At 34.5% G+C, this 136982-nt stretch overlaps 1 protein-coding gene across 1 annotated transcript; it reads right to left on the minus strand.

Annotated features, from left to right (window-relative positions):
* Positions 1-38260: 38260 nt before the first annotated feature.
* LOC149771298 (cadherin-related family member 2-like) lies at positions 38261-121593 on the minus strand. Its single transcript, XM_089948651.1, has 32 exons — positions 121481-121593; positions 121079-121162; positions 120564-120647; positions 111635-111804; positions 110954-111007; positions 108567-108656; positions 107465-107557; positions 104227-104238; positions 103087-103212; positions 100039-100161; positions 98192-98270; positions 97588-97742; positions 96638-96841; positions 95653-95817; positions 82010-82171; positions 79585-79649; positions 71849-72101; positions 70443-70679; positions 68960-69032; positions 66193-66629; positions 60874-61012; positions 58432-58553; positions 57715-57972; positions 56557-56645; positions 55279-55365; positions 53881-53949; positions 53441-53507; positions 53016-53143; positions 48916-48950; positions 48538-48604; positions 43927-43989; positions 38261-40617 (listed from the first exon to the last, which is right to left on the minus strand). Exons 2-32 carry the CDS (start codon positions 121137-121139, stop codon positions 40317-40319), a joined length of 4068 nt encoding a protein of 1355 aa, XP_089804777.1. The 5' UTR covers positions 121140-121162; positions 121481-121593; the 3' UTR covers positions 38261-40316.
* Between the last annotated feature and the right edge of the window lie 15389 nt (positions 121594-136982).

Below are 136982 nucleotides of genomic sequence, written 5' to 3' on the forward strand. Positions count from 1 at the left end.
GTTGCATATCTTGAGCTGAAACGCATCAGCTATATTCGCAAATATCTTTCAGTTGATGCCACTAAAACACGTGTGTGTTCGTTAGTACTTTCAAGACTGGACCATTGTAACTCAATTATGTCTGGTTCATCTCAATATCTACTCCAGAAACTTCGAAAAGTTCAAAACACAGCTCTTCTTATCATAGTTAGCGTACCACGATCAGAGCACACCTCCCCGCTGCTCTGTACCCTACGCTGGCTATCCATTCGATTCAGAATCAAACACAAAATAGGTTCTTTGTGCTACGTTTCACTGTATTCCGTTATATTCACATAAACTCACTCTCGTTCTGTGAGGTGTATTGTAAATTTATTCACATGTTTAGAATCCAAAACATTAAATCAGTGTTTCTTTACAAAATGTAGTCAGCCAGAGTATTTCCGGTCATATAACGTCTTATACCAAGACACGGCCTTTGGTGATAAGTCTACAATCATGTCGTCGATGATTTTTAACTTCCAAATCAGGTTTTGCCTGATAAAATCAGTACCGCGTAGAAAGGATATAATTTTGATTAAACTTTTATTATAAGTAATAATAGAATATTTTGTGGTATTTTTGTTTGCTTTGTAATTTAGTTTTTGACCCTTTTTAACACGGATTCCAGTACCACACCGGCTCCTAAAATAAAGAGTATAAAACGATCTGCCGTATCCCTCTTGGATAAAGTCATCGCAGTGGTTAATGCGATCGGTGCTATCATCATCATGGCTAGGAATCATTTGTAGTATTTGAAAGTTTTATTAAATACGTGCACTGTTTTTTGACAATGTTTGTTTAGCTCAATGAGTTCTTGTGTGATTTCGTCGTGCTGTAATTTGTTAAAATTAAAGTCGATTCATTTTTTGATACTATTACATCGACTAGTCTTTGGAATTGTACTTCCATTTCCAACAACTGGTCTGTCAAAAATATCATGTTCTTCTCTCCGTTATTAGTTCGCTGTATAAATTCATGGATGTTATCGGGTATGCCACCTGATATTTATTAGCAAGAAAAGTTGATCCAGTTGTTATTTTGGCCTACTGGTTAATTTTGACAAGATTCTCCAGCGTATTGGGATAAATTCTAAATAATCCTAAACTAATTTGGTCAGGTTTGGCTCGCAATATGCACAATTACACGGGATTTTACGGTGATATTTGTAGCTGTAAAAAGGAGCTAAAGTGATTTTTCAGCGTTATGGTTTACATCTTCGTATGATAATATTTCAGGACCAATATAGTTGATGATTGAAGCGCGTTTCGTAAGCTCGGCTTGTCTGCTGATATCGAGTTTATGTTAATGTGTTTTTCTTGAATCTGCAGTTTAGCCGTTGGAGTATCTTTAACATTTTCCAAATAGGATTGATTTTCACACGCTCGCTATGCACCATTATATAAAATAACGCTTAGTTAGCTTTATTATCATCGATTTCCGTGATCGTGGGTACATTCTCGTAATAAATCCCAGTTTCCCAGAAATTTTATTTCTAAACATGGCGACGGTGTTTAAAATTCTTTTTCGCAATATATTTGTTCATACATTCCTGTTCATCCCAGTCCTTTTTATCCTCGGTGGCTTTCGTACCTTGTCGTACTTTTTGGTTGCCAGTGTGTTTTCTATGATGATGTTATCTCATTCCGACACAGTTAGGTAGATAATGTCCTCAATTTGCTAGTAAAGTCAATGGATAATGTTTCGTTTCAAAAACGTCGCAAAGGCATTCCATTTTTCTACAGCATACTGTAAGTGCTGCTGTATCATTTTCGCCACGGACACAAATGTTTTGACAACTCCACATTAATCGGGATCTATATATGTTTCCGAATTGGATTTTATGTCCACAAGCCATTGTTTTATTCCTAATGGTGTCATATGCCGCTTTATCTTTTTTGTTGTCATGTATGCTCATTATCATATGTAGATACAAGTTCGAATTATATCATTCAACAAAAAGAGCTGAAAACAACAAAATCTCTTGTTTGTGGGTGCTGCCGCTGTTATGTTTTACATAACAAACAATGTATTACAGCAACTGCGCTGATAACAAAACCTCCTGCAAGTAGTCTAAGTAGATTCCGAAACTTTTATCACGGCGATATTGCAGCTGGTGATCCCTACAATGTTACTAAAATGTCCATGTAGCTGAAATTTCCAAATGCTGATATCTGTTTGACATGGAATCTAAATCCACCCCACCCCCTAAATACTAAGTAGAAGGTTCCCATTCGCTAGTCGCAGACGACTGAGTAAACACGTAAAATGAGGCAAACGATGTAGAGTTTTCTGAGAAGGCGTTATCGAGAAATCCTGATCATTTTGACGTTTTAGAGGTCATGGATTGTATTTCACTCGACCACATAAAATTGTATTGTAATCCATGTTGATATCACCTGTCATCAACCCACCACTCCTTTCTAGCGCGTGGTCGGATATATGCTTGTAACACAGCGGATAATTATCCTTAAGTACCGATCTTGTGTTTAATCCGTTGATTAAATGTCCATACATGTGGAAATTACCCGTCATCGTGTCACCAGATTTTTTCAGCGCGTTGTCGATAACACGCTTGTAACTCAGGGCCTGATCGTCCAGCAAGGTCATTGTGGTATCGACAGCGACTATCAAATGCCGGTCCATATAGATATAACCCTCAATGTTGTCTTAGGATTTATTTAACGCATTCTCTTTGACCTGCAGGTAACTCAACAACTGATGATCCTCCAGAAGTTCATTTTTCCAGTAGAGTTCTAATATCTTTATGATTCGCATGTACATATTTTTAGTCGTGGCGTGTTTATTCTCTTCAATATTAAATATTTAACCTTTTTTTGAATTTGTTCACTCAAAATCCTTTTCTGGCATTCACGATAATATAGTCATACTTAGGATCGTTTTCCGATGTCAGTTTGTTGGTGTGCGGAAATACAACGGTGAATGGTACCCAAATCCGAGCATGAAAACGCTGTACTGATTGAGATGTGAAATAGACCCAATATGCCGTATTGATGTCGTTATGTCAGTTTTGAAGGTGCTGCTCTCACGATGATATTCCCGGTAGACATTTATCCACCCGTGGTTAAATCGCCTTTGGTAGCGAGGTTTCCACTCGCATTTACGTTTCCCCTGCACTACTTTACTTACGACTCAGCGCTTTTTTTAAGATTGACATGAATTACGGCATAGGACGCAGCGTTGTGTTCAGCGAACGGTTTTGTGGGTAACCCGTTCAGGATATTTTCCCCATGTCCAAATTTTCTATCAGCATTCCTACAATTGTACTTAACTTAGTATTGGCTTTCGCTATTACTTGGAACCGCATCGGGATGGCATTATTAGCCAGATCAAGACCACTATCAGCAGGATGTTTTTTCCAGGACATGTCAAGGTCACCTGCCATCGTTCCACCGGCAGCGATATTTGTTTATTCACATGGCTCATCATGTTAGTTAATGTTTCACTGACACTGTCTGACGTTGGCATGTCAATGATTTGTGGTCCGTTTATGTTAAATTCACTGGTCATGGTATCGACCTAATGGACAATATCGTACAGATTCGATAGCCCGAGATCATTGTAGGTCCATCACCGACGAGGAATTTAAACGAGCATATTCGAAGCTACTCCTACTCGGCATTGTTGCTGAAATGTACCGACGTGGTTCGGACGGGGTCTTACATCCTAGAGACACTGTAGGGTTACTGCATTGCCGTTTGTTAAAGTCAGTACACCCGCATACCAAGCAGAGTTGATAAATACATTTTTAGCAGAGCCAAGCGATACAACAGCGTACTTTACAACAACGGGTTGGTGAAAAGGAGATTCAATGTGATATTGCAGTGTCGTTTTTTGGACCTGTGACACGACAACAACGATGAACCTCACCGCAACAAAGAACGTCAAAAGTCAATATAAGAGTATCAGCGAAATCAAACCCGGACATGATACGTTGGAGGATTAAACAATGCAATAGGAAAGGCCGAAATAAACCCAACCAACGTTACTGAGTTTGTAGCCAATTTTCGTGCTTGAGAAAGGAAAGCACAAGGAGGGGTTTAATTATTTTAATGACAAGATTATTCCAGAAAGTCTCGACTAAAACCCCAAAAGGAATAAATCTAATTTTGATACATCGGTAATCAGCTTGACCATTGTTTGAATGAGTAAAACAAACGCTTGCTAATAGAAAAACATCCATTGCCGATAAAATATACGATATAAAACTGGTTAGAGCAATTTCGACTCGATGTTTAACTTAAGAAACTGAGCAAAGCTATCAGTATAGTGATACGGGTAAGCAATTATCCATCAAAGAATTTACGAATGTTTACACGATTTAACATTTGGATATATCCAAGAACGATCCACGAATAAAATATCTTCAAAAGGACAGTAGCTCCTGTTGCCATTATAGACAATCTAGCTAATCCTGTTAACGTGTTAGCGACATATACACATTATTAGTATATTTTTTCTCCGTTAACTTTGCATTGTAAGAATCGTTCAGTATTTTACCATATTGAACTCTCGTGCAATTGATATTGAACTCACGTGAATAAAAGAACTGCTTTATATTGTAAACAAACAATAGACGCAGACGTCATCACTTTATTTTAAATTTTATTTGTCTGTGGGTGAAGTATACCAAATGAATGAACTGAATCAGATATTTAGTTGCCTGCTACATACTAGCTGAGGTGGCTCATTCCAAGTTAACTTTTTTGATACAATGTTTCGGATTTCGGCAAGCTATAGACACCATACAGGATTCTTACAAATAACATCCAGGAGACAAGGAATGAAATGTCATCTTTAGCTTGTAATAGGAATGGCAAAAATTATACCTAAAGTTTTGCATCCTAAATGTTCTCAAAATGTACTTTCTTAGTCCTGTAAATCCAAATTACTTGAGCCATGTCGTGGTTTATCAACCTTGATAACACAAATTGTACTCTTATTTCGGCTATATTTCAAGTGCAATTACATCCTCCTTACTGCACTAAAAATGAAATAAACATTTTATTCTATAGCGTCTCTTTAATAATTGCAATTGAAAGTCTTAATACTTTCCCCACATTATGATCTCAAACATTCAATGGCAGAACAGAAACACACTTGCATATGTCAACCGTACGCTGCTCCGTCGCTGCTGAAATCCGATATACTTCATGTAGAATTGGCACATAATTCCAGCCCATAATCACGAAATCTCGTTGAAACGACAAATAATGTCCAACTCTATTCCTTCCAGATCAAATGGAACAGTTGTTGCAATGTGCATTCATTCGCAATATGACTAGAAATTTCAATTTTAAGTAGACCAAAACGCCATTTTCTTTTGAAAGTTATGTTTAGCGCACGACTAAGTTAAAATTTATCTGGGCGGAGTTTTGTGCGCTTTTATAATGCTATTGTTGTGTAATGACGAATCGGCGCTTGTGTATTTAGTTCGGAATACATTCAGTTACTTTGTTTTGGTAGTGTATCTTTACATACATAATTAAGCCTTAGGAAGAATAAAAAAATGAGCATATAATAAAAAGGTTACTACATTTGTATGGGAAAATACGAATTCATTTTGACGGATAGATATAATGTAATCCCAAGGTCGTGCAGTATTTCCGTCCAAAAAACTCGTTCATATTTTCCCATACAAATATAGTAACCTTTAATTACCTTATGCCTTTCTGACCTCTGATAGGTTTTTCACACTCCATGCGATATCGGATAAGATGATTGTTATCATCTAAGATGACCAGTGATATAGATGTAAATCTTCTAAAGACGTCCAAACGGGATAAAATCATGAGAGAACTGCACAGGTCAGCATAATTTATTTACGCAGATTTTGGGTCGTTGCTGCGACCGATAGCATGTGTGGAAAATGATCCGGATAAATCTTACACGAGAACGATCAGGGACATGTGCCTTGCGGCTTTGTTTATCACACAAATTCGGTGTTGTTTAAACTGTTGGTGTTGTGTCGGAGTATGGATAGCGTTACCAAATTTATTGACTCGTTGTTAAGTGAGATTCACACGACCTCTCATGATATCATCCCGGTTGTGATTCAAAATTTACGCGGATATGATTCACATATCATCATTTAATGTTTTGGGCATGCTCATCAAAGGATCACTTGTATTCAGAATAACACAGAAACATGTACGACCTTTTGAATGGGCCGATTGAGGTTTATTGACAGTCTGCGAATTATGAACGCTAGTTTGAATGAATTGGTCAAAAACAATATCATGTTTACATTTACACGAGATAGGTTTTAACACGATTTTAATTTAGTGTCAAGCAAAGGGGTTTATCCTAACGAGCACTTGACCCACTGGAAAAAGTTCACAGACACGTCATCGGCGCAATGCATTTCACATTACTCTAACCAGTGAGATGATTATCGAGGAAGATTACAAAAATAGGCAGTTCGTTTTGAAGCATCTCGTGTGAAAAATTCTTGGCGAGTATCATTATTGGTACTATGCCGCTCACTGATGATTTTGACAATTTCAGGGATATGTGCAAACGTCATTATTAGCTCGATCCGGCATGGTATTATTCTTATCCCAGTCTATCAATGGATGCTGCGCTGAAGATTTGATCACGCTGAAATTATTGACAGATGTCGGTATGTTAAATTTTGTTGAAATAGGAATTCGAGACGGCATATCAGCGATCATGCACATACATTATCCCCTCAACAACAAAATTCATGAGTGATTATAACCCCAGCGAGAAATATAAATACATTATTTACTTACATCATAATAGTCTCTTAATCAGGCGATGACGCAAATATTACAAGTAGGAGAATTTGCATGGATGAATCCGGAGCGATTTAACCAGTGACTGCTCCATTCCGATGATAATACGGGTTATAATCTAGAGGTCGATCTCGAATAGCCCAACAAACTTCACGTGCAGCATAACGATAATCCATCCATTAGCGTCTAAAACCGTATGTGATGGTATGCGCAGTCCAACGAGTCTGGGGTAAAAAACGTAATAAAATTCTGGAGCAAGCATGCTAATAGTAGTATCTAATCCGATGGACAAATACCGATACACAATGCATTACAAAAATCTCAAATATTTTACGTATTTAGGTTGAAGAAGACTTTGATACACCATGTGCTTAAGTATAAAGAACACCCCTGGCTTAAAAAAATATCTCGATTTTAATAGAAGAAAGGGAAACGAAGCCACGTCGGATTTCAATAAACAACAGAAGTTTTAGCAGTACCATGGAAAACATACTTAAATATGTCAATGTCTAGTTGGTTAATGATTTGACCAGGTGAGATAAATTAGTCAATTCGCCTATATTCAGCATGAAAATATTTGACTATACTTTAGTAACGATCCATATTAAGCGGACAATGATCAAACTAGATACAAAGATATATTGTGGATTTACCGTACTTTAGTTATTCAAACTCCTGACGTATTAATTTCATCACGGGTACATCAAACAACAATATGGCAGTAGAGCGAAATTACTCTATGCCTACCCAGACTAGTACTGTTAAGACGGAAAATATATTCAGATTTATATGGGGCACGTGAACTCTTTGATTTCTCGAATTAAACGTACAATCAGTTTTTGACTCCTTATCTATCACGTCAGAGATTTTAATGATTTTTTTCTTTCACTTACACTGATTAAATAACTCGCTAACGTTATAGAATCGTATGCTTCTCCATAGGTGGTTGCAATGTAATGTGCTATCATAGGAAAATACTAATTTACGTAATCCATCATGTTTATAATTTAATAACACATAAATACAACCATTATTACTATAACCATTGTTGGTTGTCACATTAATATACCAGAGCGGTTTTATCAAACATAAGTAGTGTAGAAATGATCTCCCAATGCTATTTATTTCATTATGATACCTTAAGTATAATAATATAGGCCACCAGAGATGATTACACAAGTTTTGTCATACCCCATGTTTCCTATAATGCTTGTGCTGGCATATTGCTAGAACAAAGAACACACAAACGTATAGTTTGTAGCGTGGGGGACTTAGGCCAAAAATGCACAATAATTTAGAAAACTGAAGCTATTATAATGATCTACGGTCGAGTATAGTTATCTACGAAACTAGAAAGAAAGTATGAAGCCAAACCACACAAAACAAACGCTTACAAACAATTGGAAATTATTATGACAATACCTTCCATAAGAATGCAGAAGTCCGGTCTCTGCGTATTTTCTATTATAGTATGCAAGCCTCATGGAAAACAAAGACAAGTAGGATAATACAACGACATACCGACGCATTCACAACCGGTTCAATGGTGAAATTACAAGCACTCTTTCCTTGTATTCACAGTTCATTGTACATATTTGTATTAACCATAAAAGGAAGAAAACAAGATAATTATTAAATATTCCACCTGAAGTGTTATCTTTACCTTTCTGTGATTTGTAAATCATTCTTGTGTGGTTAGACGTGTATGCTGCATTCTTTCATTAAGAGTACAGTAGTTAAAATTACCCAATCAAATAAGACGTTACCTTGTTTAAGATTTTTAGGATAACTTATACTTGCAACAATAATCAATACTGACATTATTTAACATTTTACATACAAAAGTTATATTTCAAATGATGTTCTGTATCTTTTTAGATTTTAATAATTAAAGTAACTTTTGTAAATTAGTGAGTGTAATGTTGTTTACATCTATATAACCGAGCCATCTCTGTGTGACCTTAGTGTGTGACTTGCTGATTGCCAATATCCGTATTGTGCTCTGTTGTAAAACTATATATTCAGTACAATTCAGGCAAGGAAACCATACATTTGCTAAGGGATTGAGAGGGTGAAAACGTACAGAGGATTGAATTCCATTCAAAATAATATAGTTTGCCTGGAATTAAATCTCACGCTTGTCCCTATATTGTTCTGTAAAAGCGGAAGCCACACCTAGCATCCTTTTTGCCGTTTGGAATGATGGTACATATAAAAATAATTTAGAGAAGGCAACGCTTTGTTATTGAAACAATTTGAAGAGATAGGAAAAGTGAATTCAGACGTAAAAGAGCGTGAAGAAAAAAGTTTGAACGTTGCACATGTCTGTTAATATTAATAATTGATAAAAATACTCGTTGGAAGTCGAAACATAAGTAGTGAGTGGGGCCACCCTAGGGACAATTAAACTTCCATGTTATAAAGGGTCGGGACACTCTGTGAACAATTGGAACTTCACATGGGAATTTAACATAAGGACTGTATAACGACACAATATTTGGCCTGTCTAGGGAAAATGTGTTGGGTTTGTCTAAGAACAATATAAATTGAACTGGGGTGACGTCACGGTACTGGACACTTTCAACAATGTTGCAAGTGGCTGTCCTCAATCGAGTGGAACAAAATGGTAAGGTGCTGACCTGAATATTCGTTCCTCTAGGAACAATAGAGACATACTCCTAGAGACATAGATATAGTTACGTTGTTATAGACAGGGTTAGATACATAAACAGAGACATACATGTTACACAAGCATAGATATATGAACATAAATCTATCACACATAAAATCGACTGAAACGTTTTAGGCAAGAGAGAATATACATCTTTTTGAGACAATGGAGTGGCTCTGAAAATGGCATTCGGGTTTCTTCTTCTTCTTCTTCTTCTTCTAATTTCTGTCTTATCTTTTTCTTTGCCACCAGATCCTTATCGTCTCCACTACATTATTTTTCTTTTTCTTCACATCCTTTTCGTCTTCCTCTTCTTCCGTCACCTCTATTTATAACATATTACGAGAGAGAGAGAGAGAGAGAGAGAGAGAGAGAGAGAGTAAAACAAACGTAGGTGTCGTGATATTTTTTAACAGTAGGGATAGCATGGTCTCTCTCTCTCTCACTCTCTCTCTCTCTCTCTCTCTCTCTCTCTCTCTCTCTCTCTCTCTCTCTCTCTCCGTCGTAACAAGTTTGATTGAACTCCTAATGGTATATGTTCTTGTTTTTGGAAACATCTCCCAAAATGTTATCAGTAGTTACCATAATTATGTGAACTGTTCCATTTGTCGTGTAATTATTATTCAAACACTTACACTCTGAAAATTGTAAAGCGATTTCTTTCCATAAGTACATCATTGGATTCAAAATACTTTTACATTGCCTTGAACTTGTGCACATCAGGTATCATCTTTGGCACTGCCATATGTCACGGGAACAAAATTATGACACTAGATCTACCGTTTTTAGAAAGAAAACAAAGTTTTTTCATTCATAAAGCCAGCCTGCTTATGGTAGATTCTCTTTCTAAAACCTAAACATGCGTTTAGAAAATGTAAGAAGTTTTGTCCTATTTTGTATTTTGTGCAGTAGAACCAGACTTTGTATTGGTGATGTCGGTAGTTTTGTTGGAAACTTTGCCACTTCGTTTGTAGCGTGTGCTGTCAAGCATGACATCTCCTAAATTGATAAATCCAACAAATGTTTTTGTTGAATGAAAACAATTGTCTATGAATATTCCTCACATAGAATATATCATTGTCTTAATTATCATTGTCTTGTATTACGTTTAAAAAATAACAGAACCAAAAAATGGTATTATATATTTCCGTCTTTTTTCCATTATTTTTTTCTCTCTGCATGGTAACGTTAAGTCTGTCATTCCATCTCTCAAAGTACTAGTCCCTATTCTACAGTCACCCAATGCAGTAACACATGTATTTGCCTGAGTGTGTATGTGTGTGTGCAAATCACTTTTGGGCTACTAGGTTGTAAAACATAATCTTCATCAGGCATCAAACAAATTTCTTTCTTCACATGTTTTGTTGATTCGGTCATCGTATCAGATTTACCAACGTTTTACTCCCTCACCTTCTCAGTCTCTCTCTTTAGTAGATGTACATGGTGTTGACGATGAGGTAATCATATCCTCTTGAAGATCGCTAGCACAAACTTCTATTAACACATTTATAAAATATTGTGTGACACGGATCGCTGTTGTTTCTTGGTGTCTACATTCTCCTTGAAAATGTATCATCGTTTCATCTTGATTATAAACTTTAATTTGACTACGTTTTACACACTACTTGGGGGCCCCGAGTGGCCGAGTGGTCTAAAACGCTGTCACTGCCATCTCACCTCTGTCTGCGTGGGTTCAAGTCTCGGATTCAGCCAATTCGGGTATGTGAGAAAGCTTGCCAGTAGCTTCTCGTCGGTCGCTGCTTCTTTCCAGGATTTTCCCGGGCTCTTCCTCCACCATTAATACTGGCCGCCATGTATAGCCTATTTTGTGCTGAAAAATGGCGTTAAACCCTACAACAACAACAACAACAACAACACACTACTTGAACTTTTTACATTTCACATTTTAGGTGTAAGCCTTCGTGTTCAACGCTCTGTAAGAACGTTTTAGGGTGCCTCAAATGTGACAATAATTTTAGAAAGGACGAACGAATATCTTTGGGGCTGAATCAGTAATATCATGGTTTAACAACAGACGTAGAGAACATTGATGCAGGCTCACTCATGTCGTCTTCAGAATGACTGACATAGATATGAGCTAACAGTTCAGCTTGTGTGTGTGGTGTCATGTATGATATGGATGGTGTGATGAATATTATTTTTTGTAATGTAAGGGGTATTACAATTTAAGCTAAAAGATGGCCTTTGGATAGTGAGTATGATATATTGATAGGATAGTGGATATAATGGTTGATATTGTTGTTGTGTAAGGGTAAGTCTATTTTGGGAAAGTTCATTTTTTTCCGTTTAAATTCAAAGCTAACACAGGACGTTTGGAGTGTTTGTGTATGTGTGTGAGAGATTGTGAGTGTGTTTGTCTTTGTTTGTCTCTTTAAAATTCCCTTATCCCTATCAAATTCATTTCACCTACCTATCCACAGTCAGCCACTTGCAACACTGATGCCAATATTCCCCTAGTGTTCAGTACAATGATGTCATTGACGCTATCCATTTTGAGGCTATAACTATAGATTTGGGTTTTCCATAGGACTTTCCACAGGTTATAGCTATACATGATACTAGGGGTTTTAAACGAGTTCGTTACACAGGTTAAGGCTATACATATCTACTGGGTTTTTATATATGTATTTCCAACAAGTTGTAATTATAAATAGACACTAGCGTTTTTCACATATTAGTTTTGGTAGTGTAAGAGATAGTCTATTGTACGAGAGGTTATCTCCTTCTGTTACATTTTAAGCTAACACAGCGCGTATGGATAGTGAGTATGATATAATGGATGGAATAGTAGGTGTAATGAATATTATTTTTATTTTGTAAGGGATATATATTTTGTGACATTTCATCTCCATCTTTTATATTCGGAGCGAACAGAAGGCATTTTGGATAGTGAGTATGATATGTTTAATAGCATAGTCGTGTGAGTGACAATATTACGCATATGAAAATACCATTTAAACAAGTCGAGCACATTTAGTCATCAATTTGAAACCAACAACACCTTATTATCTGCGATTTCTTTCCAATTTGTTTCAAGCTTGATGTCATGAAGGCGGTTCTGTCATTTACACGTCCTTTTTGGCGCCTGTCTGAACAATTAAACTATAAAAATGCATCTTGCACTCTTTTGGTTCAAACATTGTTGAATCCCATCCTCCTGCTAAATTATGATCTAATGCACTAAGTTTGCAAAAAGAAGACAAACAATTATGTACAGTTGTAGTAAGCAGTTAAACTGGTTATTGTCATGGAATACATCAAGAAAATAATATGGTGATGCTTTAAATCGATTAGGTGTAATTGGTTTCGTTGACGCGAACAAAACCGTTACCTATAGTAGTTTTATCTTGTTAAGCCTTAACTAATATTTACTGAATAATATGTGCATTTCTTTGTAGGCTGCTTTGAAAGAGATCCGCAAATTTCATGATGTGCACTTGTACTTTAAATTTGGTCTTGCACGTGGTCTATTTTGCACTTATAGGAAGCATATTACTATATGTAGCTAGATTGATTACCAAGATCTTGTTAGGTGTCAACTTTATACAATTTAGGGGTAAGTAGTTGTTGACTTTAAGAAGTTTGAGTTGTAACTGTATCCATATTCTAACGTATCTTATAGATATAACATGCTGTCTTTTATTCTTGATATTCAGAATTCTGTTATATTGTACTGAACAAGGTTCTGAAAAATAGGTGTGATAATAGCAGCATAACCGACAGTGGGGCAGTTCAGCTGTTAATCTAGCCACATATCTGGCACTGTCGCGACGTTGCTGATAGCGTGGTTGCGTAACGGGCATTATGATAACACATCTTACAGTATGTTAGCGTTTTTGGTGGCAATACAGCATCTTAACTGACAACATAATAATAAAGTGCCTTCAACGAAAAAGAATCCATTCCAAGGATGTGAAATTCTAGCTGTGCATTTGGATTGACGTAACCTTATTATTATATGGGGAATGTGCTTGAAACAACATAAGGAAAACGAGTTTGCCTGTCCTTGAAATATGGAAACTAATATTGCGTACGCATAATTATTTTATGAAATTACAGTTACAATAAAATTTTAAACCAAGAAAATGTATTAAAGGTTGACTGATCATTTTCTTTATATACTTTATCTCTGAAAACCGAAAGTGAAAATATCAAGGCATAACAAGAAATTTTATATGAGATGCACATCACATGTAAATTCTATCCATGTGCATTCAAATTCAAATCGGCATCATCATTTAAATATCGAAATGTTTTTTAAAAAAAGTAAAACATTGTAAGTTTAAGACATCTAACCAGGACATATGCTTTTTATCTCAAAGATTAACATTGAAAAAAGTAAGGTGATGCCTTTTCCTTTACATTTTGTTTACCGGAGCAAAAATGCATAACTCTGGTGTTGAATATTTGACTCCAAGCTCAGTACGTTTATTTCCTACCCATCGGGTATGTCATCCGCAAATGTTGTTGCATGCACATGGTCAAGAAATCATTTTTGTTGTGTAGAAACAATTGTGTTTCTTCCACATTGGGGGCCCCGAGTGGCCGAGTGGTCTAAAGCGCTCTCCGTTACGGATCACTGCCATCTCACCTCTGTCTGCGGTGGTTCGAGTCTAGGATTCAGCCAATGTGGGTATGTAAGAAAGCTTGCCAGTAGCTTCTCGTGGGTCGGTGGTTCTTTCTGGGGTTTTCCCGGGTTCTTCCTCCACCATTAATACTGGCCGCCATGTATAGCCTATCGTGTGCTGAAAATGGCGTTAAGCCCCAAAACAACAACAACAACATCTTCCACATCGCCCTTGTTATTAGAATCTTTGATCCCAAAGACGTCAGGCTTCATCCGTAGCCCATGTGCATGTCGTTCATAAAGTTTGCTGTATGTTTGTGATGTCAGAGTAATGTTATTGTACAGAAAGGAGGTTTACATCCGTTACGGCATATGTTAGACCTACATAATTGTATATAGACATATTTCGTAGCGCTGCAGAAAAATTACAAATATAGTTCATCTGCAACTCAGAAATTTCCGTCTCATACAGTTTAGTAAGGGAAATTATTAATAATGCTATAAAAGGTTTTCCTTTTTCGCTTTCAACCTGAAGAAAATTTAGATGTCTTTAGGTCTTTTGTATATTTCTAGAATGTGAGATATATTGGCTGATTCGTGTACTCGCAGATGTTTCATATAATGGTGGGGTTGTGAGGGGTTTGGGCGATTACCGAATAGTTTCATGATAAAAAGTTCACGTTTAATACAAGTGTGTAATAATAACTTCAATAGAATGCACAGCTACGTACTTGCATGCGTATATATTACGTCCTGTAACGACGGCGACACCTTTCGTTTTGATATTTATCTCTGTCTCTGTCCAAAAGTAGAACATAACTATAAATCACCAAATATAAGAGTCATAATTTATTTTAAATTCCATTTTAATTAATTACCAAATGGTCTTGGTTGGGAGAGAAATGTAGTTACTGTTTTGTACGCAAGTCCTGTGTGTAAAGTACGGAAGCTTAGTTTTACAATATTCGAGCAATTAGAATAAAAACGGATATTTTGTCATAACAAAATTTTTATAGTTTACACCAGAATATACGAAATTATAAGGTTTGAACGTAATCTTGGAGGAAAATAAGTTGTACAAAGTTCAACAGATATGTTTTGCTTTATTTTCTGTTATTGTCATTTTATCACAAGATCAACAAATGTTTCTAATCCGGCTCTAAAGAAAACATTTTGAAAGATAAATATTTATTGTGACGTACCTGATGGCATTGGAGCCCTGAGTTTTCTTTTATATCTAATAAAACAATATGTATTTTTCAGCATATAAAACAAAAGTCGTGCCCTTACGATAATCCCTGTAACGGTCGGAAGACAGAATTGAAAATAATGTTATACAACTGTTTCTCGTATGTACATGACGCCAGATATTAAGTCTGACATATTGAAAACAAAATTGTTAAAGCCTTCATTCCGAAAGGCTGAATATGTTATAAATGTAGTTACAATAACTACCTCAAATGCTTTTAGGCACAGTATTGGAACATAACTGAAACATCTCTGACTTAGTTAGGTCTTTATATTTGTAAAAATACATTTGTAAATTTAATGTCATAAGTTTTGTCAGATATAATATTTTCAATGTAATCTTTTAATGTCAGCAATTTCTTCAAGTCTTGCAAACATTGTGTCCTTGATAAATACTGTAATTAATAATTTTTCAAATTATAGTTCTATTGCATTCCGTTAATATTAGCATGAACTGGTTTATCTAGAATATCGCGACCAGAACTACGAATTATGAAAGGTATAGTAAAGGTTCGAGAAGACGAATGCAACATATCTCAAACAGAATACAACATTATTTTGATCACATGTCGGCAGAGAGAAATTATTTTACTTGTCTCTTCCAGAAGAATGCAGAGGGATAATTAGTACCTTAATGATTTATCAAAGCCCCAAATAGTTAAACTTTAATTAAAAATAAACGAATCCTGAAGACAAAAACGAGAAGAAGGTCTAAAGTCCATTAAATGAAAGCATGATGATCGCTTTTACCTTTAGAATATCATAATTTTACAAACGTGACACGCAATTCATTCTAACAAACAAACGCAATATAAACTCTATGAACGACCTTTTTGTACTGGTGATGAACACGCGTCCCCCGACGAGAGGCACCAAAGTTAAAAGGGTAATCACTGAAGCCATGACATATATCGGTATGGCTGATTTATTCTCAGGATTTTCAGACTTCATGACTAACTGTTGATAATAAAACAAAGACTATTACTGATATAGTGGTTTAACAGTGTCAGTCCCAATGTTTGGTCTAATGATGGTGATGATGATGATGATGGCTATGACGACGACTACGATGATTACGATTATTATTATTATTATTATTATTATTACAACTTATCATACATGTAAAGACAATCATAAATTATCCGTCTGTAGCTAAATAATATAGAAGTAGTAGTTGCCCTTGTAATAGGATAAGGAAGAGCAACAGTAGAGGAGGAGTAGACAAAGGATGATACTAAGATAATGTCGCCACAAAATTTAACATAATTAACAATTTTTATTTTGTTTACATCTTAGCATATCGAGGATTTAAACAAAAAGTGTGTGACTGTCGTATAGCACTATGTCGGTTCATCAAACTGAGAAAAAAAAGACTCTTCTTCTGGTAGCAGATACTGGATGATGGACTGTGGTTGTGACACATTGTGATCATAGCAATATGGAAAAAATGCGGTCATGACGAAACGGGCCATCTAAGCATTGTAGTTGACATGAGGTTGTCAGCTTCGTTAGGCTGAGGCGGGGTACGGAATACATGATTCACATAACGGATTTGCGAGATGATGATGTATCGAAGCCACATTTGTATAGAAACTTATGGTTTTTGACTTTCATCATGTGCATTTGCGCCATTCGCATAGGTCCCAAAGAGTCATTGCAATAATCATGAAGAGCATTTTCTTGTATGGACGAGAGAGCCAGAAATATATTACGAGGATGAAAATTCATGATCTTTGTTTATTTGTCATACCTTAATGTCATCTTTGACTGTGTTGAGCTCAGATTAGTTATTGCAATTTCACAAGTTTTGACAATTTGCATTTAAAAGTTGGAAACATAGTCAAGAAGATTAGTTTCTAATTCTTAATTTGAAAGAGGTTTCTCTTTCAACACATTCAGTGGTCCACGGACACTATGTCCAGAAACTAGTTCAAAGGGAGTAACTCCTACCGGGTCTTGAAGTGATCCCGTAACAGCAAAAAAACCAGTAAATTACAACATTCGTCTCGATCATTTCCGTTATCAAAACAATATGACCGTAACATACTTTTCAAAGTTCGATCAAATCTTTATGAAAACTCTTTTCTATCAGGGATATAGGCAGAATACTTAAATCACTGAATGCCTATTTCATGCTTAGTTTGCTGGAAAATTGATAAATACAATTAGACCTCTTATCAGATTTGACAGGTCCCGGAAAGACACAATTTGCTGAAGAAATCTTTATCAAAGCTTTTACAATGGTTTTAGTTTTTGTTTCCTTTATGAAATTGCCTAAGTTAATCTTGTGGACGCACACATTATGGTCATAAAGTATTAGTTGCCTGACTTGGCCTTCGGTAAGGGACCGACACAGCCTGCCATTTATTTTGTTAAATGGTTCCTCGAATGTAGGAATAGGTTGTAGTTGAGCTTTAGATATGCTCTGATTGTTTTTTAATCTACAATTCGACAAGTGTGCCAATATGTACGCTATCGCTAAACATCACTTTTGTTTTTCGGCAAATAAAGTTAATCAAGATCTTATGATAAGTTTTATTGACCCCTAAGTGACCATATAAAGGAGTTTCATGGGTAAAACTAAGAATTCCCGCTTTTAGGACGATTTAGGACAACAATTTGATGCCTCACTGACGTCTGGTCACCAACATGTACTAACGTGTGTTTTCAAATGTCTTGTGCGGACACACACTTCATCAAATAACAAACATGTACTTATGTGGCTTCAGTTTCACTAATATCCCTCTCAAACAAGAGGAGGTATCTGGACCTTGTTCATGTTTGACGATAAATGATTTTCGTTTGTCACTCTGATTAGAATAGTGAAATGAGTAGTAAAAAGAGGATCACAGTAATTAATACCTTTTGATCGATCCAAATATATCCACATATATATTAGCAAAAGGAATACTTTCCTGATCAAGATCATTCTCAAGAGCTACCATTTCCATGGCTCTAATAACTGCACAAGCTGGACATAAATCAACATAACTTTATCTCCAGCTAGGACATTGCCTAATAATAAATATATACCCCCGAAGGCCCCGTTCGGCATATTCGTTTCCACAAGTTACTGTAACTTTATATCATTAATTTCGTGTAAATGTTCAGAAAATAAATTCCATGAAAAATGTAAAAAAAAACATTATAGTGAATGTAGTCATACTAGGTTAGTTGGTGCAAGTTTAACTTCAAAGCCTTTATCCTGATCAAATTATATTTTCGCTCTCACTCCATACAGTTCCACATTGTGATGTCCCTTAAGGTATGATTGAGTGAATACGGAAAATAAATGAGAATTTGAGAGAACAAACTGTTTAACATGTAACATTGATTCCTAACATTTGTCGTCTCTTCAGTTTTATCTTTTAATGTGTGATTGCTTAATAAGTGTAAATTCATCTCCAAGCAGTGAGTATCATTATATTCATATACATAGGTCATGAGCGTTTCACAATTGATATATCAATATTAGCAATATATTATGCTAATTAATAACAACACATTAATAGCCAAGCTAATTTGCATACATGTGGTAAAAATCCATTTAAATAAATAAATAAATATATATATATATATATATATATATATATATATATATATATATATATATATATATATATATATATATATCCACAGAGAGAGAGAGAGAGAGAGAGAGAGAGAGAGAGAGAAAGAAAGAGAGAGAGAAACTTTTGTGTCTGTGTGGAGTAACCCAGTAATTCAACATAAAATGCATCACAAATTATACATGCCGTTTAAAAGAAGCTAACACCACGAACAAAAAAAAAACAATAATTTTTCCAAGTGTCTGTTTTGGGACTTACAAAATTGATTCATTTCAAACGAATATAACGACATGAGAAATCGATTAGACACAAGTATGCAAGTGACACTTCATGCCATGTTAGACATCTGTCATTTGGGATATATTTGATATTTGAGATAAATGTTTGAAAAGTGGCCTACTGTCTAATCTATAGTGTTAGCTCTCCTGACAAATAACACGCAGACGGTTGTAAATCATTCTATATTTGGGGCTGGGTGGTTGTGAGGTGTATTTTCAGGTTTCCTCCAGCGGCATATAGCAATATTATGTTATTTCTCTTTATTTGATGATATATTGAAATAAAAGAGTAGAATAAAACTAATTCTGCCTGTTATGTTATATTTACATATATATATATATATATATATATATATATATATATATATATATATATATATATATATATATATATATATATATATATATATTTGTGTGTGTGTGTGTATGTATGCATGTATGTATGTATGTATGTATGTATGTATGTATGTATGTATGTATGTATGTATGTATCTCTGATACATGAATGTTTATTCTTATTTGTAATAATAAATAGATGGTTACTTATTGGTTGATAATTATTATTAATAATCTTAATAATAAGACTTAAATGGTGCCTTAGGCTTAATTTCTCAAGGTCTGGTGAGTTTTGCCGTTTCTAGGATAATTACGTAACTTCCGATTGGTTGGGATAGATCACATGAATAGGCTAAATCAAAGTAAAATGAGCAATGTATTATGTCACTTGGTGTCTATTGTGAAATCCAGTCGCTATATACGGTGTAAAGAGAGAACAATGCAATCAGTTGTTTTCCGATTTTAGAGTCATTGTCACTTATAGTGTTCCTGTCCGCAGACGAGTTTTATGTTGTACATATAATATTATTCGAGAAGAAAACATTTGTTTGGAATGTTAAGCGCAAAAAAATGTCATCATTCTTTGAACTATAATATTATTATGGAACTGTTATAAATTATTGTTAGTAATTATAGACAACGACATCTTGACAGAGCCACTTTTCATGAAGGTACGTTTCAGGTATTGAAATTTGTAAGGAAATTGTCCTCCATCTGAATCTTTCATAGACCTTTATAGACTAATTTGGATTTATTTTATGATACTGTAAGTTTCTCTAACATTTAAATTTATAACTTTGATAATTTAATTGTTGATTGGGTTTTATAAGTCTTGTTGTTTTGTTTTTTCTGCTCCTTAATTTATGACTGTATAGTCATAACATGCAACAGTTGCTTGTTTCTTTTCTACGCCACTCGTGGCAAGACTGTTTCCACGTCACTCCTAATTTGTTCTGTTTATTTACGAAACAAACGTAAATCATTCTCTATTTGTCCTTATTAAACATAAATACAATAAATCCATATTCTTGGCCAGTCATTGCAGACCTTTCCGTACTCTGGGGGTCAGTCTTCCACAAACATACCGATTCCTTCTCCTTCCCTTTCTCTCTTTCACTCTCTCTCTCCCTCTCTGTATGTTTGTCTCTGTCTCTCTCTCTCTGTCTCTCTCTCTCTTTTATTCTCTCTCCCCTATCTCTCATTGCACATCAACATCAGCAATTTGAAATTTTGCCTGGGCAGAATAAGTTTAGTGTCTTGCCCAGTTCAGCAGCCGAATCGACTCTTCTGATGTCTGACCACCCGCCAGCACACACCAACTGACAGGTAAGCACCAGCACTAACACACGTCTTTACAGACCAACAGACGTCATCATAGAGAAACACGCAGTCTTATTGAAAAAGATCATACATAGAATCCAACACCATTACTTACACACTTGAACATTCAACACAAACGACTCAAATGTACATTTTACTATGTTGGTGTAGAAAATGCGGACGGTTGTGTATGGAACAAGGTGGTATCGATCCTTTGAGGTAGCATTTTAATTGGTGTACCAAATGAAGTTCGTGTCCAAATCCAAGTTAGCAAGTGTATCATAACAAACGTATACATCTGTGAGCGATATGTATTGGGCAAAAGCTCTGTTTTAGTTCAACTACATAAGCACGACGAATCATGCAACACGCATGTAAAGGCAGATAGAAAAAGAATAGTCCTTGCTTGGTCGATAATTGTTGTTTGGAAGCGCCATATATATGTATGAATTGTATTGGTGTCTAAGGCACTGACGTAAATCTGTTATAGTAAAAGATAAGTTAAATTTGTAAACCTGTTTTACCTTGGAAGACAACTATGGAAAAACTCACCAAAGACATCAGAATATATAATCTCATTGACACCGAATAATTGAAATGTCGGAGTAATAGTTGACCGACTTAAAAAAAAAAAAAGAAAGAAAAGAAATGGAATGGTGATGGCTACAGTGTGATGCAAATCAAACTTTGGAATCTCGGGACAGTTTGTTTGGAGGAAATACCTGTGCGAACCACCTATTATACGATGCTGAGTCTTAATGAGAAGAAATTAAGTATATGTGAGCGGTACACCCTTTGAGTGAAGTCAGTTCATCAAGAAATTATCACAGAGCATATTGACGTAAAACACATTCACAAGTAGGAACGACTGATCAAGTGCAAAATGGTTCTACTCACATACCTATACATGCCAGTATTCCTTCATAATTGTAACGGGAAACTGTTATTTCTATTTTTTCGCACGTATGCTGAAACCAGCAATCAATACTACGACACAAAGCGGGCATTAACTGGCAACAACATGGGTTAGTCTGAAATTGTGGGTTAGGTTCAATTGTTAATATTAGTTTTTACATGCGTACAAAATTTGACATTTTTGATCCACGGAACAGTGCCAAAATAATGGATTAACTCCAAACATTTTTCGCCACACGTCTTACGCCACATGCCACACGAGTTCCTAAATAAGGGCACAAGTAGATATCGAATGTGTTGGTACCAATCAGTGCAACTAATTAAACTGAAATGCATCGTGCTCATTGGCGGAAAACTGGCTTTACAAATCTTTTATTGAATTGTTGTGTGGCTAACCTAGCCAAGCCTCCGATTACCTCCAAAACGAAATACATTGCTGACAATTCTTTCAGAAGATAGACGATATTGTGAATTAAGAAGAAACACACAGCCAGTTTGCCTACGTGATCATCACTGCTTACGAGAAATATAATATATATTTTTAAGTTGCACTGGGTTATGTTACATTCCACCACTGGATGACAGCACTCTTTATTTGGAACCGAAGACTCTAAATGCATCCTTAGCACTTAATGCTATCATCAACGGATCGAAAATGTATGTTTTTGATTCAATAAACGCCCTGAAGGCACCAATCTCACTTTGCAAGTGACGGACCAAGAATTGCAAATAACAGCAGCGAGATACGAAATAATAAATTATCACTGAATGCAGAGATAAGGAACAGATAATGAAAGGTTGTTCCAAGATTTTAAGTCACAAAAGCACAAAGACGTTCTCAACAAAACCCACGATTCACACAATATTATAGGTATGTCAGATTATCAAGTCGTCAATTAACATGAAAGTGAGAAAGTGTACCAAGTCCAGAATCGGGTGCTTCGTCTTCATTATAGTTGAACAGGTGATTGTATTTCCAAAATGAAAAATTGCTAATAATGCTTGCTGTTAATAATATTAATTTGTCGTATTGATTTATACAAAATAAACATACAATACAGAGAAATTAAAAGCATCAATAAAGTTTGTTTATTTCTCTCATTTCTTTATACCGGTAACAACCAGGAATACGCAATTAAATACAAAGTCAGTGAGTGTTGTCATTGCTTAGCAAAGTAAGTTAATGTTGTTCCATATTAGCACAATCAACTAGAACAGATTGTATTGAAATTAAGTCCTCAACCAACCTGACTATCAACTAAAATATAGTATCGGAATTTCGATAATTGTTTTGAAGTTCTAAAAGTACATTCTGAATATAGAATTATACCTCAGAACTTTCACTCTTCTGGACAATTCTAACATACATTCTAAAAACTAGAATCATGCCACACCAATGTGCCAGTTTTGCCTTTGAAAGTGTTTTCAGTTTAAGGAATAATAATGTCACAGAATTGCAACCGAGTGGGATTTTGGACTAAATTAATAAGACAAACACAATATGAGAAAGATGGAAATTTATGAATGAATTAATAAAGATAAATATATGATGTAAAACTACAATGAATCTCTCACGCTCTCAACATACGACTTACTCAAATCACTCTACACAACATTCATACATCGAAAATAAACCAAAAATATTAAATCAAAATGAAGTACAGATCCAAGAAACCTCATGGATTGCATTTACGCTTCAAACAGTATTTTACACAATAAGAGATTCACACAATCTCGAATATGAATTCTATTAAGATTCAAAATAATCTTAAGAACACAGCTAAGATTCAAAATAATTTTATGAACATAACGAAGATTCAAAATAATCTTATGGATATAAAAAATGCAATGGAACAACACTTGATCCAAACGTATGCTTCTAGACCCCTTGTACAGTCGCACGATTCCATGGGTTGGTCAACACTCTTATCGACCGCTCGCACCCTTTATGAATCCACCACGAGTACAGTCATAGGTTACACGTACAGACAGCATACAACACTTTTTCTAATTTGCTACGTCTACGTACGTGGCATAGACATACGTACATACATACATACGTATCGACAGCACGTATCATTAAATGTTCTGGAAACTCCAGATAGCTCTAAGCAACTTTAGACGGCTTCGAACAGCTTCAGGCCGCTCTAATCATATTCACAGTAACATTAACAATCACACTTCATAGACACAATCACAGCGACAGTCACATTCAGCTACAATAACAGTCATCTACAATAACAGTCAGAATAAGCTTCAAACAGTCAGCTACAAACACAGTCAGCTACAATAAAACCAAATTGGTCATAATAATAGTTTCTGTATAATCTCTAGATATATGTTAATACTTTTACCTCTAACAGTTACTTGTAATTCATTGCTTTAAATCTGCGTTGTAATAAATACATTATTACGCCATAAGACATTACAAACCGAACAAGCTTCGCATATCAAATGAAAATGTAAATTTAACACTTACCCCTATGGCTGGAGAACAATGGAGAGTGTATACTCCTTGACGTGATCCGAAAACGACCAGTGTGCTTTTAGAAATTGGTCTTACTTAAATCCATAGCAGAGTGAGTACAAGTCAAGGTAGAATACCAGTGCATATCATGTTAGCCATGTTACCTCGTCACAAGTAATCTCTGTGGCTAGGTACATGTTAATAAAGTCGCTTACCTGGAAAAACACATTCATTCTAGATAACGTTGTACGCATGTACAACGAGAAATTGTCGAATAGTTTTAAGACAAAACCAAGTTATTTCTTTGCCTAATTCTGTGACAAATACTTCCACAATAATGATTTTCTGGCTTCCTTAGATAACATTTATTATGATGAACATGACCCAAATTAATTGATTTTAAAGTTGTATTCCTAGTTTTTTTTTTAAAACAATACTTGATATAACCCGAACAACGTATATGCGAACGGTTCTGTTCTGTTCATCTATTAATTTTCATTGACAGTCATCAAAGGAAGAACGTAAAGGAAATAATAATACGACTGTCTGACCTGTAGTAGGATGGAAGTGAGTTAATAGTCGATAGTTTGCATGGATCGAAGTTTGTGGGACCGTTTTATCAGGCACAGAGGTCAGTCCAATTTCCCATCAGGACTGTTAAACACCTAGGGGTAGAAGCAGGGAGACACTTTCTGAAAGTATGTGCATCTGGATTTCAGCCACAACATAAAAAGCAGGCACCAGCTGCTATGAAGTATTCACAACATCTACAGCTTGCAGTACGAGCAGCAACACTGGGGATAAAATCATGGTGGATGGAGGTGAAGATGAATCAGTCTACAACCAATCCCGTGGTACGTAATTAAAAATGTCAAGGTCCTCCGAAAATATTGACTGACTTTGGGTTTTCAATGTGGCCATCTTAAACGCTTTTAGAGTAGAGCTCTAACGAAATACAATTTGATTTTTCACTACTTTTTAAAAGCACATGCCTATAATTTCATCATAAAATCTGAATAGTTATTTAGATCACTAAATTATTTGAATTATAAATTATAATACTAATTGATTTATTTATTTTGGAAACAACGGGTTAGCCTTGTATAACGTATCAATGGTCTTAACAAAAGTAATATAAAAGAGTGACAAAAAACAATCATTGTAAAATTCATCAACAGTTTATTTCCCTAGAGTACAAAGTAAAATTTGACAAAGAAATGGAATTTACGGTGATGCGAATTAAACTCCAAACAATCATAGAATTACGGACACAAGTCCTAATGATTTAAGTTCTAAATAAACATTAGCGTAAATCCAAATTAAAGCCATTGCTAAAAGTGTTGTGCCTGTGTTGGTCCGTGTAATGGTGATGTGTCATCAGTCTTTCGTTGAATCACACTAATACAATCTAAATGTATATCCTATCTAAAATGTAAATCTATTTCCAACAATGTTTTTTTTTAGAAAACTTTGTCTTTTTAGTGAATAAATAATTTGAACAAATACATTCTTGCCTAATTTAATTACTGGAACGACAATAATAAAATACATTCTGCTAAGACCTTAAAGCGTGTATGAATACTTTCTAGAAAAGCAAGATTATCTATCATATAGTTATATACTTGTCCTCAGGCCTCAATGTTGCATTTTATCAAACAAAACTATTATCAAATATAAATACTCTTCCAGGAGATTCTAAATCTTTATAAAATAGTTCTAAGTAGAACTTAAAATCTGATAAACACAATGTCCTTTAGTCAGGTAACATTAATAAAAAATTTAAACTAATTAGCTAATCATTAGTTGTTTACAGAATTTAAGAATCAGTGTTTATGGTCTTCAAATAAGAACAAGGAAAGACTGAGAAGCAGCAAGCTTTATAAAATTCAACGAATAATATGTTCCTTAGAATACATGGTGAAGGTAGAAATAAGTTATTGCGAATAAAATCCCAAATAATCCTAGAATTACAGACCGGAAGTCTCAGTACTGAATAATAAACTGTTCAAGGGGAAATTCGTTCAATAGCTGTAATTATAGCAGACCAAGGGAGTTACAGATACGCTACAAAATAAAACTTGCCCTTCAGTTTGAAAAAAGATTAACTGTAAAACTATACTTTATCAAATAATACAAGTGCAACAAAAGAACACTGTTGCCTTTTTCCTACAGACATTTGCACAACGCAGACTTCAGACGAACATTTATTTAATAAAAAAGTACGTTTCTTTGATTCCGATACTTTACAATATAAATTTCGACAGTGTTAAACAAGAACGTTAAAGTGTAATGAAAAACCCAATGTTTCTGATGATGATCATCATGCAAAAAAGTAAAACCCAAAATGATTGAACCAACGTATTCCAAAAGGCAATATTTCGACTGGCGTGTATATCTGAATGAAAATTTTTGATGCGCTAAATAATTTTAATAACTATTAATAAATTTACACAGTCAGATTTTAAGGAATTATGAACTTTTTTCTTACGTAATGGATCAATTTTGAATGTGGGATGTATTTGCAAATCTGGATGCATTTCTAAATTGCAAATAAAACTTATGCTTATCCGTCTGCCAATGTATTCTTAGATTTTTGAACAGACAACTACAATTTATATTAATCGTTTGCCTCTACTTGAAATTTTAATGAAGTGACTTATCTGGACAAATAAAATCAAAGTTTGTGTAAATTGATTACACCATCCACTTGCTTTAACTGATAAGTGTACGCAAAAGTTAATATGTAACCCTGCTTAATAATATTAATGGAAATGTTAAGTACAGCAAGAAGTTTCTTTACCCTAATTAACTTGACTTCTATATACTTAAGCACTGTTTAGATGACATGACCTTGTTCAAGTATGATATTTTGTCATTTTGCAGGAGTCTAAGCAGAAAAAGACATGGACCGACTTTGCTGAAGAGGATACAGATTCTGATCTTTACTCTGAATAAAATCCGGAAAATCGACATAAAAACAAAGTGATAGTAAAATATATGTTGAATTGCTTTTTTCAAACCCACTTGTCTCTTCTTAATTAAGTATACTTACTATTTATTATATTCACATTCTTATTCAGTTTATCTTAATAGTTAAACAAGAATTATGTACAGTGAAGAGTGGAATTTTATAAGTGCGATTTTAACTAATTTGCATCACTGCCTTTCAAGTGCGCAGATTCGTACAGTTTCTGCGAGATTTGTACACTTACGTGCTCAGTCTTCTTAAATCTACTTGTTGTATTACGGTCAAATGCCTTGGGATGTTTAGTTCATCCCATATGAAAATGGTGCAAACCTGACATCAAATATGGTGATAATGGAAGCCTTCCTGAAAGTCCCACTATCTCTGTTCCTTTCAGTCGGATGGTAATGTTGACATTTTGTAAATGTTAATTCAAGTTTTGGACTTTCTTGATATCAGTCGGCCATATGAGATTCACAAGCACATGTCGATTTCATTCTTCACATTTCAATATAGGATTTGAATGTTGTCATAATGATGTAGGTATTTTATTTTGTGACATTAAACATCAAAGTTGTAGCAACATTCCAGACCGTTCACCAAACTACGTTGCCACAACCTTATATGACCACCTTGCCACAATCTAACTTTAACGTTGCTGAAACATTATTGCAACGTTGAACTGTTCTTTGGCAGTCGAAGGTAATCAAAGGACTACTTTCCTTTGAGATATTCTAGGTATTTCCGGCTTGCATACCGTCAAGGTAGTGTGAGTTTCCTTGTTTTCGGGTACGTGTGAAATAAATATTCTGCAACGAACAGAGCTCGTTACAACGTCATATCAGTTTTTTATTTTTACAGTATAAAACATTATATCAAACAAAACGGTTATGACAATGTATGCATCAAAATAATTGAGCATGTTTGTATGTATTCTCAAACTCATTTTGGGCGTTATGTAGAGCTATTATATGTTAGTTTTCATTATTGCACATTGTAAGGGCTATAGTTTTCATTATTACACATTGTAAGGGTTATTTATTAAATAACATTAAACACTAACATTTTCTATAGTTGTGGGTTTGTACTTTAAGATAGGGTCATTTTAGTAATCATATTGCATAGTTTCAGGATAGAAGTATAAGATATGCGTTTAAGAGATGGGTTTCTTGAAATTTCAGGCTGACCTAATTCCAGGTTCTAGCTGATCAAGTACCTGCCATTGCTAACAACATTTAGAGACATTTAAAATGGTGATTCGAGCTTAATTCTGTTTCTGAAATTACGTCTTTGTTTTTACATAAGGGACGAATTACTGAAAATTAGCTATCGTATCAGAAAAGGCAGTCTTCTGTGTGTGAAAGTAGTATTCAATTCAGCTAAATCGACCTCTTGAAGTTTAAAACAGTTGTATTTCACACGATGCCATCATGTTTAAAAGGCGTTGTGAATAATATCTCATTTCAGACAACGTTATTATGATAAAAAAGGCCTTATGTGCAATACCTTATTTTCTATTCTACCATCTCTGAAATAAGCCGTTGTTTTCCAGATTATGCATGCCACCAAGTTAAGAATAAAAAGCATTGTGCCTTGTGAACAATATCGAATTGCGTTTATTTGATAATTTCATATTAATTTACTGCACAATGTTGAAGACTATATTTTATAATTCAAATATTTTTTAGTGAGGTCGATGAAAGCCATGTAGAAAGGGAGAACTTACTAACTGCACTTCTCTTGGAGTTGTCGGAGGGTGAAGATCATGTCTGTTTTCGACCTGCCTGCTCTGAAGCCGCACTGATATTCCGGATACACACGGTCCACCAGCAGCTGCAGCCTGTTGAGGATGATGCGAGCATATACTTTGTCAGGAGCGAAATCTCTCTGTAATTGTTACAGTCACTATGGTCGCCTTTGTTTTTGTAATGGTTCACAATGGTGGCCTCGCGCATGTATCGGGGACTGCTCATTCCTCTCAGCAGAGGCAAAGTAGTTCATGCAGTGGCTGAAGCAGTGTCTGTTTCCCACGTTTGATAGTTTCAGGCAGGATGCCCTCACTACCTGCTGCTTTGCCGTTTTGGGAGGAAATCAATGGCTTTGCTGAGCTCCTCTATGGTAGGCACTTTGTTGAGCTCCACCATGGTGGGCAGTTTCTGTATGCTGCTAAGGGCCGTAGCGGTGACTGACATTTCTGGGGAGTATAGATCTGAATAGTGCTCCACGCATTTGGACACAATTGCTCAGTGTCTGTAATCCACTCTCCCGTCAGAGACTTCGGGGGGGGGGGGCACTCCTTTCACTGAAGGAACTAGAGCCTTCTTGATGCCACTGTACATATCTTGGATGTTTCCAGACTCGGTACTACGCTGGATTTTTACACACATTTGTTCTCAATATTCGTTCGCTCTGAGGGCAGTAAGCGTCCTTTCATTTCCGCATTTTTTGTAAACATTGAAGGCTTTTCGTTTGTCCTATATTATTGGTTTCATCCTTGAAAGATGAGCACGTGGACCTGGTTGTGCTGTAGATAGCACCTTTTATGGCGGGTCCATTTGGCTGTGGAATTGTGCTCTGGCAGGTCCTGAAGAGCCTAGTCCAGGGCGGACACATACTCCTCCACCATGGAGGGGACGGATATATGCGCAGTGTTGATGTAAGGGCCACCTTTTGATATTGAGCGATGTAGTGTGTATGGATGTAGATGCACCCTGCTGATTACCAGGGCGTAATCAGATTCGTAGTCTGCAGTTTGGTAGCTTCTGGTGGAGAGGACGCAGATCAGAACAAAGCTCCTGGTGATGACCAAGTCAAGCCAGTGTCAGCGATGAGACCTGTGGTGTTTCCATGACATCTGTGTTGTTGAAGGTGTTTGTAACGTACATGTCATGGTAGGTGCACAGCTTCAGCAGTCTCTGACCGTGTTTCACACCTACTATACTCTGGCATTAAAGGAATACTGACTTATCTTTAGGGCCTCTTTTGATCTGTTTGTCCAGCTGTCCGTAGAACTGTGTCTACTGAAGACTTGAGGGTGGGGGCGCAAACACTGAGGCTGTTGACAGTACATGCAACAGTGAAAAGGTGGATGGATAAGATACGCTCAGTGCCCCTGAGTAAGGCTCAAACGAGGCTAGCAGGGTGTGGAGAAGCCCGCTCCGTGCTGGTGGGCACCTCATGTTCTCGACCTTTCCAGAAGTAGGTGTACTTTCCCTCCCTGAGGAAGTCGCTGGAAGCGAGCCTGGTTTCCTGGAGGGCAGCTATGCTGACATTTAGTCTGGTGAGGTCTCTGATGATGGCCGTCTTCCTGGTATTATCCACATCCCTGAGGTCGTACGAGATGCCTGTGCAAATCATACGTACGTTCCAGCTTGCGAATTGAAGAGCTGGAGTCTTCTATATTTGTTTCTTCTTTCTTTTGTCAGGTGCGGAATTTCCGTCTGCTTGGCATGCTGATTAACACACTGAGGTCCAGTCACCGATTGGAGCAGGCAGATGCTGGCGGGCCAACACCTTACTGCGCGGGGAGTGCCCGGCTTGAGACGGGTGGTAGTCCAGCAGTGTAACTTGAAGATCCCTCCCACCGTCAAAGATGACCAGTGGCGGCCCTTCCTTACACCAACTGAGTGGGACTTATAACCAGTTGACTGCCCGCTTCCGTGTTGTTTCATCACTCAGGAGCTAGGCTGGAGTGGCCTTTCCAGAGCGCAAAGCCTGGGCGTGGAGTATGAAGATCCTGGGCTGCCCAGACGTCAGGATCCCCCTCTCGGCCTTGCTGGTGGGTTCCAAAGGAATGCTGAGAATGATATTTAGCACCCATTCGGATGCAAGAGCTGCCGGAAGGCAGTCGTAGTTGACACCCAGCCGCCTTAGGTTTTCACTCCGGTTTATCTGTCTGGGTATACTCCCGTAACCTTTCCTTCTCCTGAAGATATCCACAAGGCCGCAAAGCCATCATCCAATGGATGTGACTTGGTGGGTTTGGAATCAGAGTTACTTTCTTCTATATGAACTGCCTGACAAGGCTAACGAGCTCCATCTGCAAGGGTCTGGAGTCAGAGTTGTCCTTCTCCTAGACTGGCTGCCTGACAAGGCTAACTAGCCCATACCTCTCTTACAATTTTGAAAGCAAAAGGCATCACAGATATTTAATGGGTGCAAAAATACATATTCATTTCAGCCACTGAATTATCACGTCTCACATGGGTAACATACTTCTAACTAGTATCAGTAGCGCGACGACACATATAAGAATCCCACAGTTAACAACATAAGTCAAGCCATGAAGCATCCGCCAGCACTTATTCAGCGGGGCTCAGACCTCAACCGCGATGCGATGCAAAACCAGTGAGTACTTGTGTCATTCTTTTGTAAGCTGTTGGTCCGTGAAAATCTATGTTTATAACCATTCAGTGGCATGCATGTGATGACACAGTCATTCACTAGTGTGTGCACACGTACTTGTTCCTGTTATGATTTTTTGTTTACTGGTCATTAATCCGAGCCACATATTCTAACGTTTTCATTAAGATTGTCCTACTCACACTTTTTTCATTTTCATTAGAATTGTTATACTGAGTTATCTTTAATTGTCTATGTCATATGCATCAGGATATAGTTTTTTTCCTGTTACGATTTTGGCAATAGATGATGAGAAAATCTTTATCAATTTTATCAATATATCTTGTAACGCATTTACTTCATTCTCATTTTTGGAGATTCGTTAATATGTGTTATTGCTTCGCGTGAATGTACTCGTTTGAGTTGTATATTACAAAGATTTATTTTGGTTTGATTGGAAATGAGTGAATGAAAAATGTTAACCAATATTTGAGAACAGATGGTCAGTGTTTCTAGCACCTTAGTACATAAGCACATTAGAACGTTTATTCGGAATACTTTTGGATAGTTTCCGGATTAATGTAAAATTTATATTACAATTTAGAACATAATTCTTGGACTTCATATGTTCGACGTTATTCTTAATTCCTTCAGTTTGTTTGCTGTATTAGTTTAGGGAAAATAAATGTGTATCTTATTAATTGGAATGCTTGTTGGGTTTTACTTTCTTTTGCAACTATGATTCAAATTAGGTGTACTTAGAGCGAAGCAAATAACGTATGCCGTGTTGTCTTCAATGTCTTAATTGTTTTTAGTTCAATGGATGGATGTGAATGTACCATTCACTTTTTTCTTATAATAGGCATACACACATAGATACTAAGGTTGGCTAGATGTAAAGAGTAGACGTACAAACTTTATGGAATGACATACTCAGGGTAATATAGACAATAATCACGTAATTCTATTTTCTTTTTCGCAGTCATTTTCATTTAGAAATGTGTTTAATCAAGCGATGGATTACTATTATGTGAAAAGGTATTCGATTATCTCGGAGTAATCAGATCCAGTGTTAGTTCGAACAATGATTGAAGTTTGCAATTCATAATAGAAAGCTACTGTTTTAGTGGAGGAAGCCTTATATATTATTTTATATATTTTAGCACTGTTATTTTATATCTGATATTCACAGTTTTTTATTTATATTGCTTAAAACTCGATGCTGCCATACAATTATATGATAGAAGTCATTCGAAGTAAAATGTAAACAGAAAACGCCAACTATGTATTCTATAGTTATAGATGCATATCTCAAGCTTATACATCAAGCTTGTTACGGCAATGATAAAGTTAGCAGTAACATAGTCTAGAGAATCATTGTCTTGAAACTGCAAATGACTCGATTGGCTGCGAAATCCAGTATTTGACAAACAGCAGATACGCAATTAATCTATTTCAGTTCAGAATTTTGCCGTTTTACGAAGGAAAAATTCAATCCAGGGAATGTTTCACATCCATACGAAAGCAGTTTTGTCTTTACTTCCGTTATGAGCGTCAGGAAGCATCTTATTAAGTTGAAAGTTCCGCACATTCGGCACTATCACAGTCATGACCTTAAAGCTGATTTAACATGTTCAAGATGTTAAAATTCTCTTTTGACATCATCAATCTTAGTCGTTAAAAGATATCGGCGCTTCGATTTGTATGGTAATTATGTGATAATTTAATGTATCTATAGTACAACTAAAATATTAAATATTTAATTGTATAAACTAGAACTGATTTCTTCTACTTTTTCTTCTCCATTTTGCTGTTGATGCAGGAATTTCCTACCATCAGAAGTATTTAGATTGATTCATGTTTTGATGAGAGGATCACAGTTAGCACAACCTTAAAATCTTCAGAAAAGGATTAAGATTATCTGATGCATAACAGTCAAAGTATTTATTTTTTTACTCCTAATGCATCTTAATTTGCATAACTACTGCATTTACATTGACTGTATGGAATAGAAGAATTATATCTCTTACAGAACGATTTTCTGTTGTAATAAACAGTTATATCTGCAGAAAAGGGACGCGAAAATCAAACGAAATATTGCCGCACGTACTGAAATGGAAAGGACTTAGGACTAATATGCCCCACTATTTAGCTTCTTATATATTCAGTTCCTATATTTGTAAGGACGTATCGTTCAAATGCGAGCAGAATTGGTCGAGTAACTGAAACCTTCATCATGATCACAGCTATGGTGGCTACTATAATTCTCATTCCATATATGGGCTTTAAGGCAGAGACATAGCATTCCGTTCTTGATCAGCTTGATTGTGTCAGTAGAATATTTACTCAACTCTTTTTTCCAATTGTATTACTGTTCAAGTGATGTATCTTCTGTTCTAAGCGATTGCACAAATCAAATCTCGAAATTAAATGTTTTACCCTTTGGGGAACCTTCAGACAAGATAAGAGCATTTTAATCGAAACGGAGGACAGAATAAATATTACGCGAAATTACTCGATAATGGAGATCAAAGCATTTTCACGGCGATGACTGTAATACCAGTATAATGGCATCGGTATATGGATTGCATATCACTGGCATTATTTTGATGCAATATATGCTACTATGCATATACATGGACTGGTTTATGAACAGTAATTGATGAGCTTCATGATTGCCTTATTTTGTTAGTATTTGTGACCTAAATAGCAAGTTTTCAATTTTATGTAACCGTTTATCTTAAACAGGCTTTTAGGCCAAACATATGAAGATGCTTTTGAAACCTTGTTTGATATATCTGTATGTGTCTGTAGATTTAGTGCAGTATTTCAGGATAAGATACGCTTTGCGTGACCCCTAGTATATTTGTTGTAGGAAGCACCTGGTGGGAAAAAAAAACTAAGTGAACCACGGTTCCACTGAAAGCCATATGCATGCTTTCTCATATATCCATATTAGCCGAGCACGAGATTAGAACCCGGGCGGACAGAGGTGAGATGGCAGTGATCTCTTAAGGCGAGGACCTTAAACAATTTGACCTCTTAGGGTCCATTATACTACCTCGCGAAATATGGCAAAAAAATGTTGTTTTGGAAACAAAGTTTCTTCAACAATCTATATATTACATATGAATCAAATTGAGAAATTGTTATTATATGCTACTTAGTACAGTGAACAGTTGATGAAAATTACAGCACCAATAAGAAGACGTTTCCACATTGAACGTTAAGCACGACTTTACTGTGAAGAAAATATACACAAATTATTAATAACCTCCTAAACACCTAAATCTTTCAATTAATGCTTTGAAATCTCTTTATTCAGTTTTACTGATTGCTATATTATTCTCAATATGTGACAGCCTGTCAGATCCAAACAAAGCAGTTGTAAATGTGGAAAGACAGTGCTTATTTTGTAAACGGAAACAGAAAATGTTTATAGAACTAACACACGTGTATTTTTCTAACGAACTTCACTGATGGAAGCGTTGAACAAAATTGGCATTTCTTTTGGAGAAATTTATTTTGGAAAAAAGAATTTATATCGCTGTGATAGAGAACCATAACTTCTGCTTTTTTTGTAACAGCGATTATCGGCAATCAGTTCTTGATCTTGATCAGAGTGTCGATAAATATCAGCAATGTAAAACAGATACAATTTAAGAATGACAGCATACCTAGAGGTTGCATGTAACAATCACTGCACCCGCTGGGTGCTTCTCATCATGCACGTTATATATATAACACCGGCAATTCATGCCACTTACATGTGAATCGCACACAGCCAAATAAGGCGCCAGTAACAAGTTCCTATGGTCATGGTATATACAACTGGCTTCCCATCGGTCTTTTTGATGTTGGCTTACACTCGCAACATTTATGAAGCGAATAATTAGCCTCAGGGTCTAGCATATACATGTTGCAATCTGGCTATTGCTCTGTACTTATAACGTGACACAGATAATAGAAGCTTTATTGAATTTAGTAAATATGCATACACTTTAACGTAAGAACGTTTTCTGTCAAAGCGAACGGATGCGATAATGATATCTAGTAAAATCAATCAGAGGCATACGAAACAGAGGATAATCTGAGCTGATAAAACTTAAACTGTTATGCTTACCACATAACCTTCTCCGTATCTTAAATATTTGAAATTATGTAATCATCATTATAGGAACGAACACGGAATAACACCTATGACTTCATAAAGTTTCGAAGCTGGCAACCAGTATTCGATTACAAACTATACTTGTTGTCGTATAATATGTTATATTACTTGCGAAAATATAAATTGTCTAAATCGGCTACCATTTTAGTATACAAACTAAGCCTTTTTGTCAATGAAATATGGAATTATTAGTTATGAAATTATAAAGTCTCTAAATTAGCTACCATTTTAGATTATACACTATATACATTTCTCAACAAATATAGTTTTGTTACTTGTGGGTTAACACCATTTCTGAGTGCAAGATAGGCTATACATGGAGGCCAGTATAACTAGTGAAGAAAAACCTGGAAGAAACCCTTGTAAGAAACACCGACCCGTGTTATGCGTCTGGCAGCTTTTTCATATTCCCACAGTAGCCGAGCTCGAGACTCGATCAAACGTTGATAGAGGTGTGATTGCAATGATCGGTAAAGGAGAGCGCTTGAAACCAATCGTCCGCCAAAGGCATATCTTGCACATATGGAATGTTGTAAATATACATCACTGAAATTGGCTACCATTTGAGATTACAAACTACACCTGTTTGTTGCAAAATGATAGTGATAGTGTTTAACTATTTTCACTTCAAATGCATTTTAAAACGTTTCAGTAATAACTGTGTTACCAGTCAAGGCTGTGTTGTTTTCATGCTTTCCTTGGTTTTGTATATTGTACTAAAATACTTTAAACATGAATGAGAACAGTCATTTAATACACTTGATATCAGCTTTGTGGGATCAAATCATTAATAAATTCAGTATATGTAGTTGTTCATAATAAGACATGTAGCGTATTTTAAGATGAAATGAAAAATTACACGACACTGTCAAAAAGAAGTATTTTAATTTTAATGGGCGGAGGTATGACTTTATGAATTGGTAGGCATCAATGGAATCAACAATGCTAATTGTTCAGATTATATCTAACTCAAGCGTTGTTTGCAAAGAGATTTTAAAAAACAATCAAAACGTTTATATGATAACTGTGATAACTCGTCTTGCAACACACCCACCAATATCAATCCAATCCCCTCCTATCCTAATGGCTGAACGATTAGCGTGCCAGACTCTAAAACAAAAGGATACAGTTGTGAATCTTGTTTAGACCATATGGTGTGGCTTCCGCATCTCTCTGGGTTCGACATTATACTACAATTGCCTTCATAGGATACAACCTTTCATTGGTTGATATGACGTTAACATTAATCAATCATTCAGTCAATTATCCCACATTTCCCTTCTGCTTGTACGGCTGATAGATTAGAAATATTTCTTGCATGGATGAGTACTTTCTTCTTCGATGTATACTTCCTATCAACACTGTTTCATGTACAAGAAGTGTCCCGTGAATTTAAATATTTTTTAAAACTTTATTAACGAGTTGGCGAAGCCAGACTCAGACAAGTCTCTTTTTCTTTTCAACTGAACATTACAGCAAGAATTCGATATTCGATCTCAGTTAAACCGTCCTGTCATAAATTTCATGAAAATTTAAGTGCAAATGGATCAAGAAAACGTCAATATAATCTTGGTTGAAGGAAGAGTTGTTCACTGCCAGCAGACATTTGATTCAATAAATGTCCGGGTAAATACATAAAATTAGTGAAATATTTCTTCTGAACATTTCACTTTATATGCTCAATATCATTTCAAAGTGCTATTTATAAGACATTTAAGCACCCACGACGGGGTTTCTATTGTGTTTTTTTATGCGAGTTTTATACAGTCGTGAAGCTTTATATGCATTTAAGGTTTGGAAAGGATACGTACTATCGTGAATACCAAGTGACCACAGAAGACATGTGAGCTTACCATATATAGGATAAACGGATGACATAAGCAGAACAGAGCAAGTCATAGAACCCAATTTCACAGTATGCGTCATATTTATTTAAGAAATCTTAATATTTTTTAAAGTTGTGTCTTCGCCTTCATATTTAAAATATCATCAAAATGTTACTGCTTGATTAATTACAGATGTATGTACAGTAGTAATTACGTAATGTGACACATTAATTATACATACATCCATACAGTTGTAACTATGATCAATATTTGATAATACAGACTGATATAATCCATGTCACCTGAGGGGTGCGGATAATCAACCTTTCTTATTACCTCTCGCAAGGTTCATGATGACAGGAATCTCAGACGTGAAAGGCTACAGCTTCAAAACTGAGTCCAGTAATACTGTATTTGCCAGTCTTAGTTTAAGTTATGTTAACATAATCTTCTTCATATATACTGGATGGTGCCGATATAACTAGTTGCCACGATAAACAACGAGATATCTTAAATAAAATTTTGTTAGGAAAACCATCTGTACATACTTAACGTGTTAGTTGTATTAGGCTGACAGTGTGTGTTTACAACGCGAACAAATGAATATAAATCCAAGCTCAGATACCTCTGAATACATATTGATTTATGAAAAAGCAGGGTTGATAACACATATGTTATCATGTACAGCATACAATTGTGCCAATGAAAAACATTGTTCTTTTAAGTTAACACTTTTCATTTTTGTGGTCAGGAACAAACAAATAAAACTTTTATTCATATTAAAGTATTTAATTTTTAGAGAAATATTGCATATCTATTATTCCGGATACATAATAAACAATGCACTTATTGGATATACAAATTAAAAATAGTGCCCTATGGAAATCAAAATATGATACTGTAATGGAGCTATTGTTGCATATTCAAATAATATTGTATTAATGAAACGTTTTTAAAAGATCTAGAACAAATTAGTTTCATCGCCAGCTATCTGATTAAACTCTAACAAATTTGAAGGTCAGTAAAACAAAGGCATAGATAAGATGCTGCAAAATCAACAATTAATATTTCAACAATGTCAATCAATGTTACGGAGCACCTCTCCTTGATTTTACTTGTAACCAATAGCAAATTCCAAGCCGTAGTATGGAGTGAGTGAATATTGCACTTTGACTGGGTGGACAATCATTTAATGATCAATTCTCATAATATAGTCTTAAATGTGGAGTAATTAGGAACATTTAACTTTCATCAATCAAAACGTATATCTTTGGATAATTATTTTTGGAAGCTGTTTTGCTTTAATAGTCTCTTAAAAAACACAATCTTTCCCAGTGAAAAAAACGAGAGTTGTCAACACTTAAACCAATTAGCAGAAATATTAAATGTATGGAAATTGTTATATTCTTAACTGACGTTTGCTAACTACTAAATTTATTTCCATCAAAAACTTGTGCCCTACAAAATTTAAATATTTTTTTATATAAAATAATTATAAAGTTTGTCTGTGTCAGTATGCTTTCAAAAGACAAACTACGAAAACAAAACAAAATTTAGCAAAAAGAAGTTTGTATACTTTTAGTCATTATTATCAATTATAATATTGTTTCATGTTGTTACGCATAAATGTCTACACTTAAAAAGAAAACATATATAAAGAGATCAACGATCCTTCATATTGGTTAACATACTATAAATTTAAGGAGTCATGATTCCCTGGATATATGCAAACTCCAAACTGTTTTACTGGGTGTAAAATATCTGCATAACATTTTAAACAAAATCAGAATCAGCTGAGTTATCAGTAAGTGCAATGTCAGCATCAAATCCAATGAAAGAACAAACGAATTTTGAGGTTACTGTATTTGACAAGCATAACTAGTTAAAGAATACCACGCATTGAGATAAATATGTACACATAGAATATTGCTAAAAACTTTTAAAATCTATTATATACACGCAAAACAACATTGATCATAGAGCACTGGTGTGTGAAAATAGCTTAATTTCCAAACGTATAACTTCATTTGGATGCATTATTGTGTACCTTGGATGCTTTATCACAGAAATGTGAAGCCTAAAAAATGGATGTGATATTAGAAACGTACTAAGACTTCGGACATTACAATTATTTGTCATGTAGCGTTTAACCTGTGAATGAGAATTCTTACTTTGATGATATATTTTCACACCTTGACAGACTCTAATATAATCAGGCGGAACAATATGTATACAGTTGGCCCATTCATTCTATTACACTAACATGGAATTGAAACAATGCTTTAAAACCTATTCTTAAAAAGACCTTCATGAAAGGAATTGCAAGGAAAACAGCTACATGACTAGTGGTCATAAATATGTTCTTCTTTCATATAAGAAATGTCTCCCTCAAAGAGTTATGCAGAACTCAAAGTAAATTAAATAGATTACACGCTAATGAATTTCGATCTTGCTGAATCAATAATGAATAAAAATATTAATATGGCACGAAGAACAAGGTCATAAAATTGAAAAATGAACAACATGCAGCATAACTTCGCCGATCGGTCAATTTTAGCATCATAAATTCATCCAGTATTGTGGAGGTGATCCCTATACAAAGACCCTATTATCATTGAAATTGCCTAATTGTGAAAAATACATCGGACCAAATTACAGAGAAAGTCAAGTTCAAGAGAGGACCCTGTTGAAGTTTCATAGTACACATATAATTTACAGCAACATTTAGACATTTCTGGTTATGGTTCTACAAAAAGCTCTAAAATGCTCACTAGGAACATAGATATACTCTTTCAAATTTATAGTATATCACGTTGTTCGGACATTAGATGTCGGAGGTTTCTAGTTCCAAATTATGATGGAAACCGTTATTAACAAACCCATTGACCATCATGTCTGCGTCATCTTGAGTTTTACTATAGCCAGATCTTGACTCGCCCGGCTTGTGCACAGATGCCTGTTTCTGAGCCTCGTGTTCCCGTAAAGCAGCTTCAAGCGGGTCATCGGTAAGTGTTTGGATGAAATAATCCTCTCCGTACATGTCTAGGGTTACCTCCCTCTCATCCAGTTCGTCTCTTTGAGATATTTCAGCATCATCAACATCATTCTTATCGAGTGAATTTTCGCTGAATATTAAACGCGAAATATTAGAACTCGTAGAAACATATTGCCATTTGCTAATATAAAATATAACGACAGGTGAAGTGAATATTTCGTTTACAAATGTTGATTAAATATGTGATAAAATAAAAGAAGACACTGATAAGAAAACATGAGTCATTTTAATCCAATCTGTGGTATTATTCGAAAGATGATTAGTGGTAAATGTTAACCTCCACCATGTTTTGTAAAACCTCATTCGGATCCTCCAAATTTGTATCGAAACCCTTTGATCATTGGTCATTAAATTGTATGGAAAAGAAGACTTTGGCCAACTCCACCACCTTTTGTTTTAAAAATAGCCTTTGGCAGTAGGAGCTAAATTTGGATGAGAAAATAACCGTTGTAGTAGTCATCTTAATGTTCTTAAAAATGAATTAGTAACCGCCAAATTGTATGAAAAAGCCTTTTTAAGTGGACGTCAAAAATCAAACAAATTGTCGGTGTTCGTCTAGAATTTTGCAACAATGCCCGCCTACCAGTGTTGGTAATCATTTGATGACGAACATCAGGGGTTACAGGTTGTCAAATATTAATGTCAAAATGGTTTCCATAGGCAGCAAACAATTGGAGAATTAGTGTGATCTCTTACTTATTGTTGCCAAATATTATAATTAAAATTGTATTTTCCATATGACAAATCTTCCATTCATGCTTTTAAATAAATAGTTCAAATGCATATGCCGATTGAAACCTGCACTAAGTTAAATAAAATAGTGGCCAAAACGTTCTTTAAAAATGGACCTCAACCTGAAATATGGAACTTGCACAATTGTGTAAACAGAAAAAAATGATATTAATATCGCCACGTCTATGTGACATAAAGGTTGCAGATTTGTATCAGTCTATCTAATTTTTCTGTGTTTATAGATAATGTGTACCATATGCATGTGTGCATATGTACGTGTTTGTGTTTCCATTTCTTTCTCTGTGCATTCTATTTATTGTCCCAAGATTTCTTGAGAACCAGAAGTGTTTAATTTTAAGTTCGTCTTGTGATGGTCTTCCGCGATTGAGTGGTCAGCCTATTACGGGGATAATAGCAAAATTTACTCCGACTGTGTTAAACCTTTTTATCCAAAATTTCATGAAATGTAATGTCTGTTTTTAAATCAAGCTTGTTCAACCTTTATATTTCTAAAATAAAAGCAACCAATTCTGGAACCGTTAGAAAGCTTCTTTTTCTTCTAGCAAATGCAAATAATAGGAACTATAATACTGGTCAGAGAAAGCTATAAACTAGTTCCCATAAGACAGCCATTTTGAGGTTATTTAACGTTATGCCATGAATGAAAGACCAATGCAAACTTACTGGAAATAGTGTCTACGGTGTTGACAAAAGTACAATTAGAGGATATTCCGAGTTCAAAACAATTACGAAGATACGGTGGAAAACTTAAGAATCCTTTGTTATTTAATGGTGTTAAATGTTACACTGTAAGGCATGAAAACAAACTAACATAAATACACCTCCTAAACACAGACAACAACTAATAATAGCATATAAACCACAGTTAGCAGATACACAATTTAAAAGACGAAAACTACAAATGACTCTTGAACAGCTAGACAATGGAAAGGTTTACTTTAAGTAATCTGATATCACAGACGATTGCACAAGATTTTTCTACAAAACAGTGGCTTCTCAGTGGATAAAACAAAAGATGCTCTATATACTATGCAAACTATAGTAGTATTAGTATTAGTATTAATTGTCTGTCTTGATAGATACAAACCAACAGACTCAAGACATATAATTAATCTATTTTCAAGTTAACGTTTCCAGGAATAAATGCTTCTATGAAAGGCCACGTATTAGAGCTAATGGACTGTCCAGATTGAAGACATGTTCTGTGGCCGTCCAGGAATACAGAAGTCCAAGACAGGAAAGAACTTTAATGGTTTATAACCAGACATTGCATTTTCTAGCAATTAATAAAAATATAATCAAAGAAGGGATATTCCAAAGATATCTTTAGAAGAAAAAGGTCTAGATTAGCTAAGGACAAAAACAAATTCTTACCTCATGTATATCTAACACGAGGCTTTTATCACAATAATGTTTCCAGTGGCGTAGGTTTTGTCAACCAATTCTGATTACCACTGGCTCTGGCTTTATCGCATCTTCGTGGGGACAGCTGGTCTAAGACTGTTACGTCCACAAAATGATGTCATCCACTGGCCAAGGATTTTATGTGAAAGTTGGAAAATCGCAAGCCCAGATTTTTATTTCATGAAAGTGGGTGACCATTGTCCCGGGTCTCTTCATTAAATTATTGGTAGACGCTATCTTGGGATATCCTCATATAATATTGAAGATAACAGGACATTCTAAATTAATTTCAAGACCAGTGATGTAGACTACAAAAAAAGTTTTATAAACTGTTTCATTCCAGTGGTCAAGGGTGTTTCATAAAAATGTATTGAATAGGGAGGAGGTAGATTAGGGCTTTTCAAAATGTAGAACAGGCGGAATGGTTCAGGATTTGTATTTAGATTAATACAATCTGTATAACAACAATGAATTTAATTATAAGTAAATCAGGCTTTCGTTTTTCTTATTAGTTTGATAATAAGTGTAAGAATCGTGAATAACAATGTTATGCTAACATAACAACCGATTTAATTTCAGCGTCAGATTTTGTCAAAACATGGTCTGATGATGAAAAACACGAATCGTATAGAATTTTTTTCCGGACTATAAAATCACCACATATGTTAAAGAAAATTCATCAAAAGAAGCAGCACTAAACGCAATAGACAAGTAAAAATAATTTTCACTAACATTATGGTAATAGTGTTCTGTATTTCAGATTTATCAATAACCAATAAAATTGCTTTCTCTCCTCTCATCAAATTCTAACAAATGATTATGGTTGATATTTGATTCAATTTCTGAGCTAATTTTGGGGAATAAAGAAAATGTACATTTAACAACTTGGCCTTTGTAGATTACGTTCTCTAGCGATCTTCCTTCCTCAATAGTTCACAGTGAAATTAATAAAATTTCCAGATAATTCGTTCAGATACCCAGTTCCTCGGATAGGCTGAATAAGCTGCTTTGCCCTTTCATTTTTAGCTGATTCATAATAATTCATGGCTGCAATGAATTCATGTAATGTGATTGGCTAATAGAAACGTTTAAATCCCATTCTAACAATCGGTTAAATATAGGTCTAGATATGATACGGAAAACACAAGCATGGTAATAAACTGATGAAAACATTACAACCCTTTAATACTGTACAGGTACACTGTCTATGATCTATACGTACCTCGTGGCGTCGATTTCATCATACCCTGGCGGTGCATGTGGGGCATTGAGAAGAGGATTTTCCCTATAACAAATGAAACCGGTAATGTAAGGAATAAACAATTATTCAAAAGCATCATTGTATTGGTTATTATTATTCATGTTATTATTTATTCAACACATATTGTTAAAAGATGAATTTGTGTAAGTCTTTTATGTTTTCTTATAATTCATTTTTTGCGAAATTATTGTTATACATAAGGGGTAGAATAATCTATCACAAAAATCCCATTCTCTGTTCCAAGATTTATCTCAAACGCCTACCTTCGAAAAGGTGTACCCTAATAAAATTCACAAGATAATCAATATGTTTAGCCTACTGTAAATTATATTTTATTTCCTTACACATCTGTATTGTGTTAACTCAAACTCTATAATCTGAATGTAACTTGTACGCATCATCTTATTTCTCCTTTTTCTTCATTTATAAATGTTGCGAAAGTTCAATTTAATTTATAATTTAAGACATAATCTAGACTTAGCATGCATAATACGTAAACATTTAAGGAAGTTCTTTGTATTATTTTCTTTAAAATTTAAATATAGAGCGTTTTGATTGAGTGATTTCTGAATCTTTCACACCTGAATATATAATATCCTTTACAGATATAAATTTCCATAGCAATTCTTCTACATAATTATCTTCAAGTATGGCCCTCAGAAAATATGGAATGTATTATATATATATATATATATATATATATATATATATATATATATATATATATATATATATATATATACGGAAAAAGTAACACTACGACAAGCTCGTTAAAGTAGAGATCATAGCGCAAGCAATTTGCGATATTTCATGAACGGAAGTGATCCCATTTAAAGTTACGTAACCTAAATGTCAAATGATATACACATGGTCAATATTATAATCAATAGATTGAGCGAAAAAGACAACAAAAGGTCCTATTTTTAGACACAATTGGGCACAATAACTCGCTCAAACAAAACCCACAGTTATTTAAAATGGTACAATGGGGACCCCTCCATTCCTAAATTGTAATCCATCATCCCATGACTTAATATTTCCTCATCGTCTTCTTGATATTTGTTCCTCTTATTCCCGATCGTAAATCTATAAAGTGATATGTAATTTGTATTTTAAACGTATCTTCAACAATTTTTCAGTCATATCGCTACCATGTCTGCAGTGTGGCAGTTTAAGGTGATGTCTAGCACTGGGGCATCATGCCGCAGACATGTAGCATGATGTCACAGCAAGTCACATTATCCCGACACCAGGCCGACCAGTCCTAACACTAACCTCTTAATGCTGGGGGCCAAGCGAGGCAGCTGTTAGTACCATTTTTTTAAAGTCTTTGGTATGACTTGGCCGGGGATCGAACCCACGACCTAACGCATCTGAGGCGGACGCTCTAACCACTAGGCCACAGGAGTGGTTAAATCTATAAAGTAGAGGTCTAAAGTATGTATTATTGCGACTCTCTGGTCTTAAACTAAGTAAAGAAAAAGAGCAAAAAGCAAAAGATCAGTGAAATTCAACAAATACTGTATTTCCCTAGAATACAAAGTAAACATTTAAAAGCAATTTATAGTAATTACAATTAAATCCCAACATGGTCCTAAACATTGTATCCGCTCTCCTAAGGAATACAAGTTCTAATTCGAAATAAGGTCCAGCACTAAAGGTGTTAATGTACTTGTAGTTTTCAGTGACAACAGTGTTTTGATGAATCACAAAAATAGAATCCAAGATGTCTTTCTCTGAATGAACTAAACTTCAAAGTTACTGTCTCTGTACCATAATATTATTCAGCTCTTTTTAATTCCGGTGAAATATAATTTGAATACATGATTCTAGCCGAACGAAATACTAAACACAGCAATAAGATTGATTTCAACTTCAGATGTTATCGTAGGAATATTTTGTCCCACTTAACAAGATTATACAAACTTCTATTTGACATAGGTCACAGTTAGGATTTTCTATTAAAACAATATTTGTAATGGATAATTCTATTTTAGAAGATTATGTTGCTAAATTTATAATTAAAAAAACAACAAAACAATGTAAATATAATATCTTTGAAATAGACGAAGATAATGATCCTAATAAGCAAACCACACCCTTATTAAACCCTTAACAATGTATTGCAATATATAAACGTCATCAGTTTTTCCAAACATTAATACATTGAACATTAGTTTGGACAAGGTCAGGTAAAAATACAATTATCCATAGCTTATAATGATTTTTTTAAACACACAAATAATGGAGATTAAACATACATAATGGCACGCATTTGCAACTCAAATCAGTGTACTTTATGAAAATGGTCAATGTATTTTTTCAATATTTTATCTACTTTCCTATTTTCATGACTATTGTCTTCCTGATATGTCTATATCCTTCTTCCAACAGCTAAAAGCATTTACAATGATTTGATCGCGTGTAATATGCATGGAACAATTATAAAGAGCAGTATAAATTAAGTTAAATGCTATTCTGACCAATGTACAGTTATATACTGTATACCTGTCTCTTTCGTCATTTACTACTTCACTAAGCACAACGTCTTCACCATTTAAGTTTTGCAGCACAATGGCTGTGCAGTCTATAAGCTTCTACATTAGTTGCTATGTGGCTCTTTCTAGAATTACGTCATGCATAACAGCAAACAGTGTCTATGTCAATGGAGTTAATGCCGTCAAGAATTTTGGACAGACGATCTCTTAGTAAAATTTGACATTAGAAATTCGACTTGAGAATATTTTACCATAGTAACGGATTTTTTATCTACACTAAATGTTCTACAAGAAGAATGAGACGAATACATCTTGTATCTCCTAAACTGCCATTTAATGATGATAACTATGATATGCGAAATGATGCACATAGGAAAAAGGCGAAATACCATATCACGAGAATACAGAAAGTATAACGTTATCTTTCCATCATGAATCCTGTGTCGTTAACACAATTCATATTTCATTATAAATGATCTAGCATATTGTCTTTTCGACAATTATTCTTCACATTACGAGCACATATCGCCTTAATATTAAATCCAGTGTGATATGAATATCGCAATGTACAAGTAGGTACTAGTAGGAAACTGTCTACTCCTGAGATAATTGAGGAGTAACATTTTCCAGTCTTCAGCCGCCTGGACCAGGATCTTTGACAGCAATAGCAGCGAGCTTATTTCAAGCCCCAGATGTCAATCATCCACAAAGATTAGTGAATGCACGTGCTGGAGAATTGACTTTTTTTTATTGTTATTACTATTTCATTTTTATTTTTTCTGCCACAGTAATCTTACATTAGACCGTAAAACCCCCAAATCAACAAGCATTTCATTACTCCAATAACAATATATTCAAAACGTGTGGTGATTGTATCTGATATTGGTTATGCTAATTTTATTTTATAAAAAAGAAATGTCGTTCAGTCACTTTTTCCTCGACCTCTGACAATGTCTAGTTCAAATATTATACATTATTTCTGACTCCAACTGCAAAACACCCACAAAGTTGGTATATGCACGTGATGTAAAACTAAAGTTGTTGTTCGGAAATCAGTTTACGAAGTTTAGAATTGGCATATCATGGGGAATTTTTTTTACGCAGAAACAATTTCCTTCCTTCAGTGAGTGACCTTGACATTTGACATTTCGATCCCGAACATGACAATATCCTTCTGTGACCAAGTAAGAAACATCCTCACAGTTTGGTAACTATATACTGATAACACATGGATAAATGGATAACAAAATATCATAATATGCTTTGCCGTATGGTGAATAAACTAACAGAATAAAGATCTGCTATGAACGTTTGTAATGCCGATGGGAATTTGCTAAACCTCCATAAATGGATAGAGACATCTCTGCGACCACTGTAAAGTGATTGCAAAGACATTATATGTTTAGTTCAGAATGTTTCATCTTTAATATTTCAGTAAGGTTGTGTGCTTGTGATTTAGATTTTTAACGTAGCTTTAACAATTTTTCATCACATCGCTAAGATGTCTGCGGTGTGACAGTATATAGTGATGTTTTACACTGGAGCATCAAGCCGCAGACATGTAGCATGATGTCCCACCCAGTCACATTATTTTGACATCAGGCCGACCAGTCCTAAGACTAACCTCCGTTAGTGCCATTTTTGTGAGTATTTGGTATGACTCGGGCGGGGTTCGAACCCGAGACCTCCCGCATCCGAGACGGACACTCTACTACTAGGCCACCGGAGCGGTTTCAGAAAGGGAAAATATTACTATTTTTGTTAATTTTATATTATTATTATTATTATTATTATTATTATTATTATTATAAAAACTAATAATATATAAATACTTTGCTGCCTTGCCCATTTTAGATTATTGGTTTACCTTTATTTATGTAAAAGTAAAACCAAATGTTTTGACTGTTGTATGTACCCACATGTACGACGCCTGATTGGTGGAGAGCAGTTTGCGGATGCTTTCTGTGTTTACGAAACATAACCTAGTATTCTGATGGTAAAATGTTCAAGTTTAATACAAGAGTTTAATAGAAGCAAAGCTGAATATGTTGAATAAAAATGCATATTTACATACTTGTGTGCATATATATTACTTCCTGGAAGGACAAAGTCATCTTTCGTTGTCAAGTGTACTTCTTTCACTGTTTAAAATAAGAATAAGATACACGGGTAATATTTTGTTTTATATATCTGCAGGATCTTAGTAAAGAAAGCCATGAGGTATATTACGTACCCAAAGTGGGGAAATAATAGTCACTAAAACTAAGTTTGAAAATGTTTCTAAAATTAGATTCTGGATATATTTGTCATGCGCAATTGTAGACCGATTGTAAACTGCGCACATTATCTCTGAGGAAAGTCAGTTTATGCCATTTACTCTTACTGCATCAACAAAGTGTCTGATAAAGTTATAAGGAAAAATGTTAAAGAGGTAAATATCTTTGAGACTTACCTGGTGGCATTGCAGCCCTCAATTTTCTCTGATATCTGAAAAATAAATATATTTTTGTCAGTATGTAACACGGAAATAGTATCATTATGATGAACCCGGCAAAGTATAAGAGACCATTTGGAATTATGATACAAAACTATTTCTCTTTTGCGCATGGCACCATATTTTAGGGCTGACATATTGCAACATACAGTGGAAAGTACTAGGACAAATGGTTGAATACTATTTATCCTCAGTTAAAACCTAAAATAAAATTACGCACACAATTGTTACACTAATGAATTTTCACTGATCTAGCCGAATCGTAATATTCGTAACTTTTATGTATATGTAATTTGAAATTAATTGTTTAGTTGATAGTTTTAATTTTATATTAGAAAAGGTTTCCCTGATTTATATCCAACTTGTGCAGTTGCCAGGCAAAGAAAGCTCTTGAGAACGATGTTGATCAGGAAACTACTCCTTTAGCTAACATGTGTATTGCGCTCATTTTCACTCCTTGCTTGGATCAATCAGAAGGTATTTATCACAGCGATCCTCTTTTTACTACTCATTCTTTTTATTTTAATCAGTGTGATAAACGAAACTCACGTTTTGTTCGAACAGGAAAAAGATCATGTAATCTATTGTTTCTTCAAAAGGACATTATTGAAACTGAAGCCATAGAAGTATCTCTTTGTTATTGCATTAAAAATGGAATTCTTATGAGAAAATGGAGATCTCCCGAGGTACCTGCTAGTAACGAGTGGTCAGAGAACTGTCACATTGTAGTTCCAAAATCATACAGACAGGAAATTCTTAGTCTGGCAAATGAAACTCCTTTGGTTTGTCATTTAAGGATTAATAAGACTTATCACAAGATCTTGAATAACCTTTCTTGGCCAAAAATTAAAACTGATGTTTGTAAATAATATAGATTTTTTCATACTTGTACAATAGTAGGAACATCGAAACACAAGATACCTAAGGCTCATCTGCAACCTATTCCTGCATTTGACGAACCATTTTGCAGAACAACGGTAGATTGTGTTGGTCCCTTACCTATGACCAAGTCAGGTAACCAATACTTGTTGACCATAATTTGTGTGTCAAAAAGATTCCCAGAGGCAATTCCTTTGACAAATATTAAAGCTAACACAATAGTTAAAGCTTTGATAAAGATTTATTTTTACTATATTTCGTTTTCAAAATTCTGTCATGTCTTTCATGTCTGGAACTGTCCAGCTCATTATACTTGAATTTGGCATTCAGCAATTCAAGTCAAAAGTGAAATTATCGTTCAACAGAGCTTCAGTGGAGAGAACGTTTGAATCTGGTGATAGAGCTCTGTCTCTCGTGCTCATTCTTAAAAGTTTTCTTAAGATTAGGTATAACGGCCCTTACGAAGTTAAGAAGAAAATGAAGGAGTTAAATTATAATAAAAGTACTCCTGGGATGTAAGTAAATTAAAGGAGTACCAGTATATTAAGAGAGATAGCCAGGTTAAACACGCATGTTAGCTGTACCTGTGCCACTCACTGAGGATTTAAGCGAAGAAATGCAATCCGACTGAGTTTAGAAAGAAATGTCCTCGGAATTGAAACTTTATGAATAATCTTTACCATAAACTTTCACATTTGCAACAAAGAGAAAGGAATGAACTTAAACAGTTATTATTTGAATATGAGTTTTTATGTCCAGAAGTACCTACAAAAACAAACAAAATTTTCCATGACGCTGAAATTATATATTCCACACTTGTGAAACAACATCCGTATAGGATGAACCCTCTCAAACAGGAATACTTGAAAAAAGAAATTCAATGTTTGCTGGAAAATGATTTCATAGAACCCAGTAAAAGTGACTGGAGTTCACCATGTATGCTTGTTCCGAAACCAAATAAAACTTTTCGCATGTGCACTGATTATAGAAAGGTGAACATTGTGACTAAAACAAATTAATTTTCATTACCAAAAATCGATGACGGCATTGATAAAATTGGAAACGCAAAATATGTCACCAACTTTGACCTTCTGAAAGGATTTTGGCAAATTCTACTGAAGGAAAGGGCAAAGGAAATTTCGGCATGTGTGGCTCCAGATGGACTTTATCAATATGAAGCAGTACCTTTTAGGATGAAGGGTTCGCCAATTACTTTTCAACGCTTAAGGAACATGTTTAAATCTGGTATAGATAATTGTGATCCTTACATAAATTATGTCATCATCTACAAAGACACCTAGAAAGAACATTTACCGACAATTCGGAAATTCTTTTACAACCTCACTTATACAATTTTGACAATTAATCTATCCAAAAGTGAGTTTCTAGCTTATGTTACATACCTAGGACATGTCGTGGGACATGGGAAAGTTAAACCTATAATTGTTAAGGTCAAGGCTATTTCTGAATTCCCTTCGCCTATCAGAAAAGCAACTGATGAAATTGTTAGGTATGTCTGGATACCATCGGAAATTTTGTTCAATTTTTCCACAATTGCTGAATCCCTGACATATTTTTTTGAGCACGAGAACCAGGTTTCATTGGTCTGAAAAATGTCAGGTGGTTTTTGATAAGTTAAGGACTAAACGTAAGAGTGTACCAGTTCATACAGATCCAAATTTCAGCCTGTCATTTAAACTGTCTGTCGATATAAGTGATGTTGGGGTTGGAGCAGTATTGATTCAAGAAGATAAAAATGATGTTGATCATCCAGTGTACTATTTGTTCTAAGATAATAAACAATCACCAAACAATTTATTATACAATCGAGAAGGAATGTTTGGTTTGTATTGGAATTACAACACTTTGAAGTTTACATTAGTTCATCTCCTTCTCCGATTATTGTATTTAGTGATTACAACCCTCTTCCTTGTTTCAGCAAGATGAAAATGAAAAACAAATGTTAGAGATTATTAAGATGGAGTTTGTTATTTCAGAAATTTAATATTGACATCAAGCACATCAAGCGAAAAGATAATTTAATAGCAGTTGCACTTTCCCATTTATAGATCTGTATGATTTCATGTATACTATATGTCAATCATACGTTTCTTTTTGTGACATTGCTTTTTATATAAACCATATGTATAATTGACCTTTGGTTTAAAAAAGCCTTATTATATAAGTCTTTCTTTTCTTTTAAGGGGGAGGTGTTATGTATATTAATTTCATAGTTTGTTAGTTTTATTTTGTTATTTCCTTATATGTTATTTTAATGTAACATTGTTTACTTGATTTGATATGATCCAGAACAGAGTTGAGTCCTGTCTGACCTGATTTTTTTTTGATTTTTTTTATTTTCGATAAATAGTAACATTGTATCTAGCTGCTGACCTAGTTTCAAAATCAGTGACATTTTAAGCAAATAACTATTTTAATTTTTTTTATCTGTCTCAGTAAAAATCATTAAGTTGATTCAAGGCCATGCCTAGACTACGTGACATCAAGCATGTGTTAATTGGTAAACAAACTTCTATTTTTCCACAGGATGAACTCTTGACCCCCATCTGGGAATGTTTTGCGTTTTAGTTAGTCTTATAACTTATGTCATGATAAGAATTATATCAGCCGTGCCTTAAAAGTTGAGACGGCAAGCTGTTTTATGTTGTGTCAAGTTTGGGATGAGTTTTATTTTCTTCAAATTATTGAATTTCAAGTGATTGTTTGCTCTGAAACCACAACAGTGCTCTAATATGGCTTGGACAAGACATTAGCAGAATGAAAAAATGATGAGAGAACCTTTTGATGCAGAGTACTTACTTCATGTACCTCTTCCAGAAGCATGTGATTGAGATAATTGGTTCTCTGAGGATTTATATGATCACCATATAAAACTAAATATTTTACAATGCATTTTAAAATGAAAGAATATAAGTGATAATGATTGCTGAAGAAAAACACTCTTACAAAAATGAAATCGATGTTATTTGACATATTTTGAAGTTCAGTATACGGAGAAAATAATGCACAGATTTCTCTTGTTCCAGATTGCTAACCTTTAAAAGTAACTAAGAATGAAAGTAAATGTGTTAGAGATACTTTATAAAAGTATAACTGAAGATATGAGGATCGATTTTATATTTCTAATCAAGTAAGATTCCAGAAGCTATGTGAATGACCTGCCAGAGCTGGAAAAGAACATATATCCCACGATGAGGACTACCAAAGTCAAAAGGGCAATCACTGCAGCCATGACATATATTGTTTTAGATGATTCATTCTCTGTATTTTCAGACTTCAGGCTTGACTGTTAATAAAAAATAAAGAATAATATTTTAAAGTTGTTTAGCTGTAACAGTCTCAGTTATCTAATTTAATACTCAGTAGACGTATTATTATTATTATTATTACTAAATAGGACTCTCATAAAAATACGTCAAGAACCAACCAATTAAGTAGTGGTAATCGGGAGACGAAAGAAGTGGATGATCGTTAGAAACTGTCCTCCGTAAACTGCAACAATAAATACAGTTTTATATTGTTACATTTTATCTTTAGAGGTTTCAGAAAAACATACATTGTGAAAACATGTTTGTGTACTTACTTCGATGCTAACTATGCTGTGTTTCATTCTGGCATAGTACAGTCTGTCAGCATACTCATCGAGCAATCTGCCAAAAGAAAAGTATCGTTCATTTTCCATTCAACGCTCTGTTTTATTAACATCATATACAGATGCATGAAGAAAATGGGCTAGTCTTTTATTTTGTAATTGAATACTTCACTCAACAGGTCACGTTTTGCTCATTCGTATTGATATGTTACTCTTGGGTTTTGATGTAAATATCTCATATGAATTATATGTGTGATTTACATGAACTGATACACAACAGAGTAAGGGATGTACATACAAAATATAACCATTGGTTATAAGTAAAACAGACAATTCAGATGTGTGTGTTGTTTGATGCAGACTATTAAATCCGAACTTCTTTCTTTACTGCGATCTTAATAGAATTCCGAAGGATTGTCATTTAATTATACCTCTTTGCTTCCTCGGCTGACAATACTTTGTTGTTTTCGTGATCCTGGATGTGAAAAAACAGATCGGTTCTGAAATGTAATATAAGTAAGGGACAAGATTACAATAATGATTCGGTAGAGCACATTTCATGAATTAAATATTTTAAAACATAAAATCTTATTATAGATAAAAAAAAATTAGTTTCGATCACGTCAACTTTAACAGATCTAGGTATTACAACAGAGTATCAGTCGTATTTCATATTTCTTTGAAGCCATACAGCCACATGAGCAGTGCATGAGACCACCAACTTGTGCTTTCCATTTTAAGATGTATAAGATAGATTTATAGATGAAAGTGAAATATACTGTATAGCCATTGACAGATTATGGCGTCATATTTGAGTGAATATATTCAAATTCATCTAACCAATTATGATTTGATTATTGTTAACAAATTGATCATTGCAACTGAAACAAGTCCATGGTTCTAGTGAGACCGTCCTAATAGATGATCGGAAACATACAACATTACAAAGCAAAAGGCAAATTTTTGACTATGTTTAAAACAAGTTAATGAGAAAGCACTAGTGTACTCTCTGACACTGCTATGAGCAGAGCTGCTATGTCATAATGAGGTATTTAATGTAGATATACAAAACAAAGTACACATAATCAATATTAACCACTCAAATTTCTTTCCAAAACAGGCGAACAAAATATAAAAAGATGGTCTCTATAATAAATTGTAAACGAAGTATGAAATATATATGAATATTTCCATATATCCTGTCGCCAAATTAATAGAAAGTAAACTATAAGCCATTGAGTAGATGCTAGAGACAGATTCTTCGAAAGTAATACTAATAACATTAATAGTGAAAAAAAATAACCGAGATTAATAAATGTCGTTATCAAACACATGTAATTTATAGTCCTCAAAAACTAACAACTTGAGCTCAGGGATTAACCTATGAATAAACCATATTAATCACGGAGTTATTCTTTCTCTTTTAAATATGATATCAAATTTAAAATTTTGCATCTACTGGCGAATATAAACATCTGTGGTATAATGTACAGTGTTCAATAAATCGTCTTATTAATTTCAGGGTAATTAACTCAGTATAATGTAATACCTATTTTACAGATTAATATCGACCTGTATTTAAATTACATAATTTTAGAACCGATTAAATCAGTTGGCTTTCCGTTTTCATTAATTCTAAACTAATAGCCTCGGGACATATATATGTATTTTTCTACCAACTCCGTATTTAAATATGAAGTCTTTCGTTTCTAATAAAGCTGTTTTTTAATAAATAGAAACTCACAGTTGAACATTATGCACAGTGATATTTGTTTTATGCACAATGAAACAGATAGAATTAACGATAAGAAAAGTCAGCACATACTTACTTCGATGTATCCACTGTCCCATCGTCAGCTTTGTGATCCGCAATGCTATCATACATAAATAGTAAGCCCGTCACATTGGTACAATCGCTGCAAAATGTTTATATGAGTTAATGTCACTGTAGTCATTTTAAATTCTTCATTAGTTCCGATGTTTTCAAAACCGATCACGTCTATGTAGGCATTATGGGATTGTGTACTACGTGAAAGATTTACTGACCTCCTCAACTAAAGAGCTTGACAACGTGCTAAAAGCACGCACGTGTAATACTGAAAATTTGACAATAAAATTGCCTAAACAAGCATGGGTGATTTTACGTTTTGTAATACGCATGTTAACATTTTTATGAAAGAGTTTACTTATTTAAGATTACAAATAAGATATATATTAGATTGACGTTAGGAGGTCATCACAACACAATACATAATGGGCCACATGTCTGTCAGGAACTATATTGTTAGACTCTTAACATACATACATTCCCGCTGATATGCGTGGGGATTCAGATACTAAATTGACAGATATCAGAGGCTCCTCTTACTTAACGTCGATTTTGCGGAAACATGAACTTGAACTGTGTAAACATGACACAAGCTGGCTTGGCGAAGCTGAGAAAGTTTTCGTTCGCAATGCATGGCAAGTCAAATGAGTGCCATTAATCAGTCAACTTTTGTTTCAAAATATTTAAATCTGAAGGACTCACCGTACTGATTCAGCTCCCATAGTAAACCTATACAAACACCATAATAAGAAACACTATATAACTTTAAGCCTATATTTAACAGGATCGATGCATCCTTGACGACAGCTTCTGTGTAGAGAAAAGGATGTGAGCCGCTGCATTTTCGGACCTACATATTTTTGAAACATGTGCTTTCAATTCCGCACCAAAAATTTGGGTGCTAATTTCAGTAACGAGGTTTCAAATTGAAGACTGTTTAATGACTGTAATTCCATAAAGAAAACAATGTCTCTATTTTTTCAGCTACAACTAGGATAGGCTCTCAAAAGATTCCTTTTACTAAAATCTATCTTTTATTATCAACCAATCCTGAGCTTTATGTTACTTCTTGAATATTTTCACACAGAAATGCGAGTAATATTGACCAGCACGAAACATTAAATTCAAGCAAACTATCATATCTCGTAAATGTTACATAAATGATTATGATACAACAGTCTCAATCTAAATTTTTTCCCTCATCAAAATTATGTTAAGTACAATTAAATAAATTAATCCTGGCTATTCAGAATCTATGTACCATCTTAAAATATTTCACCTTAAAATGTCATCCTTTATCATAGCTACATTGGTTCGACTTCCTTGGAGCGTCATTTTCAAAACTTGTGAATCAGCAATCAAAAATATCTATGAAAAGAATATTAGGTTATATTACATGTAATTAGTTAGGAGCGATAATGTATTCCTCTAAGTTACAAAGTGAAAAAATAAGAGTAACTTTCATTATTGTGAATAAAATCCCAAATAACCCTAAATGTTGTATCACAAGTCCAAATTTTAGAATGTTCTGAATGAATCCCAATAATCTTCAGTGTGTTGATGTACCAATATTTTTGATTTCTCAAAGATGGTAGAATCAGAAATGTCTCAAATGAAGTCACAATAATCAGAAGTAGTGTTGCAGTCCAAAATGACAATATGCACTTTGTAATTCCAATGAATAATTGAAACACACGATTCCTCTCAAATTGTATATGAACACAACAGTATATGTTTCCAACGATTTAACTTAAATAGGAATGAATAAGCGTTTACCTCATCCTGTATATACAGACTGTCACTTATAGTTCTTTTTCTAGGAAACTACACTAACTTGTAAAACAATCGCTCACGGATCATTCTAAATTCGTAAATAAGTTTAGTCTTTGAACTCATTTGAAGTAAACATCTTCTAAAATATGATAAAAGTTAGGTAGGCTATAACCGTACCTCAATCACGGAAGACGATTAGGAACACAATATAAATTAAATATATATACCAAGAAAATACCATTCCAATATCAAATATGTTTAACAGCATCATGTTGAATAACAACCAGGTTGGCAAGGAATATCTGAACATGTTCTGTCATTGGATAAATTTAAAATAAACAAAAGTGAAATTTAGTGTTACTTAACTTCAGATAAATAGATATATGTTTGTAAAATTAGACACATTGTAATTTAAATAGCAGAGTGCCGATTAAAAATAGATTTGGCATAGATCTCTTCCAAGAGTAAATTTAGGTTAAATTTATAATTTATCATGGTTAATCGTTCAATTGCCTGTAGAGAGCAGTATAGACATAAAATTACTAGCTTATTACTCATAGATACAAAAATGAGAGAACGTAATCATATTCTTCATGACAGAATCGTTAGGCACATGTGAGTGGAGGAAGAGAATACACAGGTCTATACACAGTTTACTGCATACTAAGATATAAGCCGTGTCATTTCCAGCATCATCTTTCACAAGAACGGTAACGTTGAAGAACCCAGAATTGTCTTGAGTGTAATACATATTGTTTACAATCGTTCCATTCCGGGTGACGCATACTGGATTGTTGCAACGACCTCCCCTCTTTTGGCCACTTAAACTTTTCTCCAGATCTGTTGTTATTTGAAATGTAAACATTTCGAATTCCCACTTGTCGATAGCATTCTTTGGTGAATCATCATCAGTGACATACTTCTGTTGAAAAGGTCAGTAGAGGAAAATAATATACATCAATTATATAGTAAATGTATTAATTTTACGTCAAATTAAAATGATGATATCTAATCATGAACGATTTATATCTCTTTTTCCATGAAAATTTCCCAATAAAAACATACAATAAAGAATGTGTCCAAAAATAAAAAGTTCCTATGCAAAAATTGCACAGAGTAAAACACAGAACGTTGTTGCTACATCTTTTCGCCAGCCAAACAAAAGTTTATATTATCACATACAATCATGTTACTGCAAGTCACGTTCTTGTATTACTTATGCGAAAATAATGTGTTCTACGTGTCCTCTGAGAAGAGAAACAAATAATATAGTCGAACTGAAACTATATGCAGAAATAAAAATAATTTAATGTTTGTGCAGTTTTAAGAAAAGAGAGAGAGATAGATCGAGAGAGAGAGAAAGAGAGAGAGAGAGAGAGACCTTCAGCTCAAATATCTCTTTTCCTTGCTCTATATTTCTTCTCATTCCAACTCTTAAGTCGCTTCCTTGTTTAAATTGCGGACGGTTGTCATCTACATCTAACACCGTAATGGTGACAGTCGCTGTGTCCATGGTAAATATTATAAGTTTATTGTCATGGCATTTAAAATGAACATAATACTTTGAACCCTAGATCTTTCATAGCAGAAAAACAGATGCAAAATTAAATATAATGTTACATAAGAGACAGAGGTAATCGATGTACATTTTGGTAACAGAAGCAGGACATTTTCAGTTTATCAATCAGCACGTGATTAAAATATTAAAATATTGTGAAGTTTTAATATTATTACAAATTTAAAATAACAAACGTCCACGTTTATTAAGAAAGAAAACAAGTAATAACATTTTCTTTAAGTTTTTTTAAATATGTTAATTTGTTCCGCTAGTTTCAGTGTCCCCGCAGCAAGCATTTCCGTCATCGGTCACAGGAGACGACGAGAACCATTTTAGTCAAATATTGCTTGAGGGGGATCTGTGGGTGCGCATGTGGTTGAAGAGGACGATGTGCGCCCTGAATGTACTGTGGCAGTGTGAACAAGGGATGGTCACTGGTTCGGACCTTCCTGGCCTGCCTCCGTTGTCCTGCTGCAGCTGTTCTGTTGACCTCGCAAGCTGCAGCGCATTTTCCGATAGAGGAGAACCCTACGCGCCTCTCCTGAGCAGTCTGCTCCCACGTGTCAGTGTCTATGATATAATCCTTCAATGACTTCTTCAAGTGTCTTTGTAGCGTTTCATCTGGCCTCCTTTGGAGCGGATTCCGTATTCTAGCTCGCCATAAAAGAGTATTATCGCAAGCCGGTGGTCTGGCATGCGATCTACATGTCCTGCACATTGATTGTAATATCAGGATGATGTGAATACTAGACAGGCCTGCTTGGGCAAGGATCTCAGTATCCGGCTATTAATATTACGCCATCATACGAATATCATACGTATTACAATATACAGCATTTGAAAGAAACGGTGGAAGAAAACAATAGAAAAGTACAGAATACATTTTAACAGCCAATGGATCACTAAAATGCTGCGAAATAAAAAATTGAGACAGAAATTAATTTTAAATTAGTAACTGAAAAGTATCTACTAGTTTTCATATTACGTTTTAATGTGTTTTATACATTAGTTTGAATACCTAAAGTGATAATCACAACAGAGATTATAAGAATAATGAATATATATATTATTAAGCAGTTGGGGATGCATCATGTGCTCGTCAATTAGGAGTTCATTCAGCGTGTTTCTTTACCTACGCCTACTATGTCAGATAAATGTTTATGTACTTCACTCAGTGTAGCATTATCGATCGAACCGTCATGACATGTCTATTCTGACCTTTCGCTGGAAAGTTTCGACAATTATAAATAGATGTGTGCATGAACACTGCAGATGGTTTATTAGATGGAAAATATTTTACTAAACTTTCCACATAAAATGTATTCACTACAAAACTTTTATCAAGAGAGGACCAGTCCTTATGAATATTGCACTGGAAGATCAAATCGGAAGGTTATTATGGTCGATCACTATCGTATTCTATTTTCCACATGAAAGTAGATAAAGGAAATACAAAATAATGCTAATAAAACGTTCCATAAAATCACGTCCATATCTTTTGTCTTTTTCCACAGATAGAAATATCACAGATATGTTACATGCTCAGTATTTATACACCCGACAATAAGAAAATGGCTAAGATTTAATTGAATACTTATATATATATATATATATATATATATATATATATATATATATATATATATATATATATATATATATATATATATATATATATATGTATGTATGTATATGTGTGTGTGTATGTGTGTGTGTTTGCGCTGCAAAAACTACATATATTATACATGTGTTAATGAATTTAGAAAGCTAAAGTTAGAATAAATTAAGAACAGCATTAGACGATGTGCTAAATTATATGGAAAGTTATTTTCGGTAACATAGCCCCAAAAATATCTTATGCAACGACACTTTTCGAATGAATTCCATTGTCTATGATCTCATTCCTTTAACTCACTGTTCCGTTGCTGTCTTAAGCAGCATGCCTTAAAATGTTTGTATATTCTAGTAAATAACCTTCAACAGCTTTCGTTGACATTTCGATGGTTTTAGAGGCAGACGTATTCATAAATAGATATAAAAATGTCACTGATATTTGCAAGTTAAAAGTTGTATAGGTGCACATAAGGAATATATCCGTCATAATTCTTTCAATCAGCTTGTAAGCAAAGAAACTGAAACAATAAACATTCTTCCAAATTTTCTTAGGATGTTTCTAAGTCCTTTATGCTCATCATTATATTTTTTAATAAAAGAGCACAATTCTTAGCGCTCTATCATTATTTTAAGGATGTGTCACGTACTCACCTGTTGCAGTCTGAGGCGCATTATCCTCTGCCCCGGTATCATTTACGAAAATAGTCACCTCAAGCTTTGACACCGTCTCATGATCAAGTGTAGAGTTCACATATAATTTTCCATCCTTTTCATTAATTCTTATATATAACTGAAATATATATATATATATATATATATATATATATATATATATATATATATATATATATATATATATATATATATATATATATATATATATATATATATATATATATATATATATATGTGTGTGTGTGTGTGTGTGTGTGTGTGTGTTGAGCCTCTATGATTGGCAATTCATAATTGTCACGTTATGAGTTTAGCATCATATTTGGCGCGAAATATTAATTTAAAGATTAATGAAGTGATATCACATATAAAACATCTATATTCGTATTCATTATAACATTTATTACAATTCTTATATGGTGTTGTATTTACTAAACTTCTCTCTGCACTCAAACGGCACGAACTGGGTTGCCTACGACTAAAATCGAATCCTTTATAAACTAAAATTACTATTTAGACATACAATTCAGTAACAAAATAGACTATTCATGCACAGTAATTTACTTGTTTCTGTGAAAATGAAAATGATGCAAGTGATCATTAAAAGTCAAATAAGGAGATTTCTGGTTATACCTTCCATCGACTCTCAATATTTGAGGAACAAAGATATTCCTTGTTATTATAAATTTATATTGCTTTGTTTACGATACAGTACGTTTAAAAGTATATCCATTGATGGCAATCGTTGACGCAAATAATACCTACCATTGATTTGTATGAGGTGACAAATTGCTAAATCAAATATCTCGCAAAAACGTAGGGGTTGTGATTTAGAGACTGTGAAATTAATAGTAATATACGAAACTGAAAATACTTATGATATACACATTGTCAAGATAGTTATCAACATATCAAAAAAACACATCAAGAAAAAATAAACACACAAAACAAATATGACAAGTATCGGTAAGAATTTTGCTTTCACACCCAGAAGACCGATCTCAGCTTATTTTCTGACCATTACATTATACAAGAGGAATCACGTACTTCAAGTAACGTTATTAAAAACAGCAATAAACTGCAGTTGTTTGAAATAGCAAACGGGGGACCCCGTTCCTTTTAAATGGAATCATTTCTCCTTACATAATATTTCGCTACGTTTTATTTGAATATTCTTGTCTTATGTCTCTATCCTAAATTTTCAATTTTCCAAAAAATATCAAGCAAAGCTTTAATGAAAATATGTTTCTGCATTTCAAATTTGGGTAAGTTAATTTTTCCTCTCTCTCTCTCTCTCTCTCTCTCTCTCTCTCTCTCTATATATATATATATATATATATATATATATATATATATATATATATATATATATATATATATATATATATATATATATATATATATATATATATTCAGAAGGAAATATCGATATCCCCTTTACAAACATGAACACAATACCAATATTAGAGTTTTGATTACAAGTTCCGACTCTATACTACACAAAATTCGATGTTTTACACGATGTGACCGTTCAATCAACACACTTTTGCGTGAGTTGCCTGTCGGTTTGCTCTAGAATGACAACACAGATAACTGAGACCTACTCAAGGGAAATAAAGCAGTAGGTCATTTTAAACCATATAAAATCGTCATTAATTTGAAGAGCGTCATAAAGAAGTAATTAGATCAGTTCTGGAAGTCATTCTATACCAAAAACGCTGTATATGAAATAGGTAATTACCCGGAATATTATATTTATATGTAATATACATAATATTGTTTCTTAATTGTAAATATACGGAATGCTGTATATGAAATAGGTAATTACCCGGAATATTATATTTATATGTAATATACATAATATTGTTTCTTAATTGTAAATATACGGAATGTTGACCTTGAAAATGTTAGTTACACGTAGCGCATGCCACCACCAGATTTCTTAGTCGTAGTATCGGTTTAGTATTATTGCCGTATACTGAAGTTAATAGCAACACATAAGCCGATCACCTTACCAGTGACTAGTGCTTGTCCATGCAATACAATTAATAAATGGCATGCAAATGCACATGGAATTATACACTTACAATTACAGGTTTCTTTTCCAAATGATTTTTAGCTACCTATCGATGTCTGACATATTTACTTCAGTAACATAAATTTCCTAGATAAAACACATGCTAGGAAGTCCGTTTCCAAACGATTCAAAATATCGATATCCCCTTTTCAGCATTTACAAACATGAAAACAATACCAATCTTATGTTTTTATTACAAGGTGCGACAGTATACTATACACAATTCGTTATTTTCACAAGATATGACCGTGGGTTGCCGGTCAGTATTTTCTAGAATGACATCACAGATAACAGAGACCTACTCAAGGGAAATAACGTAGTCGGTCATTTTAAACCATATAAAATCTTCATTAATTTGAAGAGCGTCATAAAGAAGTAATTAGATCAGTTCCGGAAGTCATAATATACCGAATACGCTGTATAGGAAATAGGCAATTACCCGGAATATTATATCTAGATATAACATACATAGCATTGTTTCTTTCTTGTAATTATATGGACTGTTAACATTGAAAGCTTTAGCTACACTTAGAACATACCATCAGCTGATTTCTTGGTCGGAGTATCAGTTTAGTATTATTGCCGTACACTGAAGTTAATAGCAACACATCAGCCGATCACCTTACCAGTGACTAGTGCTTGTCCATGCAATACACTTAATAAATGACATGCAAATGCACATGGAATTATATACTTACAATTACAGGTTGTTTTTTTTTTCCAGATAATTTTTAGCTACCAATCATGGTCTGAAATATTTACTTCAGTAACACAAATTTCCTAGATAACACACATACTACGAAGTCCGTTACCAAACGATTCAAAATTAAACCAAAGTTTGAAAAATATTTAAGTCAAATCCCAAGAAAGGCCCTCTGGTTTATAATTATATACGCAAGTAAAAGACACTTCTTAAGTTGCCGTAACATAAAGCGGTCAAGATAATAGCTGACATTACTACCTAATGGGTTAATTAAGGTCGTACATGCCATAGAGTATTTACAGTATTTCTGCGTGGTTCAATGTGTTTGTTTCATCTTACAATCGAGATTATAGTAATCTGAAGAAAAAAACATTTGAATTAGAAATGTCTTTTCAGAACATTTGTATAGTAAATTATAATTTCAAAACAAAAACCAATACTGGAAACATTTAAACTTGTTACGTATGCAATTAACAGTTTGAAACGATTTTCTACGTGTTCTTGATATCGTTTATAATTCTCTCTCTCTCTCTCTCTCTCTCTCTCTCTCTCTCTCTCTCTCCTGTGTATGACGTTACTGTTCGATTTTAATTCTAAATCCGCAGACTGTACAGTATGTATAATTTATTGTACTGTCAGAACTGTCAGAAGTGGATTCGAACAGAATTCCGAGATGTAAATCGAAAACATTTAACATGATTAAAGGAATGAAAAATATCCCGAGGTTCGAATTATATTCGACGGAATCTTATCTCTTTGGCTTGACACTCAGTCATGGTATCCTCCAGTGTAGGAGGGGCCAAAGTTAGCATCCATTCTTCCGTAATCAACGATTTTAAAGAGTAAGCTCATTTAAAAAACGATAAGCTTTGCCTCGGCAAAGACTGGACAATATCACGAGAAAAAGATGGATCCTTTCAAACCATTATACCATATATTCAATATGAAGTCAGTTAAAAGGTTCATACGAAGTGTAATAATTTTGTAAGTGCTTAAAACGAGAAATATAATAGAAAAGTCACAACTTGTCAAATTGGTTAAACAAAGTCACAACTCTTAAGTTGCATACAAGGTACATTTTTAAAGATAAGACTACGAGCAATGATACTTCTAACGAGCGATCAAAAGGAAACAAAAAGAAATGTTTTGTAAAGCTGGACAGAAAACAATACAAAATTGGCTTAAATGACACTTCGTCAAGTTCTGAGTCTCAGATCATAACGACAAAGGTGAGAAAAAAGGACAAAGTAACGCCTGGCATCTGCGAAAAGATTTTTGAAGCGTTAAATGTACTTAATTTCGTTAAAAATATATTCATTGTAGTGTGCTTTTAAAAACGTTCATTGTTAACCTTCTTTTATTCTTTGTGTTATAGGTAAATGGTTGGATGAAGAACATGTTTGGACACTACATATCATATACAGATTCAAATCGGGGCCCGGAGTGGACGAGTGGTCTAAAGCGCTCTCCGTTACGGATCACTGCCATCTCACCTCTGTCTGTGTGGGTTCGAATCTAGGATTCGGCCAGTGTGGATATGTGAGAAAGCTTGCCAGTAGCTTCTTGTGGGTCGGTGCTAAAAATGGCGTTAAACCCCACAACAACAACAACAACAACAGATTCAAATCTTTCCTCGTTACTTTAGAACTGAGAACAAATATTAATCTAGTAAACTGAAATTAAACGATAAAGAGCAAATGTAAAGAATTATTAGTTATTATGCTTCAGGTATTGGACAATTTCACAACATTTTAGACAACATGAGTCTCATTATAATGGAAAAAAGCTTCCGGTCAAAAAATGTTTTTAAAGGAGCTTCATCTAGCGTTTTAAAATTATGATGTCCTCTCTTCATTTCATTGCCTTATGTTAACCAGACCAACTCTAATGTTTATATGCGTGTCCATAAAAATGAAGCATGGCTTGTCACGATGTTAATACTTCAAAGGCATATGATAATGATAAAACAGTAGCACATCGAAAGGAGGTCTCAGAATCTAAGTGCAGCGTGAACATTTCTCCCGCGATGCCGAGATTGTGACAAATAGGTGAATCTACTCCGACGCTGAAGCGTTATTCTTTGTTATCACTATAGGTAAAAGCTTTAGAATTTACACTTCAGAGTAATTTAATTAGGAACATCATTTAGAAGAGGAATTCATGATTCCTATTATAAGAGAGGACTTCGAAATTTTCTTTAAAAAAAATTAAAATCTAGATATTTTAAACGGCTTCAATGCAAAGCACGATAAAGTGCAGATGACTGAGGTGTTTGAACATTAGATTTTTCAATGTTTATTTGCATTTCATTATATAGATAAAGTCAATCACTTTTATAATTTCGGTTTCACGAGCTAAAATGAGCATAAACTCAAATTAACAGAACAGAGTAGACCCCAATCTGCCATACGCATTAAGTCACGCCAGATCTATACATAAGCTGTTCGTAGCATTATTTGCGTAATACATGGTACGGTATGGGAATATAGGTGCCCATAATATAAAACCATTCGGTTACCTGTACGATTGCTTCCTGAACGGTCTGGTCATTTTTATCCAATCCCTTGAGATTTATTATGCTGTAACGCAAAGAAGCATTTTTATCTGGGTCTTTAGCTTCACAGGTCACCACTAGGCTTCCGATGGTACTATCCTCACGGACATCGGCGCTACAGTTGGTTTGGGTAAATTCTGGCTGCTTGTTGTTGACGTCTCCAATGGTGATGCTTAATGTAGTCGTCGAAGTGTAGGGATTCGCACCCTGGTCTATGGCAAAAATTGTCAAATTATACGAACTTATTTTATCACTATCAAAATGAGCGCCGGTTTGGACTAATACAATACCGGTAGAACTGTTGATCTGGAAAGAGTCGAACCTTCCAACGGCGAAGGTTATCTGTTTATTTCTTGAGGTTTTATCTCCATCAGTGGCATTGACTTCGGCTACGAATGTACCTACAAATCAAAATTACACGGGCTTATACATTTTAAAATAAAATTACTCCTAAAGGTATCAAGACATTCTCTTATTACTAGACATTTACTATAAACTGTCAAACTGCAGACATCGTAGCGATATGACTGAAAATTGTAAAGGCTACGTTGACAATCCAAATTACACACACACACACACACACACACACACACACACACACAAAACATACACACAACCTTATTGCTTCTTGGATGTCTCGCTCTGATTAGTTCCCATGGTTTGTTAAGGCCTTTGTACAAATGAATGGATCGTATCATGATCTCTGTGCCAATATTCAGTCACATTGTCGATTTTCATTTCACTTTGTGTTGAAAAATTTACGCACAAAAATCACGTTACTTAGTAGTGAGATCATGAAATTGATGATTTTCTTTTGCTGGTTTAAATGGCACGCTTGCACATTATTAGCTGTTTTACCGACGAAATTGGGGCTAAGAGCCTTTCGCAAGAACCAATGGAGGCAGCCAACCCGGGTAGGCCTGGGCGGTATCGGAACCTACGAATCTTGTATCCTTGTATTAGGAGTTTGATACTTTACTTCCTAAGTCACCATGCCTTCTCTCAATCCAAAGGGAGGATGAATCATATTTATGTATGTGAGATATAAATACGTTTTAGAGTGTAGACCAGCCACAAAAAAAGAATTACAGAATGATTACAGGCTGGTGTAACTCTCTTCTTTATTTTAGAAGAATTATATATAACTATTATCAAAAATTATTGTATAGGAATCCAGGGATAGCCCTTTCCATTATGTCTGGTGTATATTTATAATTCTCTATAATTAGTTCTTTATAACTTTATTTCTTTCATAGGAATCCGGAATGACTGTGTAGATAGATATGTGAGAATTAATTACTTGTTCGTCATGCGAGAGTGTTTTCTACATACGAGTGCATATAACACCGATTGAGTAACATCATTATTTGGTGATGCGTGCTTAGTCGTCAGGGAATATGGGCTCGTGTATGCAGGTAAGGCAATGTATGCCGTTTACCCGTCGACCTGGGTTCGAATTTCCGTAGAGTACTAATTAAAATTTTCTAACCTGTATGATAGTATAATTTGTATTAAAATATTAATTCTGCCTACTATTATCAAGCATACTTGTATAGGAATCATGGGATTGCACTTTCCGTTCTGTCTGATGTATATTTATAATTCACCGCTCCGGTGGCCTAGTGGTTAGAGCGTCCGCCCCGGATGCGGGAGGTCGTGCGTTCTATCCCCGGCTGAGTCATACCAAAGACTTACAAATTGGTACTAACAGCTGCCTCGCTTGGCGCTCAGGATTAAGAGGTTAGTGTTCGGACGGGGCCCCGAGTGGCCGAGTGGTCTAAAGCGCTCACCGTTCCGGATCACTGCCATCTCACCTCTGTCTGCGTGGGTTCGAGTCCAAGGCTCTGCTAGCGTGGGTACGTGGGAAAGCCTGCCAGTAGCTTCTCGTGGGTCGGTGGTTCTTCCCTGGCTTTTCCAGGGTTCTTCCTCCACCAGTTATACTGGCCGCCATGTATAGCCTATCTTGTGCTGAAAAATGGCGTTAAACCCTAGAACAACAACAACAAGTGTTCGGACTGGTCTGCCTGGTGTCAGGATAATGTGACTGGGTGGAACATCATGCTACATGTCTGCGGCATGATGCCCCAGTGCTAAATATCACTATAAAACTGCCACACTGCAGACATCGTAGCGATATGACTGAAAAATTGTTAAAACTACGTTAAAAATCCAAATCACACACACACACATATTTATAATTCTCTATAATTAATTATATATACCTTAACTTCTTTCATAGGACTCCGGAATGATACAAGATAATTAATTACTAGGTCGTCATGCGAGTGTCTCTGCTACACACGAGTGCATATAACACCGATTGAGTAACATCACTTTTTGGTGATGTGTGCTTAGACGTGAGGGAATATGGGCTCGTGTGTGCAGGAAAGGCAACGTGTGCCGTTTACCCGTCGACCTGGGTTCGAATCTCTGTAGAGTACGAATAAAAAATTACCTAACCTGTATGATTTATATTAAAATATTATTTCTGCCTACTATTATCAAGCATTTTTCTCTAGAAATCCAGGGATAGCACTTCCCGTCTTTTGGTCCGTCTATTAATGTTTACATAACATTTTGGTTTTTCTTCTTTCTGTTACTTAGTTTAATACCCTAGAGTTGTAAAAGAGATTTTGGGCTCGTCTGGGTCAGGAATTTCTAAAATAATATTTCAGAGGGAGATAAAGGAGTGAAATAGAGAAAGATAACATTACAATAAAAATGTATAAACCTTCTACTGCGTTTTCTTTGATAGTTCCGATGTATCCGTTCTTGCTGAATTGTGGTGCATTATCGTTCACATCCTAGGGAAAACCATTAGAAAATGTTAGCACCATTACATCTTTTGTTTACTCAAGAAATATTCATTCCTAAGGTATTTTCGCAAATGTGAAGAACATTTTCAAATCAGGAAATGATATATTACATTAAATATTTCAAATGATACAGTTAAAGTTTATTAGGAAAAAAGTACACGCGAAATGGAACACAAACAATGATTTTATTTGTACAAGGTAGTTGTCACGGAAGGACCGCTCCGGTGGCATAGTGGTTAGAGCGTCCGCCTCGGATGCGGGAGGTCGTGGGTTCGATCCCCGGCCGAGACCTACCAGAGACTTAAAAAATGGTACTAACAGCTGCCTCGCTTGGCGTTCAGCATTAAGAGGTTAGTGTTAGGACTGGTCGGTCTGGTGTCAGGATAATGTGACTGGGTGGGACATCAAGATGCATGTCTGCGGCATGATGCCCCAGTGCTAGACATCACTATAAACTGCCACATTGCAGACATCGTATCGATATGACTGAAAAATTGTTAAAGCTACATTAAAAATCAAAATCACATCACATCACATCACATTGTCACGGAAGGTAAATTATGTGGTTCCCTTTTCAAAAGAAAAATGGATTTTAACTTTGGCTTGTTTTATTTGAGTGAGTCTGGATCTAAATGATTTATACAAATGAAGATTGTAAATATCGAAGGGACTCTTTAAATTGATCTCAGACTAAACACTAAAACTTCCCGCTTCACAGTATATATTGTCTTCTCCTGAGGCATTTGCTTTGCTATAACGTTGTTTGATTGGGTAGCGTCCCTGAACATGGGAACTATGCTTTACCAAACATCACTGATTAAGATAATAACATAGTAGATCACCTGAGGTCATATATCCTTTCGATCATTGATCTAAGTAGAAGATAGTAACCAGATGTCAAATATACAAATCATGGTTTGATTTTGTATATAATCAATATAAAACATAATTCCTAAAATTTCCAATGGTGGTACTTATAGTAATGGTCCTCGATTTGCTCTTCTCAGTAATATAAGAGGTAGTGGCAACCTAACTGGTAGATGCTGTGGTGGTGGTGAAGTAGTATTAATATATGTAGTAGTACTATTCCTATTATTGGAAGGAAGACAATTTATTGTAATAGGAGCAATATTATAGGAAATGAGTGATGCTACCAGTGTTGCTGTTTATTGCTGTTATGGAGAACAAAAGTAGGAATAGTAATGCCATACAAGTGCTAGAAAGAGAGGCAGTGGTATTAGTAGTTGTTATTATTTTATCAGTATTTATCTTGGATTATGGATAGCAGAAAACAAAGGATAGATACTGGCGACGGTGTTGGTGCTGCTTTTGTAATATTGTTTTACTGACAGGATACGAAGAAAAAACTCAATGTAATATCAGCGACATATGACTTACCTGAACTACAATAGTAACTGTAACATTACCAGATAAATGCTTTGCTCCGTGATTATAAGCATATACGGTAATATTGATCACTCCATTACACTGATCGTCTATAGCTTCGTAGTCAAGCGTAGATACTAGCCTCATTTCTCCCGTTTTATTGTCGATGGTGAAGTTTCTGTCAAAATTGCTGTTAGCTTCAATCTCGTATAACACTTCTGAATTGTTACCTTTGTCAGTATCGGTTGCCTGGCAAATATATACCATACTAGCATATTAATTTGACTGTTCTATGCAGTCGGCATAAGCGACCTAAGCGGATTGAAATGTGTGGTAACTTAAGATTAACAATTCCTAAATTGATCTGATATGGCTAAATACATCTTAACCATAATCACTAGTATCGTTATTGCTGGTGAAATTTAAATGTCATCATGTTTCCTTATGAAATAGATCTATTATAGTTTTCACCAGAACTCACTGCGACGTTGACCTGTATCAATAACTGGCCAAATAGAAGCACAATATAGCTAAAATTTGCATGACAAAGATTGATATCTTTCAAATGCTCTTGAATTTTTAAGCCAACCTACCATATATCTCTGCAACCATACTTTATCCATTTCCACTCCAAGCAAACTTAGAATAACCAAATATTATTAATTACGGTGATCTCTCATATGCTTCTATTTATTAGTGAATTAACTTGATCTTACATTAATTAGTAAGCTATTTAAAACTGTTTCCTAAGCGACCAATTTAGCAAGTTGGGACGTTTCTATAGTATTTACCTTGGTTACAAATATTAGATGATCCATTCAGCAGCCCAGTATGCATTTGGATGGATGTAATTCTGATCACAAAGAGGTATATTCCGATTCGCAAATTCATTTTGAGTGATTAACATTATCAAAGCCGTTCACTTGGAGTGGAAATCAATACGATAATGCTTACCTTGAGTTTCGGAAGGTTTGCTAAAAAACTACAAAGATTTGAAAGAATTAAAAACTTGTCATGCGAAGTTTAGCTATTTGTAAGTCAAAAGTAGATATGATGACAAGTTGCAGATGTTCGCAGAGAAAACTGTAATTAGTTAAATATTATGTTCTGCAAGGTTTGATTACAACCAAAGACGCCAAAACTCGATTTTAAATCAATGTTATATTTGCAGTTATTTTTCAAGCATTAACTTGATTTATTCCTTTGTTGATTAGTGTGTATTACCAGTGTAAATCAAAGGTAACTGTTGTCTATATATTCTTCTTTTTCCTTCATAATTTCAATTGCCATTTTAATAGTTAACAGCGAAGGAGTGCGCATGTATACGTAAGCATATATATATATATATATATATATATATATATATATATATATATATATATATATATATATATATATATATATAATTTTTTGTTTACCTTGACAATCAAAAATGATTCATTAATGAAAGTCGTCGAATTCTCGTCGAGAATAGCCGTGTATCTTTTTTGTTGAAATACAGGCGCATTGTCGTTAACGTCCAAAAGATGAACAATAAGCTGAGTTTGATTCATCCGACCGTCTTCGTCTGTTGCAGTGACCCTAAGATATATGTCCTGTTGCTGTTCTCTATCTAAATCCTTCGGTGCACAATTTGTAACAACCTGGCCCGTTCTGTTATCAACTACAAAACTGAGTAAATAAATATTCCTTATTTGCTGGTGCATAACTAAACCGTGCCATCCTGCGAACAGCAATTGCTGAGATCTACAGTACCATAATGGTATAACGGTTTCAATTGTACAAATCCAGGCTTAAGGGGCAGTGAACATTGTATTCGGAAATAAACAATAAAACTAGCTGTGCCTGATGCCTTTTTTAAGTGTTGTAACTTCTATCAGGCTTATAAAAGTTGAGTCCCTTTGGAATATATGATATTATGTTCATTCATATCTAAGTCATATTTTTAATTTTTGTAATGTTTAAACATTCAATGCACATCACGAAAAATGCATCTGTTGTAACTGAATAGCACTTACCCTCGTTTAGTTCAAGAAGTGTTATTTCTCTTAAATGCAGTGGAGTACCTAGTTCTGTCCTTGTCAAATTATCAATCTAACATTGCTCTCTATGATAGTGAGTGACATGCATGCTGAGGCAGGATAGAAAGTATATTTATTTCACCAAACAGTATAATTGATGGCTATGGAAGATCAATTCGTACCGTGATACATAATGAGGTGACAATAATGGTCTACGCAGTTTGTTTTCCTTCGGGACTTCAGGACAAACATGAAGTCCTGGGGTATCACGACCTAAGCCTAGGATGTTCATAGATGGAAACGAATTCAATACAGTTCAATGTAAAGTATCGACGGGATAAATCAGTAATATCCATAAAAAAATTAAGTCAATTTAATTCATTTTAATTTCATTAATTTTTAAAAAAAAACAACTAAACTTTAATTAGAAAAGCATCGAATACATTTTAACGATCTATTTGGATTCCTCGAAATTAGAACACTGAGGCGCAAACAACACTGAGATAACAAACATTTCTCAGCTTATAAATGTTTACCTGTTCGCATAGCAACATGGTTTTGTTTACACATTAAGTTTAATGCATGTAACTGTAGTATCGATCAAGATTATATAAGGATAAAAAGTTTATAAATAAATGGGGACAAATGGGCACTTGCGCAGCATTAAATATTTTTATCGAAGATTGTGTAAACCTACTCCGCGTGTATAGTATGAAATACATGCACCTTTTGTCACTGTGGTACCGATTTACAAATTTGACCTGTCTATTTTGACCTTTCACTGTGGCAGCAATCAGTCGACAAACACGTATAGCGGTGTGCACGTGCAGGAACATGCTTCACATGAACGAGGTAATTCTGTTATGCTTTGCACTCATGATGCATGTACCACGATAACCTTTTCCTTAAGAGGCCAGTCCCAATTTATATATATATATATATATATATATATATATATATATATATATATATATATATATATATATATATATATATATATATATATATTTTACGGGAAAGTCCAACGGATAGGTCATTCTAATTTATATCAATATTTTTCCTTTTCTCCTTGTATGCATGTAAAGAGAGAATACATATGAATCATAAAAAAGGACACATTAGTCTTATCTCTTCATATCTGGCATTGGAGCATTTTTGTAAAATCCATTTCAATAACTGTTATGAAGTTAAAAATTATATACAAATCGACTAACTCATAATAGGTGTAATTTAAGTTTTCCCCATTTTCACTGAACATTTGCTGGGCCATAGGTGGTATAATGGTTTAAAGTGTTTGCGTTTATCGATCACCGCTGTGTCCACGTGGATTTGATTCTCGAGATCAGCCAACGTATTTATGTGCGAAAGCTGCTGGTAACCTCCTGTGGGTCGGTTGTTCTTTCCCGGGTTTTCCAGGGTTCTTCCTCCACCAGTTATACTGTCCTACATGTAAAGTCTATCTTGCGCTGCAAAACGGCTTTAAAACCAAAACAACAACAACTGAACACTTGCAATATATTCAAGTTTGACTTTCGTATTGACTGGTTATAATGGAGATATTTACGATTGGTCAATATTATGAGCTTTATGTTCACTAAATCACGTTATCCACAATAGTCTCCAGTCTTTTCGGTAATTAGATTGGCATGGCCCAGTGAAGATTGTAATTTGTTACACAAGACTCGATCTGAAGAAGTGATTTATTCTAACTTAGAGGGGAATAGTTTCGTATGGAATAGTGGTTTTCAAGAGCATGATTTGAATTGTGTGTATTCATTGTTTAAACTGCATGAGCCGGTCGGCAATGGCAGAGAAGTCACTGATACAAGCGATACAATTATCATTGCATATAAAGACAAACACGACTGTTGGGACAATTCCAAATTTTCTGCTCAGAGATTAAAGAAATTGGACGTTAAGAGCATTCATTCTTTGAGTTACTGGTTCCTAAGGATCAGATATATGTGTTGACGTCGTTGAAGGTTTATACTAGGTCAAGGTTGTATTCCCCACATTTAGGATTGCTGCAGTCAATGTACGTTGTGTTTACGTAACAAAACCATACGTTTTTAAACAATTACAAGACATAACTCATTAAATATTCAAACAGTAGAATGTATATACTCTCAGTTCGCACACATAATAATCACCACACTAATGGTTCCTCTCCGCAACCCTATAAGATTGATCATTCAAACTTTGCGTTATTTAGAAGATGTTCATCGTTGAAATCAATATTGATGCCTGTTGCAAAGATCATTTCTCTTTAAAAAGATGTGGTCTGCTTAACATATAACATGGTTCATATTACATCAATCTTCAACTTCGGAAATCAAACATTGTGTATGTGTTACAAAATAATAATATTCAGTTTCAGACATTGTCATCCCATTCGTCTTAAGCATTCAGATCCAATTCTAAGGTTGGATTAAACATGCATGTATAAGAATTAGCTTCAAGGAACCAATACTTTGTGTTCAGCCATTTGTGTCAGGCTAGCTATGATTTGTATATGTGCTGTCTAGACAACAGGGTTTTGATGAACGATACAAATTGTTGATGCTGTATTCAAGGCACAGTCCGTTATCCAACGTTAAAAAAGCTGGTGATTCAATCAAAGTAAGCTTGCCTGATATACTAGCTGATGCTATGTGCGAGAGATGACAAATCGAAATGGGTATAGCCCTTTATAATTGTTGCCATGACAGTAATTTGTGTTGCTAATTATTTCAGAAGGAAAACAATGTTGTTGAAAACATCATATTTAATGAAAGGCCCCCTCTATTAAGTTCTCTTTGAAGTTTTATTAACCCTGCAACAGATCATATTTGTGTTGATCTAATGTTTGCAGACTTTTGCGTCTGAATGAGACAAACATGAAACAAAACAAGCGTTGCAACTACCAGGTATATTGTATCTAAGATGAATGTGTTTAGCGTTGACTAAAATAATCTGTGGAGTTAAATTCTACCTGAACGTGATATTTTTCTCACTTTGTCGTTTTCTTCCCTTTGGTCAAAATAATTTGAGTCTCATGATGTTGTTCATTTTTAAGATACAACATTGTTTTGTAAAAGCAATGCGGAACCTGACATTCTAGTTTGCTAAATAGTTAGCAGTCTGATAGAGATCACCAATGGTATCCTAAAATGCTCATGTCAGCTGTTACAAGAATGAACACTGCTGAAGATTGTTTGTTCTGCAGAAGAGTATGCTAATCTCAATCTTTACGTTATTTCACTATAATCAACTATGTTCCAGCTAACAAATGAACACCATCAACTCTAACAATACTTGAATTATAGTCTTTCATCGACAATATTGTGTATTCGGACTGAAAGCATTGGCCATAGTTTGCTTTACTGTCCAGTCAGTCAGATGTTGACAAGTAACCACCAAATGACTAGCTTACTGTTAGCAGTACACCATGTTGGTACATATGTGCTCCTGCACTCTTCGAAACTAATACCTCACGAGACTGCTTAAAAAATTGATAAAAAAACCAACAGAGAACCATTCTGATGTAGGTCAAAATCTAATCGAAATGTTCTAGATATAAGTAGTTTTAAAAAAAATATTTAAACGTTTAAATGACCCTTATTTTATTTTTGCCTATACTAATCCTAATTATTTAATTTGTTGCACGCATTGAAATAAGTGTATTGTCTACGCAGAATTGACAGGCACGCATTCTATTAGCATTTGACAGACGTCCTACTATAATAGTGTAATAGAAGATTACAAAGTTATTGTTTAATGTTTTAGCAGGTCCTTTTGACTAGATTCATTGCCGTCGCATTAGTTAGGAGCACTTACTATAGGGATTGTAAGCTATTTTTAGATTAATGGTATGAGTTTACTATCCTTAACATACTTGTACTGCATTAAAATGGGATTATCGTTCCTAGTTTGTCACGAGCAACTGTATCTCATGTGCAAATTAACTATAATACAGCACATATAACGATTGAATTTCTCTATTGCTGCTTTCGGCGTGGACAGTGAAATTATGTTTGAACCACATCATTAATTAACGGATTCAATTCGTCTAATTGCGGGTTTGAATGTCTTAGCAGACGTATGTCAGCTTGATCTCATCGTATTCTGGCGTTTGTGATGTCGTTGTATTTAGGAAGCAGAGGCAACTCCTTCTCCACCTGATATCTAAACTGTGATCGTCGTTATGCAATATAACAAAGATATTTCAAATTTGATTGGACTTGGGTCACAGTTTTTACTTCCCGATCCATACTCACGAATGTAGTCGATATCTATTATTAGAGTACTTTTGCCCTCTTTTTCTGGTGATCATAGGCTTAGACTTAGGCATTCATGGTACTAATCGAAAGGAAAATGTATATTCTTGATAATATGAACATTTTATGGAGTGTTTCTCTGGAATGTATTCTGACTACAGTGCACAGTGAGTATTATGCTTGCCCAGAAATCAAATATGTGGCCCATAGTACGTTGTTTTGTTTATAGCTCAGCCTTTTCAAAAGATGTATTATACAAAATGAAAGAACTGTACTGTATATATGTGATTTATTTTGGCATCTAACTCACTGGAAAGTTTAGAACGGCAAAATAAATGCAGCGAATAGGTAAGAGAAATAAATGTATGCTGAGTTATGGCCGGGATTTATGCAAGAGGGGCACATTATTCTTAAATCTTTCATGTTTAGCAAGCTACTGATGCCACAAAAGTAATTACTCTATATGTTTGCATGCTTCGCTGTAAATTAAAAAATTGATTACTTTGATATTTTGAGAAAAACTAAATTTAAATTTAGTAACTGTTATCCTAAAATGTCTTTTGAAAAACGAAACTTTGAGATACAGCTCAGCAAAAATTTTAGTCCAATCAGATTGAAGTAAAATGACATCTAATTTTATCTCACTTTTCGTACCTTCATTTTGCATCTTTCCTCACTAAAAAACATAGGTTAACCATTTCTTATGGATTATATGTTTCTTTCTACCTTTATTTTTCATTTTACATATATGTTACCGACTTTGAATAACACTTGGCTTATTTTATCTTGCAAAACGTCATGTTTGCGTTGAATTTGAAGGGGTTATCTTCCTCAAGTTTTCTGCAACGTTTTAATTTTACAACCCTCATTTTAACTGAAATTATATAACCGTTATTGTTATAAAGTGCCGTTTAACGCTAACATACACACACTTACATTATTCACTTAAATGTCAGAAAAGGGACATTTGTCAAAACACACAAAAGCATAATTTTAGTTGATGGTGTGCTTATAGGTAATTTATATTACTTATTATGGACCCAAGCAGTTATATGTATGCTTATAATGGTGTGATACATTAATAACATGTGTCTGTTTATCGAGCACTTGTTTATAACCATAGTTGCATGATATATAATGTGAGGAAGAGATGAAGACTCTGCTAACATACCCGATTCGTTCTGTAGAGTAAGCGATTTGAAAACGGCCAGAGTATGAGATGCATGACAAAATATATATGTTCAGGTATAAAATATATTTGCCGATGTTTTATTAACCTGGATATGAAAGTATGAAAAAGAAGTAATTATAATATAAAATACATTCCATTTTAATGCATATTTTGGCTGAGACAATGATGAACTATTGTACGTAATACTTTTTGAATGACACTCCTAAATATACAACAGATATACTGCAAGCCATTATATGAATTAACGTAGTGAAATTAATATATTTGATCATAATACTTTGTTGGGTCTTAATTTGATAGGAATATGCCTTAAACAAAGTAATGTCCTTCTTGTGTAGCATGTATTGGGATCAGAATAACATCTATCTTGACATTTAGTTAAGTATATATGATATAAATGTACCCATAGCTAATCTGTCATAAACATAATAGACTGCATGCACTTTAACTATCGAAAAGTGTTATTTCCACATAGGATGATCTAACTTAATGCAATATCTTGTAATTAGTATTTTAATCCGGATTTCGCACCTATACACTGATTGTTGCAGATATGAGAACTCCCCTCCCCAAATCACAGCCTTACATTTGACAGCTGGTGTTCCTCATTTTAATTATTCAACTTTTGGCATACGCTGCTAGAAGCCTCGTCTATTATTTGGGATGAAGTGTCACTTTAATACATATCAATTGTTTCATATTATATGTTTCACATGTTTTAATGGGGTTTTCCTTTGGCTATATACTTAATGTCAACATTTGCTATCCATTTACATATAACCTGACGATATATGAGACTAAATAACCATATGTCATCAGCTCTTTTCTGAAGGTTGGGACAATGCGGAAAATAGGATTAGTCGGATGCTTCCCAGTCTTATGAGAACATGTCCAATGTACCCGGAAAACGTACTCACAAATAATTATACTGCCATATTGGGAGATAGTATCTCAAAGACATTGATTTGGTCAGATATATCAACATCACTAATCGAATAGATAGAGACTCACTGGAACTTTTTCAGTTTACTGGGTCTTATTTTATGGTGTTTGACAATGAAATGCTGTTACATATTTGCTTTAAAACATAAACATGACGCTGGTTCCATCCCTAAGGCTAATTTAAGGGTGCTATTGTACATCCTTACAAATGGCTGAATAACTAACATTATTGCACTTGTCACTATTTCTTTAATGCGTATATTAATTTAAGCAAGTATATTGTAGTTGCTTCAAAAATCACTGTAATCGTATTTCTCTGCTCCTAGGCCTAATGTTATATAGCTAGATTTTAGGTTGATAATTATTCCGAATTTAAATTTTTTTAAAGTACAAGACTTGATGACCTTTTATAGAGTGAGAAGCAAAATTAATACCTGATTAATCATACAGTGTTTTTAATCCGCTATGTTTAAAAAATCAGGGTTACTTTAATTTGATTGGAAAGCATTAGCCTCGATGTGTAGACAAGAGTTTTAACCCCTTGACAGGGATTTCCTTTTCTTGGTGCAAACCCGAGCATAGATTTTCTTAGTCTTGCTCACCCATTTTCTTGGACTACATCCTCAGTATTACTCTGTATTGATTAAACATATCAAACGCTTTACATTCATCTTTTATCCACTTAGACCACGTATTTTAAAATATTGATAACATTTGATCAAGAGCAAATTAAAATGTTTTACCTATTATTGCCTCCAGAAAGGGTATAGATGATCTCGCTTGATCCATTCCTGTCTCTATCTGTGGCCTTAAATATATATATATATATATATATATATATATATATATATATATATATATATATATATATATATAATGGTACAGTACATTTCCATCCCTTTGCCTGCACATTCGTCAAAAAGTAATAAACATAATCAGGTTGTTTAAATTTCATACTTATGTATTCTTCAGATATGCAAATTTTCACATAGAAGTAGGTTACATTTTTATACATTGTCTAGGTTGCTAATGTCCGATTGTTTTAAGCACGGAATTATAATTCCCATTCCAAGTGATATGTATATGTTTATAATCAGAAGCCCAATGTGACTGGTGTATGCATGTGTATGTATGTATGTGACTTGACACATACATTGGTTACAGTTCAGTTACAAAATAGTTTTTCAACGTATCAATATATTCATGCACTCTTATTAGGGAAAGAAACAACTTACAAAAGTAATACTAATCAATGACTCTAAAAGTGGGAAACGATTTGAACTATTTCAAGGGTTAAATGACAGTAGATATCTACCAAAGAATTAATAAAATAGTGATAATGAAATATTCAAATAAAGTCTGTGACAATATAGGTAATATGCATGTGTCAGAATGGAGAAAACTTCATTTTTAAAAACCATAAGCAAAGAAGGGTGATACGCGTAAAATGTGTGCTATCCATATGTAGAATAAAATCAATTAAACCTTCAGAATACAGAAAAAGAATGAAACCTAAAACAACTGTACTACGTTTTGCATTAATTTTATTGCAAATGTGAATCTGGCAGTTGATTCGTTCGTTGCCAGAACTGATCAGTCTCTCCGACATTTTGAATGGCACGGCTATTGCATGACCTGAGACTACAATTTGGCTGGACATCCTGAAACGTAGACGGACTGGGGTACATAAGGTTGGTCTGAACGCACTGGCTGTAGTAAAAACCTTTATAGTACGTGACTGAGGTGGTAACTGACCAGGAAACAATATATATGAAGATCTTGTGGTGACACCTAGTCATGGTAGATTCTGGTTATACATAGTGACACGTTTATAATAGAACAGGCTGAAGTGCCTTATTTCGTCCCTATCAGGAGTCATTTCGTGTCGCTAGTAACGGTCATATGGCCTAGCTATTATGCATCCATCCCTAAATCAACTCGATATTGCGATCATCACTACTAAAGGCTGTAACAAGATTGAAGTTGCAGGTTCGAGGACTAACGCCTCATTCATATATGTCAATCTATAATCATACTTTCATGTAGATATCTTGTATTTCTAGACAGAAAGTCGGTGATTATAATGACATCATCTTCTTCATGTGTGTTTTTATTTTTCTTCTTTCTTTGAGTGATGACATTGTATTTATGGGGGCAAAGACTTGAATATATAGTTATAGAATTGAGCCTTTCTTTCTATATTAGTGGAACACGCCGCAAGAAAGTTTACTCAGACAGAAAGGTCAAGGAAATGTATGACTTTCTAGGTTGTACTTTCAAATAAGTATGCCCTCTCTGAACACTTCGATACCTTCATCAGATATGACGTCTATTATACACAAGTCAATATCAAATATATTGTTTTCGGATATTTTAGGTATTTACGCAATATTTATAACCTCTCTCTCTCTCTCTCTCTCTCTCTCTCATGGAATTCTCTTTTGTGTAGTAATGTACAATTTTTTCTATTTTCCAGTATTAGTGATTTTGATAATTTATTAAACAATATCTCATAATTCATCAAATGAAGACACCAAAATAGTATTTTTGTCTACAAATTATCTGACAACTAAAGTGACTAAGTAGTTAGACGTCCGCCTAGGGTGCTGAAAGTCGCAGGTTCGAACTCCGGCCCAGATCATACCTGAGACTTATAAAATGATCCTAGCAATAACCTCTGTTGGTGTTCAGCATTAAGAGCATAGTGTTAGTATTGGTCGGCCTGGTCTCGGGATAATGTGAGAATGGGTAGGACATGATGACACATGTCTGCGGCATGATGCCCGAGTGCACGACCACACTGTAGACATCGATGCGATATGACTCGGTTATTAAAGGTACGATGAAAATGCGATCAAACAGACACACATACACACGCACACACAAAAACATTTATGACCCCACCAACCCATTGTTATTTCGTAGCTGCTTTATAGCCAGCAGTGGGGTTCTGTCTATGTAAAATATACCTTGTAAGGTTTTGACAAAGTAGCATAATTATCCAACAAACATTAGTATATATTTTGATCCTTAACACGCCTCCTTATTGAATAACCATTATACAAATAGTAGAATGTAGCATTTAAGACTTTTTACTCTCCCATTACAAATTAATCAATTAATACTTTTCTCACTTTTCTTTATAATGACACGCATATTTAATCTTACCGTTACGTTAATAACCAATGTCCCGTTGTTAGATCCCTCTGGTATCTGTGCTTCGTATGTTTGACTGTCAAATTCTGGTGAGTACTCGTTTACGTTTTCAATCATAACAACGACTGTAGCCGTGTCAGTGTGGGTTTTGTTCAGCTCTTCCTGGGCAATGACCTATTTCATTACAAAGATGTATATTCTTATTATGTTTTGATAGTTTTCATTAAACAAAAACAAATTTGGGAACTTTTCAGGAAACTGGCATTGTCGTACATTTCCGTTCACAACATTATGGCGTAAATGCATCATTAATACATACTCATGGAGAAGGGTTTCATTCATCTATATCTTTATGCCTTTATTTGTTCTATATTTCATGCCATATGTTTCCTCTTATATATGACAAGGTGATATATAGCTCAGCGACTTTTGTATTGAATTTTGGAAAGATTAAAGAAGCAATGTTTACCAAAATGTCCAAACGTGTGCACCGTTTACAAGATTTGAAAGGCTGCCATTTATCAAACCAGATAAGTACTTAACCTTTCCACTCATCTGACCGTCAGGCTTACGGACAAGCTGATATAATGTGCATCTCGTGCCACAATCAGCTTGCGATTATTTAATTCGATATAAATTTGTTACCACTCATTATGACAGAATTAAGTAAGGCTATGACTTTCTTAATCGTATCTGATAAACACAATTTCCCGAGAACCATCATAACATTTCTGCCACATACAGGCATACATATACGTGATGCAAAAATAGATAACGCAACTGGACGTACTGCTGGACCTGTGTACGGTATGTATTTATAGGATCTACAATCACTAAGAAAATGTGCAGTGGCTTAAAATCTTAAAACGGTCATTCTTTAAATTAAAAAGTTAAAAATCAAAAGTCAATAATGTAGTTTAAATTACAATATTAACTGTATTATGAATATAGGAGCCTTGCATGTTATGTTGTGCAAAGTGCTGCACAACCTATCCTCGTAAACATTTTTTCTTTAGCTGCCATAATTTGCGTGAAAATCATACGTTCTTATATATATATATATATATATATATATATATATATTAGACTGGGTAGTTTCTGCGTCAGCAAGATTCACATGCATTTAATTTGTACGTAGTGTACACGCTGCAGACTTAGAGAGACTAGTCTTTTAAGTACCAGACTTGGATCAAATTTAGAAAAAATCAAAATAATGATCACATTTAACGACTTTTGATGCATTTTAAGTCGAAACGATGCTACTATGATGCATTTACAATCAAATGAGCACACGTTTTCGTCTATAGTTCTGCGTTCTTGCAAAACATTGGAGATGCTTTCCATAACACATTTTAACCAATAAACCATCTTAGATGTAATAGCAACTTCACTGTTTGTGCATTGTTAATGGTTGGATTAAAAATGGTATTATCAAATGCCTTTTAACTTTTTAATCTCAACATGGGTGGAGATTTAGCAAAGATCTGGTGTAATTTATTCGTTTTCTCGAACCACAAAGGATTTTATGCATGAGAATGCAAACGTTTCCTAAAATAGTATAACACTTTATTGTTGATTTTTGTATTAAAACAAAATAGAATCAGCGTATATGTCAGAAATTATCAGTGTTTCAAAGCTGACTTTGATGCTTCACATTTCTCATTATAAACGATAAACAGGAAAAGTGTCAAATCATCTTGATCTCTAAACCATTATCATGTAGCAAATACTGACAAAAATATTTGATTCACGTCACATTTGATCAACTATATCAAATGTCGGAGCAAACTCAGCTTCATTTAAGATTTTATGATGAATGCATATGGTACGGTTATCAGCGCATCCTTCTTCCCCCAAAATGAAGTGTTTGTGGTTGTAGAAAAAAAAACCCTAGATGTTAGGCTACTTAAACGCATTATCCAGTGTAACCGATTTAATTAGTTATCATCCACTTTAAATCAGTTTTCAAACTACCATGTAACCATGCGTCATTTTATTAAAACAAAAACCCAGGGCACTTCTTTCTATTAAACCTTTATCTGGAGCCGCTTTCCTTATCACAGCGTGAAAAGGAAAATCAAGATTCAGTTTAAGGCAACTTTATATTCGCCATAGGCCACTGAGTTTTTAAAACTTGGATCACTGGTCCTTCAAAGTTTAAGGCCTCTTATATACTTAACCGCTAACCTATATCTTGGGCGGCTGGTCTTCACAAAATACCACTACTGGCCTTGGTTATATGCCACCGATTTTAAATATTCTCAGAGAAAGTACAACCTCACTTTGGGACTTAATGGTGTTTTATGTTTTCAGTTAGTAGTAATGATATGCAATCACATAGATTTCATAGAAGCGAGATGCCTAGATTTTGTTAAAAGAATAAAAACATGGCGGATGGACACATGTTAGTTTGAAATCCTGTATAAATTTGTTGAAAGCTGCTTAACTGGTTTAAACTGAATGGTTCTTGTTATGCGACCTCACATCTATAATTTAAATATTACTTGGGCTAACTGGATAAACAAATGACTATTTACCTCGAGTATTTACCTCAACAATGAACGTTCTATGCAACTATGTTTCTTTATTCAATTCTTTCAATAATAACGGAGAGAGATTAGCCAATTCTAAGTCACACTGGTAGAATAACTTCAATATTAGCAAAACAAGACATGCTTACACATCTGTTCACACGAAATATATTAGAGTAAACAATGCCATTATTGGGGAAACAAACGTTTCATATGCTCAGTCGATACTCTCGAGCGAAAGCTTTCAGCAGTAAGAAACCAGTTTTGACCGTGGAAATCAGGAAACAATTTAATAATAACTTTAATAATGGAAATTGCAAGGGAGACAAATGAGAATGGTTGTTGAAACCAGATCAACATTAAATAAAGATTAGTGTTAATATATGTTTTAATTATAGGTTATAATGACGCTTCCTTTCATCATTAATTACAACGATTTAAATCTGTAACAAAACAGTGCCTTCTATAAGAATCCTCAGAGAACGATTCTTTGCCCTATGCTATTACCAGTGTAGTGAGCACAGCTTAACAAAGCTTGTTTTGCACATTAAATATAACTCCAAAGTATAGCGAATTGTATTAAGTCTCTGTTTAAAACAGTCAAGGAGAACTTGCACGTAAGTGAACATGCATGAACAGTCTTTTGCACCCTTACAATGATTCTTATACTCCTTCTTGAGAAGTACAGTCTGTTGTTTTATCGCCTGAAAATGGCAAGGACAAAACAAACGGATTGTGTGTAATAGAGAAGTAGAAAGCGTTTTCATTACTAACATCTTTGTATAATTCATTTATTTTATAACACATTAGCTCATTCCTTACTGCTGTATAAGATTAATCCCGGCTGGGATTAGTATACAGTATAACTGAGTGAGCTGTATTCATCAGCAGCGAAACTTTGTTTTCGCCTGACTACAATATTGTAGATTGTGTCAAAGTTATTTAGTGCATAATTTGATAATAGATAATATATCCTGTAAAACCGGTGTAAAATTTGGTAGCGTAGTCCGGCTCTAAATCTGTAAAAACAATATTTAGTATCTGGTCCAATAGTAATAGTAGTGTGAGATCCACTTTCTGTTGTGTTTCACAAATTAATGCAAACCGGAGGAATCGAAATGGATCAAGAGGAGGTACAAGCATGTCCAGGTGGATCCAAAATAAAACAATATTTCAGGACCATCATAGAAGAAACGAGAATGATAGTTAACCACCCGCCCGTGTCAAACCTTGGATTTTGAAGGGGCAGCCAGCACACCAAGGCAGAGCGAAGTATTAATGGCTCTACATTTCGCTGGAGTAGACATTGGAAAAATCGAGGCACTACAGAACGGAGGCCTCAACCAATATGTTCTATACCCTAAAGGGAACACAGCGCTACTAGAAGTAGAAGAAATGACAATTAAAGGGATAGTGGCAAAAATCAAAAGAACTGCGCCCTTTATCAGAAACTTCGAGCCGCGAGCAACGGAAGTAAACATCATGGGCCTGCCGCTAGAGGTCAGCAGTCAGGAACTACTCATGAAATTGGAGAAAAAAATTGGGGTCAAAGTGATAACACACAAGATGGCGACCATATGGGGTTTTGCCCCAATAAAATCAGGAAATAGACCGGTGTACGTGAGCCGGGAGGATGCTAGGAAAATACCTGTATTTTTCTACGTCCTCGGATTCAGATTGAAGACCTGGTACAGGGGCTGCGAGCAGGATAGACTCTGTCCCTTATGCCATCAGACTGGACATGGATCCAGAGACTGCCCAGGAGGCAATATACCAACAGGACCCCAAAACACAACATATGCAAGCAGAACAGCAGGGTATGCAGCCACGCAGCAGTCACAACAACAACAACAACAACAACAAAAACAGGTTGATGAAATACTTAACTTAATCAAACAGGTTAGAGAGGGAAACGGGAAGGAAGAAGAACCAATACAGACACTGCCCGACCTTGATATAACCAAAATTGAGGTGCATAAAACCTTGGATTGGGAGGGGTACTTAAGCCCCAACAAGACCAGTAGGGCTGAAACGCAATTGGAAGAAGAGGGCATACCGACGAAAAATAAGTTTGGAATCCTAGAACAAGAAACGAGCCAGCAGGAGGAGAGCACCCCACAACTAGCGTCAACACCACTGCCTAAAAGGGGTAGGAGAAAACGGAAAACAATATCACCACAAGAGAGATCCTCATCAAGAAAGAAACAGAGTAAAGAAGGGAGAAAAACCACGGAAATGGAGTTAAGGGAAGAGGAGACTGAACTAGGTAGCCAAAGTGAAGTAGAAGATGAAGATGAAGAAAACGGACAAAAAGACTCTGGAAATGGACAAGGCGAAACAGAATATGAGACCGGATCAGAAGACAATACGGAAACAAACCAAGAAAATATGGAATCGATCCCGACAAGCAACACAGAATCAAGCAACACCATGCAAGCAACAATTACAACAACAATAGAAAGTGAAAATACATTAATTTCGTCAGAGGGGGTGGTGAAACCAGTACCCCCCCCCCGACATTTCACAAATAAGTATTTAATCAAAAAACCAATAACAATTTGTAAAATAATAGAATCAAAAAGCAACACCCTGGAAAGAGACAGGAATGGAGGGAAAAACTTACAGCTTCTGTCTATTAATATAAATGGTATAAATAAGGAAAAAGTCTTTAAATTTCCGAAAGATCTAAATTATGATGTATTGCTTATACAAGAGACACATAATGGTTTTAAAGATAATATAAAAAATAACAATAGAAAGTCACCTGAACGGAATTCTACTAATTAGTGATTACGAACACACAGATGTTAAAAGAGTGGTGGCAGTTTTAATTAAAAATTAAAGAGGCTTGTCATGGGATAGAATAGAAGTAGATAGGTTTTTTAAAGGTAGGATGATACACATTATAATTGAGGAAATGCACATAATTAATATATACATGCCAGCTAACAGGGAACAAAAGAAAATTTTCTTAGATCATTTAAATAAATATATAGAGAAATATGCAACAGGAAATATTATTATGGGGGCGATTTTAACTGGATGGGAGAAAATATAGATAGGGAGGGAGATCTAGCACCAAACGATATTAGGATTAAACCGGATATGGATTTTTTTAGTAAAAAATATAAATTAACGGATGTTTACAGAGTACAAAACTTATTAAGGAAACAATATACTTTTGAATATAAAATGAATAAAGGAAGCCGCTTGGATAAATTTTACTGCAACAACTATGATAAAAATGTACACAAAGAAACTAATATTACTGATTTTAAAATATCTGATCATAAACTTATAAATATGACTGTAACATTTAAAAATAGAATAAAATGGGGGCAAGGAAGATGGATGATAAATAATTCGATTTTAAAAGATACAGAGTTTATACAAAGTGTCAAGAAAGAGGTAGAAAAATTTAAGAATAGGGAAAACGTAGATATAATACTAGAATGGGAAAAACTAAAAGTCTAATTTAAAAAACTAGCGATAGAACACTGTAATATAAAAAGTAGGAAACTGAAAATAGAAAGGGAAGCGATCAGATACCAACTACAAAAAACAAATACTAAGGATATCGAGACCAATTTAAAAAACAGATTGGAAGAAATAAATAAAATAGAAAGTAGGGGTAGAGAAATTAGGGCAGGGAAATATACGGGGATATATAAAAAAGCAGAGGGATTGTATAAAAGAGAGGAGAAAAGAATGGGGGGAGATAAATTTATGGATAAAATTAAAATCAACACAACAACAACAACAACAACAACAATAACGGAAAGAGAGGCAGTAATGAATCATATTAAAAACTATTATGCCACACTATATACGTCACAAAAAATATCGGAGAATGAAATTGATGATTACCTAGTAAAAATACCATGTGACAAAATTAATAATGACTTTAAACAAATATGTGATGAATTTATCTCACAAGAAGAAATTTTAGATAGTATAAACACAATGAATAAGGGAAAATCTCCAGGAGAGATGGACTCTCTGCAGAATTCTATATGACATTTTGCGGAGAGTTGTTGCCCATTCTCGAATGGTTATATAATAATATCTTTTTAAGAAACAAGGAAATGTCGGAAACAATGAAAGAAGGGGTCATCATTTTAATCTATAAAGGGAAAGGGGATAGGGAAGAACTTAAAAACTGGAGGCCCATCTCCCTCCTTAACACGGATTACAAAATATTGAGTAGGATTTTGAGCAATAGACTTAAAAAGGGGATAGGAGAAATAATCAATGTAAACCAAACGTGTGGGCCAAAAAATAGGGACATACAAAGTAACATATTAAGTATAACTGCAATTATAGACTATATACAAAATAAGGGACAGAAAGCTGCTATGGTACTTGTTGATCAGGAAAAAGCCTTTGATAGAATTGAGCATAACTATATACAGAAAGTCCTGGAAAAACTTGGTTTCGGAGAACCTTTCTGGAAATGGACAAAAATATTATATAATAACATAACTTCAAGAGTTCAAAATAACGGAGCAATGACAGAACAATTTGACATTAAATGATCAGTGCGGCAAGGGTGCCCACTATCAATGCTATTATAAGTAATAGCAATTGAAATGCTTAGAATCAGTGTAAAACTAAACAAAGAAATTAAAGGTATAAAAGTTCCAAATATCAAAGAGGAAGTGAAAATGCTACAACATGCAGACGATTGCACTAACTTTTTAGAAGATCCGAAATCCTTTGAGAACCTTATAAAGGAATATGAAAAATTCGGAAGAGCATCGGGGTCCAAAATAAATCATGATAAAACGGAAATATTAGAGATAGGTAACTGGCGTGGTAGGCATTCAAGCATACCAGCCCATGTATTCAAAGATACTGTTAAAGCACTCGGGGTGTGCTTTGGCAAAAACGAAGAGAAGGATAACTGTAAAAAAAAATGGAAAGTGAGATAAAACGGAATGTCGATATCTGGGCACTTACGCCGTTATGTTTAATGGAACGGGCCCAAGTGGCCAAAACATATATGTATGTAAATCTAAGTTATATAATGAAGGCCACCAACATGAGTAACATAATATTGAATAACATAAATAAACTTATAATTAAATATATATGGGATTTTAAACTACATTATGTAATAAAAGAAACTTTGTACAAAGCAAAAGAATTGGGGGGAATAGGGATACCAAGTCCAATAATTTTAAAAATTACCAATATTTTAAATAGATTTAAACGACTGAGTGACGATCCTAAATTACCATGGGAAGGGATTTATATATATTGGTTTGGTTTCGTTTTGCGGAACAGGGAGGGGATATATAAAAATAATAACATGACGAAATTACTGGAAACACCTAGAAAGTTTTAAAGTATAGAGGAATTATTAATGAAGTATAGGGATAAAAAAGAATTTTGGGACTTAGACGAAAAACTCTCATATAAATGGATTCGGAATGACATAATCAAAAATATACAATGTAAAGTTGAACGGGAGAATTTATACGTTAACTGGAAAAAGGCATGGGGGCACTGGTCACAATTAGGATCTTTAAAAATACAAAGCCTCGCCTTCAAATACATGCATGATGCGTGGTTGACAGGAGAGGTTGCAGCGAGACGGCATATGGTCAGAGCACCGCCAAAATGTCCGCTGTGTAAAATAGGCACTTTTAATAAAAAAACATGTAATGTTAAATTGTAGGGAAACACAGAACGATAGAAAAATTATAATTGATGAAATTAATATAAACAGCAATTTTAAACCACAATGTCTACTATATCTTGATGGTGATTTTAGCAAACCAACCCTATACAAAATTTCAAGTTTTATTGTCAATAATATTAAAAAGTGTGGCCCAATTAAATTTTAACTTAGGAAATACCTCAAGAGGGAAAGTACAGATAATGATGCCATGGGGCTATGTCACATGGCGCTACGCGAAGTGAACAGGCCCATGGCAGAATCTGGAAAGGAACCCCTCTTGAAAATATTTTAAACTGATTATCTATCCTTTCTATCACTAACTTCAACAAATATTCTTGTGAATTGAAATTGGAATTTAAATTTAAATTTATTTTAAACTTTAAAAAAAAGAAAAAATGTATGCAATCAGAATTTCGGATTGCAACTCAAATCCAATTAAATCTAAATTTAAGTTTATTTTTTTTTTTTTTTTTTTTTACTATTGGACCAATTTAGGAATATTTATAATTAAAAGATAGACCAGCTCCATGGGGGAGAAGCATAATAATTAAAAAAAATGTGAACCCTTCCTGGAGCTCAGTCTAATCTTATTAAGAAAGGTGATTTAACACATTCATAAGAATCAATAAGATTCAAAAATTAAGGGGACATCACCGTTCTTCCAAATTCATAAAAGTATAATAACGAACTTCCGTTGTATATGAACACGGAATATAATAGGAAAACTTATACACTACAAGAATTTGATCCAACAAGCTATCCCAACAAAATCACAATATAGCATGCTTAACCCATAACACAAACATATAACAAACATGGGATGTAGGAGACCCTAGCAAGGTCACAGGAAAAACAAACTAGGGGAAGTTAAACCGAGAGGATAAGTGAGATCACTCTCGGAGACACTCCCCTATAGATACACTAGGGATTGGAAAAATACCCGAACTCCTAATTCACGTTATAAAAACGATGAAATAATACATTACAACAAACCTGGGGGAACACAAAAACACATAAATAATTAATGTAATTAGGAGGGGGGGGGCATCTGTCTGGTGCCCCAAAAAGAAAAAAAAAATTACAATGAGGAAAACATAATCCCAGCTATTAAGTCCTGTACTCATCGCAGCATTGAGATACTACAGTGATTTTCACAAGATTCAGGAACATATTACAAACAGTTATGATTGACACAGTATTAAATTAATGAAGTTTGGTGTGACCAATTATTTTATTTTTTTTTTCTAACTTTTTGTTATAAAACTACCATTCAGGTCTATGTTGCTTTTTTCATACAAGACAAGCAATTTTGGGGTAATTAATAACAATTACCATTTACCAATTGCGTACGCTACATCTAAAATATTTAAATCTTTTAAATTTACTTGTACTGAAATATAACTATGTACTTGAACACGTATACTTTAAGCAAAACATGTGTGGTTATTCCTTCAAAGTGCTTGTTTGTTAACAGTCCATGGCAAACATCTTTAAAAATAGGGCAGTCATTCATCTCCATGTAAAATGCTTTTAAATTACAAACACAAACGCCAGAACGTTTAACATGAACATATGTACGAGGTTGACTAATTTGGATTTTATGTCTTGACTTTGAATTACCTAGAGTGGTTTGATATTGTAATTAATGGATAATACGTTCACGAGCTAAAGGAAACAGATATTCATGATGATCATGTAACAATATTTCTACTTTTGCCTCAGTTCTTGGGAAATCACGTCAAAAGTAAGTCAGTAATGGTCTAGTGTGAATCCAAGACTTCAGTGATTATATAATCTCATCCTGGTAATCTCACATTATAGGATGGAGTGTGTGTTAGATTTCGCCTCATAAAGTCTGTAATAGCTTCTTTAAAAGGATGTAATCAATATACATCAAAACATTCCACGTTCTGGTCTTTGGGGAAGTTCCTGGTTGATAACACTCGTCCAAAGCTCGAAAGTCGTTAGGTTTTCGATGGGGAAGTTCATCTTTAGTAGAAAAATGTAATCCAGCGTGATGTGTGCGAATTGTTGGTTAGGAGATAATTAAGTTCGCAGGTGGTCAAAGGCAAATTAAAGGGTGTGTATGGTGGGTGTGGCTTTTTCTCTCCCATAAATTCATCATAGTATGAGCGATAAGCGACTGATACGTTTAAAAAATGAAGTTTGATTTACATTTGAATGGCTATAATATGCCCCAGTATCGCTCCAAATGCAGACGCGTCCGAGGATTTCACAACATGGACCGCTATGGTGTTTTGTCCCGAAGACTCCTCGCCTACTCGTGTACACAACACCTCGCTCGCTCGTAACGACATTTCAGAATCCTCCACTGGTATGCATTTTTTATTTTTCAAACGTAGCTATAAAAATGATTTCACACTTTACTTTTCCTTTGGAATGGTCTGTTTGGTAAGCCGAAGACTGGGAAGGAACAAATACACTGCTGCGAGTAAATTTCGATGCTTTTCGAGATCTTCTCTTCTGTGATGATTTAAATATGTCGTCCAAATAACCTCCCGTAATTTTCTTCTTGACTAATCTTCAAAACATTGGTGTTGTTTTTTACTGTGACAATATATTTGACTACCACAAAACTGTTTTCTGGTCAAGAGCATGATTCTTTTAGCTAAGTGGTGAACAAACATCGTAAGAACACTGCTGTTTTTTCTCTGCCTGAACTACTATCCATTTGAAATGGTATCAGTGACTATCGTTGTTATCATTCTGGATAGAAGCATCATCCGTATGTATGCCCATGGTTTCAAGTTCCATTCATTAATAATCTATGCTAAGTTTTATCAGGCTGTTTATTTTAAGGATATTATTGAATCCTGTATAAAAAAAATTTTTGACTGTGTTCTCAAGTCAACAACCCCCACCTCCGCCTGGGGTAAATCCACGCATAAAATACACTCTTGCGTAATCGACGTACTATTTGTCATGGGTGTTATTGGTCCATACTTATTATGTGGCTTCGAACAGACTAAAGTAAGATTGTAAGTAATTCTGTTGGGATACTTTAAATTTAAAACGTCTGTGGAACAATATATAGAAGGCTCGGGCCACTTCTATTTCAGCAGTATAGAAGTGTTGGAATCGGTTATGATCAATAATTCTGTTGATAACAGCATTGCTTACGATAACAATAAACAAAGCATTTAGGGAGCTGACCCTGGAATACATGATCTTCTATCTTGGATTTGAGACCAGAGACAACGGTGAAGACTTTGATTTTCACTCAAAGTATGCGATACATGGCAGTATTTCTGGTCAAAGACTGATTGATTTCATTTTCTACTTTAGCTAAAACTTCCATGCTGTACACAGTGTATTGCTTATTTTATGTTTGATTTGTATTTCTTGAGATCACTTAGCAAATGGATCACGGTACTAATTCGATTCAGTCGCAGACGTACATCCACACTATTCAACAAATACTTGTCTTGTAATCATATGTCTAGCTGTAAACGATCCGTTATGACCAGATTACGCCTTTGTCTGATTTTCTTTTTTTAGTCGTCAAATCCTTTATTGTCAGTATAGTTATTCTCTGTGAACTCTGTTAATAATTGCACCAGAGGTGTCAGGTTGCCACATCTCAGACGCATCGAGCTGTATGCTTTTCTTTATCCGTAAGTCAGGAGATTAGGTAAGCTCGCTATTGTTACGTGTTTAGGCTCGAATAAACAGTAACACAGAAAGAGTGAAAACAACAAGCTTTTTAAAATTTAACAAATGATTTATTTTCCTGGAAAATTCTGTAAAAATGAAAAAAGGAGAACTTACAGTTTCAAGAATCAAATCCAAAAATAATCTAAGAATAATCCACTTATTAAATTACAAAAACCCTAGTAATAAATGTTCTAATAATTTCAAATTCGAATCCTGAGGGAAAATCCAAGATGGATGACGATGACGTATGCTGTAGTCAGTACTGTGCTTATCTACATTTTTTTGTAGAAATACAAATAATGGCACTCCGGTATTGGAAATGCAAATTAAACTTGTAAACAATGTCTTTCCAAAATATGGGTGAGCACTCTTCAAATATTTCCAGAGAATACAGAATTAATCCTTTTGAAATCCAAATGATCTGAAGATAATTAACTCAAAATCTGGCAACAACAAAGAAAACAACTTGATACCAAGTGCAAAAGCCCGAAAACTTAGAAATCTCTCTCTATACATCTCTTTTAAAACTAACAAATGCGTAGTTATGGAAAAAACAGAATTGCGAAATCAAAGCGGGGGGAGTCACGTGATCATGTTTATATTACCTACACAGAATATGGCCTTGACTAGACCAATAAGGTTCACTAAAATAAAAAATAAAAAAGTTGTTTACATCTTAAAACATGTAGGCCCATCATGACCATGGGAACAACCAATCATTTTAAAATAAAATAGAACTTTGTTTACTAATTTTGAATCAAGGTCAACATTTAGATCAACACCTGGTGTTTATAAACTAACAGTCAAGGTCAAACAATTTTCTGAAATAGTATCATCTCTAGTGAATAAATTTCCATTACAATAGCATGTAAGAAAAATATTTAAAAAAATATTTAAAACTGACAAACAAACAATTAAATTATAATAAATATATATTAAATCAGATATACGTAACACTGTAATGGTAAATGGTCATGCCACTGTTGATTTTTTTGTTGTCAAGGTACATATCTGCTTAACTGAACAACGAATACATGAAAATATTGGAATCACCCTGGAATCGAGGCCTTGTAAGGTAATGTCAGCTTTGAAGACTTTTGCATTCAAGTACAAGCGGCTGTTATTTAGATCACTGTAATCTTACCTCGGCGCGTAGCTAGACCGTATTTCGTCATCGCAATTATAGAATGACGAAGGCATTCCCCTCGTCGAGTAGCTTACAGAAAGGAAAGTGGTTGTGCATATTCAATGTACACACTGATCATGAAATGATGGGGTGAATTTTCTCATATCAAAGTTAACTGCAAATTATTTATTTAAAATAAATCGTTTGAAATGATTTTTTTATGAAAACGTTCGTACGCAGTAGTGTTTCTGCGTATAGGCAGCTACGCGCCGGTCGGTTAGTCCTTTGATTTCAAAATAATTGGAGCTGATGTGGTTAGAGATGACATGGGAGTCAATTCTACCCACTGGGAATGTGCATCGTTATCACCATAATGAGCATGGCGAAGAGATCGACCTCTCTCCTGTATTATGTATATCCATACAATAGTTTAATGGTTATATGAATAATTGTATGACTGACGGACACGTTGCTATGATACTACAATTAAAACTTTAGTTCAGAAAAGGGTGTAAAGAGGTATCTGGACTGAATCTGCTGATAATAAATGAATGCAAACAACCGATATCAGTCAACATCACTGTTTATTGTTTGCGTGCTTGTTTTGCGCACGTCGCTGAAGCAGACGAATTTTACTTACGATTATTTCTATTCTTTGTCTTTGCTCATAATCAAGAAGTGAGTTGTTATTAACCCTGATGGTTACAACTCCTTCCTTAAAAATTGTGGTTGGAACCGCTTCAAACGTTTCGCAATCCATTTTATGGTCGCATTTCAATGTTATTTTAAATTGGCTGTTGGAGCCCTGAAAATAAGCAAAGAAGCAAGTCAACAGATTCATCACATTTCAGGCACGTTCTTTTCATTTGCTTTGATAGAAAGTCATACTTAATAGACATACATTTTGAACACAGTATATATGCAAGTATATCCGTTGTTATTTCTAATATATTAGATAAGTATACATATCTGCTACACACCAATGAAAATATCCGATGTTCATATTCTCATAAATAATATTTAGGTAAACACAATCGATATAATATTATCTGTTTTGTACCTGTGTGTAACTTTTAATAACTCAACTACAACACTCACTACCATAATAACAAATACCCGCTGACAGAAAATTAATACTGATTGCAATTTGAAGCACGTTAAACATATTTTGAGAACATTATGTAAGATAATTCTCTTAGAGTCCGGATATAAATTTCCTTGTACCACTTCTTTCGTTTTGAAAAAAATCACTCATTATGTATGCCCCGTTTAACAAAATCAAATGAATGTATTATTTAATTTGGTCAGCTAAATACTCAACATATGAGTATGAAGGTTGTTGTAGATTAGTGCAATTTAGGTCTCGTATTTTATGTCATTAAGGTATTCAGCGAATTAGTTTAATTAAAATACCTTTTTTGTTTAATAGCGTAGCGGTTGCTCATGGTAATACACCTCAGCCGAGCAAGGACCTCGATATTATATGAGTATGGTCATAATTCGCAATATACCAACTAAATTTTTATGTCATCTTTTTAACAGTATTATGATTAGGAAACACCGTGCCAATTGATCAATATATGTTTATTTTTATATTTTTGTCTGTATCATTCTCTCTCACTTACCTGGTCTTTGTCATGAACTTCAATTCTGGTCTCTCCTTCAAGTAAAAGTGGAGTATTTTTACCCGCGTTCTCTTGAATACTTGCATTGTACAACGTCGTAGCAAACTGTGGCGGGTTGTTATTTATATCTATTATGGTGAGAGTTACAGTAGTGTTAGATTCAGTAGCTCCATGCTGATTATTGTAGTGCATATCTTCCTTAGCCTAGAATTTAAAGGGACTATGCTGATATAATTATATCATTCCAACGTTTTTATTAAAATATGATGAAGGTATTTCTTGCGTTTTGCTTAACTCCTTTATTCCATTCGCATCTGATTCAACAATTCTGTATACTTTTGTCCTAGTTTTCCAACTAAATATATTATGAATTGATTTTATTATATGTTGTATTTCTATCTCATACTATTTAATTTCTGACCGTGATATGAATTGATCAACAAATATGCATATTACACTGCTTATGCATTTATCAATTCAAATAAGTAGGTTACACTAATTAAGTTAAAATAACCAGAAACTTTCATTTTTAATAGTTTCTCGTCAACATTGTTATCATTGTCAATCAAAAGTCTGTATTAAGTACAATTGATTCTTGCAATTGTATCTTGAGGAACAAGACAGAAAATATATTATCTACAACATCTCTCCACACCAACTTCCCACCCAGCCTCTATTTCAATTGTCACACAAAAATTAAAATGCACATCACGCCCATAATATCCTTCCATTGACTAAACTTAACTGTCACCAAGAGTTCTAGAGACACTTTAAGAAGGAAAACTTTTAAAACAGAGTAAAAATCGGAATATCCTAAATGATCATCTTCGAATCACAAAGTAAATGTTCTGACGATTAACATATATTCTTATATCTGCAAGGTTTTGATCGAAAATAAAATATCATGCAAACAATTGAACAGCAATATTCGGACATTGTTCGATCGGTACCTTAATAGCGATGGTACAAATACCAAATGTATTTTGCACGTCCAATTCTCCCCAATCTAAATTTCCAGACAATGTGACATCACCAGTCGAACTATTTATTTTAAATAAATCTTCACAAAAACAACTGCCCTTAGTATTGTTTGAGCACTTGCTGTCTAAAAGAGAAAAGAAATGCATATCATTTAAAAACTGCCATTAAAGTGATATCAGTTATGATGCATACGTTTCCATTATTGTTTAGCATTGGCTTATCATTGATTTATTCGAATATATTGATGTCTATCTTATATCCAAATACAATTAAGCACGTTCCATAACTATCAAATAATTTTCGACTTAGAAGCTATGCTGCAGCTGCAGTATTCGATAAATGGAATATATTTAGGGTCAAGTTTTGAGATATTTTACTAACTTCGCTCTCGCTAGTTATGTCTCCATTTTAAAGTTATCAAATCGATTGGATCCGATCATAACGCATTTACCGCCGATATAGTTAGTAATTCTATATGAGATAAAACTATGTACATCTTGTAAAGAATAGGTCATATAAAGTTACAGGAAAATGTATGAAACGTTTGTTGTCGCTATGCAATTTAACACTCACCTTTAACAATCAAATATTGAACACTATTTGGAATCCCTCTGTCTCCGTCTAGCGCTCTGACTTGAAATACAAGTTGATGCTGCAAATCATTGAAAAACATTTCAATATTCCTTTGGTATATGAGTATTATAGTGTGGCACTAGCGGGCATAAGGGTGGAACCTTGTTCACAAAGGGTAAAAAGATTTTGTGTATAAAGGGAATTTAACATTAGGACGTTATGTTTATATTGGTGAGACAAGATGAAATGTATAAAATGTATATATAGGTTGCTCACGATGAGGCTGTGTTGCTAGAAATGTAACGTTGTAACATTTTGAGTCTCTTCGGCGTGAAATTTAATACATGGAGCTTGTATCAACGCTATTTGAAATTTGATGCGCTCACTTAAACATTTAAAACTATGTTACAGACATGTTTGCAATACAAAATCCAACGTAAATCTATATAGCTTCTTATATCGGTTTGGGTGACAAATCTACCAGATATACCGTCAGTCGATTGTGACTTTGCGGAAATATATATATATATATATATATATATATATATATATATATATATATATATATATATATATATATATATATATATATATATATATATATATATATATATATATATATATATATATATATATATTCATTCCACAGTCTAATAAATGCTACCATTATGCTTGCATACATTAACATACATTTTTTTAAACCCAAGGCCAGCGAACTCGTTACAGAGTGTATCGTACTAAGAATGAAACTACGACCTAGGTTAGAGCAGATTTTAACCTTTTTTCATCTTACATGGTAAGATTTCTGGTCCTGTTGCAGCATATTATTTAGACAGAATGTAAAGTGTGTATCCTATTTGCTTGCTTAGTAAATATATGTGCTGAAACTGTGTTGATCACTTTATGGGTAGATGTATCTCTTCAGCAGCATGTGTGTGTCCCAACATGATGAATTACATTTATATCTATCTCTAAAATTACAGAGTGACTATTTAAGTTTCGACTTAAAAACTAACAGTATGCCCAAGTGGTGCATTGTACACGTTGGATATAATTTTGTGCCGAATCAAACATTGAGACACAGAGTAAGAGACAGAAGAGTTCAACATTCTGTGCACAAAAACTAGCCGACATAGTTTATTCTAAATCAACATTTTAATAAGCCCCAAATTCCAGCCACAACGAAAATAAATAAAGTAGGGCAAAGGGCAAGGAAACGATGGCTGACGTACCTGGGTAAGTAGCTATATATATATATATATATATATATATATATATATATATATATATATATATATATATATATATATATATATATATATATATATATATATATATATATATATATATATATATATATATATATATATATCACTCTTGAATAGAAGAGATTTTAGTCATATATAATCTTAATTTCACACTTGGCTGTGTGACTGAGTCTGAGAAAACAAATTAACATCGAGAAGGGCTGTTGAGGAGAAAGGACCGACGAACATTCCAAGTAGCTATTATGAGTTTTGCCAGAGGCTCAAAGTACACAGACTATCAAGAAGAACTGCGTTAAAACTCTGCACTTGATGCTGTCAAAACCTTTTCTGGCCCAACTCAATATAGTGAGCTAAAGACTCTAACACTAATGCTATTCAAGAAGTATTTAATATTTACTTAATACCCGTGAAAAAAGTTACCATGCAGGAGGACGTTACAGTTGGAAATTGCTGAACAATATTTCCTGGAAGGAAGGTTTTGATACCCATCTTCCTGGGAGATTTTGATTCACATTTCCGTTAAAGTACTTATTTAATGGTATTAAAAGTAGTATGCCATTTTTATATATTAATACGTACGGTATAATTCCCTTCATTTAAAGTTGCCATGTATGGTAGTCCTTCGAAGAAAGGGGGTTGATCTTGAACGTCCTTGACCTTTATGGTTAGATCCGCTGCAATTGCACTTAGATTACAAGGATCCTAAATAAATGAAAAGATAAAATGTTCGCAATGCATAGTGCGTGCGCTCTGCATATGACTTCGTGAGAGTGAGAACATTACGTAGGGCTTATCTTTCATGTGAATATATAGTCAAATACGTTGCAAAGTTACTACGATTTGAATATCAGACTGTGACATTTTTTTAATGGACTCTTTCTCACAGGAGGATTGTTATTTAATAGTCATATGACAGAACAAAGTATAATTATTCGATTATCATATCTTCATGATTTCCTATCTGCACTGACATCCTGAAGACCTCAGAGGAACGATGATCATTTAACGACTCTATTGTCTTCTCTTCCTGTCACTTTAGTGTTATTTCTTAATTTCACTTAAAATCGGAGTTCAGTCTCGTACGTTCTAAATACAAGAATGGGGGCGTTGGTGACACACATGATAAGGCGTTGGACTCGTGCTGTGAATTTGCGGGTTCGATTTCCGAAAACGGATCACCTCGAATCGGCTACTATGGTGTGTTCTTGGACATACTATATTATATTGTATCAGAATGACAAAACTTATAAAGTGTTGCTATGGCGTAATTCACCATACTATTCCAAAATACAATAAGAAATAATTTTGGGAAAACATTATCATCATAATTCGTATCGTTACATTTCTTTCGCATATCCTTCTCAAAACATGCACACACACACACACACACACACACACACACACACACACACTGTGATTAGGTTCCATGCTAATTATGTTCAATTCAATTTACATCCAGTGTTTGTGATTTCACTTCCAAATGTTAATTGTCGAAGTCAAGTTTATCCTATCTCAAGATGCACGTTTTTATTTTATTAAGGACTTTTATGTTTCATGAAGAGAATTCTTTTGTTAAAAAAGATATACAGGTCATGTTGGCGTTCAGAATTCTTTCAGTAATGAGTGTCATGTTTTAGAATTTGATTACACACATCTTTAAATTGTAATAATAGACTTTATTTGGATCTGCATTCATCCATATTCCAATCGAAGGTTATTATGTATATGCCCTTAGAAAGTATATACGGAAAAATGAATGTTAAATTACGTGGCCATTTTTGAACGAGATTAACCTAAAGGGGTGATCCAGTACAATCCGGCTTTAATGTCGCTCATTAAGATGTCAAAATGAAAACAACCCGTGTTGAAAACAAATTCGTAATACCCGGTTATTTATCATGATAGCTCGGACGTCTTTTGGTGATCAAGTTTAGTACCTGGCTTCCACTGTAAAAGTCCCTAGCGATCAATAATTTTCAGCAGAAAGTGTTTGGATGACATTTGGGGTGCAGCGCATTCAGCAATCTGGACTTGAATAGACTATGGCTAGACTATTGTAATATTAATATTTAGAAGAATAATCCATTATTTAATTTAATTTGAACAAATGCGCCTACATCTCTACATTGACATACATTTTAGTAGAGTACACATGACGTTTTAAGTTTAGTAAGCATCGCTTGCTTTTCCGAACGCAGAACCTTTCATCAGAAGTCACAGTATTTGTAACAGGAGAGGAGTCGAATTCTAACTATCGTGGTCAAGAATCGGACAAGATTCGTCTGTCTCACGGTATTGCTGACATACCATTAGACCAAAAGGTTAGAACTGGCTAGGGTGGATAGTTAATGTCTCATATAACTAAACCGTTACATCTCAAACGATAATTCTGGCCCCGTTGTTAGTTGCACTGTAGAAAAGAGACAGGAGGGTCTGAACCATGCTTGAAAGCTGAACGCAGACTGGAGCAAAACTTTCACCGCTGAGTCGGTCTGATACAAAGACTTTTAATTCATTAGCATTGTATATATTTTTTATATGATATTCTCCTATCACTTTGGTAGTTTGCGACCCCACCTCACCACTTCCGATTTTAGAAACTCAACTCTCAGTTCAGGTTATATGCCCTTCTCTGTGATAATGAAGTCATTTCTATACCCTTCATGGAAGAATGGAGAAGCTACACCAACCAATAAGCCTAGATCCATATGAAATATAGTAGAAATACTTGAATTTTATGGAACTTGGGACTTGAATCTTCGTGCTATCGATGTAGTGATAGGATAATACATTCTAGAACCGATCCCTTCAGTTAATTTGTATAACCTCTATTGTTTCTCCTGCTGTTGCTGTGGAACTAGCACCGTTATAATCAGAGACTATCTGGCTAGTGAGACCATTTTGCTCCGTTCATATATTAACAGATTAAGACAGTCTGTGGACTTTGATATATATCACGGACAGGTATTCATACCAGCGCATTGAATTAGTTCGCGACTGGGCATTGTAGGAAATGTAGGACACTGAGATTTGTTTGTGGTGTAACATGAACGTTTTACACTTTAACCCCTGAATTTAACATGTTCAGTTAAGTCGTTCAGCTGTCATTGGACTCTTTAGGAAATGCGTCAATGGAAAAGAAGAAGCATTATTGTTTTAGATCTTTGTGCGTGCCTTTTGTTTTCCTTTTATTTATTGGAAAGACCCATTGTATATTCGATGTAATATCAAGTACTGAAGTAAGACTTTGAATATTAACTTTGAAATAAAACTTTGCATCGTAAGTAATAAATCAGATATTTTTAAATTTGCTTAATGTTTGTGAATGTCCTGAATTTAATACATGTGTTTTATAACAAAATCTTATGATGTTGATCAAATGGTACTTGTAGAATAGAGCGTGGCTATTGGTCCAGGTTTGATTGCTTATTGTTTAAACATTTACTATTAAGCACAGCTTAAGAATATTCACAATGTCATCGTGAGTATATATTAATTTTCAGGCATAGGAATCGAACGAACTACCAGGCCAATTTTATTCCATTTAGTAATATATCTAGTGTCCGAAGTTAAATGCGATCATGATACCATGTTTGATGCTGTATTAGAACATATACATATACATACGTGCGCTTCAATAATAAATTGATAGAAGCTGTTTTCTTCGTAGTCAAGATTTCGTTCAAGGAATACTGTCCCATTGACTGGATCTATACGAAAGTTTCTGTTGTATATATCTCTCCAATAGTCAGACTGAAAGTAAGAAAAGATTCACTATTGCAAGTTGTACAGAAATGTGAGGGGAAAAAAAGGAAATAATTACTGGGTAGTAACATTAGATGAGCACTTTTAATTAATACATTTCAGGTTCAGATAGCAAAGATTTCAGAAAACAATTCCTCTCGTACCTAATTGTACATGCATGTGTGGTGTTTATGTGACTTATGCCATCTGTAGATATACTGAAAAAGTCATGCTAGTATCCATGCGAGTTTACATGTGCTTTTATTGTATAAGAGTAAAAAATGGTACTGTGTTGGTTAAAAGCACAATGCTTTTGGGAGTTCGTAGCTGACAACTTATCGAATCATTTTTTAATTTAGACAGCTTTCTTATCTAGGTGTTCAAAGATCTTGAAATGTGTGTTCCTACAAAGGATTTTATTTTTTACATATTTATTGAGGTAGTAGAAAATTTAAAGAGTAAGTAGGTCTGGAAAAAATAACCGTAGATACATAAAAATAATGTAAAAGGCCAGTTTCTTACAAGAGGTTGGTAAACGAAATATGATATCAGGGTTGAGATTTTCATATAAAATCAAAATCCTTATAAACGTAATGTAAAGCAGAACATAAAAGATTTTCGGCAAAATTTAGCACAGAAAATTGCTACTGAACTCGTGCAAAAAATAAATATAACTAAATGCATGTAAACGCCATTAAACTATTTACCGATGTGAACCTTAGCTAACAGTATTACCTTAACTTAAAGTATATCAACATTTTCAAGAATTCTGTCCCCTAAATCCACGTCGTAGTGGATGTGAAGACAAACGCATCACAATATGCATCAAAATCACGTGACAAAACATTTAGTTTTATGATTCTTACAAGGAAGCAATATATTTATAATAATTTTCGTGCTCTTTCTTCATATTTTATTCGAAATGATCAGAGGACAGATCTGAGAAAGGAAATATCACTTTATTTATTCGTGAAACGAATATGAATAGTATTGGATAAAAAAGGAATATATATGGTTTCTTACCTCTGTCTTTGGCTGCAAAAATAAAAGGAACTAATGGTCATTGAAACTACAATATTCGTGGAACCAATGGAGATGACTTATCAACTATAGTAGAGTTTGTAATCTAAGGGTGGGGAGTAAGTGACTCTTGAAAATTTTATGTTTACTTGGATCTTCGAAAACATTATACAGAATTCAATATCCAGGTTAGATACGGAGTATTTCTGAATATAAGTCTCAGCTAAAACATAGATTGAAAACTTAATCCATATATAGTTCCTATACTTTGTTGGTCAACATGAGGTGATGTGCTACATTTTTTACGGTTTGGAAGGGAAATATAGAATGATATCATGACGTCGAAAAACTGATTTTAATGTGTCAGTATTTTGTGATACAGCCTCTCACTAAAAATAAGTCTCAAACGCCAAGGAATGAACCCAACGAGATATATATCGCACGTGTTAAATATTCAATGCCGGATATGGGTCATAGTAGTTCTGAGGTTCTATCTCATTTCAATTATGTCAACTTCATTAATTAATTTGACTGCAAAACTGCTCCGCATATTTTCAATAAAATTAATGTCTGGACCTAATGTATGCCATTACTTATTAGATTTCTCAACAGAAGGAGTTATACTTATATCATGCATAACCTCAGTCGCATAAAACATAAATAAGTTCCTTCCATTAGTTCCAAGGCCATCGTCGTACAGTTTTACAACATACACCCGCCGCTGGCTGCGTGATACTTATTGCCATTAATTTAATGATATGTTTTCTTATGAACTTCTGTTAAAATCTTGGTTTAAGTGATCAAGCAATGTTAATACATGATATCACAAGTATTACTGTTAACCGGGAGTCTGAGTGGTGTCGTTAGAACCATGTATGGAAATTATTGTACTCTATATGTCATTTTGTGACTCTTCTTATGTTCAGTTAAACGAAGACACAAGGAAAATTTCTTTATACAGCAACGTAAAATATTTTCATGTTGCGAAATGCATTAGGTATAAAACAAGTACTTTTGTGAGGTGTGTATGTACATCCAACTGAGAAGGATGTTTTTCGACTTGCTCATAGAAATCGTTACCTGACAAAACTTAACCATCGTTTTCACGGTAATCCAGCAGTTACAACGTGTATAGGGTTAATTCACTGCTTTACATATGTGAAACCAGGATTACAAGCATGAAATTTAGTTGTCAATATATTTTCAGATTGTCCAAATGTTACCATTCGCTTACAATTGTTACCAACATTCATGGAAATGTCTTACGTGGATCCGTATACTAAAATCTATGGAATAGGTAATTTTTCACTTTGTTGCACATAGGAAGTACGACACAGTTAAACCTGACACGCCTAAAAATAAACACACATTTTCGCTTCAGATGTGTTTGGATCAATGAATGATATAATATTTAAAGTTATATATGAGGGACATAAAACAACTCACTCATATCCGTTAGTCCTGTACGTAGTCAGACCCGAATCAAGTATATTCAAATATTGACGGAACTTGTGCAGCTGGTATTTCATACAGATGAAATAAGGATTAGGCACATGTGTGTATGCAAAGAACATGTTTTAACATTAATGTATTTATCTGATAAGTGGCCACTTATGCCATGTGTTAATGGATCAAGCATTTCACAACACTTGTTCAATAATTACTCCAGTTTATGCTCCTTTTTAGGGATTTACATATTTTATGTGAGTTTCCTGTGTCTGCATCTTATTCTTTATTTAATTACATCATCAATAAATGTATATAACTTAATTTGGAAAAAAATATTAGCCAATGATTTTTGTGTAAATTTGAGAATGAAATGCATAATCTGATTGTTAGTCGAAACCCAATAAAATTAAAATTCTTATCATGAATATCTGACCTTGTGAGTTATGTTCTGTTCAAGAGTAATACACACACACACACACACACACACACACACACATATATATATATATATATATATATATATATATATATATATATATATATATATATATATATATATATATATATATATATATATATAAATGGAATGACAGACTGTTTAAGGCAGGAAACAAAACGAACAGTAGTGAAATAACTGGACGACACGTGATTCACCATTAAGAGAACAATATACACGCCAAAACGCTCATCCGGTTATAGAACGTTTCATAGCGACGGAAATGTACTGCAACAAACTGCTAGAGCTATGCAAATGTTCTGGCAACTAGTCTGTAAGGTAGTCTTTTCTCATTGTACTAATGTAAACAGGAACAAGAAGACATGTATATTGGATGAACAGCGTACAAGAAAGATAAGATAATATACACAAAAAGATGCACATAAAAATGTTTTGGTGCTGTTTCATATATATATCAAGTTTAATATTACATCTAATATCTTTTATTACAAGCGAATTTGTACATTTCCCTGAACCAAAAAATGTTGTCTGCATATATTAACAATATATGAAATGATGACATACTGTGTCATGTTGTCTTACTTCTATTGTACAAAAATGCTGACAAAGCTTAGTGGCTGTACGAACTTTATTTATATCTCAAGAGTATCTTCCTTATTTTAATTAGTTCAACAGAACCACCCACCCACTACATTCAAATTTGCCGCCAATAACACTATATTTTGTTTAAGCTGGCAACCTTTGGAAAGTTCCAACAGTTGATCAGCTTGACAATAATTCATCTGCAGTTTTTTTTGAGTTTTGTATCCAGCCTCCCTCTACAACTAAGATCCTTTCCTTTAAGTCATTCAAATCAGTGAACAGTTACCATGTAAAATATATCATGTAAATAATCACTCCTGAAATAACTTTCTTTACAATGCAAATAAATCAATTGGCGTTTTGGCGTACACATAAATCCAAATTACGTAGGCCACTTTGGTTGCGATAATTATGGCACGTCATGTAGTATGATCAAATACAATATTATCCAACTGCAGAAGATTAAACACGGTTGTTTATAAATGTAAAATTCATACGAGTCAATCCTTGTCAGACAAAGTCTTACAATTTTCCTACACTTTATTGATTAATTTTCACCTTAGATTACAATAACCGGATGAGGCTAATTATTTTTTTGGAATTTATAATAAAAGTTCAGAAGCATGACACAACATGCACAAATAATGTACTGAAGCCTTGCGACAACATGATGTGTCATAAAATACTTTTAATGTGTTTATACAACATCAAAATTACAAATCAGTGTTGTCATATAAAACTGTTGAATAGTACCTTCATTACGTAAGTGACAACAGCGTTGATACCATTATCCTTGTCTTCGGCATGTATTTTACTGTACACAACTATGGAACCGATCACGTTGGTCTGCAGCAAAAATATATTATTTTCAACCTCGAATTAAGTAAATATTGTATAAAATCAAAAAGTGGAACTTTATGTATGAGAAAACAAGTAGGCACATATTTCATGGAACGACAATTTCAATAATTATGATGCGCAATATGTCTAATACATGAACGATATATTAGTCGGGCAATATATTATGCGAAAGGGATGAGTTTTGAGTAGGATTGTAAGGGAGAAAAAAAAATTATATTCACATTCCTTATTACATATTCCATCTTTCAGTCTTGCTGGTATCCTGAGGCATGCGTAAAATGTGTTTTAATGTCATTTGAACTCATGGTGCTACTAACTGTTGACATTGAAAACCTTAGAACTATCAAGACTTGATATATCTTTACCTTAAATAATATAACGTTCCCACAGTATTACTATAGTAAGTTTTCGAATGGTAACATAAATGGATTTTCAGTGGCCTTCCTTTCTGCATACCAAATTATCTCCTCACAGCAAATGCCCATACTCTTTATAAAGCGCCAGTGTCTTGCGACAACTTCACGTATTTTCATCCACTGTTTACGTTATAGAAACCTTTTTGGACTCTTAACATCAATGATCAATTTCCTACCGCTCCGGTGGCCTAATGGTTAGAGCGTCCGCCTCGGATGCGGAAGGTCGAGGATTCGAAGACAGACCGAGTCATACCAAAGACTTATACAAATGGTACTAACATCTGCCTCGCTAGGTGCTCACTATTAAGAGGTTAGTGGTAGAAATGGTCAGTCTGGCGTCAGGATACAGTGACTGGCTAAGACATCATGCTACATGTCTGCGGTATGATTCCCAAATGCAAGCAACCGCTATAACTACCACACTGCAGATATAGTAGCGATATGACTGAAAAGTTGTTAAAGCTACGTTAAATATCACACACACACACACACAATGATCAATCTAAGAAAATGTGTTCCTTTATGTTTTACCCGTGTGTGTGTCTAATATGATTGAAGACCAGAAAAAAAAACGATACCTCATTTATCTCAAGAACATAAGGCTGTCCAACAAACTGGGGTGATTCATCGCACACATCCAGAATGTACAACCGAATAGGTGTCACGACCTGTAAATCAGAAAGAAATGTTAGATATAAGATTGTTTTATCAACATTTTTAAACAGCCCGGAAATGTTTTTACAAACGAGATGGTAACCAATGGGAAATTCTGGAAGATATATTGTTTGTTCACCCAACTTTCAGGAGCGCATAGAAGGCCTTTTTAAAAAAGGTAGGGTCTATACTGTTTGAGATAGATTCTGAGACATATTGTCCGTTGACCAATGAAGTTATTAAAAGAGAAACATCTTTCAAACAAAGATTCAGAAATCACTATCCGTGAATATGTTTCTGATCTCAAATATTAGTTGTCAAAGGCTGGTGAAGAAGCAGGAAATTAATCATCGTTCTACTCAGTCAAAAGCGAAAATAAGGTATGACAGAAATATAAAGGAGAGGAGTTTTCAGTCTTTTAATATAATTCTGGCGTTCTTAACATTACCTCGTAAACCCTCATCAGGCTAAGTATTATGGTCCATATTCATTTGAAAAGAAAATGACTTAAGTTGTTTCATTAACACTACTCAGAGACGAAAACAGAATACAAAACGTATAAATAAATACGTTAATGTGTATGTTGAAAGAGATGTCACTGTTAACCGTTCAGGTGATTAAGGTGTACGTGTCCCACACATCACAGAATTCAATGATGTCATGCAATCCGACAGTAGTAGTTTTGGTTTCACCAATCTTCAGAATTTAGAAATATTGAATAATCTGGATGATGCACTTTCAAGTATACCACTACAGGAAATGAACTATTATGTGAAGATGTCTAAATGTGTTTAATCACATCCTTACAGGATGAATCCTCTCAAACAGGATTCTTTGTAACAAAAATAATTGAATACATTCTGGAGAATGATTTTATAGAACAAAAAAAAAGGTAACTGGAGTTCACCAGGTATTATGGTGCAGAGACCAGTTAATACTTTCTGCATGTGAACTGACTATAGAAAAGTAAACAGTGTCACAAGGACAGATTCATGTCCAATGTTAAAACTAACTCAATGATTGCATTGACAGAAGTAGAAATCCCAAATACGTCAGAACGTTCGACCTCTTGCAAGGATTCTGGCAAATTCTAGACACAAAAACATGACAATGTCTCCTGCAACTTTCCAGGGTTTAATAATAATGGCTACATATGGTCTAATTCATTACGACGTTTACATCGGTGATATCATCATCAAGTACAATGACACCTTTAAAGATCATTTAGAAACCATTCGGAATATGTTTGATAAACTCAGTGATGCACATTTGACAATTAATTTAGGGATAAGTGAGCTTTGCAGTGCCTGTGTTAAACCAGTGGTTTCATCTCCTAATTACAGTTTATGATTATTATTATTATTATTATTAATGTTGTTGTTGTTGTTGTTTTTAAAATAACAGATCTCATAGCTAAGGTATTTCTATGGTTTAAGGTTATACTTTAAGTACAGTATTCAGTGGGGGAAAATATGTTTCCTTGAATCTTAGTTCAGGGCATTGTTTATCTCCTTGTGAAAAACAGGGTATACGTTGTGTTTTGCATGCTCTTTGTTTTAGAAAGAGACTGTGCTTCATTTTCACGGGGAACATGATATTCATCTTGGTTCTGTTATAATGGATTATATGTTCTATACTAATGATATTCATAAACTATATTACTGATTCTGATCTTAAAGTCGGAAGAGGAATCGGTCATTAAGCTATGTTGCATTTTAATAAGAGAGGATTATTTAATTTAAATTATTCATTGGAATTACAAAATGATTACTGATACTTTTGAGTATAAATTACTATTTTGAATTATTGCAAACTCATTCAAGGACACATTTATCTATATCATTGTGCTACATCTAGACTGTATGCACATCAATACTATCCCAGGGTTACAACATTTAAGATTGGAATTCATTTAGGACACGACTGGAATTAATTCGAAATAATGTATAATTGTTGACAATAGTAGAACATTTAAGATTATTTGGGCTTTAATTTACAATAATGTAAGTTCTTTTTAAATGTTCGTTTTGTGTTTTAGGAAATATTATTTGGTCATTTTTTCATTACTTTCGTTTACATTCTCTTCTGTTACTTAGTTTGACACTATAGACTGATATCAATGCTTTGCCTTAATTTTGTCTGTATTTCTTATACGGTTTATATATTTATTTCACTACTGTTCGTTTTGTTTCCTGCCTTAAACAGTCTGTCATTCCATTTATATATATATATATATATATATATATATATATATATATATATATATATATATATATATATATATATATATATATATATATATATATCATACCACATTGCCTCTGTTGTCGGTCACAGAAAATGTCAACTCAACTCCTTCCACATGCTGAAATTAAAACGCAAGATAACCAAAGTTAGTTTTCTTCTCTTTGACTGCATTTGATTGTGCTACTTATGGTACAGCATCATAAATTTCACCGTTATTTACTTCATAATCTACTCCCCGTTGTTACATCTATATCTCTCTTTGCATAGAATTTTAATTTCCAAACGTTTACTGATCATATACACAAATATAAATTCCTTGGAACTGTTTGATACCAATATATAGAGACAGACTGTAAGAAAGCAATCCTTGTATTACTCCTTATGTTCAAAATAGAGTACGTGCACTTTCCATGCGCATGGCAAGAGGTTTATTTTATTGCTGTGTGCCTACATGAAAAATGTACACATTGGGACGTTTTAAAATGGTATATAAAATGAAAGACTTGCTATTGTATTGAACAAAATAGGTATATTATTTATTCATAATCTATATATCAATGGTGGCTCATTTTGTCCTATACAAATAACAAATATTTCTAAAATGAATAACTTAACTTACTACGGGACTACACATAGACACGTCATTACATCAAGAAACAAATAAAAAATAAGTCTTACAGGACATTGAAAACATACAAATATAAAATACTGTAAGATGAAAACAGATCGTTTGGCCAACACGTACTTTTTCTCTATCTATCGGCTCCTTCAGAATAATATTTGCAGTTGATGGGTTCGTTTTATTTGTCTGGTTGACGGTGACGTATTTAAATGCATCATCATTGAATGTGTTGAATTTCAACTCATTGTTGGGGTTATCTGTGTCCTTTGCTCTCAACTCAAACAAAAATGTACCTGATACAATACAAATAACAGCTTTGTTAGTTAGTGCAGGAAGCAGAAAACAACTATTCTTCGTTCTAATTAAGCATTCAAGAAATTCGAATGTACATGTTTTAGAAACACAAAATAAACTAAAATGAATAATTTCTTTCCTTTAAAGTTCAATATTGTATCAATTAGGTATATGAGAGCGCATGATCTTTTGTATAGTTCTAAAATCAAAATGGACGGTAATTAGAAAAGTAAAATTCTGGAACAATGCAGTCGAGGAAATTCGTTTAAATTTTAATTTCTAGCCCCATAATACATCCTCTTAAGTGTGCACCAGTACACAGGAAGTAAAATTGGCACTTTTGCACCATATACACACTGTTAAGGTGTTGTATTGTGAAAGATTAAATTAAAGTGGCGTAGACGCTCACATCAATATACGTAATTGATTCATTCTTCCTTCCGTACTGTTCTAACAATCTTGCTCTCATCATTTCTCAGTGCGATTATCATTTAATGATTTAATGCAATAGGAAAACCCTCATATTAAACACAGCATGGCAGGACATTTTGATTCATGTTTGAAAGTGATATGTCAATATGTTTTATTCTTCAATACGTTATTTACTAACACAATTAACAGTCACTACACTTCATACCATCCAAATCTGACTGATGCTAAATCTATGAAATATGTCTATCACCTCCACAAAATATTTAAAAGCACATTCAAATTTCAAATCCAAATTTAAGTTTTGATCTAGTAAAGAATATTAGATTAGTGCCCCCTTTCAGAGAAAAAGAAGTAGACAAATATTTTCATTATTTTGACAAAGTTGCTCAAAATTTTAAATGGCCAAGGGAGCGTTGGATTCGCTTATTAGAATGTTTACTTACTGGTAAAGATAGTGATATTACCGTTCACTGTCAGTTCAACAAAGTGGTGACGCGGTCAAAGAATGCATCTTAAGGGGATATGGGTTAGTCCCTGAAGCTAATCGGCAAAACTTCAAAAAATACAGAAAACAAGCTGGACAAACTCATGTCGAATTAGCAAGAGAAAAAAGAACTAAGAAGATTATGAAAGTCTTAAACAACTTATATGACTTGAAGAGTTCAAAAACTGGGTACATAGTGACATTAAGTCTTATCTTGACGAGCATTAGCTTGAAACCTTGGAAAATGCTGCTCGTGCTGCTGCTGAGTATTCTTTAGCTAATAAAGATCTACTCAACAGTCTTTTGGCAGAAACGTATATCAGTCTAATCAAGAGGTTCTAAAATTCAAAATGACACAACTTCTAAAAATCAAACTTCAGAAATGCTTGATTCAGGATCCTTGTCTCTTCCTACGTGTACCTATTGCAAGAAAAAAGGACACGTTATTTCTGATTGCTACAAATTGAAAAATAGGCATCAGAATCAAGACAGTTCTATTCCAAATGCTCTTATTGCTAAGAGGATAACGTCACTGTCATGTATTGAAAGCAATACATTTGTTGGGTCTAATAAATCCCAGTCTGATACGATTATGGAGAATTATGAACCATTCGGAATCAAGGGTTCTATATCACTTTTAGGCGATTAAGCCATTCATATCCCTATTAAAGGTACCTGCCGATGAAGAATGGTCAGTGAACTATCAAATTTTAGTTCCAAAACATTAAAGACAGAAAATACTTAGTCTGGCCCATGAAACTACATTGACTGGTCATTTAATGATCAATAAAACTAATCACAAGATCTTAACTCACTTCTATTGGCCAAAAGTCAAAAGTGATGTTAGTAAATACTGTAGATCTTGTCATACCTGACAAATGGTAGGAAAACCAAATCAGAAAATTCCCAAAGCTCATCTACACCATAGTCCTGCCTTTCACGAACCATTTACTAGAATTATGGTAGATTGTATTGGTCTCTTACCTTAGACTATGTCAGGTTACCAATACCTGTTGACCATTATATGTGCGTCAACAAGGCTTCCAGAGGCAATTCCCTTTGATGAATATAAAATCTAAAACAATAGTAAAAGTTTGGATAAAGTTGTTTGCTCAATTTGCCTTCCCTTGTACGTACAGTCTGATCAAGGCCCAAATTTAATGTCTGGAATTTTCCAGCAAGTTATGTACGAAGCAGGCATTCAACAATTCAACTTTTCTTCCTATCACCCTGAGACACAAGAGGCATTATAAAGATTCCATCAGAGTCTGAAAAATATGATTCGATCATATTGTTTTGATACAGGTAAAGATTGGGATGAAGGCATTCAATTACTATTGTTTGCTGTTAGGGAATCAGTTCAAGAACCTTTAGGTGTCAGTCTCTTTGAACTGGTTTTTAGACACACTTTGCGTGGACCTATAAGTTATTGAAAGAGAAACTTCTTTCTAATGAAGAGTCTGATATTAATCTTCATAATTATGTTTCTAATTTTAAATAGAAGTTGTCAAAGGCACGTGAGTTCGCAAGAGCAAATCTATACTATACTCAATCCAAATTGAAGTCAATAAATGATAAAAGCTCGAAGGAAAGGAGATTTCAGCCTGGTGATAGAGTTATGGCTCTCTTGCCAATATCAGTAAATCCTCTTCAGGCCAAGTAGTATGGTCCCTACACAGCAGATAGGAAAATAAACGATTTAAATTACATTATAAATACTCCTGGAAGGCGTAACCAAAAGCAACTATGTCACATTAACATGCTAAAAGAGTAAGTTGAAATAGATAGCCAGGTTAAACATGCAGTTAATGTAGTTGTACCAGTCCCAAACATAGAAGATGTAAGTGAAGGAATATCATCGGAGTCTACTGACATTAGAGTGAAAAATCTTCGGAATTAAGAAATTATGAAAGCTCTGGGCCAGAAACATTCCCATTTGCAAGATCAAAAAAGAAATGAACTTAAACAGTTATATGAGCACTTATTTCCAGATGTTCCTACAAGGACAAACACACTTTGTATGACGTTGCAATTGTAAATTCCAAACCTGTCAAATAACATCCGTACAGGATGAACCCTCTCAAACAGGGATACTTGAAAAAATAAATTCATTATTTGTTGGATATTAATTCTATAGAACCCAGTAAAAGTGAGTGGAGTTCACCATGCATTCTTGTTCCAAAACCAGATATAACATTTCGTATGTGTACTGATTATAAGAAGGTGAATAGTGTGACAAAAACAGATTACTTCCCATTCCCATTATGTCATCAAATTGTACCTTCTGAAAGTATTTTGGCAGATTCCACTAACGTAAAGAGCAGATGAAATTTCGGCATTGGTGACTCCAAATGGAATTTACCAATATAAAGTAATGCCGTTTGGGATGAAAGGTTCACCAAGTACACTTCAACGTCTCACGAATATGATCACGTCTTGTCTAGACAATTGTGATGCTTACATTGATGATGTCATTATGTACAAAGACACATGGAAAGAGCATTTAGCAACAATTCGGAATATCGTAGTCTCACATATGCATGTTTGACAATTAATTTATCTAAAAGTGAGTTATGTCGTGCTAGTGTAACTTTTCTAGGACACATCGTGGGGCATGGACAAGTTAAACCTATATATGCTAAGGTCAAGGCTATCTCTGACTTTTCCGTGTATCGAAATGTATTATTTCATGTACACTGTTTATAATTCATAATTGTACTTCTTATGTTTTTGTTAAAACTAGATAATTAATCTATGTTAAAAAGAAAGCTTTATCATACAAATCTGTCTTCTTATGGGGAAGGTGTTACGAATATCTGATTTAATTCATGTTCATTTGAATTTTATTGTTTGTCAGTTTTACATTTTTATTCTATTATATGCTATTATAATGTAACTTTATTTACTGAACATGATATTTATTCCAGAAAATCGGTTGACCTGATTCATTCTTTTTGTAAACACCAGGTGTTAACCTAGATCCTGACCTTGATTAAAATTAATAGCAACCACCGTAAACAAGTTCTATTTTATTTTAAAATGATTGGTTATTTCCAAAGTTATGATGGGATTACATTTAAGATGTAAACAATATTTTTTATATTTTATTTCTTGGAATTTTCGTCAGGGTCACTTTAAGCGTACATGATATAAACACGATCACGTGACCCTCCCCTTCTGATTTCGCAACTTGGGGGAAATTTCGAAACTGCGTCTTAGATTACGTTATAACCTTTGTGTTAGAGAGAGATCTAACAGTTGTGGGCTCTTTACACTGATGTCAAATTATTTTGTTGTAGCCATAGTTTGTATTATAATTGGATTTCAAAAGGATTAATTCTTTTGTCTCTGGAAATATTTTGAGGAGTGCTCACACAAAAATTTTGGAAAGATTGCTTACAACTCTAATTTTGATTTCCAACACCGGAGTGTTATTATTTGTATTTCTATTAGGAACTGTAAAAGACAACACAGTACAGACTACAACATACGTCATCGTCATCCATCTTGGATTTTCCCCCAGGATTCGAACTTGAAATTATTAAAACATGTATTACTAGGACTTTTGCAATTTAAATCGTCGATTATTCTTGGATTATTTTTTTATTTTATTCTTGAAACCGTAAGTTCTTCTTCTTTTTCATTTTTAAAGAATTTATCTAGGGAAATAAACCATTCTTTTTTAATTTTAAAAGGCTTGTTGTTTTCACTCTGTCTGCTTTACTGTTTATTCGAGGCGAAACACGTAACAAATGAAACTATAAGACCAAGAAAAAGCATTCACAAGATTCGAACATGGTTATATATAAACCTTTAAAAGTGTGGTTTTGGAAATAAGTTTTGTAATGAGGCTAAAGTATTGTATAAAACCTAAGTTAATCAGCAACACCACAATCATAAATCTTTAATAAAGCGAGGTCCGTGAGACAGGATGCTTAAGGTCATTGTTATTATATGTTATACCAATCAGAGACCTATGCATAAGGACAAATACTAATAAGCAAATAAAAGGTATGGCAATACCAAATTTTTTAATAATTAAAAGTAACTTAAAATATGACTGCACACATTTTATAGGATATGATTATTCTTTAAGACATTTTCAAAAATACTGTGATTTTTGCAACGTTTCAGGCTCAAAGGTCATCTGCAAAACAGATATATTACTAAGTGAAAATGTGCGTGACAACCATTCAAGTTTACCAACCAATTTTATTAGAAAACAAATAAAGGCATTATAAAGAATGATAGAGAGGAAACACTAAAACCGCATTTCAAACAGAAAAATGAAATATTGTCTTACTCTAACCTAAATGCAACTGAATGAACACACGTCGCATATAACATCCACGATAAAAATGATAAGACAAAATATACTGTATATGGAGGAAAAATTGTTCTTGATTCGATTTAACACTATTTTCAGCAATTGATAGGTGGCCAGTATAACTGGTGGAGGAAGAACCCAGAAAAGTCCCGGGATGATTGATAAATAAAAGGAACTTTGCTTCGGTAGCAATATACAAATATTGGTTTGGTTATACTTTAAAAAGCCATTACGGAAATATACAGTAGTAAAAGCGTTTTGAAATGAATAGAATAGCCAAGAAAACTGAACATCATAAAAAGCATGATATTTCAGTATAACGATAGAGAAAAAATATAGAATAAATAGAACGATTAAAATATATGCTCAAAACTATACACAATATATAATAAGAAAACGTGTATAAAGTTGAATTCGGAAACCCAAACGTAAAATACATTTCAGTTCGGAAGAAATGGGTATGAACTAAGTCGACGGAATTACAAATATATACTTGATATCAGAATGACTGGGGATACAGATTTCGATACATAACCATAAGGAAAATAAAACTATGCCAATACAAATGGTGGATAATATACAAATAACAACGGCATAGCATAATGCAAGACATATAAACATCAAGAGACAATATAATGCAAGACATCAAAGCCTAAAGATGAATATCATGTTAAAAATGTACAGTAAACAAATAATTTAGTAAGATAGATCTAACGTTTCGCTAAGCCAGCATGGCAGAAATGCATATCATCTATCAAACAAATTAAACAATAAGAATTTCTATGTACATATAACATGTATATGTATCTTAAGCCACACATCCTGCAAATCGACTTTTGTCCATAATTACCAAATACGCAATCAAAAGGGACGGAAATAATATAGTATATGCCTGGGGTGTTATTATGAAATAAGCACGATTTTTTTCTAAAACCATACAAATCTGGGACTTCAGCTGCCTAAGATGGAAAAGAAATATGTATAGCAACTGGGAGAAGGGGGGTTGGATATATTACTCCAACTAAAGGAAATGATGTGCTGAACAGAGTCCAAAATATATGAACCGCCCTCACTTGCTAAATAATTTCCTATCCTAAAATGTGTTGGCCAAGCCCGATTACAATGTAGTCATATTTTTTCAAGAATTCTGAAAATAAAGCCAGAAGGGTGATAGATGTGACTACGAAATAAACTTCTAACTCTGTACCAAAAGACAAATATAAATGTGTGTGTGTGTGATTTGGAATTTTAACGTAGCGTTATCAATTTTTCAGATATCGATATGGCTACGATGGCTTCAGTGTCATGCCGCATACTTGTATCATGATGTCCCACCCAGTCACATTATCCTGACATCACGCCGACCAGTCCTAGCACTAACCTCTTAATGCTGAGCGCCAAGCGAAGCAGCTGTTAGTACCATTTTTATAAGTCTTTGGTATGACTCGGCCGGGTATCGAACCCACGACCTCCCGCATCTGAGGCGGACGTTCTAACCACTAGGCCACTGGAGCGGTCGTGTATAAATGAAAATAACTAATATATGACTAATAACACAGTAGTAACACTTACTGATAGAGCATAAAGAAACAACGGGTTAGGTCCCTTATGTAAGGAGTGATAATAATGAGAGGCTATGCAGTCAAGGCTCCATGGAAGGGAGACGGACCCACATAGGAGTCTCAGGAAATAAGAGTTCAAAAAGAAACATGAGTATACTACTCAGCAAAAGGAAACAAACGGCGGATGGAAGAGAGACATGCTCATACACTAAACGACCAAAATATCATGCATACACCAGGTACAAGAAGAAAAAAAGTTCTCCTTTCTTTCCTAAAGGGTTTTTGTCTGATCTAACGAAATGCAAGTTCTGACATCTACACCTATCAAGGGACACATGCATTGTTTGCAACAAATATAGCACAGATTGTGCCTTCATGAAAAGGACAAAATATTTCAATCTATGGCAAGAATCACTTAAAAGTTTCAAAAGAGGAGAGAACTAGATTGTTCTGAAATGCAATTTATATCCAGGGAAGGAAGGAATGTAGACCTGGCATTAGTAATTTAAACAAGTATATTCCCTTCAAAAAGAAACGAATACGCCAAGTGAAAGCTACATTTTTAGTTACATTGTTCAAACTTCTGTTCGACTTTACTGCTACGAAATATGCCCACAGTACAGTTTGGGGTAAGGAGGGGGATACAAATAGATAGAAAAACTTTTTAACCCTCTAAAAAAGAGCTTCCATCTCATAAGCTTGCTTGTTTATCAAATAATGTGGTCTGGAGGACTCCACACAAATATAAACGATTATTTGTTTTTTTTTTCTGGAATTTCTTGAAATAGGAGTGTAGTATTCTTACTTTATTACCTGTCCCGGTCCATTTGTGATAGATCTTTACTTGATTGCATATCATGATAGCTTTCTTATTTTTGAGTTTCGTAAGATATTGGTTTGTTGCAATGTCTGTATTTTTCATAAACAGGCTGAAACTTACAAATTCTTTCTGACTCGTGTGACTTAATCATTTTACAGGTTTTCAGTGATAATCATGCGTGCTGCATTGGTATTGAGCCATATTAGTGTTAATGAGACAAGGACTACGCAATGAGTAAAGTTGTTGTCTGTTTCCACAAGAATTGGATAATTAACGTATATGCATCACTATCAACTCCGTCGTCAAAGTCAACCTTAAACAAATTAACTTTACGTGAAAACATGTCTTTATTGTCATTAATAGCTTATGGATGTTGTCAATGAATTTACATTTGTTTGTTTTCGATCACTGTTTCGACTAGTTGCTTATTCAACAATTCCCCAACAGACTAAAATAATTAGGAAATCTTAAAATTTACTGAGAATAAATCGGCTGGCAACTCATTTATTTGCTAATCAATGCTACTCAAAATTTGTAATAAGCCCTGTTTAAATCACTTGTCGTTCCTTATTGCTCTAAACATTTACAATCAGAAACCGAGTGGATCATATTTAGTAAAAATTAGTGTATACTTTAATCATCCTGTAGAAGTTCTCGATTTCAGATCCTTTTAACACTTCTCTGCCTCTTGGATGAAGGCAGGTGATATCAGACTATGAGGTCTTAAAACTTTTGACCATAAGTTTGAGAGTTATATTTTATGTCAAACAATCAGAAACTATTTTACTTCTTAAAAAATCGATTGTGATTGGTTGAAAGTGGAAACTCGTTCTTAGACTCAAACTAAATTTTATTTTTCTCCAGGCCAAGAGTAGACAGCGCATCATGAAACAACTATTACGCTCAGTCTTAAGTAAGAACTCCGTATTGGTAAAGACATGTTATTGGACAAATTGTGTGTACAAGTCATTAAATAAACAATGAAAAACAAAAGACAACCTGAAAGAAACTAAAACAAAAGAAACAAAAACACTTCAAGAGACTCCATAGCATCAACGCTTAGTATTTTAAATAGATTTTACACGAAATACAAGCGGTTTAAGAGAATATCAAATGTTGTAACGCTGTCTTACCCGCAGTCACATTTTCATATATCTCTAGATACTTTGGTGGCAGATCAAACTGTAGAACTCCTGCACAACCGGCAAAAAGCAAGCCTAAAACATACAAAACTGATGATATTTCTTACAATATAACATACATGTAGTGTATAAACGTGAGTAAAATAAATGTCTTGCGTTGCTTTATAACAATGAAAAACATTAGCCTATTTAATAGTAGTAATAGTGGACAAAGGGGAAAAAGGAGGAGGATACGTGTTAACTGTACAGTAAAACAATGTATCAGGATACTAGTCATCAATGCTAAACACTCGTCATCGTAGTCTGATTTATCAGACCCTTAATCTGTACTGATGCTGATGGCGTCCATTAGCTTTGGGGGCTGATTTAATCACCTACAATCATCTGAGATGAACTACACATTTGTGATCGCTGCATCATCATCATCGTTGTCGTCACCGTCGTTGTCGATTTCATGTTTTTTGTATCGATAATTCTAAAAGTAATCACTTGCTATTCCTACAAACCTGCGATTCCAAGGACGATCCAGTACGCCCGATATTTATCTCTCTGATGTTCACTGCACATTTTCACTTGTAAGATGTGTATATCTGCATGAGAAAACAGAACAGGAATTAGGAACAAAGAGACTAGATAAAACAGATATAAATGGATGACAAGTGAATAAATTTGAAAATCATAATTTATGTAGAAATTAGAATTCCCTTACAAAACAGAGCATCACAAAGATTAGGCGCGAAGTAACTCTGGAAAAGTGCATAATCATATTTTAATCCAAGAATATTTAACTGCAATATGTAACGCGTGGTACAAAGAATAACCAAATTGCAATGTACGTTGAAAAGACAAACAATATTAAAAGATGACTATTTGTAAATGATTGTGTGCAGAGGAGACGGAAGACATACATGAAATATAAAAAACAGTAAATAGTTGTAATTATGCTGGCAACGATGATTTCTCAAATAATATCCTTTTCTTCATTAGGCTACCTCAGCACGATCTGTAAAATAATATCAAAATGTTCCCCTGAAAAAACACATATATTGCACTGAATTGTCTATTTTTTTATAATATCAACTTCTCGCAACTGTATACAGATTTTAAATCAAAACCAAAATCAACAGACAGTTTGGAATACTTCCTCTCTGCTTAAGGTTTTATTGCCGAAAAATCAATTGGGCATATCTATGAAGGTGTTGTATAGGTGAATTTATTTACATGGAGTTATTGACTCCTTTCAAGTACTTCATAGTTTATTCTGGAGTCTAACAACATACTTGAGACTGGATAGACATGCAAGCATGTTTGTAAGTAATGATATACAACACATGTTTAAGTTTGGATAGGCTTTTCTCTAAACATTGGCCACTGTGTCCTGTGGTGTTCTTTGTTTTCGTCACCAATCCATCTTAGATATTCTACTATTGCATTGGTTCCGTGTTCAGTTCGGTTAAAACCCTGTCTTTTGAGAGAGAGAGAGAAAGAGAGTGGATGTTGGTGTTATATATCGTAAGTTTAAAATGAAAAGGATATATTTATGTTGTAAGACTGGCCTTTGAAGTCCATCAGGTTGGAAAATGCCAGTTAAAATCTAAATTTTGCTGCTGTTAACCTGCTCACTGTATCGCAATGATATCGCCAACTTCTATTCAGTTTGAATATTATCTTCTACTTTTTTAATATCGTGGCAAATATTATTTCTCCGGAAACAGAAGATTGCTCTTGCAGCATTCAAGCAAATAGAATATTACTCCATACTATTAGTAACCTCCATGTTCTTATTCTTTTTCATCTCCTTGTTCCTGTTCGTTTTCTTTTACATCTTCCTATTTTTGTTGTTGTTATTATTATTATTATCATTATTATTATTATTATTATTATTATTAGTAGTAGTAGTAGTAGTAGAAGTAGTAGTAGTAGTAGTAGTAGTAGTAGTAGTATTTAACAAAAGTTATCCGACTTGCCATCGTAATAATTTGTTTCAAGACTTCCTAATGCCAAAACATTTGTAGACTATATACACCATACTGAGAAGTAGAAAGAAAACGATACTTACATACTAAAGACTATAATATTACTTCATAGTATTAGTACTAGTACTTCATAAATATACAAACTGATACCTTAATTATTCATTCTAAAAATAAATTCCATAAACCAAAGTATTTGCGGTCTAGATTATCCACTGAAAAGAAGGAGAGCAAGAAAAATACCGAAAAACAATGCATATCTTCTTTGTTATCTGCCTCTAATGCTGTCTAGTTCCAAATAAAATTAAAACGAAAGGAAATAAACGAAACCCCAAAACAAGATGCTCAGATATCTGAAAAAACTGAACATTTAGGATACTTATACTACCAAGTGAACAAAAATCCCAACTCCTGCAACGGGTTTTTCAGCATATAAAAAGGTCATAATTCTATACAAATTTAGAACACACAGTAAAATTCTTATTTGAGGCCAACTAGGCCTACGCGGTAAAATATACAAGAAATTCATTCCAATATTTCCATTATACACACGTTGTGTCCTTAATGTACTTACCCTGAGAGCAGGAAACCTCAATAGCTTGCAAATGTCTTTCAGCACAATGTTATTTTCACGTTTGTAAATGTGAAGAATTTCTGCACTTTCCATTAATGTAACTTTAGACCTGCAATCCAACAATAACCATCAGAAATACAAAAAGCCATTAATTTTAATAGGGACCTTTTTGAGCATCAAGGTAATATTTTGTAAACTCTTGAACAAACATCTTTATTCTTTTTCCTGAGTCGTTTCTTCGCTCAAATATCGTTAATATCTGTACTCTTGATAACACAGAGCGAGAGAAAAGGGTACGTTGGGTACATTTTTGTACTGAATTTCAAACAGTGTAATACTATATGGAGAGAAAATGTTTAAATCAGAAAGAAAAAGAGTTCCAATGAAAAGCTCAATAATGTATGTTGTTCAAAATAAATTAACTCATTTCATTCCAGTAAATCAGTTAATCCCTTCTTTATTGTTAGGACCGTATCATTTGGGAATTATAATTATTATCTGGCTCTTCTCTAACCACCCTATGACAGGAACACGTTATACTTGATCATTGTACAATCGTTTTTGCGACAGCTGTTAGTCCCATTTGACGTCATTGTTCCGACCAAAGTGTAATCGACCTTTATATTCGATTCGTCGCTCGTACGGTAGCAGACACGATGTGGGATAACGAGACTATGTATAGCCATAACAAATTTGGTGAAACTAGAAGATGCATTCATTATTCCTACAAAGTAATATTTATGTCCGAATAACTATTGTACCAAAAACATTGCTTTAGTCAGATTGCTATAGGTACACTCAAGTTAAGGTGGCAAAATCATGGTCTTGAAACGGCACAGTGCCAATTTTCAATCGAACATTATTACATTGTCTCAAAATGGCACAGTCCCGTTTCAAGATCTCGTCTTATCCTACTTGTGCGTGTCGTTTTGCAACCAGCGCCATTTGGAAAGTGTCATTTTAATTACCCTAAAATATATTATTTGGGCTCATAAAAGTTAAAATAATTATAAACCAAGGCACTTCACGGTTAGTGAAACGACTTACAACATCAATACCATGTAAGCTCTCGAAACTACACTATACTGAACCAGGAAGAGCGGTGAAAAGTTCAACGCCTTGTCACGATACAGCTTTATTTGGAAACACTGACTCGAGAAATGACTGATCACTGTTTCAAACATTGGAAACTTAAGGTCCTACTGTATAAGCCGTGGGTTTCATCATTTTATAATACAAGATAGAAACGTGTCAAGAGATGCAGATTTTGTCCTGTAGAAAATAGTATGAATTGTAACCATTTTACATATAACGGGGTGTCACAGGAATCATATATTGCATTATAATTAAATGGAAACAAAAATAATTTTGTCCAGGCCTAAACTTTATCCCACGGGTCATTGCCGTCGTCTTCCCTAAGCAGACTGGCAGTGTCACTTAATTAAAACAAACCATTGCCTTCATAAACCAAAAGCCATGGTGTATTTTTTGTGGATCGTATCCTGTATATGAAAAAGAAAATGAGGGTTAGCCGCCAACTTTGCTTCGCTACGGATGTCATGTCGGTAGGGAATTAGCCCTTACAGACTTGTCCTTTTGTCTGAGCTGAATCCAACGAGTACACGTGTAGTGTACACTTTGATAGCTTCTGTTACGCATTGAACAAATTCATCCGTTTTCGTTGCTTAATGCCTACGTGTAAAAGATATATAGTGTCTCAAACAGAAGAAAATAAGGAACGGAAGTTTACATCTGAATGACGTTCCATTCATCTGACTGGTTTACAAAATGTACTAACAATTAGTAAGTGGAAATAAATCTACATTAATTCAAATATAGCATCTCGATTATAATAATAATAATAATAATAATAATAATAATATTAATAGCATTGAACGGTTATATATATTTCTGGAGGGGTGGGGTGTTCGTTTGATGTGAAGATCTTTTGGTTATTCGATATTTACAACAGTTGCAAATTTTGAATTGAATTATAAATAGTTATGACGTGCTTTTATAGCTTATAGAGTGATGATGTGTCAACAGTCTTTTGTTGAATCACAGTAATATAATTCCAGATTTGAATTCAGTATAAATTCCAGTAAATGTCTTTATCCAAGAATTTTATCATAGCACTTTTGTATTTCCAGCGAAAATAATCACTTGAATTCAATAATTTGATGAAATAAAATTCAGCCCAACATGTCACAACATAATACAACTTGAAAGTACTAGATGTTAAAGCACGAATGACCAAGTCGTCACAATTACAATATTATATAGTTTTTACTTGACCTAAGGTCAGAATTATTATTTTCTATATTTAAAAAACCCATCACCGAATGGAAAATAATCTTCTGGAGTGATCCTGATGCTTACAGAATCAATACCATAACCTGTAAAATTCACATAGGAAACCCCCAAACCCTGAACAAAATAAAGATATTTACTTCTTCTATTAATAAAGATACTGATATTAAGCTGATACACACAGAGCATAATTTAGCTATGCATTAGTTGTTTACAATGAATAAAATATAAAAAGTCAATCAGATCAAGCAGAAATGAACTCAGTGTCTGACAATATCAAGCCCAGCATACAATGTTATATTACAATAGCATGTAATGAAATATTTTGTTTTTCAAACCTAACAAACAATTCAATTAAATATATATATATATATATATATATATATATATATATATATATATATATATATATATATATATATATATATTCTTGCCGTATGCCGTTCATGAATACAAAAATCGTGAACTTGTTGAAACACTACACAAAAATCGGTCAGTTATTTGTGTTTCAATTTGGAAGTTACGAGTACCATACTGTTCGAAAACTTAGTCTTAAGTAAATGTGACAATTTCTGTACCCAGTTAGAAATGGATTTGTACAAAGAATCGTATCAAACGATAACAATAAGAATTATACTTTTACATCAACGTAAGGCTTCTCAGAGAGGATATCTAGGTACGCTGAATATTGACGGGCTCCGTGCTCTCCTCTGGCAAAATGTCACTGACACCTTAATTAGAACTAAGCTATTATCTTGCAGAAACTCCTGTTAGTATGTTTACCTCATTTTTCATGGAGTTCAAAAAGGTAGATGAAAATAAGGAAATTGTAAGACTGAAGCCAGCAAGTCTAGCGCCCTTATTTTCAGCTTTTCATTATTCTTCACCAAATTTCAAGGCAAAAGCAATTGATATGATAATTTAAAACTGTCTATCTTGGCAGGGGTGATATGTACCTTACGTCATAGTAGTATCAATGTTCTCTAGCCGTATAGGTAGAGATTTTCTATGTGGAAATCATGCAGAAAATCATTTATTTCATTTCTATATTTGTTACACAGTTTGCTAATATGAGAGAGCAACGTGGATACACTTTTGTTACACGCCTTAGTATGCATGATCTTGTTCTCCATTGTAAAAGAAACTGGATACTGACGGGTCGTTTTATACAGTGGAGGAATGCATAAGGACAAAGCTAGCATCATAACGAGACGTAGTAGAAATATTTTGTATAGGGGCATATGCGCCTTCAAAGTCAGTGAAAATAATGATTTATGTTTGCTGTTTAAGGAATAGTTATCATCATTGATGAATGTCAAAAATGTTATTTTAAAACTGTGAACTACCATTAGAAACAAATTATAATATTTGCGGTATTTCATTTTATTCTTCACAATTTTGTGTTTTCTGCTCAAAATCTCATACGTAGTAACTCATGAAAAAACGGAAATAGAGCAGCAACCGTTATGGGAAAGATATGCGTTACCATAAGATATCGCTTTGACAGCGACACGAAGATGCGCTTGTTCTTACACGACGAAAAATACAAATTTTATTTCATTATAACGCCAGTAGTGAATAGGGACGATTCAGCGACAATGGGAATTAGCATTACAGACCCCCCCCCCCGGGACTGTTTACCGACAAGGGAAATTAACATGGGAAATAGATTTTGGGACTGTTGAGCGTCAAGGGGAATTGAACATGGGAATATGGGACTGTATAGCGTCAAGGGAATTTAAACAGGGTGGGACTGTATAGCGTCAAGGGAATTTAAACAAGGTGGGACTGTATAGCGTCAAGGGAAATTGAACATGGGAAAAATTGCTGGGTCACTCTAGGGACAAGGGGAATTGAACATGGGAATAGAGTGTGGGTCTGTCTAGGGACTAGGGGAATTTAACATATGGAAATTGAACATGGTGGGTCTGTATAGCGTCAAGGGGAATTGAACATGGTGGGATTGTCTAGGGACAATGATGGTAGAGGGTCAAACACAACAGAGACAGAAACATACATGCACTAGTACAAGCGTGAGATTTTTATATAAAGCATTACCAAGACCTGAAATCTTGCTGGGGTGTTAAAAAATTTGTATAATTGTAATGATGCTATAAATAGCTATAATCAAGGAAATGCTCAACGACAAAATGGATGTGATTAAAAGTAACGCTAAAATGACGAAATTGTCCCAGAATTTAAAGGAAAATAAACATATCCCCGAAAATTAAGTTACAATGGTTTATACTAAAATGGATAAAATTAGTAACTACTTACAATATCAACTTGTGTGAAGATCGTGGATAAACACCCATGTATCTATTTATAGCTATAATCAGCTAAAATTCATATGAAATCCCACTATCTATTTATACTACAACTTGTGGGTTATTCCTTTGGAAAACCCCACTATCTTTTTATAGCCTCAGCTTGAGTGACGTTCCTGTTTATGAATTCTAGTACATGTGTATAGCTACAACCTGTGGAAAACCCCAAGTCCATATTTATAGTATCAAAATTTCCAGCGTCAGTGACGTCACTGTACTGGAAACTAGGGGATAAATGGCAACACTGTTGCAAGTGGCTGACCTGAATACGCGCTACTGTAGGTAGGTAGGTAGAATGTATTTGATAGGGATAAAGGGAGTTTTATAGGGACAAACAGAGACCAATGCACACACACACACACACGCACACCACAGAGGGAAGAACAAAAAACAAACCCAAAATATACTATTCACACAGGGAAGAGGAAAAACCCAACAAATATACTATCCAGACGTTCATACACTAACACACACACACACACACACACACACACACACACAACAGATCGAAGAATAAAAACAAAATTAAAATATAGTATTCATACAAACGTACGCTAACGCATACAAACCCCAAATATACTATCCACACAACGTCGCTAACGCGTACAAACCCCAAATATTCTATCCACACAACGTCGCTAACGCATACAAACCCCAAATATACTATCCACACAACGTCGCTAACGCATACAAACTCAAAATATACTATCCACACGGAAGGGAGGGAAAACAAAACCAAATATACTATCCATACAAACGTACCCGAACGCATACAATTCCCAAATATATTATCCACACACCGTCGCTAACGCGGACAAACCCCAAATATACCATCTACACTCGGGAGGAAGAAGAAAAAAAAACAACCAAATATACGATTTACATAACGTACGCGAATACACACACACAGACACACAGACACACACACACACACACACACACACACACAGGGAAGAGGAAAAAAACAAACCCCAAATATACTATCCACACAGAAGGGAGATAATACTAACCCCAAATATACTATCTACACATGGAAGAGGAAGAATACAAATCCCATATCTACTATCCACACGGAGGTGAGATGTAAAAAAAATAAACCCCATATCTACATTCTACGCAGAGGGAAGAAGAAATAAATAACCCAATATACGCTATCCTCAAAGAGGGAAGAGGAAAAAAGCCATAATATACTAACCACACAGAGGGAAGAAGAAAAGCATTATACACTATCCACACGGAGTGAAGAAATAACCCTTTATATATGCTGTCAACATAGAATGAAGAAAATAACCCATTATATTCCATTAACACAGAGTGAAGAAGAAAAAGTCTTTTGAAAGCATCTAAACCCTCATCTGCAATGACCAACTCTGCCAAGCACCTACACCCCACCCCACCCCCAACACGACAAAACCCATTTAACCCGTTATTTTATGGCATCAGTGTGTGATTTAGGAAACATCAAGACACAAAATGATGGATGAATAGACTGACTATTGTTTACCGACTTGCATGCCTAAAGAGCGTGCGTGAAGGAAAACATCCTTTCATTTCAATTCTAACTAAAACATGTTCCAGAGGGATAGAGATAGGTGAAAGAGCACAATTTCATAAAGTGTGAGTAAAAAACAAAAAAAAGTCATCCTTATTATAGAATGTCAAGACAAAGAGACACTTACGTTTTCTTTCTGGTCTATTCTCTTTTAGAAGGTAGTGTGAAATTTCACATCAGGGCCAACGCATCGGCTCACATTGTCAATTTTTCCATTTCCATGTCTTTACTGGCACAAGTTCTTCATCATTTTCAATTTCTTTTTCTTCTGAATCCCTCTTCTCTGTTTCGTTTTGTTTCTGTTTCTTCTCTTTACTCGTAGGGCACTCTGAATCCCAGTGTCCTTTCTCCCGACAGCGATATTAGGCATATTGACTTTTGTCTCTCTTTCTTAGACGAAGCAGGTATTCTGGAGACAAATACCCATTTACCTTTGCAGATATAGCAAACTTCATCAGCACTTACACACTTTCGTATGACTCTCATCAAATCAACGACCAAAAGAGTAAGTTTTGTTGCCACTTTCGCCTGTGAATAATGCTTTCGTATGACTTTTAGCAAATATTTGACCAGCAGGTCGATCTGTGCTGACTCTTCCATCTTCTTGATCGTTTGAGAGTGGAATGAATACTCTGACGCTAAGACACTCTCCCTATGTACAGGGACCTGCTGCGTATGAAGCCTAGTCAAATGTAATTTTGCAATAAGATTAAACGATTTCATTGATAAAGTAAAAGGCAATGACGTGCCGTGTCGCCTCACACAAGAGCTGAAGTGTTAGCTCAAATCCGTGTCAGCGATTTCGAAGACGACATAACTGAGCTTTCATCAATGTTCTCCACATATGCCACAAAACCACGAGTCCTGCTTCACGCCAAAAGAAATTTTGTTCAGTCCGTAAAATATAGTATCACATCTGAGAAACGCAAAAACGAACTTCCAGAAAACTGAGAACGACGACTTACACCTACAACGTAAATGTATGAGTTCAAGTAGTGCGTAAAACTTAGTCAAATTAAATTTTTATAGTCAAGACGAAACGATCTCTTTTCGAACAAGAAAGCAGACACCAAGCGACAATGGCAATCCGTGTTACACAACACTTTTAAAAACGTATATTATCAGAGGTTTGTTCTAGCGATCTGCACGGTTAAATTAAATGTTGATGTATTTTGCAATAAGACGGACACAATTTCCATGGGATCGCCCATGGTACGATTGTTCGTGCATTAGTTTAATTTTTTAAAATATTTTTTTATATAAATCGCCTATAGGATAGACTCAGTAAAGCATGGCCATTCTCGTCACTGTCTGAATAGCTACTCAAGTCAATTCGAAGCGAACGCGGTAAGAAAATAAGTATAGCCAATGAAATGGCTTACAATGGGTGATGCATTGTTTTGTTCTAGGACTGTGTGGCATAATAATCCCTATGTTCTTGCGTTATTACCATTACAGTGCAGACAGACTGAAATGTGAACTTACAAGCCCTGTTTGTGTGTGTTGTACTATTTCTTCTTACCACATCAAAATACTGAGCGTCACAGTATTGGTTCGCGTTTTCAAGCTGACCATTTTTTTATATCTCACTTAAACATTTTAACATAAACACTCACACTCACATCGGTAGAGTCAGAACAGACGTGTTACAGTATTGAGGGGCATGTTATCTTTTTTTTTTCAAACTAATAAATTTGGGGTTTGTATGAAGTAAAGAACCGAAAGTACAGTGAAACTCAAGGATGATGACCCACTCTGTCTGTCTACTGATGCGTGTATTTACTTAAGAAGAAATATGACCTCTAAAATACAAAGAGATACGGCAAGCATGATCAGATTAAACACAACGATGTTTTCCTTCACGCCCGTGTAATTTAGAGTTTCAATCGTCTTTGAAGACAAACTTGGTCTCCTTTTGTAGGGCTTGAAATAATAAAAAACCTGAAAAAAACTTAAGCACTTTGCTATAGATAATTTCATCAACAGACTAAACAACATAAATACCGTTACAACGGACTGAACGAAATTTCTTTTGGCGTGAAGCAGGACTCGTGGTTTTGTGGCATATGTGGAGAACATTGATGAAAGCTCAGTTATGTCGTCTTCGAAATCGCTGATTTGAGCTAACACTTCAGCTCTTGTGTGAGGCGACACGGCACGTCATTGCCTTTTACTTTATCAATGAAATAGATTCGTCTTATTGCAAAATTACATTTAACTAGGCTTCATACGCAGCAGGTCCCTGTACATAGGGAGAGTGTCTTAGCGTCAGAGTATTCATTCCACTCTCAAACGATCAAGAAGATGGAAGAGTCAGCACAGATCGACCTGCTGGTCAAATATTTGCTAAAAGTCATACGAAAGCATAATTCACAGGCGAAAGTGGCAACAAAACTTACTCTTTTGGTCGTTGATTTGATGAGAGTCATACGAAAGTGTGCAAGTGCTGATGAAGTTTGCTATATCTGCAAAGGTAAATGGGTATTTGTCTCCAGAATACCTGCTTCGTCTAAGAAAGAGAGACAAAAGTCAATATGCCTAATATCGCTGTCGGGAGAAAGGACACTGGGATTCAGAGTGCCCTACGAGTAAAGAGAAGAAACAGAAACAAAACGAAACAGAGAAGAGGGATTCAGAAGAAAAAGAAATTGAAAATGATGAAGAACTTGTGCCAGTAAAGACATGGAAATGGAAAAATTGACAATGTGAGCCGATGCGTTGGCCCTGATGTGAAATTTCACACTACCTTCTAAAAGAGAATAGACCAGAAAGAAAACGTAAGTGTCTCTTTGTCTTGACATTCTATAATAAGGATGACTTTTTTTTTGTTTTTTACTCACACTTTATGAAATTGTGCTCTTTCACCTATCTCTATCCCTCTGGAACATGTTTTAGTTAGAATTGAAATGAAAGGATGTTTTCCTTCACGCACGCTCTTTAGGCATGCAAGTCGGTAAACAATAGTCAGTCTATTCATCCATCATTTTGTGTCTTGATGTTTCCTAAATCACACACTGATGCCATAAAAAAACGGGTTAAATGGGTTTTGTCGTGTTGGGGGTGGGGTGGGGTGTAGGTGCTTGGCAGAGTTGGTCATTGCAGGTGAGGGTTTAGATGCTTTCAAAAACTTTTTCTTCTTCACTCTGTGTTAATGGAATATAATGGGTTATTTTCTTCATTCTATGTTGATAGTATATATAAAGGGTTATTTCTTCACTCCGTGTGGATAGTGTATAATGCTTTTCTTCTTCCCTCTGTGTGGTTAGTATATTATGGCTTTTCTCCTCTTCCCTCTTTGAGGATAGCGTATATTGGGTTATTTATTTCTTCTTCCCTCTGCGTAGATTGTAGATATGGGGTTTATTTTTTTTACATCTCACCTCCGTGTAGATAGTAGGTATGGGATTTGTATTCTTCCTCTTCCATGTGTAGATAGTATATTTGGGGTTAGTATTATCTCCCTTCTGTGTGGATAGTATATTTGGGGTTTGTTTTTTTCCTCTTCCCTGTGTGTGTGTGTGGGTGTGTGTGTGTATTCGCGTACGTTATGTAAATCGTATATTTGGTTGTTTTTTTTCTTCTTCCTCCCGAGTGTATATGGTATATTTGGGGTTTGTCCGCGTTAGCGACGTTGTGTGGATCATATATTTGGGAATTGTATGCGTTCGGGTACGTTTGTATGAATAGTATATTTGGTTTTGTTTTCCCTCCCTTCCGTGTGGATAGTATATTTTGAGTTTGTATGCGTTAGCGACGTTGTGTGGATAGTGTATTTGGGGTTTGTATGCGTTCGCGTACGTTTGTGTGGATAGTATATTTGGGGTTTGTATGCGTTAGCGACGTTGTGTGGATAGAATATTTGGGGTTTGTACGCGTTAGCGACGTTGTGTGGATAGTATATTTGGGGTTTGTATGCGTTCGCGTACGTTTGTGTGGATAGTATATTTGGGGTTTGTATGCGTTAGCGACTTTGTGTGGATAGAATATTTGGGGTTTGTATGCGTTAGCGTACGTTTGCATGGATACTATATTTTAATTTTGGTTTTATTCTTCGATCTGTTGTGTGTGTGTGTGTGTGTGTGTGTGTGTAAGAAAGTCTGGATAGTATATTTGTTGGGTTTTTCCTCTTCCCTGTGTGAATAGTATATTTTGGGTTTGTTTTTTGTTCTTCCCTCTGTGGTGTGCGTGTGTGTGTGTGTGTGTGTGTGTGTGTGTGTATTGGTCTCTAATTGTCCCTATAAAACTCCCTTTATCCCTATCAAATGCATTCTACCTACCTACCTACAGTAGCGCGTATTCAGGTCAGCCACTTGCAACAGTGTTGCCATTTATCCCCTAGTTTCCAGTACAGTGACGTCACTGACGCTGGAAATTTTGATACTATAAATATGGACTTGGGGTTTTCCACAGGTTGTAGCTATACATATGTACTAGAGTTCATAAACAGGAACGTCACTCAAGCTGAGGCTATAAAAAGATAGTGGGGTTTTCCAAAGGAATAACCCACAAGTTGTAGTATAAATAGATAGTGGGATTTCATATGAATTTTAGCTGATTATAGCTATAAATAGATACATGGGTGTTTATCCACGATCTTCACACAAGTTGATATTGTAAGTAGTTACTAATTTTATCCATTTTAGTATAAACCATTGTAACTTAATTTTCGGGGATATGTTTATTTTCCTTTAAATTCTGGGACAATTTCGTCATTTTAGCGTTACTTTTAATCACATCCATTTTGTCGTTGAGCATTTCCTTGATTATAGCTATTTATAGCATCATTACAATTATGCAAATTTTTTAACACCCCAGCAAGATTTCAGGTCTTGGTAATGCTTTATATATAAATCTCACGCTTGTTCCAGTGTATGTATGTTTCTGTCTCTGTTGTGTTTGACCCTCTACCATCATTGTCCCTAGACAATCCCACCATGTTCAATTCCCCTTGACGCTATACAGACCCACCATGTTCAATTTCCATATGTTAAATTCCCCTAGTCCCTAGACAGACCCACACTCTATTCCCATGTTCAATTCCCCTTGTCCCTAGAGTGACCCAGCAATTTTTCCCATGTTCAATTTCCCTTGACGCTATACAGTCCCACCTTGTTTAAATTCCCTTGACGCTATACAGTCCCACCCTGTTTAAATTCCCTTGACGCTATACAGTCCCATATTCCCATGTTCAATTCCCCTTGACGCTCAACAGTCCCAAAATCTATTTCCCATGTTAATTTCCCTTGTCGCTAAGCAGTCCCAGGGTTTTTCTCCATGTTAAATTTACATAGTCGCTAAACAGTCCCGGGGGTGTCTGTAATGCTAATTCCCATTGTCGCTGAATCGTCCCTATTCACTACTAACGCCATAATTACAGTGGAAAAAGTCGATTTAGATGTTTGGGACATGAAGCTTTGGTCTTATATGATGCCATCACGTCACAAATATGTTTAAGTGTCGAAAAATTATTTCAAAAGTAAACGTTGATCATGTTAGAACTGTATTTTTCTGCATAGTATTATAAGAGATCAATATACTATTATGAACACTCATATACATCTGTATTTTACATTCGCCGATAAATAATTGAAAAAACCCTATTATCATAAATCAAACACTCGTAACAGCAACTGACTATACTAAATATGGATCTCTACGCTGTTTGTGACAGAATATAAATCTTGTTTTGATTTGAAGGACCTGCGAGTTGGTTTCCATAAACGCAGTCAAATATGTGCATAAAAACTGCTTTAGGTCCTAGAAGTCTAGTGATCTTAATAGATGATCTTGATATATATGCATTTAGTTGTGTATTAATCTGACTTATGGAACATGTCCCAACTTTTGTCAACATAAATCTGTAAGTAGGTTTGCATTTAAGACACTAGATAGGTGTCTGATTACTGACTGCAACTATTTAAATTAATTTAAATAAAGTTATATTTATGTGAAAGGAGTTTTTGAGTAGCGAGTTTTTCTTGCAATCAAGATGAGACATTTATACTTCCTGTTGTCACAATATAGGACACATATATTGATAAACTCACGTGTTGATAGCTCTGCGTTTTAGTCACGTGTAGCTTTCGAAACGGCGTGTTTAGGACATGTAGAACTTCTTCAAAACGAAAAGATAACAAATATTCAGCATGTTATCTTTAAAAAGTTTATCTTTAAAAGTGTTTACCACTAGAATGACTTTGCATTGGAAATGTGTGGGGTGGGGGTGGGGTGGGGGGTTACTTGGATTTGTAACGTAGCTTTAACAATTTTTTTCAGTCATATCGCTACAACGTCTGTAGTGGGGCAGTCCATAGTGATGTCTAACACTGGGGCATCATGCCACAAACATGTAGTCTGCTGTCCCACTCAGTCACATTATTCTGACAACAGATCCTAACACTAACCTCTTAATGCTGGGCGCCTAGCAAGGCAGCTGTAAGTACCATGTTTACAAGTCTTTGGTATGACTCGGCCGGGGTTCAGACCCGCACCTCCCACATCCGAGGCGGACGCTCTAACCACTTCAGGTGTGCCATAGAGTTTCATAGCTTAGCGTAGAAGATGGAAAATATATAGCTCGATATGGGGTGAGGGACATATTTTTGTTCACAACACAATCTAAACAAAAAGTGTATTTAAATATCATGTCATATTAACATGTATATCAGGTACCCACCAACATACACTTTAGAGACCCGATTTACATTTTGTATTAATTTTCATTTGTATCATATGTAGGTGTAAGCTATATGAGTTTTGTGTCCAGAAAACTTCACTCGTCACCGTTAAGAGAACCTGTATTCGGCCATTATAAAATTATGCATAAATGCTCTACTTTGACAACAATAGAAAACTGATAAAGCAATAATTGTACAAAATGTCAGTCTGCTATATAAAATGATGGTGTTGCTGAAAAGGTTACTCTCTTTGTTTACATTTTGCATCCTACAGATTACATGTATATAACTGTCTTTTATTCGTATTCCTTCACCAGATTGGCAATATAACTCTAATTAAAACATTTTTTTTTATTTGTTTGTTGACAATTTTCACGTTTTGCAAAACAGGTTTATGGAAATTATTCGTGTTTGGGTAACAAGGAGTATAATATCAAAACAAAGATGACACACATTTTCCAGCACAAATTCAATGCTATGGGGTATATGTGTTTCACACACTTAATGCAAAAATATACTTTTTTTAACGGCTGGTGCCATGAATAAAGCGGTCAGATGAATAACACCTTATAGCTACATTTCGAGGAGAGAGAATTCAACCTGCAGTTCAGCATCTATATGTTTGTCTGTTTCACCCTGCTCTTTAGTTAGCACCAAATATACATGTCTTTCATTCATGTCAGAAGTAAAAGTGTATAAATATACAATTATTTAAGTAAAGAAAGTTAGACAATAAAGAATCAAAGAAAATCTGAAAAAGCTGATGTGCAGTTTGTTGGAAATCATGGTTATTCCAACTACTATATCCACTAACTTCCACTGCAAGCCTCTTGAAGCCGGTGGTTTAGTATTAAGCAGCTTAGCAAGATATAAATATCTGAGATCCTCTTTTTTATCAATATATAATCATTAAGAGTTCCTGCTTCTCGGCCTGTTACTTTTCGTGAAGGTTTCCACATTTTTTGATGCAAATTTGCATTGACTGCAATGCACAGCA

The sequence above is a fragment of the Sinohyriopsis cumingii genome, unplaced genomic scaffold (assembly GCF_028554795.1).
Source record: "Sinohyriopsis cumingii isolate HCF-2022 unplaced genomic scaffold, ASM2855479v2 utg001976l, whole genome shotgun sequence".
Taxonomy (NCBI): Eukaryota; Metazoa; Mollusca; class Bivalvia; order Unionida; family Unionidae; genus Sinohyriopsis; species Sinohyriopsis cumingii.

Bases quoted from the DNA above. Each gene is read 5' to 3' on its own strand.
- LOC149771298 (XM_089948651.1), bottom strand. From the start codon at position 121,139: ATGTGCAGTGAACATCAGAGAGATAAATATCGGGCGTACTGGATCGTC. The intron at 97,743-98,191 runs GTGAGTGTTAAA...TTTCTCTTTTAG, and splicing joins TCAATATTTGATTGTTAAAG to ACAGCAAGTGCTCAAACAAT. The intron at 69,033-70,442 runs GTAAGTCATATG...GGTTTTCCCTAG, and splicing joins CAGTTACTATTGTAGTTCAG to GATGTGAACGATAATGCACC.